Source organism: Oncorhynchus mykiss, chromosome 25 (assembly GCF_013265735.2).
Source record: "Oncorhynchus mykiss isolate Arlee chromosome 25, USDA_OmykA_1.1, whole genome shotgun sequence".
NCBI lineage: Eukaryota > Metazoa > Chordata > Actinopteri > Salmoniformes > Salmonidae > Oncorhynchus > Oncorhynchus mykiss.
The window spans coordinates 8,122,568-8,242,680 of record NC_048589.1 but is presented as its reverse complement, the minus strand read 5'-3'; the positions used below and the strand labels follow the sequence as shown (position 1 = coordinate 8,242,680).

The window sequence follows — 120,113 nt, the reverse complement described above, 5'->3', positions numbered from 1 at the left end:
AAACATGCATCCTGTTTGCAAAAAGGCGCTAAAGTTTACTGCAAAGAATGTGGCAAAGCAATTCACTTTTTTGTCCTGAATACAAAGTCTCATGTTTGGGACAAATCCAATACAAAACATCACTGGTTACCACTCTCCAGATTGTCAAGCATAGTGGTGGCTGAATCATGTTATGGTTATGCTTGGCAAGGACTAGGGAGTTTTAGGATAAAAAGAAACGGAATGGAGCTAAGCACAGGCAAAATCCTAGAGGAAAACCAGACACTGGGAGATGAATGCACCTTTCAGCAGGACAGTAACCTAAAACACGAGGCCAAATCTACATTGGAGTTGTTTACCAAGAAGACAGTGAATGTTCCTGAGTGGCCGAGTTACAGTTTAGACTTAAATCTACTTGAAAATCTATGGCAAGACCTAAAAATGGTTGTCTATCTACCAATGATCAACAACCAATTTCACAGACCTTGAATAATTTATGAATACTTGTATGAATACTTTCTGAAGGTACTGCAATTATCTTCATAGTCCTCCGAATATGAATGCGTAAGGTCTTTTTAAGGCATTTTTTTTTGTCCTCAAGTTTGCCTTTGACGCCCATTCTGTGTATATCATAGCTATCATATTTGTGTCTGGCTCGTATTCTTTGTACGGCAATTGGAAACAGGCAGCGCAAACAAAGATGATTGATGATTATTGTCATGAAAACGGCTGTCTTCAGCTAGTAGGCTAATGGTTCCAGTTGCAGGCTGTTTGTGGGAGGCTAGGGGACAAAAGGAAGAAATGAGGCCTATCTCTGCATATACTGTGTGTTGTGGTAATAAGGTCGCCAGGGGACTTTGGGCTTCTATACGCAATATAAAAAGCCCACAGCAGAAAATGTATAATTCATTTTGTGGTCTCACATTACAATAAATCTCTGTGCACACCAAACCGACATGATCTCCATGGGCTAAGAGGTGATAGAGACGGGTGCAGTTAGTGAATGGTGATTCGTGGTCCTATGCAGGGTCCACATTGTGAGTTATGTTTCACCTGAGGGTTTTCATCTTCCCAGTCATTTTGGCCAAATGTAAGCAAATGGGTAAACGTCACAAGTTTTTGAAATTAAGGGGTTATACTTAAAAACATACCAACAGTGTGTCTTGAATGGCATCATTCTGCGTCATTCTGCCCTGTAAAAGGTCTTGAAAACACTTTGGTTATGTGACAATATCACAATGAAATACATGTTTTCAAGACTTACTTTTATTTCAAGACCTACTTTCTATTTTTAAAAGACCTACTTCCAAGACATTTTCTTCTTTCCTGGAAAGTGCCCTATGCCCTGCCAAGTCATCTCCAGCGACCGCAGTCTGCATGACCAGAGATGACCCTCATACATCACTCATCAGTGGTTGACCTCACATAAGGTGAAAGGCTGTTCCATATGTATACATCCTGGGAAACAGAGGTATCAGCTCTCCTTGACCACAGACTGAACTGAATGACTCTGAAGTAAAGCATGATATGCTTGGAGTCATATCACTCCTGGGATGAATCCATGCCTCCCAGAGGGAACAAACCCCCCCTGTGACATGGCACTAGATCTTTACCCTTATCCCTTTTTCCCATACCAGCAGAATAGTAATGTTGCTGTTTAAGATAAGTAGCTAAAGGATAATTGCTTTTCCTACATAGACTATTGCTCTACTCCCATAGTAATGGAAGATCCACGTGGAGACAGACTGGGATAGGGGAGTACAGTCTTACCTCAGAGAGGTAGAGATGGCATACAGGTGGCTACATACAAGCAGTGAGAAAGTGATTCCGTTGTTAGTATCTTACTGTACAGCATTACTGCTCTCTCACATGCCCCGCAGAACATCAGATATGTACGCATTCTTGTGTAAATCCCCTCGTGTTTTCATGAGGTGTCCCCAAGTCACATCATTTTGATGTCGGGTTCTTACTGTACATCTGGGTATAGTATGTGTAACAAGTATGCAACACGTGTGCAGATGTGTGGCAGAAACACAATCTTTCCATCTTCATACAAAAATAATTAAATGAATGCAACTTGACAATGTCATAATGGGTTGTTCTTGAATCGCGGGGGCATTTGCCTCCCTTGCCTTTGCAACTATCAATAACACAATGACAAATTGTTACATCATACATGTTTTTGTTTATATTGAACTGTTGATAATTGATAAAACATAATGCCAGTCCTTTAAACAGCAAAACGTTATGTTTATGCATTGCTTAAAGTACTTAGGATAAAATTGGCTTGTCCCAGTAGTGATGTGACATGCTTTGGGGATTTTGAGATATCTATTATTTTGAATGCCAGAAAGTGAACAAAAGTATTTCATGTATTTTATAAACCAATAAAAGCAAAGGTCATTTAAACAGTGACTATGGCAAGTCTACTTTGAACTTGAACTTGAACTTTTTTCACATTTTGTTGTGTCAGTGCCTCGGAGTTTCATACATTTAAATAAGGATTTCCCCCCCCCAAACACACCATACTCCACACTTTCAGGATGCTTTTTTTTTTATTATTGTGAAAAAAACAATATATTCAAAGCACAAAGCTTAAATATCATACTTGTATAAGTTGCAATCACCCTGAGTAAAAACTTGGTGGAAGCACCAATGGCAGCAATTATAGCTGTGAGTCTGTTGGGATAGGTCTCTACCAACTTTGCACACCTAGATTTGACAATATTTGACCATTCTTCTTTACAAAATTGTCAAAGCTCTGTCAAATTCTTTGTGGAGCATTGATGGACAGCAATCTTCAAGTCATGCCACAAATCTTCGATTGGATTTAGGTCGGGGCTCTGACTGGGCTGACAAGGATGTTTATATTTTTATTCGTTAGCCACTCCACTGTAGCTTTGGCTGTGTGCTTCAGGTGGTAGTCATGCTGAAAGGTGAACTTCCGTCACAGTTTCAGCTTTCTTGCAGAGAGCTGCAGGTTTTCCTCAAGGACTTTTCTGTACATTGCTCCATTCATTTTGGGTGATGTGCCATGTTGAGTTTGCGCCAAACATAACCTTGGTCAGGGAGCTGACTTATTTACTTAAGGTATTTCTGTTTTCGCTTTGTCATTATGGGGTATTGTGTGTAGATTGATGAGGGAAATACTTTACCCATTTTAGAATAAGGCTGTAACATAAAATGTGGAAAAAGTCAAAGGGTCTGAATAATTTTTGAATGCACTGTATGTGTATTAAAGCAGTAAAAAGTTAAGTATTTGGTCCCCGTATTTATAGCACGTAATGACAACATCAAGCTTGTGATTATTTTGTGACGAATAGAAATTAATGGTCTTTTTTATTTATTTTTTATTGTGAATATAATATGTTTATAAACACTTTTATATTAATGTGGATGCTACCATGATGTCCCAATACTTTTGGAGCTCACTGTATGACCTTCGGTGGGCCACAAATTAATGTGAGGCACCCCGCACTGCCTGTGTCAGATAGTGACAGACAGTGTGAAAGCCGGCTGTGGGGTGATATTGCTGGCCTGCTTAACGGAGCTGCATGATAACACATATATGCCAAAAATATTCAAAATCCATTTTAGCAGTGTCCATTCCTTGAATCAACCTTATTGATGTGTTTTTTTTCTAAAGAGAGGTCTCCACATCGCTCTATCTGGGATATTCTCCTGTCCTACACTGTGTCAACATCAATGATTTTCCCCATGACTACTCTCGCTCAGTTCAGCTCAGCGACACACTATCTTTAAGTCCCTAAAACACTGGAAGTGTATCACAGGCAACGGGCAAACAGCAGATGACTAAGGAGATATAGGAATGTAAACAGTAGGAGATGTCTGTGTAGCTTCGAGGAGAGAGTGCTCCTCACAGGACCTGAGTTCAGAGAAGAGAGGAACACAGCTACACATTCATGGGTTTTTCTTTATTTTGACTATTTTCTACATTGTAGAATAATAGTGAAGACATCACAACTGAGCATAACAAGTGCTCAGCATATGTGGGAACTCCTTCAAGACTGTTGGAAAAGCATTCCAGGTGAAGCTTGTTGAGAGAATGCCAATGTGTTTAACACTTTTTTGATTACTACACGATTCCATATGTGTTATTTCGTAGTTTTGATAGCATGCAGTTTATTAGGCTCCAGATTAAATACGTTTTGATGAATTTCACAGGGTGGTGAAAGTGCATGATAATTGATGCTCCTTTGAATATCGAGGGTCTTATTCTGGTGACATCACGATCGATGCTTGGCTGCCTTTTGACAAAAAAACAACATCTCGCTCTTTTGTCCATAATCATCTCATCATGTTGGCAAGCCTTCCTGCACTGTCTGCCATGGCGATTTTAGCATGTAAATCTTGGTGGGGAAAACTCACTTAAAAAATATGTTGCATGGCAAAGCCACTCTACAACACTAACCAATACATGAATTGCACTATAACGGTGACAAACGGAGCCTACAACCTGTTAGGGCCTTCATAAAGCTGTCCCAAACAGCAGAGTTTTCTTTTCAGCCCCATGGAGTGTCCTTACCACCGCTACACCTGGCTATCTGCGGAGCCTTGTCTGGCAGTGAAACAGTTCATTTAGCCTGATTTACTGCCTTTTTAAGAAACATAGATGATATGGCTGACTTGCTTAACAAATGCGGTTTCTACTGACAATTGAGATGTACAGACTATGGCATGAGGGAACAATGAGTGGATAAGAGGCAATCCATAATTTTGATTAAGAAATGAATGACCGAGCTAAGACGGACATAGTAAATATAACTATTTGTTCAGCACTTTTGAAATGTTCTGAATCCTGTCGCTGTCCATGGTATTCAGTATTCTCAGTAATCTTCCTGTACACCAAGTTAGAACCATAGGATACATAAAGGGGGCTTATAAGCAGACAATGAAAGCTCTTACAAAATTAAATCATGACATTTCTCTCATACAGGCTATAGGCTACATGTGCACCACCAAGTCCGAACAGTAGGCTAAGTTATGAGGGGGAAAGGGACAAAATGATCAGCTTAATACACAACATACACTTAGTATTACTTTCTTATCTGCGGTATACAAATCTCCCTGGCATATTACATCATTTATGCAGCATCATGCAAGACATATTTGGACTCACCGTGTTGTGCTGTGCTCTCTTGAACAGGAAGGTGGTGCAGCGGTTCTTATGTGGGAAAATGTTGTTATCAAAGTTTTTGGCATTCTTTGGATTTATGGTGCTTTCAAGACAACTGAGAACTCGGGGGGGAAAAAACAGGTCGAAACATGGCATCAGTGATCTTCAGGTCGGCGCTTTAGAAAGAGGCCCGAACTCCCGACTTGGAATTCAGAGTTGGATGACCGTTCAAAACGTATTTTCCCAGTCGGAACTAGTTTTTCTCAGAGTTCCCAGTTGTCTTGAACTCACTGAAGTCGGAGATTTCCCAGTTCAGAGTTACCAGTTGTTTTTAACGCGGCAGAAGTCATGCTGGATTGACAGCATGGCCAATGTATTCAACTTTTTCTGGCCCATGGTGTTGCATGTGAATGTTTATCCTTTTAAAAAGGAAAAGAATTGTACCACACACCCACTCTACTGAATAGCAGGCTAGTGATTGCTTTGCAACGCTTGCAGTTAGTCATTGATTCCAATGGCCGATGTTTATGTCCAATGGCCGATGAGCACCGATACCTTTTTATCTATAATTTCTCTTCATATGACAAGGATTGATAATTAAAAACAGGTTCAGCCCCTGGTTCGACCGTGATCTTGCAGAGTTACTCCACCTCAACAATTGCATTTGGCGAATGGCTCGGCACACGCATACTCAGGCTGACTGGCTATTGTTCAGGCAAATGAGAAATAAGTGCACTCAGGCTATCCGGAAGGCCAAACTTAGTTACTTTAAGGAGCAGTTCTCTCTCTGTGGCTTTAACCCCAAGAACGGGTAAAGACCTGGAGAATAAACCCTCCTCACACTTGCCCATGTCCCTTAATGTTGATGATGTGGTTGTTACTGACAAGAAGCACATGGCTGAGCTCCTTAATCACCACTTCATTAAGTGTGGATTCCTATTTGACTCAGCCATGCCTCCTTGCTCGTCTAACATTTCCTCATATCCCACCCCTTCTAATGCGACTATCCCCAATGCTTCTCCCTCTTTATCCCCTGCCCAGCTACAAAGTTCCTCCCTGCAGGCAGTCACTGAGTCCGAGGTGCTAAAGGAGCTCCTTAAACTTGACCCCAAAAAACATCTGGGTCAGCTGGTTTAGACCCTTTCTTCTTTAAGGTTGCTGCCCCTATCATCGCAAAGCCTAACTCCAACCTTTCTAACCCGTCTCTTCTTTCTGGGCAGGTTTCCATTGCTTGGAAGGCAGTCACAGTTCATCCTTTATTTAAAGGGGAGATCAAGCTGATCCTAACTGTTATAGGCCTATTTCTATTTTGTCCTGTTTATCAAAAGTGTTGGAAAAACTTGTCAATAATCAACTGACTGGCTTTCTTGATGTCTATAGTATTCTCTCTGTTTTGCAATCTGGTTTCATCTCAGGTTATGGATGTGTTACTGCAACCTTAAAGGTCCTCAATGATGTCACCATTGCCCTTGATTCTAAGCAATATTGTGCTGATATTTTTATTGACTTGGCCAAAGCTTTTGATAAGGCAGAGCACTCCATTCTTGTGGACCGGCTAAGGAATATTGGTGTCTCTGAGGGGTCTTTGGTCTGGTTTGCTAACTACCTCTCTCAATAAGTGCAGTGTATGAAGTCAGAAGATCTGCTGTCTCAGCCACTGTCTGTCATCAAGGGAGTACCCCAAGGCTCAAACCTAGGCCCCACGCTCTTCTCAATTTACATCAACAACATAGCTCAGGCAGTAGGAAGCTCTCTCATCCATTTATATGCAGATGATACAGTCTTATACTCAGCTGGCCTCTCCCCGGATTTTGTGTCAAATGCTCTACAACAAAGCTTCCTTAGTGTCCAACAAGCTTTCTCTACCTTTAACCTTGTTCTGAACACCTCCAAAACGAAGGTCATGTGGTTTGGTAAGAAGAATGCCCCTCTTCCCACAGGTGTTATTTCTACCTCTGAGGGTTTTAGAGCTTGAGGTAGTCACCTCATACAAGTACTTGGGAGTATGGCTAGACGGAGCACTGTCCTTCTCTCAGCACATATCAAAGCTGCAGGCTAAAGTTAAATCTAGACTTGGTTTCCTCCATCCTCTTTCACCCCAGCTGCCAAACTAATCCTAATTCAGATGATCATCCTACGCATGCGAGATTACGGAGACATAATTTATAGATTGGCAGGTAAGGGTGCTCTCGAGCAGCTAGATGTTCTTTACCATTTGGCCATCAGATTTGCCACCAATGCTCCTTATAGGACACATCACTACACTCTATACTCTTCTGTAAACTGGTCATCTCTGTATACCCGTCGCAAGACCCACTGGTTGATGCTTATTTATAAAGGCCTCACTCCCCCCTATCTGAGATATCTACTGAAGCCCTCATTCTCCACATACAAGTTCTGCCTGTCACATTCTGTTAAAGGTCCCCAAAGCACACATATTCCTGGGTCGCTCCTCTTTTCAGTTCGCTGCAGCTAGCGACTGGAACGAGCTGCACAAAACACTCTAACTGGGCAGTTTTAACTCAATTTCTTCATTCAAAGACTCAATCATGGACACTCTTACTGACAGTTGTGGCTGCTTTGTATGTTGTATTGTTCTCACTACCTTCTTGACTTTGTGCTGTTGACTTTGCCCAGTAATGTTTGTACCATGTTTTTGTGTTGCTACCATGTTGTGTTGCTACCATGTTGTTGTCATGTTTTGCTGTTATGTTGTTGTCTTCAGTCTCTCTTTATGTAGTGTTTTGTCTCTCTTGTTGTGATGTGTGTTTTGTCCAATATTTATATTGTATTTATTTTATTATTTTTTTAATCCCAGGCCCCTGTCCCCGCAGGAAGCCTTTTGCCTTTTGGTAGGCCGCCTGACTTGCCTAGTTAAACAAAGATTAATAAAATAAAATAAAAATTGAAAAGGATTTGCCAGTAGATTGTCAACTTGATTCATGATGATTACTGCTTGTTAGCTTGCTAGCTAATATATTGAAAGTATGATGTTGACATGATCAGTCCAATCAGAGCTATACAAAGTGATTTGACGTAATTTTATCTTTGGCCAATGACCTTGAGCCTTCTTGGATGTGCACTTCTAATGTAAATCTAAGCCCTAAGGGGCTTGAATTTTCAAGCTGTCCCCATGAGTGACAGAACACTGAGCCAATCACAGCACAACTAGAGAACATTACCAACCCCTACACTCTGTATTTTCCGCTGGCTGCCCCACCACCACAGGAAGCACTGAGCTAGGCTGAAACACCTGCATTGTGGAGCTGCCTTAGTCAAGAAAGCAAAAAAGAGACCATGTTTTATGTGGCTTTATTAATTCAAGGATTTACATTTACATTGATTGCTAAACAGTTGGGGCACCAATTGGATGGATTACTAACTAGTTTAATGATTTGTAAACCTGTGGAAAGTACTAGCTATGTACAAAGACCATTCGATTTTTGGAGAGAACAGAAGTTTTGAATTAGTAATTAGCAGCTTGGTTTTGAAATCTGTTTTCCAATATCACATTTTTTCAGTGTTTTGAGCAGTAATCTAAACAGCAGCACAAATACTATATCACAAGCGGCTGAGAGGGAAATTAGATTAGTTGTGAGACAGTTCTAAACTTTTGCCTGATGTCTGAGGATTGAATGTACACTGGCTGTACCATTTGACCGTTTCTAGGCATAAGCAACATAAGTGGCCGTTGTATTGGATTCACCCTAAATAACACAATGTATTCAGGACAAAAAGTAGCAATGTTGATCCATCCTCAGCTTTCTCCTATCACAACCATTAAACTATGTCATTGTTTTAAAGTTGCTATTTGCCTCATGGTGAAATTCCTCTCCGGCAACTCATTTAGAAAGGACGCCTGTATCTTTGTAGTGACTGGGTATATTGATACACCATCCAAAGTGTAATTAATAACTTCACCATACTCAAAGGGATATAATGCTTCTTTTTTTTTTACCCATCTACCAATCGGTACCCTTCTTTACAAGGCATTGGAAAACCTCCCTGGTATTTGTGGTTGAATCTGTGTTTGAAATTCACTGCTTGACTAAGGGACCTTACAGATAAATGTATGTGTGGAGTACAGAGATAAGGTAGTCATAAAAAAAGAATGTTAAACACTATTATTGAGGGCCTCTCGAGTGGCAGGGATGTCCTTGTCCCATCGCGCACTCGCGACTCCTGTGGCGGGCCGGGCGCAGTGCACGCTGACATAGTCGCCAGGTGCACTGTTTCCTCCCGACACATTGGTGCGGCTGGCTTCTGGGTTAAGTGGGCTTTGTGTCAAGAAGCAGTGCGGCCTGGTTGGGTTGTGTTTCGAAGGACGCACAGCTCGATACTTTCACCTCTCCCGAGTCCGTACGGGAGTTGCAGCGACAAGACAAGACTGTAACTACCAATTGGATACCACAAAATTGGGGTGAAAAAGGGGTAAAAAAATATCTCTATTTTTATAACAATTTTAAAACACTATTATTGCACCTAGATTGAGTCACTACAACATATGTGACTTGTTAAGCACATTTCTACTCCTGAACTGTTTCATGCTTGCCATAACAAAGGGGTTGAATACTTGATGGCTCATGACATTTCAGCTTTTCACTTTTAATTAATTTGTCAAAATGTCTAAAAACAATAATTCCAATTTCACATTATGGGGAATGTGTAGGCCAGTGACACAACATCTCAATTTAATCCATCTTTAGTTCAGGCTTTAACACAACCGAATGTAGAAACAGTCACCCCCCCCCCCCCCCCCCCCCCCCCTCCGCCCCAGTCCAGTACCTCTGATCAGCTCACTGCATGTAACATATTTGTTTTCATGAGAGTGATGGGGGTGAATGTGTTGACCTTTCTTGCTGTATTGAGCCTGGTCAAAAGAAGACGACAAAAGGTCAAAAGGAGTTCAAATCTTCAAATAGTCTTAACCTTTCTGTGATGATTACCATCATCATATTATCCAATGTGTCTGTATAGCTGTCCCAGTGCTGTAGTAATTCACACATTCCTAATGTTTCTATCCCTCTGGCAATTGGCTCTGACTACTATCCATGTCCCCAATCAAATAACATCTAGACAAATGCAATTATCAATCCCCATTTGAAATTACATTTAGGGAGATTATGAGGAGGACTAATACAATTTTACCTCCATTGGAGGGCAAATCACCATAGCAACTTCACCAAGACTCTTTGACCATATTGTACCAGACACTCTGATACTCATTATGTCACATGTGTAAATCTTCCCAAGAGGCATACAGTATACAGTACAGAGCTATAGCAGTCATTGGCTGAGGTAGTATTTTCATACAGTACCATGGTAGATGTCAAGATGAGGGCAGAGCTTCTCCAGTGAAGGCCAATGCCACATGTCTTGTCAGGAGACGAAACTGATCTCCCATTGTCTTCTATCCAGCCCATACGTCTAAATGGTTTACCTTTTAACTACATTGAATCTCTCTCACTCCAACTTGTGTCCATGCCCAAGGTCAAGGGAGTTCATTGTTAGGTTTTGATTGATTAATGGCACTGTCAAACAAGGACACCTGTTCACACAGGAAGATCAGCATATTATACTTTTCATCAAGCCCGAATGTGAAATTGATGTCTCAATATATTGTTTAAACGTGACCTCTGGAGCACATGGTCATTATCAGCCTCCCTTCATTCTGTTTGAGGAAGCAGTGGTTTCAGAATGGGAACATTGATTATGTCATTGATGAATGAGCTTTAAATATATCCCTGATAGACAAGACTTGGTTCCGACTGGCTGGGACAAAGTCAGTGTAATGTCACAGGAGGTAGACATCGGGGATCTCTATCTATAATCATAGGATATTACAGTGTTTTGTCTTCTGCTTTTCATCTGATCTGTGTCATTATTTTCCATCCACTGTCCCTTTCTATTCTTTCAAAGAAGATAAATCCCTCTTCATCAACGGAGACTGTTTCATTTTCATTGTTTGATGCTTTAAGGACATTGCTTAATAGAAACGCAATCTTCCCATGTTTAGAATACTGATACAGGATGTTCTAAAGCTAACAAACATCTCTTGAGTATGGGTGCAGACTCTGCAGAGTGATATACCGTTTGGATTCAGTATTGACATTTAATTTGGGATGATGCCATTCCATCAACGATGTCATGCTCCGAAATAGTGTATTAGGAACCAATATTATCTGGTCATGTTGAACAGAACCATTATAGAAGGGGAAATAGTAGGTTCTTCTGATTAATTTGTGTCTGTACTATCATGGATGGCATTTTCTTTGGCAAACATCTCATCTACTAACATGTTTCTGATTGGAAATAGTACTGTTGATTATAGAAGGGGTGAAGTCTGCATTTTGCATTCCTTTAGTCAGAGCATGGAGTGAAGCCATCATTAAGCTTTTTCTTTTTTTTTAGAAATGACTGATTGCAGAAAGTGAAGATACTCTTTATCATTTCCTGTGAAATTATTTTCAGATTTTGTGATAGTATACATTTTATAATAGTAATCAAATCTGAGCTGATTGGATCTCCATACGGAAAAAAAATGAGTCTTTGTAAAGCAACCATGGCAGATATTTAGATTTTCCCAATTTCTCCTCCACCAATAATTCATGAACAATCCTGTGAGAACACTTGTATTACTGTAGAAACTGTCATGACAGGCCTAATGGAAAAAAAAACATTTGTCTGCTAACTTTGTCGACTAAATAAAATACGCTAGACAATATATTTTTGTGTCGATGAGATTAATTATGTGACAAATGTTGCTGGAAATGCATTTATGCACAATATTGATATAATAACCATCGCATCGAAATAAACTTGGGAGTCATGCGATGACATGTTGTGTGGCCCTCCCACTAAAATGTCTCGAAAGCAGGGTTGCCAGGTCAAACAAATTGATAGTCTAATGACCACTCAAAACCCGCCCAATAGTCCTGAAAACTAGCCCAAACCCCGGGGGTGCCTTATTGCTATTATAAACTGGTTACCAACGTAATTATAACAGTAAAAAGTAATGTCTTGTCATACCCGTGGTATATGGTCTGATATACCACAGCTTTCAGCCAATCAGCATTCAGGGCTCGAACCAGGTTGATAATTGTAAATAAATCCCCTTTGCGCATGTGAGTAACTATAGATAAACCCGACAGGAAAGTTTGAGGGATGAAAATTGGACAGAAAAACTTGAATCAACATAAAAACTAATGTTAGGCTATTTTCTGGCAATTGTGCTGTTATGTGCCAAATATTAAGATTACAAATGACCCATTTCAATAGTCATAGGCTGCAGACTCAAATCTAGGTTTTTGATTGTAATTCAAATTTGCCATGGTTTGCTTGGATAAAGGCAAGTATTCTATTGCCCCTGATAGGCCTACATCTAATTTCTGATGGTATACAGTAGCCTAGACAAGATGTAGGCAAGATGTAAACTGAACGATTTAGCAACTTGCTTATTTCAAATTATCAGATTAATTTATTCAACATGAATAGCGAGGCTATTAAGAGGTAAGAAGTGTTTCCCAATAGCCTGCTGGAATAGGCTACTGAGGATGGGGTCATAATTTGAATCACTGAATTAAATATAAAACATATGTATATGAACCGAATATGCTTGTCAGATTTTTTAGAATTTGTTTTACCTGTAGCCTAATCTCCTCTCGCTCACATGACTCAGCGAAGAGCTGTGCTGCTCTCTCACCCCCCCCCCCCCCCGGCTCTCCCCACCACTCACTCAGCAACAGCCTGCCTCACAGTCAGCAGCAGGTCACAGTTAAATATATTTTTAAAGGTGGCAGTGTGCACCATCACTCGCATGTTGATTGTCACCATCAGGACACTCAGGGTGAAATATCAAAACGAACTCTGAACCAATTATATTTATTTAGGGACAGGTCGATAAGCAAATATTTATGGATATTTAGCTAGCTAGCTTGCTGTTGCTAGCTAATTTGTCCTGGGATATAAATACAGGGTTGTTATTTTACCTGAAATGCACAAGGTCCTCTACTCCAACAATTAATCCACAGATATTACTAGAAACAAACTCAGTTTACCGTGTTCTCTCCTCCTTCAGACTTCTTAGGACTTTATATGGTGGTTGGCAACCAACTTTAAGGTGCATTACCCCTCCGACTGGACTGGAGTGTGGATCTCAGTTCATCTTTCAATCCCCCATGTGGGTATATGCTCCTAAAAACCATTGAGATGGGAGCAGCGGGACTTGCAGCGCGTCACACGTCATAAATAGAACCAAGTTCTATTTTAGCACCTGGTTACGTGCGCAAGCAGTGTGGGTGCAAAGATTGAAAAACGTGTTTACATTTATTTTGCAACAAATACATTTTCACCCGCGACATCATTTTCAAAGTAGCCCAATTTCACAGGAAAGCCGTGAACATGGCAACACTGCAGGAAAGCATGCAATTTATTAGTCTCCAGATTAAATCAATTATGATGAACTTCACAGGGTGGTGAAAGTGCAAGGTGATGAAATGATGCTACTTTCCAATAAATATTGAGTGTCTTATTCTGGTGACATGATCATCAATGCCTGTCTGCAGTTTGACAGTTAAGCAATAAGGCAGAGGGGTTGTGGTATATGGCCAATATACCATTGCTAAGGGCTGTTTTTATGCACCCATCACGGCTTGCCTGTACTCAGCCATTAGCCGTCGTATATTGGCCATATTCCACAACCCGAGATGCTTTATTTAAACTGGTTACCAATGTAATTAGAGCAGTAAAAATAACTGTTTTGTCATAGCCGTAGTATATCAGACCTTATACCATGGGTATCAGTGTCACGGTCGTCATAAGGAGGAGACCAAGGCGCAGCGTGAGATGCGTACATACTTCTTTAATTAAAGACAGAACACTGAACAAACTAACAAAAACATCAAAACGAACCGTGAACCTAATATGGCTAGTGCAGACAGGCAACTAAACATAGAATAACAACCCACAAAATACCCAAGGAATATGGCTACCTAAATATGGTCCCCAATCAGAGACAACGATAAACAGCTGCCTCTGATTGGTTCTCAATCTAGGCAACCATAGACATAAACACCTAGACTAGCAAAACCCCTAGACATACAAAAACTAAACAAACCACCCTTGTCACACCCTGACCTAACCAAAATAATAAAGAAAACAAATATAACGAGGTCAGGGCGTGACAGTACCTCCCCCCCAAAGGTGCGGACTCTTGGCCGCAAACCTAAACCTATATGGGAGGGTCTGGGTGGGCATCTAACCTCGGTGGCGGTTCTGGATGCCGCCCCCCTTCTTTACCCTGAGCTCTTGTAGCACTGACCCGTGGATCATCGCCGGAGGCTCCGGGCTGGGGACCCTCGCTGCGTGGCCCGTCGCTGGAGACCCCGGACTGTGGCCCATCGCTGGAGACCCCGGACTGTGGCCCGTCGCTGGAGACCCCGGACTGTGGCCCGTCGCTCTGGACTGGGTGCTGTCGCCGGACGCTCTGGACTGGGTGCTGTCGCCGGACGCTCTGGACTGGGTGCTGTCGCCGGACGCTCTGGACTGGGTGCTGTCGCCGGACGCTCTGGACTGGGTGCTGTCGCCGGACGCTCTGGACTGCCAAGGCGCACTGTTGGCCTGGTGCGTGGTGCCAGCATTGGTGGTCCGGGCTGGTGACACGCACCTCAGGGCGAATGCGGGGAGGAGGAACAGGACGTACCTGACTGTGGAGGCGCACTGGATGTCTGGAGTGTAGAGCTGTCACAACCCGTCCTGGCTGGATGTTTATTCTCGCCCTGCAAATGCTTGCACTGGCACAGGACACACTGGGCTGTGCAGACTCACCGGAGACACAGTACGCAGAGCCAGCGCAGGATATCCTAGTCCAAGGAGGTAGACTGGAGACCAGGAGCGCTGAGCCGGCACCCTCCTTCCTGGCTGGATGCCCATTCTAGCCCGGCCAATGCGAGGAGCTGGAATAGAGCGCACCGGGATAGAATAGCGTACTGGAGACACCGTGCGTTTCACTGCATAACACGATGCCTGACCAGTAACACGCTCCCCACAGTAAGCACATGGAGTTGGCACAGGTCTCCGACCTGACTCATGCAATCTCCTCGTGTGCCCCCCCCCAAACAAATCTTGGAGCTACCTCTCGGGCTTCCGTGCTAGCCATGTACCCTCATATCGTCGCCGTTCCTCCTGTGCTATCTCCTCCTGCTTCCATGGCAGGGTCTTGTCCCCTGCCATTACCTCCTCCCGGGTCCAAGATATCCACTCCTCTTTAGCACACTGCTTGGTCCTTTTATGGTAGGTTGTTCTGTCACGGTCATCGTAAGGAGGAGACCAAGGCGCAGCGTGATATGCGTACATACTTCTTTAATTAAATAATTAACACTGAACAAACTAACAAAAACAACAAACCGAACCATGCCGCTAATACGGCTAGTGCAGACAGGCAACTAAACATAGAACAGCAACCCACAAAGTACCCAAGGAATATGGCTACTTAAATATGGTCCCCAATCAGAGACAACGATAAACAGCTGCCTCTGATTGGTTCTCAATCTAGGCAACCATAGACATATAAACACCTAGACTAGCCATAGACATATAAACCCCTAGACGAGAAAAACCCCTAGACATACAAAACTCCTAGACAATCCAAAAACTAAACAAACCACCCATGTCACACCCTGACCTAACCAAAATAATAAAGAAAACAAAGATAACTAAGGTCAGGGCGTGACAATCAGCCAATCAGCATTCAGGGCTGGAACCACCCAGTTTCTAAATTACAATAATCTGGTCGCCACTAGTTACCACAACCACAACCACAACCACAAAGTCATAAACCTCTATCTATTTCTGCAACTTCTCTTCTTAAAATGTGATTTTAAACCTAACCCTAACCTTAACCCTGGCCTTTACTTAATTTCTAACCTTATGCATAACCCTAACCTTAAAATAAGACCAAAAAACAATGTATATTTTTTCAATAAATTTTTACTGTTGGCCAATTTGGACTTTGTGGCTGTGGTAACTAGTGGAAACCAATACATTTGTCCATAAAAATCTCATAATGTAGGCTGGCCTGCCTGCACTCTTATCTGCAAACTGTTGTCTAGAGCATATGTGTCAATACCAGAGTGGGCACACTTGCTATATCACGCTACATGTTTTTGTTGTTGTGAGAAAACCATCAGAGTTGAAAATGCAATGGATTCCCATTTAATTTGTATGTGCATTATGTCAACCTTTTACAGTATCTGCAACAAATCAATTTGATGGAAACACATCCCTGATGTGAAAATGCGCATATTGTTTTTATGTGGATTTGGACATGTTTGCATGAAAATCTGTTGCCAATTGGATGAAAACACAGCTACTAATACAAATAAGAGTTGAATATGAAATGTACTCACACCCTACTTATTATGTAAATATTATACTGTTGAAGGGCCAAATGTGACCTAATGGGTATGATGCATTGTGCATGAAACCATCCAAAATGTATGTGCATTTTGTGATGTGAATACTGATGTTTGGCTGATCAATACAGTCAAATCCATCAAGTAATTTAATCATGACTCTGGTTCAGTTGCTATTAATAATGAGTAGCTCCTTTTAATTTCCTATTCATGATATTATGGTATCATTCTTGTATGACTGTGTCCATGAGCAGAAGACAAACCATGTAGAGACAACATTATTCTTCAGTCAGAAAAAGAATTGCGTCATCACTAGAGGTTACAATTTAAGTGATCAAGCACATGACATTCATTAAATTTAATTCGTTCTGCAGGGGACATTTCAGTAGTATACATAGTAATTGAATCAAAGTAAATTATTTTTTAGGATACTCATACTTTTTCATACTATAGAAACATTACCTAACAACATTTATCACACTAACAGCCAGGGAATGCACAAAGTAAATGCATTAGTAAACACTTGCAATAAATCAAATCACACACTAACAAGTAACCATGTGGACATGGTCTCTAGTGTGTAACAACAATACACCCACTTCTATTTTCTAGGGACAACAGGTCATGATAAAACCCTTTCTTTAAAGAGCGAATATTAAGTATGTGCGTTATTCAAGGAGTGTGAATCCAAGGCAGCCGTGGCCAATCACATTAGCTCATGAACACCAAGGACAAAGAAAGATGCCCCAGAGTTCCCATAGGAGAGTTACCAATTACTCTAGCTCTCTGGCTGATGCGTTGGAGTGAGTGAGTGCGTGCCTGAAAGCGTAAGTGTGGGCATGTATGCACGTTTGTAACTGTGAAGTTAGAGATCCAACCAAAAATGAAAGAAAGAAGTTTGAAATCCCCAGATGGTCATATTTGATTTGTTTCTTTAAACCTTCTTAGATAACATTTTCGACATATAACTTGGACAAAAACAAAACCTAATGTTACCTCTGAGAGACCCTGTTTATGACTCACATCTACTTGTATCCTCCAAGTGGCTGTGACCAGTCCACACTGAGGTAGTGGATATGACCATTTGTGACTGCAGGTGTCCCAGAGAGAGAGAGTTCACCTGAGGACAATGACACTCCTATCTGATCCTCACCCTCCCCCCACACCTCACGCCTACTACGCTAAATCACAGCAGATCCATTTCATGGCAACAGCTTGACTTTTGAGCTACAGTTTCACCTTTTTTAATTGAACCACTGTGAGGAGGAATACACCAGCGTTCTTAGTATTCAGTGAGGCAACGCAGCATTTGTGATATCAATATGTTTTCATACTCGACAGGTGCACTCCAGTCCACAGGGGGCTGGTGAGGGGAGGACGGCTCTTCATAATGGCTGGAATGGAGTGAGTGGAACTGTAATAGCGTGTGTGTAGGTGGCAGGGAAGTCAGTCGCAGGAGAATCGAACTTGGTATAAATGGAGTCGTTTAATAGACTTAACAAAACTCCAGAACCAAAATTACAAGATAAATAAAAGTGGGTACAAGAACCCGTCGCGCACCAATACATAATACACAAACATACAAACAAACAATCTCCGACAAGGAGATGGGAAACAGAGGGTTAAATACACAACATCTAATTGATGGGATTGGAACCAGGTGTGAAGGAAGACGAGACAAAACCAATGGAAAAATAAAAATGGATCAGTGATGGCTAGAAGATCGGTGACGTCGACCGCCGAACACCGCCCGAACAAGGAGAGGGACCGACTTTGGCGGAAGTCGTGACAGGAACGGTATCGAACACATGGAAACCATGTTTTTGATGTGTTTGATACTATAATCCATTAGCTCCGTCCCAGCCATTACTATGAACCCATCCTCCTCAATTAAGGTGACACCAGCCACCTGTGCTCAAGTCTCTCATCACCAGACCATGTTTTATTTATACCGCTTTTCAAAGACCTATAACCCATCATCTCAACAATGAATGCACCAGAGGAACCATGTCATGATGAATCTATCTGTGAGGTCAAATGGACTATCTTCCTTAGTGATAAGTCAACTGCTGTAATTCAAAGGTCATGGCAAAGAACATGTTAAACTGGTGAACTAAATCAATAATAAAGATATGTGGCATCATTATGATGAAAATAGCAGTGGAAGGATGCACAGATACGAGAGAAATTAATCACGGACCCAAAATAAAAAGCTAATCTTCAAAATATTAATAGATCCAAATATCTTTGTCCTTACCAAGTGGGAAATATCCAACAAAGATCTTTCCATTGGGGAATGCACTGCGGTTGTAGCTTCTGTAGCTTTCATGTCTCTGTAATTACACATGCAGGGTTCAGTGTTTGAACTTTCAAGCCAGTTGAAGACATTCTAGTTGTAATAAGCTCTTACTGAGAGGAGGTATTGTAGGTCCTCTACCAAAATGTAAAATGTTTGTAAAGCCACGGTTGAACTCTGTGAACGCTCCACCAACACGGACTTATTTTAAAAAATGGTTTACCTGCTGGATTATTGTCGTCTGTATGTATTAGTTTACACTTTGTCGCTTAGTATTGGGGACTATAGGTTTGATACAGACAGACACACAGACCAGTTCCAACCTTAGTAGCATTGGATGCATCTGTTTGAGAAATGTCTGATGTCCTAATGTCTAATGATTATTTTTCTCCTCATGACCAGGATGTAGTTGTCTCTGCACTGCACTCAGACGGTATACTACAGTGCCGTTTTAGCCTCTCAACAGACTTAAGCACAGCATGCGGTCAACCTTCTGTGGACAGAAAAACCATGAGACTGTGCTAACCTTTGATTCTCTAGACCTCTCCACCCACCCTGCTGATAGGCTATTCTGCGGTAGGAGGAACAGCTCACTCGCAACAAAGGCTGACATTATTCAGACTGGCAGCAGCCTTTTCTGTGGTGTCACAAAGGAACTATAAGCTCCTCCAGTGGAATATTGGGGAGTAGCTGGGCAGTGGTGTGGGCTCTCTGTGTGAATCTTGAGAATCACAATCCACTGACTGACAGAACTGAAGTAGGCAGAAGAATAGGACCCCCGTGCATAATTTATCTAAGGAGAGAAATGCATTACAACATTGTTTTGTATTACAATGCTGGGGAAGAGTTTTGGAGGGAATATTTGTGTTTTAGCAAGCATTTATATACTGTATTATGTTTTACCTAATAGACAAAAAAGTACCTGGACAATATTTTGTGACAGTTTTTGTCATTCGGTCTTCACAAAACCAGGACCATCACTGAGAGAATCCCACCCAACCTCCTCCTAGACCTACAGGAAGAAAAACCAATTGTATCGAAGGTGTCTACCACAGCAGGAGTGCTGTGATTGTGTGTGCAGTGTGACATAAATGGCAAGAAGGGCTGTCAAGCAGCATGCGAACAGACACCCTCAAGAGGCCCTGCGGCCTCTCCTCCAATTAACAGAGCTCTTGGCCTGAGGAGCAGTGCATGCTGGGGTGTGCTTTTTTTTTCGATAGTGGTATTGAGATCCCATCTTTCCAGAAATAATGACAGAATGACAGTTCACCTCAGTCGACTGAAACCTCATGTTTTAAAACCGTCTGATCAGTACTGTCTGAGTGTGTCTCTGAGGACATCACTGTTTGTGATGAGAGTCAATGACACAAACACACACACACACACACACACACACACACACACACACACACACACACACACACACACACAACAGAGGTAGCACACAACACACGCGACGCAGTAAACACAGGTCTTTGTTATCCAATCACTGATTTCATTGAAATGAGGAGCACATTTATTCTGCCTAGCAACACACTATTCCCTAAGGAATTCCTGTTGTTGTGATGCCTGTATGTGCACATTACATCACTCTACTTTGGATTGATGCCAATTCGCTGACGGATTGCACTGATCAAGTCATCACGTCAAGGGTTTACTTGAAATATTGAACATAGGAAATGTCTCTATGTTGCCGCAAGAGAGAACTTTATGGATTTGGCAAGGATTTTATTTGGCCCATCATTCAGATTGGCATTCCTGGCACATTTATTTCATATGAAGACACGAGTTGAAATGTGTTCTACACTATTGAGCTGATATCGTACCGTCTGTTTTAGTAGTGCAATAACATAGATATTATGTTTTTATCCACCACTGAGAAACCGAGGGAAAGCTGACGGAAATGGTTTGGCATGGAACAGTCTTGATCCTCTCAGGGTAGATATTAAAGGGTAGGAAGCACTACTAGGTAATCAGGTGGAATTAAACAGCGGTCCACAAACTAAATCAGTGATTAAGAAAATAGGAAAGCAAAATGGTTATTTCCCTCATGTCAGTTAATTGACAGACAATAGAGAGTGACACCGATGGTGTGTAAAGTAAACTGAGTGACAGGCCCTGTCAGAGAGGGGTACTGGTGACAGCGTGCGCTGCACTGTCCAACAACATCTCCTCCTGTGGCTGACAAAGACCCCAATTAACCCCCCAACTCCTACACGGCAGCCCCTCTATACACACGCGCGCATGAAGAGTGCGCACACACATACACACAGCGCATGCACACAATTGCTCTCTCTAACACACACACACACACACACAGACGCACACACACTTGAGTCCTCTATCGTAGCGTGACAGCCATATGGCCTTGTCTTTATTCATTTGGCAGTAATTGAGCTCGCTCCGCTGGGTCAGACCTTGCTCGCAGTTGTGTAGCCCCATCCCAAGGTACTTCCTTGTTTCCTGCATGAGTGTTTTATTATTCAAGTGACCATGAAAAAAGTATCTTGACATTCGAAAAAGGAGGGGTGAATCATTTATTCCTTCTACGCTTTTATTTCACACTAATACTGTCCGTTTGGATTTCATTATTAATTCAAGGTGAGAGACAAATGTTGTATTCAATACAGTGTAGTGTCTTTTTCACAAAATGGATTCTGAAATAATTGCTGCTAAACCCTCATTCTGTCAAATAATAGGATTTTAAGTGCTGTAGGCAGTGATATATAATACAGTAATAACAACCATGAAGCGTGTTGCTTGCATCGGCACAAACATATTACTTTGGGTCCCTCTAGTGTAGTAAGAGTGAAAAACAACCTCTTCATATTAATTGAAATGCAGGAGGTTGATGGACTTCACTCGATTCGCTTCTCGTTTAGCCTACATATGTGAGATTGCAAAAAGGACACCATTCAAAACAGTCTCAGCCTTGCTTATGACCATCTATAGATTAAAACAAATGCTTTTCAGGCCTATTTAAATTTCAGGCCTAGTTAATTTCAGAATGGTTTAAATTATAGCCCCATAATAACTACAGCCTTCCTCAGATACCTCACATTGAATAAGTGCACATTCTTACTCCAGACAGTAGATGGCAACCTCTGCCTATCTGAAAATCATCTGCCACAGAGAAATAAAAAACATAAACAACTTTTACTGCGCAAGACTATTACGAGTTTGCTGGACTGCAAAAAAAAAAAAAGATTATGGCACTAGGCTCTCAATCGCATGAAAATCGAATGCAGTTGAAACACAATATTGGAACCTGCATAGACACAATTCAAGACAAACTGTTCATTCTAAGCCAAGACATATGGAGGTGTCCAGAGCTTGCATATGGGGAGAAACAGTCGCACGACAGGCTCGTTCGTTTTCTCTCTGATGATAACTTATGGGAGGTTGAAAGTCACTACAAACTGCCTACCGCAGTTAGGGCGACATGGGGCCCATTTGGTGGCAAAGATGGCGACAGAGTTTTGAATGTGGGATTCCTATGCGAGTACGACGCGTTGCCAGGTATTGGCCATGCATGTGGACACAACCTCATAGCAGAAGTCGGTGTGGCTGCTGCACTAGGGCTGACGGGTGCATTAGGATTAGTAAGAGAACCAACAGACTGTCTGACTCCTCTCCGTGTAAAGGTACATTTTTCCAGCAGCGAGTGCATATATTGTGGCATTAAAGGTGTGTCCATTTGTCCACTTACTAATTTATTGTGCATGGATAAAATGTCACCATCTGCCATTTGAATAAATTATCGATTGACCTACTGATTGATTACATTGCCTCAGTAAACACAGCCATGTGTCATTGCCATAGGTGACAGTTCTTGGGACCCCAGCAGAAGAGGATGGAGGAGGGAAGGTTGACCTCATCCTGGCTGGGGCATTTGAAGACATGGATGTTGTCTTCATGGCTCACCCCGCTCAGCAGGATGTTGCCTTCCTACCCTGTGTATCCATCACAGAGTGAGATTCTGTTTCTGCCGTCTGTATCCGGTTCCAGTTTTACAACATTTTAACTGACTGTTATATATGCTTCCATTTTGGGTTCCATCTCTGTTAATCTATTCTCAGTGTGACAGTGAAGTACCATGGGAAGGCGTCTCATGCTGCAGCGTACCCCTGGGAGGGGGTCAATGCCCTGGATGCAGCAGTGCTGGCGTACAACAGCCTGTCAGTTCTGAGGCAGCAGCTGAAGCCAGACTGGAGACTCCATGGTAAGTGACGAATGAGAGAGGCTCCTACTGTCATGTGCCTGCATGCAGAGGCGCCAACTTTCACTGGGGACGGGAGGTGTACAGTTGAAGTCAGAAGTTTACATACACTCAGGTTGACCACTCTGCAAATTTCTTGTTAACAAACTATAGTTTTGGCAAGTCGGTTAGGACATCTACTTTGTGCAGTGATTTTTCCAACAATTGTTTTCAGACAGATTATTTCACCTATAATTCACTGTATCACAATTCCAGTGGGTCATAAGTTTACATACACTAAGTTGACTGTGCCTTTAACAGCTTGGAAAATTCCAGAAAATGATGTCATGGCTTTAGAGGCTTCTGATAGGCGAATTAACATAATTTGATCCTGTGGATGTATTTCATGGCCTACCTTCAAACTCAGTGCCTCTTTGCTTGACATCATGGGAAAATCAAAAGAAATCAACCAAGACCTAAATGTCTACAATGTTTTATTTTTTTACCTCCACAAGTCTGGTCAATCCTTGGGAGCAGTTTAAAAACACCTGAAGGTACCACGTTCATCTGTACAAACAATAGTACACAAGTATAAACACCATGGGACCACGCAGCCGTCATACCGCTCAGGAAGGAGACGCGTTCTGTCTCCTGGAGATGAACGTACTTAGGGGCAAATCAATCACAGAACAACTGCAAAGGACCTTGTGGAGATGCTGGAGGAAACAGATACAAAAGTATCTATATCCACAGTAAAACGAGTCCTATATCGACATAACCAGAAAGGCCGCTCAGCAAGGAAGAAGCCACTGCTCCAAAACCGCCATAAAAAAGCCAGACTACGGTTTGCAACTGCACATGGGGACAAAGATTGTACTTTGTGGAGAAATGTCCTCTGGTCTGATGAAACAAAAATAGAACGGTTTGGCCATAATGACCATTGTTATGTTTGGAGGAAAAAGGGTGAGGCTTGCAAGCCAAAGAGCACCATCCTAACCGTGAAGCACGGGGGTGGCAGCATCATGTTGTGGGGATGCTTTGCTGCAGGAGGGACTGGTGCACTTCACAAAATAGATGGCATCATGAGGAAAGGAAAATTCTGTGGATATATTGAAGCAACATCTCAAGACATCAGTCAGGAAGTTAAAGCTTGGTCGCAAATGGGTCTTCCAAATGGACAATGACCCCAAGCATACTTCCATAGTTGTGGCAAAATGGCTTAAGGACAACAAAGTCAAGGTATTGGAGTGGCCATCACAAAGCCCTGACCTCAATCCTATAGAACACTTGTGGGCAGAACTGAAAAAAGCGTGTGCGATCAACGAGGGCCTACAAAATCTTACTCAGTTACACCAGCTCTGTCAGGAGGAATGGGCCAAAATTCACCCAACTTATTGTGGGAAGCTTGTTTTGGCTACCCAACACGTTTGACCCAAGTTAAACAATTTAAAGGCAATGCTACCAAATACTAATTGAGTGTATGTAAACTTCTGACCCAGTGGGAATGTGATGAAATAAATAAAAGCTGAAATTAATCATTCTCTCTACTATTATTCTGACATTTCACATTCTTAAAATAAAGTGGTGATCCTAACTGACCTAAGACAGGGAATTTTTACTAAGATTAAATGTCAGGAATTGTGAAAACTGAGTTTAAATGTATTTGGCTAAGGTGTATGTAAACTTCCAACTTCAACTGTGATATATATATACAGTGCCTTGTGAAAGTATTCGGCCCCCTAGAACTTTGCGACCTTTTGCCACATTTCAGGCTTCAAACATAAAGATATAAAACTGTATTTTTTTGTGAAGAATCAACAACAAGTGGGACACAATCATGAAGTGGAACGACATTTATTGGATATTTCAAACTTTTTTAACAAATCAAAAACTGAAAAATTGGGTGTGCAAAATTATTCAGCCCCTTTACTTTCAGTGCAGCAAACTCTCTCCAGAAGTTCAGTGAGGATCTCTGAATGATCCAATGTTGACCTAAATGACTAATGATGATAAATACAATCCACCTGTGTGTAATCAAGTCTCCGTATAAATGCACCTGCACTGTGATAGTCTCAGAGGTCCGTTAAAGCGCAGAGAGCATCATGAAGAACAAGGAACACACCAGGCAGGTCCGAGATACTGTTGTGAAGAAGTTTAAAGCCGGATTTGGATACAAAAATATTTCCCAAGCTTTAAACATCCCAAGGAGCACTGTGCAAGCGATAATATTGAAATGGAAGGAGTATCAGACCACTGCAAATCTACCAAGACCTGGCCGTCCCTCTAAACTTTCAGCTCATACAAGGAGAAGACTGATCAGAGATGCAGCCAAGAGGCCCATGATCACTCTGGATGAACTGCAGAGATCTACAGCTGAGGTGGGAGACTCTGTCCATAGGACAACAATCATCAATTGTATATTGCACAAATCTGGCCTTTATGGAAGAGTGGCAAGAAGAAAGCCATTTCTTAAAGATATCCATAAAAAGTGTCGTTTAAAGTTTGCCACAAGCCACCTGGGAGACACACCAAACATGTGGGAGAAGGTGCTCTGGTCAGATGAAACCAAAATTGAACTTTTTGGCAACAATGCAAAACGTTATGTTTGGCGTAAAAGCAACACAGCTGAACACACCATCCCCACTGTCAAACATGGTGGTGGCAGCATCATGGTTTGGGCCTGCTTTTCTTCAGCAGGGACAGGGAAGATGGTTAAAATTGATGGAAAGATGGATGGAGCCAAATACAGGACCATTCTGCAAAAGACCTGAGACTGGGACAGAGATTTGTCGTCCAACAAGACAATGATCCAAAACATAAAGCAAAATCTACAATGGAATGGTTCAAAAATAAACATATCCAGGTGTTAAAATGGAAATATCCAATAAATGTCGTTCCACTTCATGATTGTGTCCCACTTGTTGTTGATTCTTCACAAAAAAATACAGTTTTATATCTTTATGTTTGAAGCCTGAAATGTGGTAAAAGGTCGCAAAGTTCAAGGGGGCCGAATACTTTCGCAAGGCACTGTATATAATGTCCCCAACCCCCACCCCACACTTCTAAAACCAAAGTTGTGCCCCTGCCTGCATGTGTGGGCATAACCATTGAAAGTAAAGTGATATTTTGGTATTCACCTGTTGCGCCTGTGCAGTAATGTATCAAGTCTTTGTGTACACCATTGATGGCTTCATACTGTAACAGCTGTTGAGCAAACCACCATACCTGGCTGATCCACAGTCTCTGTGTACACCTCTTCCTTATCGGACATAAAGGTTCAATTGGTTTCTTCTTTGTCTTCTTCAACAGGCATCATCAAACATGGTGGAGTGAAGCCTAACATCATCCCAGCCTACACCGAGCTGGAGTATTACTTGCGCACTCCACTGGTCACGGACCTGTCTGACCTCAAAGCCAAGGCAGAGGCCTGCTTCAGGTCAGCTGCCATGGCAACTGGTTGTCAAGTAAGCATGCTCAAAATAGCATTTTCTTCCGTTGTCCCTTGTTTACCATCAAGGTTGAGGGAAAATATGTTGGTGGTTAAGTCGTGTAAGTTTATTTCCCATAGGTGGAGATAACTTATCCAAACCACACATATTCCAACATCCTTCCCAACACCACCCTTGCACAGCTCTACGAAGAGAATGGTAGAGCCTTGGGGATTGAGTTTGTGGAAGTGCAGAACAATTTCTCAGGTAGCAAAAATGAAATAATAATAATTGTAGAGGGAGTAATATTACTGGAGATGAGCACTTGTCTTCATAGTCTTGTCTATGTCTTGGCAGGTTCCACTGACTTTGGCAACGTGTCATTTGTCGTCCCTGGGATACACCCTTTCTTTTACATTGGCACCGATGCACTGAACCACACTGAGGAGTACACCGCAGCTGCAGGTAGGATCCAGTAATAAAAAGAGATGGGTACTGCTCAACTTGATTTCAGCCTATTTTAAGCTCTATAAAATGGATACAAAATGGACCCTGGTACAGACTGATTTTCTGACCATTATGACATTATTCACATCAGTGGAGGCTGTTGAGGGGAGGATGGCTTATAAGCCATCCTCCCCTCAGCAGCCTCCACTGATTCACATATGCCTATTCCATTGAACGGTCCAGGTGCAGAAAAGGCCCAGTTTTACACACTCCGGACGGCCAAGGCCCTGGCCATGACAGCTGTGGATGTGCTGTGCTGCCCTGAGCTGTTTCACAAGATGAGGGTGGAATTCTCTGAGGCCAAACTGAAGCAGGAGCAAGGACCGAAAGACAAGGACACTACTGGCTCCACACATTCATGAAAAAAAAAACATTGATGACCTCGTGATTAACAGGAAGTATTGATTCAAACTACCTCTAGTCTGCAATCAGTGCCAAGTTGCTCATGATTTTCGAAGAATGGTAATCATTGTTATCAATGAAGCAATTCTAATACACCATAAAGCAAAGTTTCTAATGAGACGCTGCAGCATTGCAATTACTGTAATATGTCAATTTCCATGTCTTTAGGCTAGTTCAAAACATGTTCTTCCATTTCAGATGCAATGACTTCCTCTTTCTCAGAAAACAGCACATTTATTAAATATGTTTAACAATGATCACAACATAGCTGTTACATAGGTGTGTTGAGTGATTTATGCTCATATTGATTATAAAAAATAAGGGGGTATTTGGAGACACAATCTCTCCTAGTAAGACAATAATATATCCATCCTGTAGCTATATATGAGGTTATCTACGAGGTTATTTATTCAAACGGATTCAAAGGGGAATGAACTCTAAAACCCGAAACAACTAATACAGTGAATCTCACATAATAATATACACGAAGAGACATTAACTTCAAAAGTCTCAAAATAGTGGAAAAGAAAACAGCCTAAAGTGATTTGTACATTTTGGCTTCAAATAACCTAACCGGTTTGTTTCTTATCTATTCGTGTCACATGTAGTTGTGCTATTGCTGTGAAAATTAGCACAAAGGTCAAATGGTTGCTTATTACCAACAAACTAGTGTTTAAGATCAGAAGCAACGATACATAACATCCAAACAGTGTGTTCATATTTTAGAACTGCAAATACGAAAAATGTAAAGATATCACCTGAAATTCAGGCTTTAGAGTTTAAAGGGATAGCACTCTCCGGGGCACTGTCTAGTCATAGTCATGCTAAGTCACTAATATATACACTTCATGTCAAGGCCCTTCACCCGGTGGGCAAGCATTCAGATCTAAAACCTATCAATGTTGTTTTTCAGTTGCTTAGTTGTCCATTGGTCACAATCAATCAATATGACACAATCCCAAAAAGTTTGAATTAATGGTGACCACAATAAAAAAAAAAACATCTCAATGTCAAATATATAATCAACAAGGGGCTATACGTTCTATGGAAAATAATTCACATGTGCAAACAACATTGTATTTCAAAATTTGACACTCCCAAAACATTGCAATCAAAAATAGTTTTTCAACCCCGATGCACCAGTTATCAATATTAATTAGTCTGATGTTTGAGAAACCATATTGTAACTGAACATTTTCAGTGGATGTTTAAATAAAAATACTGCACCCAATTTTGTAATGCTTGACCCGGTGGCTCAGTGGAAATGACAATAAACCCTTATAACTGTTTTCTTGAATACACATGGAAAGAGTACATATTTAAATAAGTCCATTTAAGAGGCTCGGTCAAGAAGGCAATGTTCCTTGCATTTTATGAGCCATATCTCAATCTCTTTCGCTGTCTTGAAAAACAGACAAAAACATGTTCTCTCTGTGGCCACTATCCCTGTTAATAGAGTCACAGTGGAGTCCTGGGTCATATTCATTAGGGCACACTCTACAAATCGACAAGTTCATGTAGTCCCACTCCCTCCCTGTTTGAGTCAGTTCTCTGCCCATTTAGTGCTTAATAAATATGACCATGTTGTGCTCTAACTGCAGCATGTGAGTGTGATTGGGTAGAAGGGTCCTTCCCCATTTGTGGCACAGGCCAGGCGTTAGGAGTAGATAGACCAGTAGATGATGTTGAACAGGGCATAGGAACCAGGGAATAGGACCCGTGAGTACTTGTCTATGGCGTGGGTGTCTATCCAAATGTTCACATAGCCTGGCCTCTTTACCTGGCCCGTGAGCTGGGGATCCCCCAGAACCACCTGGGCCAACATCCTCTCCTGCCTGCCGCCGTTCTCTGGCATCCCATAGTTCCCTGCTGTGCCATAGTTCGCTGTGCGGTTGACGTCCATGGTGGTGTAGCCGGAGATCTGGGGGTCGCACGTCATGTCGTCCGGGTTGCCAATACCACAGGTACAGGGCAACTGCAAGTAGGCGGAGGTAAAAGGTGAATTAACGGACAAGACTTAAACTACAAAACCAAAGTATTTGAAGTGGCTTTATAGACACTAATATGTAACTTATTTTGCACAGGGCTTCTAAAGAAGGTTGTTTGAGGCAAGAAAAGTTTTCGGGGACTTCCTCCTGAGGCTACTTATGTAGTTTAAGCTCCGTATGCCACAACATTTGGCATATGGAGCGATATGAGCAATGCACCAGATGTTGCCCCTAAAACTAAATGAATACAGAGAAGCAGAAAAACATTTCATGTTAATGAAATTAAACAAAATGTACCCTTTCTCTTAGCTTCCTCTCTTTCCGTTCCTGCACGGTCGAGAGGTAGTTGACCGCTGCATACTCTATGACCGAGAGGAAGACAAACACAAAACTGACCCACAGGTAGATGTCTACTGCTTTGATGTAGGACACTCTGGGCATGGAGGCGTTGACTCCAGTGATGATGGTGGACATGGTGAGCACCGTGGTGATACCTGGACAGAGTCAAAACAAGAGGGTTCAGCAACCTAGGTGATTTGACACCGATCTCCATTGAAATAGCTTTTTAGTTTACAGTTCATTTTAAAACCTCATTGGGGCCACCATTGAGACCAAACATCACATTCAAACACATGAGCATCAAGACTGTACTACATCTCAAATAGAAAACTGAAATATCCATTAAACCTAGAGCTAGAAACTTTCTTGTCCTTCTGGCAAGGGCCTTTCCTACCCAAGGGGACCCTAGCGGGGACAGCCCTGCGGTCAATCCAGAAGGAGACCCAGGACAGCATGACCATGAGGGTGGCAGGGAAGTAGGTCTGGAGCAGGAAGAAGAAGACGTGGCGTCGTAGAGTGAAGTGGATGTACAGACGGTTGTACCAGCCTGGGAAGGAAAAAGAACACAGTTGATATTCTACGCAGATCCTGTCCCTTTCATTTGTTTCCATTCCCACAGTGCAGAGGTCTGAAACTCACGACCCGCTGGCTAAATGCGGCCCACATGGCAGTTTAATGTGGCCCATATGGTTGTCTTAGTAAATATGTGACTTCAGGGTTACCTGTACTGCTATAAAAGGCCAGCTTTGTAGTGGTGTGGAACTTCTGGATGAGGAACTGAGATAAAGATATCCTCTCGTCCGTGTTCAGTGACTCGTTGCCTTTCTTCCAGTACAGCATGAGGTCATCGTCCGTGTACGCGTCTGATGAGAGAACGTTAAAAACCCCCCAATGAATACCTCACATGATTGTGATAAAACTGGATCAAATGTCATCAGAGATGTGTAGGTAAATGGTGAAGTTGAGAGATGCACTCACAGCTTTCTATCTCCAGCGAGCAGGTCTGTGTGTCCAGAGGGAAGCGACTCAGGTCCATGTTGCACATGGCCGTGACTGTGATTCTGTTAGAACAAAAGTGACACCATAGCCTGACTTAACGTCTAGTTTTGATTTACATTTGGTTGAGTTTTCAACTAACGTGAATTCAATCCAAAAAATGTCACTATGTCATTGGGTGAAAAAAAGATGACAAAATGCCCCTACGTTGATTACTATTGGCAAAGCCAATCAGTTTTCCACATTGATTCAACGTCATGACATGATTTTTTGGGATGAAATTATGTGGAAACAGTGTTGAATCAACCAGTTTTTGCCCAGTGGGATGTCACTGAAGGACTTATGTATAACATGGGTTACATGAGGTCTCTATTTGGCTGGGGAAGGGAAAGTGTGTAGCATCCCTTTCAGTGTTGTCCATCTGTCTCATAAAATTGAAAAATTATGTCACGCACTGTATATCTTTCAATGTACATCATTTATTCAATGGACAAAATACGTGTTAAGATAACTCATTCAAGTGTCCCAGGTTGTCCAATTCAACAACCCAGGAAGGTTGCTCGCACCTGATCAAACCTTTCCCATATGGTAACATTACATGCTTACTAAGTAGCATTTTCAATAACTTTGTTTAGCAGTCCAACAAATTGGCCTTCTTCATGTACCTTGATAAATCAGTTTGAACATGAGCTCAGCGCTAAATCCAATACCCTTGAGGGTAAGTCATGTAACGAGGGTCGTGTTCAGCTAGCATGAAAACGTTCGGAAACGGGGGTACTATCGGAACCTGTCCAATAAGAAACGCTTGTTTTAGTGTTCCGTTCCGTTGTGTCCGTGCCCTAATGGACATGGACACGGTCCAGTTCTCATCATTCTAATACAGGAGAGCTGAGCAGCTACCTTAGACTGTAGAGCACGTTTCCGTCAGGGTGCACCCTCAGCATGACGTTGTCCGTGGTTGTGTCGTGGATGAAGGACCTCTTGGAGTGGACGAAGAACATGTCAGGAACCCAGATCTTCTTGGCCAGCCTGCTGTCGAAGGTCATGCTCTGGTTATTGGTGCTGGGGAAGGACAGGCGCTCGTCTTTCCAGTAGTGCCGCAGGTACAGGGTCATGGTGAAGTCCTGAAACAACACAACAGGGGCATGTTATGGCGGTGGTGGTGCCCTCTGTTGGGGGACAATGACACCTATCGATGAAGCTGCTTTTTTGTATTGAATGTAGGTACAGCATGTGTTGGAGGATTCCACATATGAGATATCTGATTTGAGTGAGCTTCATTTTTTGTGCTTACGTAATATTCATGAAAGGCTTCTCTGGTTGAAACATTTTCTAGATAGTGGAATACTTTTGCAATAGTATAGGCCAAAGATTTAGCTTGGTCAAGCAGACTCATTGCTGTGCTCACGTTTCCTTTCGCTTCGAGTGAAACAGAATGTGAGCTATCGCGCTATGAGGCTTGTTACACCAGGTTAGGAACGATTACTCTTCACGGTGTAATAAAGAGACTCAAATCCCACTCACCATATCCACTTCAGAGATTGTGTCCAGACTTTCAACCTGAACATCTACCCCAACTGGAATAGGGGGTCCTGTAATTAAAGACAATTATATTAATAGAAAGTTCCGTGAGAGAGTAGATTTTCAGATTGAATTTACTATATTTGACCTCTTTTCAAAATCAAAGAAATGTAATCAGAAGAGCACTACAGTTTTTCCTTCATTCATTCATTCATTCATGCATTGCTGTAATGGATACTCATTGATTCTACCACAGAGAACATCATGTGTCAGGTACACCACCCCGTTCACCAAAATGGTTCACTCCTACAGACAGTGAGTCACATGGCCGTGGCTTGCTATATAAAGCAGGCAGACAGGCATCGAGGCATTCAGTTACTGTTCGATTGAACGTTAGAATGGGCAAAACGAGTGACCTAAGCGACTTTGAGCGCAGGTTCCAGTATCTCAGAAACGGACGGCCTCCTGAGCTTTTCAAGCATGACAGTGCCTAGAGTTTACCGGGAATGGTGCGACAAACAAAACACATCCAGTCAGTGGCAGTCTTGTGGGCGAAAACAGCTCGTTGATGAGAGGTTCGAAGGAGAATGGCAAGAATCGTGCAAGCTAACAGGCGGTCCACAAGCAGGCAAATAATGGCGCAGTACAACAGTGGTATGCAGAACAGCATCTTGGAATGCACAATTCGTTGACCCTTGTCACGGATGGGCTATTGCAGCAGATGACCACACCGGGTTCCACTCCTATCAGCTAAAAACAAGAAGAAGCCGCTCCAGTGGGCACACAATCACCAACACTGGACAATTGAGGAGTGGAAAAACATTGCCTGGTCCGACGTCATGCTGATGGAAGAGTCAGGATTTGGAGTAAGCAGCATGTGTTAATGCCCCCTTCCTGCATGGTGTCAACAATACAGGCTGGTGGTGTAATGGTGTGGGGAAGGTTTTCCTGGCACACGTTAGGTCCCTTGATACCAATTGAGCAATGTTTCCATGCCCTGAAGAATTCAGGCTGTTCTGGAGGGAAGGGGGGGGGGGTGTCTGCCTCAAAACTAGATGGGTATACCTAATACACTGGCCACTGTGTGTATTGTGACTAGGCTTGTGTGTAGTATACAGTAGTTTTATTCAAATACAGTGTAGGCCTATTAATAGGCTGGATTTGCTTGTGCCATGACTGGCTATTTTTTTTAACCTATTTTAGCCTTTACTCGCCATCATCCGCCATCATACAGGAATACAATTAGGTCACAATGGATCAATTTGTTGCAGCGTCAAACATCTGGAAGCTATTGAGATTTTTTCTCTCTCTTCCAGACAGATTTGGAGCTGGTGTGGCAAAAGGAGACATTTTTTGCCCACTTAACCCGGAAGCCTGCCTGCCACACCAATTTGTCGGAGGAAACACCGTGCACCTGGCAACCGTGTCAGAGTGCACTGCACGCCACACTAGTGTGCGATGGGACAAGGACATCCCTGCCGGCCAAACCCTCCCCTAACTCGGACGACGCTGGGCCAATTGTGCGCCGCCCCATGGGTCTCCCGGTCGCAGCCGGCTCCGACAGAGCCTGAATGTCATGTAGCACAGCTAGCACTGCCATGCAGTGCCTTAGACCACTGTGCCACTCGGGAGGCCTAATAGTAGACATTTTAAAGGAGGATCATTCATAGTGTGATATTTTTATCACTCAGATTACTCTTACAGTCTGTTATTGTTTATTTTTATATATTCATAAAACACATAAAACAATATATATTTGGCCATTGTTCTGGTCAAAAATATGACATTAATTATCAGCAACCCACGTTGCTTGATCCATGGGCTTGTGTGAAACACATTTTGTCATTTGGCCTAGATCATTGATGTATCTCTGACCTGAGATGGCCGCCCTCGAGGTATTATGGATTCCAAACATGTAAATAACTAAAAAAAGAACATGTTACTTTAACATGAGAACCCATTAAGCCGCTCACTAATACAATAGATCCCACATGCAGGGCCTTTAATCCCACAACAGCAAATTCCTGTACATTGACCATGAAACCACAAACACTCTGTCAACATCCCTGTTAAAAGAAAGAGTACTAGCTAGCCAATGTACAGCTTGTCATGTTGCTGATGTCATAAGGGCTTTTGGAGGCCTGAGCTGATAAGACCATTGGATAGATTGGACGACCCCGTTCGAGGGAAAAAATTATGCTCTAAGCAACAATATATATATATTTTTAAAAGCAACTACAAACAACTAAAAGGAGTGAATAAACTATTTGTACATTGCCCTCAAAGTAATTTGTGCATCACTGTTGATGCACAGTACGCACATTGATGAAGTGCACCTTCAAATCTTATGTGGAGCATGTTTTTCACATACAGTTGAAGTCTGAAGTTTACATACACTCAGGTTGGAGTCATTAAACTCGTTTTTCAAACCACTCCACAAATTTCTTGTTAACAAACTATAGTTTTGGCAAGTCGGTTAGGACATCTACTTTGTCCATGAAACAAGTCATTTTTCCAACAATTGTTTACAGACAGATTATTTCACTTATAATTCACTGTATCACGATTCCAGTGGGTCAGAAGTTTACATACACTAAATTGACTGTGCCTTTAACAGCTTGGAAAATTCCAGAAAATTATGTCATGGCTTTAGAAGCTTCTGATAGGCCAATTGACATCATTTGAGTAAATTGGAGGTGTACCTGTGGATGTTTTTCAAGGCCTACCTTCAAACTCAGTGCCTCTTTTCTTGATGTCATGGGAACATCAAAGAAAACAGCCAAGACCTCAGAAAAACAATTGTAGACCTCCACAAGTCTGGTTCATCATTGGGAGCAATTTCAAATGCCTGAAGGTACCACGTTTATCTGTACAAACAATAGTACGCAAGTATAAACACCACGGGACCACGCAGCTGTCATACCGCTCAGGAAGGAGACGCATTCTGTCTCCTAGAGAGGAATGTACTTAGGTGCGAAAAGTGCAAATCACTCCCAGAACAACAGCAAATGATTTTGTGAAGATGCTGTAGGAAATGGGTACAAAAGTGTCTGTATCTACAGTAAAACGAGTCCTATATCGACATAACCTGAAAGGCCGCTCAGCAAGGAAGAAGCCACTGCTCCAAAACCGCCATGAAAAAAAGCCAGACTACGGTTTGCAACTGCACATGGGGACAAATATCGTACTTTTTGGAGAAATGTCCTCTGGTCTGATGAATCAAAATAGAACTGTCTGGCCATAATGACCATCGTTATGTTTGGAGGAAAAAGGGGGAGGCTTGCAAGCCGAAGAACACCATCCCAACCGTGAAGCACGGGGTGGCAGCATCATGTTGTGGGGGTGCTTTGCTGCAAGAGGGACTGGTGCACTTCACAAAATAGATGGCATCATGAGGAACGGAAAATTATGTGGACATATTGAAGCAACATCCGTCAGGAAGTTAAAGCTTGGTCGCAAATGGGTCTTACAAATGGACAATGACCCCAAGCATACTTCCAAAGTTGTGGCAAAATGGCTTAAGGACAACAAAGTCAAGGTATTGGAGTGCCCATCACAAAGCCCTGACCTCAATCCTATAGAACATTTATGCGAGCAAGGAGGCCTACAAACCTGACTCAGTTACATCCGGTCTGTCAGGAGGAATGGGCCAAAATGTACCCAACTTATTGTGGGAAGCTTGTGGAAGACTACCTGAAATGTTTGACCCAAGTTAATCAATTTAAAGGCAATGCTACCAAATACTATTTGAGTGTATGTAAACTTCTGACCCACTGGGAATGTGATGAAAGAAATAAAATCTGAAATAAATCATTCTCTCTACTATTATTCTGACATTTCACATTCTTAAAATAAAGTGGTGATCCTAACTGGCCTAAAACAGGGAATTTTTACTAGGATTAAATATCAGGAATTGTGAAGAACTGAGTTTAAATGTGTTTGGCTAAAGTGTAAACGTCCGACTTCAACTGTACTAACCCTGATGATTTCACTAGGTAGAAATATACAAATTATATGACTCCTGTAAAGTCTTACCTCCAAATGCTGGTCTCATGGTAAAATCATGGTCATCTATTCTTAGGAGCTGCTCAGATTTTGTCATGGGAGATTTTGTCATGTCTGAACTTCGCTTTAGAATTGGTCTGTAGATAGGAAAATGTGTTATTTTATAGGGTTAGGCTATGAGATGATCTCTTTTTTCAATGGGCAAAGACATGTTTTACACTGTCAAGTAGGGTATCAAATTACAATATCAGCTTTACTGTATTTACAATATCAATAGTATTGATAACACCTTTCATGTTATGCTATGAGTTTGCAACCTACTTTTTCAGATCAGCGTTTTGTACAATGACAATGAACTCTAACCTTTCAGAGTTGCTATGAGTTTCTCCATCCATTCTTGACGTTTGTCTCCTGGATCTGTTGATGGAAAAATCACAAGATGTTTGTTGTTTTTAGGAAATAAATAGTGGCATTCACCTGGGCATAATGAAAAGATCACAAAATGATTGCAAACAACTTCTGGTCAAAATGTCAAGACGAATTCCAGTATAGGTGGTAGAAACAGGAGAAGTGACAAAGGAGCATAGAAGTGTAGTAACCCTGTAATGACCTATCATCTTGCTGAAGACTATTGTATGACAGTATTGTGAGGCTGAATTACAGAGGAAGTTTGGTGCAGCAACAACAACAAACAAATCATTCAAAGCAAAAAAATACAAAAGCTTAGCCTACAGTGAGCTACGAATGTATTGAGAGTGACACATTTTGTGTTGTTTTGCCTCTGTACTCCAGCACTTTGAATTTAAAATCATACACTGACTATGAGGTTAAAGTGCAGACTGTCAGTTTTAATTTGAGGGCATTGTCATCCATACCAGGTGAACCGTTTAGAAGTTGTCCATACAGTAGTAACCCCCATTTTAGGAGATCAAAAGTATTGGGACAAAATTTTAGTATTTGGTTCCATATTTCTAGCACGCAATGATTACGTCAACCTTGTGACTCTACAAATTATGGTAGCATCCATATTAATGTAGAAGTGTTTATAAAAATATTGTATTCTTATTTACAATAAAAGTGACTCCAAAATAACACAATAGATTATTTGCCATTCATTTCTATTGGACAAAAAATATTCTGAAACACAACCAAAACAAACAGAAAATGCATCCAGCATTTTTTTTGTAGAGCCACAAAATTGATGCAGTCATTGCGTGCTAGGAATATGGAACCAAATACTAAACATCTGACTACTTTAATACCTATAAGTGAATTTGTCCCAATACTTTTGGTCCCCTAAAATGGGGGGACTGCAGGAAGGACAAAAAGGGCTGTAATTTCTAAACGGTTTACCTGATATTGATGAAAATACCCTCAAATTAAAGCTGACCGTATTTAACCTCATAGTCATTGTATCCTTCCAAATCCAATGTGCTGGAGTACAGAGCCAAAACAAACAGAAATGTCACTGTCCCAATACTTTTCTAGCTCACTTTATATCATGTTTTCTTTTACAGCTAAGCAAAAATGTCTCTTTTACTTTCAACTTGGCTCAGGGAGATAGATCAGGCTGATTCATTGCCATTTTTATCCCAAAAGATATGAAGGGCATGAAGGCATTCAGAGAAACACTCTATTTCAAGAGAACACACTCATCTCTTGACAACGTTCAAAGAGATCCTACATCTGAATGAATTGTCTCTTTGATTGCATTATCCCAGTCAGGGCATAAACATTTGAAACAGAATACAAAAATAGATTTCCCCCTAAAACCCTAAACTGGATTAATGGGTAGCCTAGAGGCATGAGTGCATGTGTTGACATGCCCCACAGGCGTGCATGGAGAGAGAACAGCCGACAGCGTTATTATCTACCGTGACAATCAGAGAGAGAGAGCTACTGGGTGCTAACTGCTGTGGGCTGATGGGTAATGGATGCTATTCCTCTCTGTACGCCCCAGCAGCTAATCCGCTTGACAGAATCCCCTCCACGAACCAGAGACTAGAACAGTCTGTCAGTGTGTGTGTATGCATGTGTGTGTGTGTGTGTGTACGACTGAATGTGTGTGTCTGTGAGTCTGTGAGTCTGTCTGTCTGTCTGTCTGTCTGTCTGTCTGCAGAACACTGCCTTTGGGCTTCCTATAGTTCTGCTGCTGCTATACAGCTGCCTGCCTTTTCTGGACAGACGGAGTCAACAACATGATCACTAACCGACTCCTGTTAAGTGCACATAAGAAGTACAAACTCAGTTAAAAGTGCATCGCAGTTCACAGATCCCAATTGAAAATTGCTCGGTCCAGAAATAGGTTTGCTCAAGTTTTGTGATTGGAACCACAGTAAGCCAACACGCCATTGCATTTCTCAGAATCGGATTGTACTATTGATTATTGTTGTTATTTGGTGCCATTCAAGAGGACAGGGTATGTTTTTCATGACTTTTGGAGAAACACCTTCGGGGTGAGAAGTCAGGGTTAGTTAGTATACCATCAGTGTCTGTTAAACTTAGCTAAGCTGGTCTGATAGTGTTTTTGTTGTACTCTGTTCGCTTGTTTTTTATAGAGAGAAAATAACACATGTTCAAGTCTAAGCCATATACAGTATGTCCAGTTTATAGGTCTGGTTCAAGTTATGTGTCACTAACATTTGGTATCACCCACACCAATCCGCTATGTTTCAATTGCAAAAATGTGTGGCATCTATGACCATACAATTAATCATTTCCAGTCTACATGAGAGAGAAATTGGTGATCTACAACAATATTTGAAGAGTAATTTCCAAACGCTATTTATCAACTGGGTGGTTCAAGCCATGAATGCTGATTGGCTGACAGCCGTGGTCTATAATGCGAAGAATTGGTGGATATAGCATTTTGGAAATAAACTCTTCATTTGAATAACTTTGAAATAAAGAACTTTACATTTTCCCTGAAACATATAATTGTGATTCAATATCTTAACACAATGTTTTTTTCCTTTAAATTTAAAACATGGTTGTCCTGTAAAAGTATGCGTTGCCTAATGCCTATTGATAGACTATATCTCTTGTGAGAGGTCCGACTCCACAACAGGGATCATCAACTAATTCAGCCGCGGGGTGATTTTTCTTCTTGAGCGGATGGTGCTGGAACACAATTACATATCATTTGTAGGCAGCAAATTGACCGCAAGAAGCCCAAAAAGATATAACAAAAATTATAATATAATAATTATATAATTATATAATTAACAACAATTATAATTTAAAACTTTGCTTACATCTATTTGTACACAATCACATATTAAAATCTCTAATATGCGTGGGGTTACATTGGAACAGATTTCCATAATTAAAATCACTTGGAGCTGATTAACTGGTGTTTTTTACAGTCTTTTATGTACAACAATTAAAACATGTAAATACAAAAACTTGGGGTGCCAAATGAAATCACCCAAGGGCCGCCAGTTGGGGAACCCTGCTCTATAATAAACCATTGATATATAGTTATATATACAGTGCCTTGAGAAAGTATTCGGCCCCCTTGAACTTTGCGACCTTTTGCCACATTTCAGGCTTCAAACATAAAGATATAAAACTGTAACTGAAACCAAAATTGAACTTTTTGGCAACAATGCAAAACGTTATGTTTGGCGTAAAAGCAACACAGCTCATCACCCTGAACACACCATCCCCACTGTCAAACATGGTGGTGGCAGCATCATGGTTTGGGCCTGCTTTTCTTCAGCAGGGACAGGGAAGATGGTTAAAAATGATGGGAAGATGGATGGAGCCAAATACAGGACCATTCTGGAAGAAAACCTGATGCGTCTGCAAAAGACCTGAGACTGGGACGGAGATTTGTCTTCCAACAAGACAATGATCCAAAACATAAAGCAAAATCTACAATGGAATGGTTCAAAAATAAACATATCCAGGTGTTAGAATGGCCAAGTCAAAGTCCAGACCTGAATCCAATCGAGAATCTGTGGAAAGAACTGAAAACTGCTGTTCACAAATGCTCTCCATCCAACCTCACTGAGCTCGAGCTGTTTTGCAAGGAGGAATGGGAAAAAATTTCAGTCTCTCGATGTGCAAAACTGATAGAGACATACCCCAAGCGATTTACAGCTGTAATCGCAGCAAAAGGTGGCGCTACAAAGTATTAACTTAAGGGGGCTGAATAATTTTGCACGCCCAATTTTTCAGTTTTTGATTTGTTAAAAAAGTTTGAAATATCCAATAAATGTCGTTCCACTTCATGATTGTCTCCCACTTGTTGTTGATTCTTCACAAAAGTTTTATATCTTTATGTTTGAAGCCTGAAATGTGTCAAAAGGTCGCAAAGTTCAAGGGGGCCGAATACTTTCGCAAGGCACTGTAGGTATAAACCATCTGTAAGATTGGTCTAATGGTGAACAGATTTCTAGTTGCTGTTTTCAGATCAGACCTAAAAATAGCTCAAAGGGCCATGATCACATGAGAGTGATACTGTCTAAAGGAGACATGGTTTGTGGGATTATGATATGAAAGGGCCTTTGGAATACATTAAGTGGGTATAAATCACTCAAAGCTGATAAAGGCACCCTGCACTTTGGATAGGAAAAATCCTTATCATCTTTACCAGAGATTAACGGGTGCACTTGTCATTGTACTGTAGAATTCAGCTACCACGTTTAATGAATATTTCATAGTTTGCATGCTGTGGTATTTGTTATGGTATTTGCAGCTAGCAATTAATCCATCAGTCCTGCATAATTACTTATGTTTGTTGTTAAGTGTATGCATTTCATACAAAGTATTCATTGAGCCTAGCCTGGTCCCAGATCTGTTTGTGCTGTCTTGCCACCAGCTATGGTCGTTGACATGCCAAAAATAGGTGACTAAACACCACAATACAGCACAAACAGATCTATGACTAGGCTAGGTTGAGCTAGGGCTCCATAAACATGTATCATAAGCTGATCAGAATTACATACATTATATCTGCCAATAGTGCCACATCCAGCACACCATGGAGCAACAGCCACAACATCCACCAATAGAACATAAATAGATACTGGAATATAGGTGCCCTCTCTTAATCCCCTTTCTGAATCAATCTGAATTCACCTGGTGGGGTGAGGAAACAGGTGAGGAAAACAGAACAGGTGACACATTATTGTCACCAAGTGGACCTCACCCAGGCACTCAGCACCAATCAAATATGGGTCAGTTGGTTGAGCATGGCGATCGCAATGCAAGGATTGTGGCTTCGATTCCTGGGACCATCCATAAGCAAAAATGTGTGCACGCACACGCATACATCGCTTTGGATGAAAGAGTCTGCTAAATGGCTTATTATTAATACTATTACATTAAATGAAATCACTTTTAAAACAATACAGAGTCATCTATACATAAAATAAATGTTAAAATGGCATGAAATGTATAACTTGATTCACATTTTAGATCTGGGCATGGGTTAAAATGTGAATCAAATTATACATTTCATGCCATTTTAAAATGCATTTTATGAATAGATGCCAGGATGTAAGGTCCATTTACCTGCTTTGTTTGTAGGTCTCTAGCTTTTGGCCTCTTTGATGAGCTGATCTCCCAGCAACCCCCATGAGGCAGACGCAGAACAGCACAAACACAGTATCCACTTGCATGGTGCACATACCACCGTGGACCCCTCAAATTCCAGTCAAATTCCACACCCCACTAGGGCTAAAACCTCTCTGCGTGGGTCCTGGGACATTGTCTTCAGCAGAACAGCTTCGGGCTGGGTAAGAAGCAGCAGCTCTGGCCTGACCAACAAAACATCCCACGGTACTTAATCTCCACAGTGGAGAAAAGCAATTTTGACTAAACCTATAAATCCTTGAGCGTCAGATTGCACAGATTAGATCCCTCCAGTGGCGGATGTGGCTCACTCGCTCTGCTCTGCTGCTCTACTCTACTCTGCTCTGTACCGCCCAGACCAATTCTCATAATGATGCGGCATGCTCGTTGGGGAGGTCAATGGTGGGAGATATTGCAGCTACAGGATCTGGATCGCACAGTCAGACACAGAGTCTTTGATGTGGAAGGCTGTTAAATCCCTTAGCTGTGTATTTATAAGTGCTATTCAAAGTGTCTCCCGAGGCTATTTTGCTAAGACGTCTTCGAAGGCTGCAAGAGTATGCTGCTAAAATTTGGCTTCAGCCTGAGTTTTGCTAACATAGTTATGTGGGATTGGCCTACATACACGCTCTAAAGAGATTGGTGTCTATTGGATGAGCCTAACCTATTTAAACAAATAGTTCATTAATATATAAATTAATCATATTCATCAATGAAGAGTATATCAGTATAGGCTGTCATTCATTATTTTTAGGAAGTCAGCTCTGTTTCTGAGTAGTTATTTTGATAATCCACATAAACTCAGCAAAAAAAGAAGTGTCCTCTCACTGTCAACTGTGTTTATTTTCAGCAAACTTAACATGTGTAAATATTTGTGTGAACATAACAAGATTCTGAGACATAACCTGAACAAGTTCCACAGACATGTGACTAACAGAAATGGAATAATGTGTCCCTGAACAAAGGGGGGGTCAAAATCAAAAGTAACAGTCCGTATCTGATGTGGCCACCAGCTGCATTAAGTACTGCAGTGCATCTCCTCATGGACTGCACCAGATTTGCCAGTTCTTGCTGTGAGATGTTACCCCACTATTCCACCAAGAAACCTGCAAGTTCCCGGACATTTCTGGGGGGGAATGGCCCTAGCCCTCACCCTCCGATCCAACAGGTCCCAGACGTGCTCAATGGGATTGAGATCCGGGCTCTTCACTGGCCATGGCAGAACACTGACATTCCTGTCTTGCAGGAAATCACGCACAGAACGAGCAGTATGTCAGGATGAGCCTGCAAGAAGGGTACCACATGAGAGAGGAGGATGTCTTCCCTGTAACGCACAGCATTGAGATTGCCTGCAATGACAACAAGCTCAGTCCGATGATGCTGTGACACACCGCCCAATACTATGACGGACCCTCCACCTCCAAATCGATCCCGCTACAGAGTACAGGCCTCGGTGTAACGCTCATTCCTTTGACAATAAACGCGAATCGGACCATCACCCCTGGTGAGACAAAACCGCGACTCGTCAGTGAAGAGCACTTTTTGCAAGTCCTGTCTGGTCCAGCGATGGTGGGTTTGTGCCCGTAGGCAACGTTGTTGCCGGTGATGTCTGGTGAGGACCTGCCTTACAACAGGCCTAAAAGCCATCAGTCCAGCCTCTCTCAGCCTATTGCGGACAGTCTGAGCACTAATGAAGGGATTGTGAGTTCCTGGTGTACCTTGGGCAGTTGTTGTTGCCATCCTGTACCTATCCCGCAGGTGTGATGTTCGGATGTACCAATCCTATGCAGGTGTTGTTACATGTGGTCTGCCACTGTGAGGACGATCAGCTGTCCGTCCTGTCTCCCTGTAGCGCTGTCTTAGGCGTCTTACAGTACGGACATTACAATTTATTGCCCTGGCCACATCTGCAGTCCTCATGCCTCCTTGCAGCATGCCTAAGGCAAGTTCACACAGATGAGCAGGGACCCTGGGCATCTTTCTTTTGGTGTTTCTCAGAGTCATACAAGAGAGAGTGAACAAGGGTTTCTCCATAGGGAAGTATGTTTAGTCCAGTGTCGTTCACCCTGATGATAAATTATATATTTAAGGAGGTGGGAAAGGGAGTGGTTGTGGCCTTGTATGCTGATGATGGGGCTGTATGGAAAAGAGGTGGGAATGTGAAATATGTGATGAGGAAGATGAGGAAGATGCAAGCTGTGATGAGGAAGATGCAAGCTGTGGGAGTTGTGGAAGATTGGTCTCTTACATGGGGGTTTATGGTGTATTCTAGGAGGAAATATATGCAAATATATATTCAGGATATAAGTAGGGTGTCTGAGTTGAAGTATTTAGGTATGTCGTTTAATGAGGGGCTTACATGGAAGAGACATGTTGAGCATATTGCAATTAAGTGTAGGAAGGTGCTGAACCTGATGAGGGCAGTGGCAGGATATGATTGAGAGTCAGATAGACATACACTGGTGTATGTGTACCAGGCATTGATCAGGTCATATTTGAATTATGGATGCTTTGTATATGGATCGGGAGACAAAGTTCCTGAATAGGATACAGTCAAGGGCCCTGAGATTGTGTGTGGGTCCCTTCGGGAAAACACCTGTTGGGGCATTGCAGGTGGACAGTGGGGAACTGCCACTGAGGATAAGGTGGGACAAACTTGCATTAGTGTACTGGGCGAGATCGAAAGGGAGTTCAGAAGGACATCCTGCGGTCACGGCAACTGGGGAATGCTGGGAGCGAGGAGTGGGTAAGCAGAGGGCGTACTGTACGGGTGGACTATCGGGCAAAAGGTGGTAGAATATGGACTGGGGAAGAGAGAGATAGGGCAGGCAATTGCATTGGGGAACATTCCTCCGTGGCTGTTTCCGAAACCAAGTGTAGATGTGGACATGATTGAGGGTAGGAGTGAATGGGGTGAGGATATATGTGTGGAGAGATACAGTTGAAGTTGGAAGTATACATACACCTTAGCCAAATACATTTAAACTCAGTTTTTCACAATTCCTGACATTTAATCCTAGTAAAAATGCCCTGTCTTAAGTTCAGTTAGGATCACCACTTTTTTTAAGAATGTGAAATGTCAGAATAATAGTAGAGAGAATTATTTATTTCAGCTTTTATTTCTTTCATCATATTCTCAGTGGGTCCGAAGTTTACATACACTCAATTAGTATTTGGTAGCATTGCCTTAAAGTTGTTAAACTTGGGTCAAACGTTTCGGGTAGCCTTCCACAAGCTTCCCACAATAAGTCACGTGAATTTTGGCCCATTCCTCCTGACAGAGCTGGTGTAACTGAGTCAGGTTCATAGGCCTCCTTGCTCGCACACGCTTTTTCAGTTCTGCCCACACATTTTCTATAGGATTGAGGCCAGGGCTTTGTGATGGCCACTCCAATACCTTGACTTTGTTGTCCTTAAGCCATTTTGCCACAACTTTGGAAGTATGCTTGGGGTCATTGTCCATTTGGAAGACCCATTTGCGAACAAGTGTTAACTGATGTCTTGAGATGTTGCTTCAATATATCCACAGAATTTCCCCTGCCTCATGATGCCATCTATTTTGTGAAGTGCACCAGTCCCTCCTGCAGCAAAGCACCCCCACAACATGATGTTGCCACCCCCATGCTTCACGGTTAGGATGGTGTTCTTCGGATTGCAAGCCTCCCCTTTTTCCTTCAAACATAATGATGGTCATTATGGCCAAACAGTTCTATCTTTGATTCATCAGACCAGAAGACATGTCTCCAAAAAGTTCAATCTTTGTCCCCATGTGCAGTTTGTCGTGGTAATTTCCTGTATTACTAAACATTGAGAGAGCAAACCACACACAAGTCAGAGTTATATTATAGAGTCCATCTTTAATTATATGAGTTTCACCATAGCCCTTTTTGACTCTCAGATCAATTCAGTGTCTATAAATGAATTCTCTGAGAGTGTCAACATAATGGCACCTGAGATCCTTTATAGCAAAGATCCACCCCCTAGTCGACATGACAAACCACAGGTCTTAGGAAAACTGCACAAATGAAGAATTTTACTTGAGAGAGGAGTATCCCATCCAGATAGCATTAGCTATAAATTATCGTTCAGTTTGGTCTCTTTAGACGAGATTCTAATCTCGTTCTTGGTACCACTTAGGACCAAAACATTACCTCATCCAATGGCATATATCAATTGTCAAATCTAGATACTCCCATCTCAAATACACCCCCTCCTGGACAAGCTCAGAAAAGACAGTGAACCTCTTAGGTCATATACTAGGTCAAGATAAGGGCAACCTCAGAGAGGACATACAATGGTTCCAAACACTGCCATACTCCTCCCCCCAATGGGAAAATTAGGGAGTGACTGGTGTACAGATATTGTGGAGCCCTTCACATGGTTTAACAGATACCCTCACATATGAAGACAATCCTGATCTCTCCCCTCTCTGGGCCCCAAGTGACTAAGTCCAAGCTAAGAAGGGATAACTGCAACTGCCAACAGTATTATCCAAAATAAAACATCCTAATGACAAATATCTCACATAAGCATTATTATGTAAATAAAACATCTTATTTATCAATGTTACCTAACTAATTATGATTCTGCAACGTCAAGTTGCAAACCGTAGTCTGGCTTTTTTATGGCGGTTTTGGAGCAGTGGCTTCTTCCTTGCTGCGGGGCCTTTCAGGTTATGTTGATATAGGACTCATTTTACTGTGGATATAGATACTTTGTACCTGTTTCCTCCAGCATCTTCACAAGGTCCTTTGCTGTTGTTCTGGGATTGATTTGCACTTTTTGCACCAAAGTACGTTCATCTCTAGGAGACAGAATGCGTCTCCTTCTTGAGCGGTATGACGGCTGTGTGGTCCCATGGTGTTTATACTTGCGTATTACAGATGAACGTGGTACCTTCAAGCATTTGGAAATTGCTCCCAAGGATGAACCAGACTTTTTTTTCTGATTTCTTGACTGATTTCTTTTGATTTTCCCATGATGTCAAGCAAAGAGGCACTGAGTTTGAAGGCCTTGAAATACATCCACAGGTACACCTCCTATTGACTCAAATTGTGTCAATTAGTGGTAGGCTTGATTACCAACAACGACGAGACGGCCTACAGGGAGGAGGTGAGGGCCCTCGGAGTGTGGTGTCAGGAAAACAACCTCACACTCAATGTCAACAAAACAAAGGAGATGATTGTGGACTTCAGGAATCAACAGAGGGAGCACCCCCCTATCCACATCGATGGGACAGTAGTGGAGAAGGTGGAAAGTTTTAAGTTCCTCTGCGTACACATCCAGGACAAACCTAAATGGTCCACCCACACAGACAGCGTGGTGAAGAAGGCACAACAGCGCCTCTTCAACCTCAGGAGGCTGAAGAAATTTGGCTTGTCACCAAAAATGTCACAGATGCACAATCGAGAGCATCCTGTTGTGCTGTATCACTGCCTGGTACGGCAACTGGTCCTCCCACAACCGCAAGGCTCTCCAGAGGGTAGTGAGGTCTGCACAAAGCATCACCGGGGGCAAACTACCTGCCCTCCAAGACACCTACACCACCTGATGTCACAGGAAGGCCAAAAATATAATCAAGGACAACAACCACCCGAGCCACTGCCTGTTCACTCCGATATCATTCAGAAGGCAAGGTCAGTACAGGTGCATCAAAGCTGGGACCGAGAGACTGAAAAACAGCTTCTATCTCAAGGCCATCAGACTGTTAAACAGCCATCACTAACATTGAGCGGCAGCTGCCAAAATACTGACTCAAATCTCTAGCCACTTTAATAATAAAAAATTTGATGTAATAAATGTATCACTAGTCACTTTAAACATTGCCACTTTATATAATGTTTACATACCCTACATTACTCACCTCATATGTATATACTGTACTCTATACCATCTACTGCATCTTGCCTATGCCGTTCGGCCATCGCTCATCCATATATTTATATGTACATATTCTTATTCATTCCTTACATTTGTGTGTATAAGGTAGTTGTTGTGAAATTGTTAGATTACTTGTTAGATATTACTGCATGGTCGGAACTAGAAGCACAAGCATTTCGCTACACTCGCGTTAACATCTGCTAACTACGTGTATGTGACCAATAACATTTGATTTGAATTAGCCTATCAGAAGCTTCTAAAGCCATGACATAATTTTCTGGAATTTTCCAAGCTGTTTAAAGGCACAGTCAACTTAGTGTATGTAAACTTCTGACCCACTGGAATTGTGATGCAGTGAATTATAAGTGAAATAATCTGTCTGTAAACAATTGTTGTTTGTAAACAATTGTGGTTGAAAAAACGAGTTTTAATGACTCCAACCTAAGTGTATGTAAACGTCCGACTTCAACTGTATACAGATGGTTCAGAGGATCCAGTCAGTGGTACAGTAGAGTGGGGGTAGGGGTGAATATCCCAGAGTTCAATGTTAGAGTATGTAAGCAGTTAACTGATTATGTGTCAGAGTATGCGGACAAGTTGATGGCCATGATTCTAGGTATGAGATGGGTGGAGGAGGTGAAACCACTCAGAGTGGTGATCTGTTCTGATTCTGATGCAGTGTTGAGTAGTGTGAAGACGGGCAGGTCGGATAGGATATGATGGTGCTGTTAATGGGATTTGAGAGAATGGGAGTGGTGGTAAGCTTTTGCTGGGACAATGTGGGTGTGGAGGATAATGAGAAAGACAATGCTGTGGCTAAGAGTGCTGTGAGTAGAGAGGGAGTAGATATTAAGGTCCCGCTGGGCTGCAGGGAAGTCAAGTTCTTGATCCGGGCAAATGGGCAATTTTATCCTCTGCACCGGTCAGTAAAGGAAGAGGTGGGGAGTATGGCATGTAGGAGAGAGGAAGTTGTGTGGAGTAGACTACGGTTTGTGCTCACAGGTTTGAATGCCACGTTATGGATGATAGGGAGACATGACACAAGTCTACGATTATTAGTGTTTAGTGGAGGAAACGGTGCAAGTGTGTTGATATTTTGTGAACTGTATGACGTAGATAGGGTGCGATTGGGTGAAAGAGTTAGAGAGGCTGGACGGGTTTGGGTGGTGTAGTGCAGGGAGGGAAGTGGTGTCTAGGGCTCTGTTTCCCTTTCTTAGAGGAACAGGAATAATGAAGAGAATTTAATGTCGGTAGGCCGTGGCTAGCCTCACACTCCATTACAGTAGGTGGCGGTGTATGCACCTGAAACGTTGGATGTGATCTGCCAACCCAATCCCGAAGAAGAATAAACATTGGCGGGACTTTATGGAAAGGTATTGAGACGATAACAAATGATTTTAGCTACAAAAACGGATAAACGTTAATAATCGGATTATATAGGAACTATGGATCGTGATCAAGAAAAATGTGAGTGTAGAAAGTCGTATAATGAGGTAGTCAGTAAAGTCTAACAGCAGACAGAACAATAAAAACGGTAGCTGATGTTAGTGTCTTCACAATCACTCCTAGTTAGCCAGCTAATTTAGCTAGCAAGCCAGCCGTGTAACGTTAGTACCTTACTCTGTCAATGAAAGCTAGCTAGCTTGCAGATCTTCGTTTTATTTTGTCAGTTCTGCCTAACGTACGCTTTCAAACGGGACAAGATGAACACTGCCCGGGAGGTAAAACGTAAGTTGCTCACCTTTACTCCGATCATGTAATGATGAGTACTAGCTAGCTAGTTGCCAAAAGCTGCATTGGCTGTTAGTTAAACATGCCAGAACGTTTTATATATATATATATATATATCATGATTGCCTGGTTGTTGTTGACGTGATGTTGAAGGTATGGCAACGCGAGACTATTGTTGACCAAACATACCCTCATACCAAGGCATTCAGGCAATTGTCATGTGTGTGTATATTACACACAATGCATTTTCATATTTTTACCCACAGAACTACAGAAAGCGAAGAGTAAAGCTCAGAGCAATAATAATCTGAGCGAAGAGGCCAGTCTGTGCAATCAACTGGGAGAGGTGCTGTCACGAAATGGTAATGTGGTCATCTTTGTACTGTATTGCACAGAGAACGTGTCAATTTAGTCATATCTGTTCTTTATGAAACTCGGACATAAAAAGACCATGAGTTTTGGTGTTTTCACAAATCCATAGAATAGTCATTTTGTAGGAAGGATTGTTGACATATGTGTGTATTAAAATTATTTCTCAGTTATGCTTTTAGGAAAGTTGGCATATTTATGACATTTTGTCCTTTTCCCAGGCCTACTTTAAGACTCCATGGGGTTTAATCTTTAGGTGGTACGAAGCAAATATTGGTTTCATATGAAAATGTACGGCTTGCTCTGTAATATGATAGTATTTTGACTTCAATAACCTTCTTATATTAATATTGACAAGTATAAACATGAATATTGAAAATAGAACATTTTAGATTTTAATGTTTGTATATATTACTGAATAGAATATACTCTAAGGGAATATCAATGTTCCAGATTGGAGTCTCTGCTACTTTTAGAGTTATGATCCAATTTGTCAGCATTACCAACAGAGTGAATGTGAAAATGGCCACCCTCTGTTGGTGATCCCACTCTGCAACTTTGATATGCAATAGAGTATTATGTTCAACAATATATTGAAACATTTGCCAAATCTAAGATTTGGGATTTCAATATTCATGTTTATATTTTTCAATGTTGAAAAATGAATGTTTATTTGATTCAAATCAAAATACTACTCCTATTACAGAGCAAGCCTTAAGCTTCATATGACCCCAATTTTTGTTTTGTAACATCTACAGATGAAACATTGAGTCTTAAAGAAGGCCCGGGTAAGGCCAAAATATCATACATTTAGCAATTTTGAGTAATTATTTCTCAATCATATTTGACATTTGTATCTAAAAGCATATGTCAACAATCCTTCCTCCAAAGGACTATTCTATGCATTACATTTCGTGAAAATCCCCCAAGTCATGTTCTTTTTTTTTTTTGTGTGTCAGGGTTTCATGAGGAATCATTTAATCATCATCATTTTTTTCTTGATTCATCTCTACGATTCTGCACATTTCTGTTTCCTATCAGGCGATTACGGAGCTGCCATTGAGGAACATCGGCAGGAATTGCAAATTTCCACGGCAATGCATGACGTCATTGGACGTGCAGTGGCCAATCGTAAGATTGGGGAGTGTTATGCGGAGATGGGGAACATTGAGGCGGCTTTGAAGGTCAGTGAACAGCTCAAGCTTTACTCTCTGATCCTCTACCTGCTTTTGTTTCAGATGGGCACATTACTTGGGATGCCAACTGTCTGCAGGACTGGAACTTCAGATTGGGCTACACATTTTGGATACTTTTTTGTGACTAACTATGCAGCCTGAAAGGCACAACAAGAACAGGATAAATGTTTAATACAATCAGATTCTGTACTAACCAACAGTTTATTACAAGAGTATCCCCACCATTTCACTTGTTGCCAATCATACACAAGCAGAGTATATTAATTAAGAGTGTGTGTTTGGATTCAGCACCAGCGGTGTCATCTTGATCTGGCTCGCTCCGTCAATGATCATGCAGAGGAACAAAGGGCACTGGCCACCATTGGAAGAACCTTCCTCTTCCGCTACGAGTCTGACCAATCGAGGGACAGCTTGAAGCAGGCGGAAGATGCCTTTAGGAAGAGCATGGCTATTGTGGACAAAGAACTGGAAGGTGTGTACACGTTTTGCTATACTTGTGAGTACCACAAGAACAGCAAACCAACAAAAATTCTGAGAATTGAGGACATTTTGCCGGTCCTCACTTGTAAAAAGTGTTTTCCCATATTATTTGTAGAAGAATATTGAAGACATCAAAATTATAAAATAACACATGGAATCATGTAGTCACCAAGTGTTAAACAAATCAAAATATATTTGAGATTCTTTGAAGTAGCCGCTCTTTGCCTTGATGACAGCTTTGCACGCTCTTTGCATTCTCTCAACCAGCTTCATGAGTAATACTTTTCCAACAGTCTTGAAGGAGTTCCCACATATGCTGAGCACTTGTTGGCTGCTTTTCCTTCACTCTGCGGTCAAAATCATTTCAAATGGGTTGAGGTCGGGTGATTGTGGAGGCCAGGTCATCTGATGCAGCACTCCCATCACTTTTCTTCTTGGTCAAATAGCCATCACACAGCCTGGAGGTGTGTTTTGGGTCATTGTCCTTTTGAAAAACAAATAATAGTCCCACTAGGCGCAAACCAGATGGGATGGAGTATTGCTGCAGACTGCTGTGGTAGCCATGCTGGTTAAGTGTGCCTTGAATTCTAAATAAATCACACACTGTCACCAGCAAAGCACCATTACACCACCACCTCCATGCTTCACAGTGGGAACCACACATGTGGAGATCATCCGTTCACCTACTCTGCGTCTCACAAAGACACGGTGGTTGGAACCATAAATCTCAAATTTGGACACATCAGACCAAAGGACAGGTTTCCACCGGTCTAATGTCCATTGCTTGTGTTTCTTGGCCCAAGAAGGTCTCTTCTTATTATTGGTGTCCTTTTAGTAGTGGTTTCTTTGCAGCAATTCGACCATGAAGGCTTGATTCACGCAGTCTCCTCTGAACAGTTGATGTTGAGATGTGTCTGTTATTTGAACTCGGTGAAGCATTTATTTGGGCTGGAATCAGAGGCTGGTAACTCTAATGAACTTATCCTCTGCAGCAGAGGTAACTCTGGGTCTTCCTTTCCTTTGGCGGTCCTCATCAGAGTCAGTTTCATCATAATGCTTGATGGTCGTAAAGTAATGATGGACTATCGTTTCTCTTTGCTTATTTGAGCTGTTCTTGCCATAATATGGACTTGGTCTTTTACCAAATAGGGCTATCTTCTGTATACCACCCATATCTTGTCACAACACAACTGATTGGCTCAAACACATTAAGAAGGAAATAAATTCAATAAATTAACTTTTAACAAGGCACACCTGTTAATTGAAATGCATTCCAGGTTATTACCTCATTATTATGGTTGAGAGAATGCCAAGAGTGTGCAAAGCTGTCATCAAGGCAAATGGTGGCTACTTTGAAGAATCTCAAATCTAAAATATATTTGGATTTGTTTAACACTTTATTGGTTGCTACATGATTCCATATGTGTTATTTCATAGTTTTGATGTCTTCACTATTATTCTACAATGTAGAAAATAGTAAAAATAAATAAATAAAGAAAAACCCTTGAATGAGTAGGCTTGTCCAAACTTGACTGGTACTGTGTGTTTGTGGGATGGCTTTTATATATGAATCCAAGTGAGGCAAATACATGTGTGAACAGAAAAGTCACATTTTTGGGCATATTTGGGGCACAGAGTTTTTCCTGAACACTTGATCTGATCAGGATAAACCCCTGGGCCTATTCATGAGGTAAGCCAAAGGGTTTTCCGTCTTTCTCTTCCTCCTGTACAACGCTTCATCTCCTCTCCCCCTCAGGATCCGTGGCTGCTCTGGAGCTGAGTGAGATGAGGGCTCGCCTGTACCTCAACCTTGGGCTGGTGTGTGACCACCTGGGGGAGCCCAAGCAATGCAGTGAATACATCCGCCTCAGCGTCTACATTGCAGAGTAAGAGCTCACCTCAACCTGGGCCCGTATCCACGGCCTTTCACATCATAATTGATAAGATTATATGAACAGGTGGGATTCTGATCCTAGATCAGCTCTCCTACCGCTTTGTGGATGCTAACACAGTTAGCACACCATGACACCAACGTGTGCTGTTCAATGGCATCGGCTAGACTACAGATACACCTGCAATGCCACACATTTAATAGCAGACCGAACATGAAGTACAGTGCAATACAATGCCACACTCTGTAAATATACACCTAGGTCTAACACACTTTGAACTAGGACCTAGAGTAAGGTTCAAGCCATGGCATCCTTGTACAGTAGATAATACCTTTCCTAATATCTCACCATTAAGTGAGTTGGTGTCCCTCTGCCTTGTCTGTATAGGAAGAACCAGCTCCTGGAGGATTTGTACCGTGCCAACTTAAACCTGGGCAACATCTACTTCCGCAACGGGCACCACTCCAATGCCCTGCGCAGTCTCGAGCAGGCCAAGGAGTGTGCCCGCAAGATCAAAGACAAGTTCAGCGAGAGCGAGTGCTTCCACTCCATCGGCAAGGTAAGGAGTGGAAATTCTCATGGCGTTCTATTTTTCATTTTAAATTAACACACTAATTCAGTCAGTTATAAAGCAGTACAGTTTTATGTTATAACTGACTTCCCATTAACAGTATAAGCTAGTGTGTGTGTGTGTGTGTGTGCGCATTTGGCTGTGCATTCGAGCATGCGACAGGGTTCGAACCTGGGTCTCCACCTGCCCATTAATTGCCTGGGTATTGACTCGCAATGCAACTCTTCAGATCTTGAGCAGGGTTTCTCAAGTGATCACGAGAGGGTGGTCACTCAATCACCTCTGTTACATGTGTCTCTATGTACGTTGTGTGTGTGTGTAGGTGCAGCTGTCCCTGGGTGACTTTGTGGCGGCCAGGCGTTCCCTGAAGAAGGCCTTCTCTCTGGGCTCCCAGCAGGATGTGGACAGGGAGGCTGTGAAGAAGGCCTTCAAACAAGGTGAGAGAGAGAGAGGCTTGTTTGTTTCTCTTAAAACCACAGAGATGGAGAGAGTGGAGCTGGGCCACACGTGTCAACCTGGACTGGGCTTTCTGTGTCTGGGGGAAAATGTCATTTTCATAGATTCAATGTTTTTTCTTACTGCCGTAGCGATTCGGGGCAGTCAGCTGGAGGAAGCAGCGGGGGAGCTGGGTGACGAGTGGCGTTCCCAGGAGGCTGTGGGACTGGCGGAGCAGCTGGGGGACCTCTATTGTAAAGTGGGATGCTACCGCAAAGCCCTGGACGCCTACCGTACGCAGGTGAAAACATCACACTCACTTAGCCCCACACAGTCACCACTTCCGGTGTCCATTTTCACTTCCTGTTTGTTAAAGTTTAACCTTTCTGATCTCCCCATCCCGGATCCGGGATCGTGAATACAGACTCAAGCTCATTACCATAACGCAACGTTAACTATTCATGAAAATCGCAAATGAAATGAAATAAATATGCTAGCTCTCAAGCTTAGCCTTTTGTTAACAACACTGTCATCTCAGATTTTCAAAATATGCTTCTCAACCATTGCAAAACAAGCATTTGTGTAACAGTATTGATGGCTAACGTAGCATTTAGCATTAGCATTCAGCTGGCAACATTTACACAAAAAAACAGAAAAGCATTCAAATAAAATCATTTACCTTTGAAGAACTTCAGATGTTTTCAATGAGGAGACTCTCAGATAGCAAATGTTCAGTTTTTCCTGAAAGATTATTTGTTTAGGACAAATCGCTCCGTTTTCTGCGTCACGTTTAGCTATGAAAAAACCCCTGTATCCAGGATTGTGTAAATCTATCAGCAAGCTCATTAGCATAACACAACGTTAACTATTTATGAAAATCGCAAATGAAATGAAATAAATATGCCATCTCTCAAGCTTAGCCTTTTGTAAACAACACTGTCATCTCAGATTTTCAAAATATGCTTCTCAACCATAGGAAAACAATCATTTGTGTAAAAGTAGCTAGCTAGCGTTAGCATTTAGCGTTAGCATTTAGCGTTAGCATTAGCGTTAGCATCCAGCACGCAACATTAACAAAAACATAAAAGCCTTCAAATAAAATCATTTACCTTTGAAGAACTTCTGATGTTTTCAATGAGGATACTCTCAGTTAGATAGCAGATGCTCAGTTTTTCCAAAAAGATTCCTTGTGTATTAGAAATAGCTCCGTTTTATACATCACATTTGGCTACCAAAAAAAATCCGAAAATTCAGTCCTCAAAACGCGAACTTTTTTCCAAATTAACTCCATAATATCGACTGAAAACATGGCAAACGTTGTTTAGAATCAATCATCAAGGTGTTTTTCACATATCTCTTCATTGATACATCGTTCTTGGACACATGCTTTCTCCCCTGAATCAAATGGTAAAGTAGAAGCAGCTGGCAATTGCGCACCGAATTCGACGCAGGACACCAGGCGGACACTTGGAAAATGTAGTCTCTTATGGTCAATCTTCCAATGATATGCCTACAAATACGTCACAATGCTGCTAAGACCTTGGGCGAACGACAGAAAGTGTAGGCTCATTCCTTGCGCAATCACAGCCATATAAGGAGACAATGGAAAACAGAGCTTCAGAAATTCTGCTAATTCCTGGTTGATGCATCATCTTGGTTTCGCCTGTAGAATGAGTTCTGGGGCACTTACAGACAAAATCTTTGCAGATTCTGAAACTTCAGAGTGTTTTCTTTCCAAAACTGTCAAGAATATGCATAGTCGAGCATCTTTTCGTGACAAAATATCGCGCTTAAAACGGGAACGTTTTTTATCCAAAAATGAAATAGCGCCCCTAGAGCTCTAACAGGTTTTAACTATTGAAATCACTTGCCTGGATGAGTACACGTCCATCCAAACGTATCCCCACTTCCCGCCCCATCTATACCTGTCAGTCTTGTGTGTCGTGAGCTGCATGAACAATCCATGTATTTATTGTGTAACCTTGACCTATCCAATGACATGACACTTGTCTGTCGCCGCTGTTTGGTAGCTATCCAGTGCAGAGGCGTTGGGGAAGCCTGCTCGGGAGCTGGCTGTCATTCACGTGTCCCTGGCGGCCACCTACACAGACATCAGGCAGCATGACAAGGCTGTGGAACATTACAGACAGGAGCTGGCCCTCAGACAGGGCAACCCCAAAGAGGTACGACCTGCCTGGGTGTGCCTGGGACTCAGGCCTGGGGCTGGACAGAATGGGGGTTGGATTTCTTAGTCGGCTTGTCATATAGTATGCACCAAAGGAAACTTTTCTATCTTAGCATTGGCTGTGCTTCTTTTAATCCATGCTCGTGTCATTTTGTGTGTGTGTGTGCCAGGAGTGTAACACGTGGCTGAACATCGCAGCAGCCCAGGAGGAGAATGGGAGGACCGTGGAGGATGTGGACTGTAGCTACGACACTGCCCTGCGCTGTGCACAGAGGGCTGGCCAACCCAAACTACAGGTACTGTAGGTTGCAGTGGCCCACTCTGACTGGGCTCACCGTAGAAATATGCTCATCGCTTTTCTTTTCTTTTTTTCTCTCGGTTAAATGAACAGCACTCGGCCTGTATGGATCAAATATTTTATTCTGCGGACAGCAGATTTTATTTCTATCTTTCTTGGTCTCTTTCTCCTTCTGTCGCTCTCTTCACCAGAGGCGAGTGCTGAAGACGTGGCTGGCTGCCCAGAGCCGCGGGGGCTCGTCGCAGACTGATGACACGCAGGCCAGGCTAGAGGAGCTGTGTGCCACCGAGGGCTGGAGTCCTGAGGGGGGGAGTGAGGGAGAGGAGGACGAAGAGGAGATGGAGAACAGTGAACCCATGGAGGACAGCGATATCCAGTTCTCAGACTCTGGTGAGTGAGACTACGGTCTCCACCGCGATGTTTGTCCTCTGCGGGCATCTGTCATATGACGGAATAAACACTTTTTTTTTTACCTCAGTTTGAGCCATCCAGTCATTTAGTTTAGCATACAGGATGTTGCTGAATAAAGCAATGGAAATTGACACTGCTTTGGCAGATTATTTTAGTCTGGCTAATTGTCTTTCTCTTGTCTCACCGTAGAGGACGATGACAAGATGGTCTGTAGCGGCAGGAGAAAGCCGTCTCGGGTAAGTGCCAGATTTGTCAATGATGGCTTTGTTTTTGATTTGTTTGGGATATAAAAAATAAAAAATAAAAAAAAAAATTTAAAAAAGCAGTCTGCATTCAAATTACTGAAAGAAGCAGAGACTCATGTCTGTCTGCCTGGATTTCAGTGGAACAAGAGGAATGAGAAAGGGGAGACGTCTCTCCACAGAGCCTGTATAGATGGGAACCTGAAGCAGGTCCAGTACCTGGTGGAGCAGGTGAGTGGAACTGGGTTTATACTCCTACTACTTTGTGGCCATGGTACTGTCTGTGGTAGTATTCAGCCAGTATGTCTTCCGGCGCCGACAGAGATGGCCGCCTCGCTTCGCGTTCCTAGGAAACTATGCAGTTTTTTGTTTTTTTACGTGTTATTTCTTACATTAGTACCCCAGGTCATCTTAGGTTTCATTACATACAGTCGAGAAGAACTACTGAATATAAGATCAGCATCAACTCACCATCAGTACGACCAAGAATATGTTTTTCGTGACGCGGATCCTGTGTTCTGCCTTACAAACAGGACAACGGAGTGGATCCTATGCAGCGACCCAAAAAAACGACTCCGAAAGAGAGGGAAACGAGGCGGTCTTCTGGTCAGACTCCGGAGACGGGCACGGCGCGCACCACTCCCTAGCATTCTTCTTGCCAATGTCCAGTCTCTTGACAACAAGGTTGATGAAATCCGAGCAAGGGTAGCATTCCAGAGGGACATCAGAGACTGTAACGTTCTTTGCTTCACGGAAACGTGGCTTACTGGAGAGACGCTATCCGAAGCGGTGCAGCCAACAGGTTTCTCCACGCATCGCGCAGACAGGAAAAAACATCTTTCTGGTAAAAAGAGGGGCGGGGGCGTATGCCTTATGACTAACGTGACATGGTGCGATGAAAGAAACATACAGGAACTCAAATCCTTCTGTTCACCTGATTTAGAATTCCTCACAATCAAATGTAGACCGCATTATCTACCAAGAGAATTCTCTTCGATTATAATCACAGCCGTATATATCCCCCCCCAAGCAGACACATCGATGGCTCTGAACGAACTTTATTTAACTCTCTGCAAACTGGAAACAATTTATCCGGAGGCTGCATTCATTGTAGCTGGGGATTTTAACAAGGCTAATCTGAAAACAAGACTCCCCAAATTTTATCAGCATATCGATTGCGCAACCAGGGGAGGAAAGACCTTGGACCATTGTTACTCTAACTTCCGCGACGCATATAAGGCCCTGCCCCGCCCCCCTTTCGGAAAAGCTGACCACGACTCCATTTTGTTGATCCCTGCCTACAGACAGAAACTAAAACAAGAGGCTCCCACGCTGAGGTCTGTCCAACGCTGGTCCGACCAAGCTGACTCCACACTCCAAGACTGCTTCCATCACGTGGACTGGGAGATGTTTCGTATTGCGTCAGATAACAACATTGACGAATACGCTGATTCGGTGTGCGAGTTCATTAGAACGTGCGTTGAAGATGTCGTTCCCATAGCAACGATTAAAACATTCCCTAACCAGAAACCGTGGATTGATGGCAGCATTCGTGTGAAACTGAAAGCGCGAACCACTGCTTTTAATCAGGGCAAGGTGTCTGGTAACATGACCGAATACAAACAGTGCAGCTATTCCCTCCGCAAGGCTATCAAACAAGCTAAGCGCCAGTACAGAGACAAAGTAGAATCTCAATTCAACGGCTCAGACACAAGAGGCATGTGGCAGGGTCTACAGTCAATCACGGACTACAGGAAGAAACCCAGCCCAGTCACGGACCAGGATGTCTTGCTCCCAGGCAGACTAAATAACTTTTTTGCCCGCTTTGAGGACAATACAGTGCCACTGACACGGCCTGCAACGAAAACATGCGGTCTCTCCTTCACTGCAGCCGAGGTGAGTAAGACATTTAAACGTGTTAACCCTCGCAAGGCTGCAGGCCCAGATGGCATCCCCAGCCGCGCCCTCAGAGCATGCGCAGACCAGCTGGCCGGTGTGTTTACGGACATATTCAATCAATCCCTATACCAGTCTGCTGTTCCCACATGCTTCAAGAGGGCCACCATTGTTCCTGTTCCCAAGAAAGCTAAGGTAACTGAGCTAAATGACTACCGCCCCGTAGCACTCACATCCGTCATCATGAAGTGCTTTGAGAGACTAGTCAAGGACCATATCACCTCCACCCTACCTGACACCCTAGACCCACTCCAATTTGCTTACCGCCCAAATAGGTCCACAGACGATGCAATCTCAACCACACTGCACACTGCCCTAACCCATCTGGACAAGAGGAATACCTATGTGAGAATGCTGTTCATCGACTACAGCTCGGCATTCAACACCATAGTACCCTCCAAGCTCGTCATCAAGCTCGAGACCCTGGGTCTCGACCCCGCCCTGTGCAACTGGGTACTGGACTTCCTGACGGGCCGCCCCCAGGTGGTGAGGGTAGGCAACAACATCTCCTCCCCGCTGATCCTCAACACTGGGGCCCCACAAGGTTGCGTTCTGAGCCCTCTCCTGTACTCCCTGTTCACCCACGACTGCGTGGCCACGCACGCCTCCAACTCAATCATCAAGTTTGCGGACGACACAACAGTGGTAGGCTTGATTACCAACAACGATGAGACGGCCTACAGGGAGGAGGTGAGGGCCCTCGGAGTGTGGTGTCAGGAAAACAACCTCACACTCAACGTCAACAAAACTAAGGAGATGATTGTGGACTTCAGGAAACAGCAGAGGGAACACCCCCCTATCCACATCGATGGAACAGTAGTGGAGAGGGTAGCAAGTTTTAAGTTCCTCGGCATACACATCACAGACAAACTGAATTGGTCCACTCACACAGACAGCATCGTGAAGAAGGCGCAGCAGCGCCTCTTCAACCTCAGGAGGCTGAAGAAATTCGGCTTGTCACCAAAAGCACTCACAAACTTCTACAGATGCACAATCGAGAGCATCCTGGCGGGCTGTATCACCGCCTGGTATGGCAACTGCACCGCCCTCAACCGTAAGGCTCTCCAGAGGGTAGTGAGGTCTGCACAACGCATCACCGGGGGCAAACTACCTGCCCTCCAGGACACCTACACCACCCGATGTCACAGGAAGGCCATAAAGATCATCAAGGACATCAACCACCCGAGCCACTGCCTGTTCACCCCGCTATCATCCAGAAGGCGAGGTCAGTACAGGTGCATCAAAGCTGGGACCGAGAGACTGAAAAACAGCTTCTATCTCAAGGCCATCAGACTGTTAAACAGCCACCACTAACACTGAGTGGCTGCTGCCAACACACTGACACTGACTCAACTCCAGCCACTTTAATAATGGGAATTGATGGGAAATGATGTAAATATATCACTAGCCACTTTAAACAATGCTACCTTATATAAATGTTACTTACCCTACATTATTCATCTCATATGCATACGTATATACTGTACTCTATATCATCGACGGTATCCTTATGTAATACATGTATCACTAGCCACTTTATACTATACTATGCCACTTTGTTTACATACTCATCTCATTTGTACATACTGTACCCGATACCATCTACTGTACCTTGCCTATGCTGCTCTGTACCATCACTCATTCATATATCCTTATGTACATATTCTTTATCCCCTTACACTGTGTACAAGACAGTAGTTTTGGAATTGTTAGTTAGATTACTTGTTATTACTGCATTGTCGGAACTAGAAGCACAAGCATTTCGCTACACTCGCATTAACATCTGCTAACCATGTGTATGTGACAAATAAAATTTGATTTGATTTGATTTGATTTGTCTCAGGGTCATCCTGTCAACCCCAGGGACTACTGTGGCTGGACTCCTCTCCACGAGGCCAGCAACCACGGACACACAGGTAACAGTTAAAAGTATGCAGAAATAAATAGGGCCTGATTTAAAAAAATAATAATAATTTTAGCACGTTTTTTGAAATGTTATTTTTACATTTTAATAAATAAAAAAAAATACACTGAGTAAATCGAACATCCCGATTCTCGAGCTGCAACACACAGACATGTAAGGGGTTTGTGTCAACGGACATGGAGATCAATACATCGTTATTCGACGTAGCTGCCCCCTGTTTGTTGTGATGCTGAGTTTGCCGACTGTCAGCTGTACGTAAACACATGGCCAAAATCCCTTTTCGACTCCGTGTGTTGTGGGAAGGTGAACACGGATTGTTTCAAGCTAACGTTAGCGAACATAAGATGGACATTCAGTGGGCTCTAAAGTGCCAGCAGTTCACTCGCATTTGCTAGTGAAAGAAATGAAATGCAAATACAAAAAAAGAACTGGTCACGTTTGTGCGAGTGTGATATACGTTTAATTCTGCATCCCAGTAGTTGTATTTTCCACGTAACATTACAAGGATCACACAACCTGATAGACTGTAACTGTAATTATGATCCACGTCACAAAAAGCATTACAAAAGTAGAATCAAAATAAATATAAACATCTTGGCATTAAATGGAGTCGGGAGTATAGAAGACGGCGCGATGAAGAATGAATGAGTATTAGCTATAGATGGAGGCAATGCTTCTAATGTGCCTTTGCACTAGATTTGAGATTTCAATCAATTTCAAAGATCTGTAATGATCTATGCGTTGCAAAGAAATCCAATAGGCATCTTTACATAGGCTGAAACAGCAGACACTCTCTGAAACAGCGGTCAGATTCCCTTTGCGGTAGACTACTGAACAGCGGTCAGATTCCCTTTGTGGTAGACTACTGAACAGTGGCCAGATTCCCTTTGCGGTAGCCTACTGAACAGGGGCCAGATTCCCTTTGCGGTAGCCTACTGAACAGCTGCCAGATTCCCTTTGCGGTAGCCTACTGAACAGCTGCCAGATTCCCTTTGCGGTAGCCTACTGAACAGCTGCCAGATTCCCTTTGCGGTAGCCTACTGAACAGCTGCCAGATTCCCTTTGTGGTAGACTACTGAACAGTGGTCAGATTCCCTTTGTGGTAGCCTACTGAACAGCGGTCAGATTCCCTTTGTGGTAGACTACTGAACAGTGGTCAGATTCCCTTTGTGGTAGCCTACTGAACAGTGGTCAGATTCCCTTTGTGGTAGCCTACTGAACAGCGGTCAGATTCCCTTTGTGGTAGACTACTGAACAGTGGTCAGATTCCCTTTGCGGTAGCCTACTGAACAGCTGCCAGATTCCCTTTGCGGTAGCCTACTGAACAGGGGCCAGATTCCCTTTGCGGTAGCCTACTGAACAGGGGCCAGATTCCCTTTGCGGTATCCTACATAACAGCTGCCAGATTCCCTTTGCGGTAGCCTACTGAACAGCTGCCAGATTCCCTTTGTGGTAGACTACTGAACAGCGGTCAGATTCCCTTTGTGGTAGACTACTGAACAGCGGTCAGATTCCCTTTGCGGTAGCCTACTGAACAGCTGCCAGATTCCTTATGCGGTAGCCTACTGAACAGCGACCAGATAGCCTTTGTGGTAGCCTACTGAACAGCGGACAGATTTTCCTTTTACGGTAGCCTACAGAACAGCGGCCAGATTCCCTTTGCGGTAGCCTACTTAAGCTTTGTGTAGCCAGTTTGCGGTCTGTGTCGATGTGATAATTTGTTTTTATGTTTTCAAAATGATTTTGGTTTTAGTGTTGATTAGGAACCGTGTCTAAAAAGCCAAGGACTTGTGAGCTGGCCCTAGTGATTGGTCCTGTTTTGAGAGGTGACAAGCGTTCCTCTACTATAGAGACTAAACTTGGGGGGCCAAGGCAAGCTGGATCTGAAGACCTATGCAGATGCCAGAAATATATTTTCTTCTGCAGTAGACTACATGAAATGTCCATTTGGAGATGTGCTCCTCCAGCATGCAGTGGTTGTTGACATTGCCAACAAGCAGACAACCAAGTTCTCATCCCTCAACTTTTTCATGGCAGGCTTTCCCTGCGTTATTCCCGAGGGGAGCCTCTGTTGATCTGGTGGAAGATGAGTTTCGACTCTATCAGGCAACAACCTTTGAGCGGAGTCTGGGCAACATGCGCACGGATCAGGCCTGGAGAGAAATCGGCACAATGAGAGGGGAGGGCAGCCTGATCTACTCCCACCTTTCGGCTGTGATGCTGGGCATATTGGTCATATTCCACAGCGATTCAGACTGCGAACGAATACTCAGTCTCGTTTCCAAGAACAAAACCCGGTACAGAGCCTCCCTCAGTACAGACATGCTGTACGTGCCCTCGTTACCAAGTAGGTTTCAACGATTGCCAGAGGAACTGTTTGCCACAGAGAAGTCTACCCTGATGCTCTGCTGCGTAAGGCTAAATCTGCTAGCTTCCAGGCAAATCTATCTCCAGATGATTTGTTCTCACCCACTGTTTCCTATCATAGCTTTTTCGTTTTGATTATGGGTAACATGCTTATTTGATACTGATGCTCTGCTTCAAACATTTGTTCTTATCATATCAGAGTTTTTTTTTTTTTCTTAACATCGTGGATAAGACGTTTGTACATTTTGTACCTAAACAAATAATTTTGTTATTATTTGTTTAATACATTTTTTTTTAAACTCCTAAGAATAAAGGCCCTTTGTGTGTTCTCTCTCATTACATCTTGTTAGGGACTATTATCATATGTGTAAGTGGAATGCTGTCAAGAAGAAAGTACTCCAACCTTTTAAAGACTAGATTTGGTACAATTCTAGAATTGCGATCAGACTCACAAACAGAGCGCGCACGAGCGTTGCGGGGGGGAGAGAACCCAAATTCGGTGCATGAGTTGAAACCCCAATTTGCCGCGCGCGTCTGGTACTCTAAAAAGCTGGACAGGGTGGGCAGGTCTGGACTTAATCAGCATTTTAACCCTCATCTGCTTCTCTCTCTCTCTGTTCTCTCTCTCAGACGTGGTGGCTCTGTTGCTAGAAAGGGGGGCTGACATTAACGACCCAGGGGGGTCACTGTGTGAGGGCGTCACCCCCCTGCACGACGCTCTCAACTGTGGACACTTCCAAGCGGCCAGATTACTGGTGGAGAGGGGGGCCTCAGTCACTGTCCGCAATGCCAAGGTCAGGACAAGATGTGTGTGTGTGTGTTTTGGAGGACTGTGCACATGTTTGTTTGGGGTGGGGGGTGCATGCACCTGTGAGTGTTTGTGCAAGTGGCTCATGTATGTCTGTGTCCCCCTCAGGGTGAGACACCCCTGGACAGCCTGCGTCTGTGGCAGAGGATGTACAGAAGAGAGCTGGACCAGGAGGCCAGACATGAGCTGTCCAGCACAGAGGAACTGCTGAGGAGGGCCCTAGCAGGGTTAGGTGAGGCCTACATACTTCCTCTAGTGGGCGTAGGCCTATGCAATACAAGAAGGCTAGAACAGTGTAGAGTGGTTTATATAATGAAACTGTGTGGTTATGAGGCCTTTGTTTGGGTTGGGGTCAATTCCATTGAAATTCCAGTCAATTCAGAGAGTAAACCAAATTCAAAATGTTCCTCAGTGAAAAGCGTTAAAAAGAATTGGAATTTCAGTGCACTTCCTGAATTGACTAGAATTCAAATGAAATTGACCCCAACCCTGTTGTATATTCAATGTGTCACGGTTAGTTGTGTTGTGTGTAAATATACTCCGTACATATGAATTTCCAAAAACAAAACCCGGTACAGAGCCTCCCTCAGTACAGGCATGCTGAGTGCCCTCGTTACCAAGTAGGTTTCAACGATTGCCAGAGGAACTGTTTGCCACAGAGAAGTCTACCCTGATGCTCTGCTGCGTAAGGCTAAATCTGCTAGCTTCCAGGCAAATCTATCTCCAGATGATTTGTTCTCACCCACTGTTTCCTATCATAGCTTTTTCGTTTTTATTATGGGTAACATGCTTATTTGATACTGATGCTCTGCTTCAAACATTTGTTCTTATCATATCAGAGTTTTTTTTATATTGTGGATAAGGCGTTTGTTTGTACATTTTGTATATTCAATGTGTCACAGTTAGTTTGTGTTGTGTGTAAAAATACTCTGTACATTTGAATTCATCATCTTACACACACACACACACACACACACACACACACTGTTTGTGAGGCCTAAAATCTGCTTAATTAATGTCCAGAAAATATGGCGTCTCCCACAACATACATTCCTGTTGCTGTAAGGACGTCAACTATTCCACTGTGCACTTAACTTTTCTACACTCTCTGTACCACAGTCCCCACCGCTCCTGCGCCCCCCAAGCCATTTGTTGCTCTGCAGGACAGTCAGCTGTTTGATGCTGAGAACTCAGAGCCTCTGATCCCCACCAGAGGGCACCATTCGTCCACCAACAACCAACCCAGAACTAGGAGCCCCAAGGAGAGCGCAGTACCACCTATCCCCAAACCGAGGCACTCCAACGGCACAGCGGGGCCCCAACAACGACACAGAGGGACAGAGGCCTCCATCCTCTTTGGGGTACTAGTTGATTTAGAACATAGGAAATTAGATGTCTGTCATAGGTTTGAAACCAATTCTCAATGACCCAGTACTTTACGACTGTCATAGAATGTCAGTCAAGAGCAGCGTTCATAAAGTTAGCTGTTGTGAAGCAGATTTGCAAGTGAGACACTGTTCAATTGACAAACAATCTCCGTCTTTCTCAGGATGACAGCAGCTCCTCCGACCACAGTGACTTGGATGGCGCGGTTAGCCCTCTGCGCCCTGTCCGACCACGCCGACGTTTCCGAGCAGCCCCAGCTCCACAGGAAGTTCCCCCCAGCCAGGAAACAAGCTCTTCTGTTCCTGAAGCGAGAGAGTCTGCGGTACCCTCTGTCTTTGGCAGGGAGGAGTACCACAGTACCATTCGCAGCCTAGGCAGTGCCAAGACCCGCCTTCTCTCCCAGAGCCTGCCACAGTTCAGCAGCACACCGGCGGTGTCGTCCAATAGCAGGCCAGCACTTGTTCCTGAGGAGGAATATCTGATAGATGATTGGCTGGAGAATGACATGGGCAATGTTCACCCAAAGAAGAAGAGGAGAGTGGGGGAGGAGCAGAATGGAAGGCGGGACTTGAATATGATGTCATCAGGGGCCAGGAGTCAGAACTGTCGTTCAACCACGACTGAAATGGCTAGCAGAGGTGTGTAGCAGCTGCACTGATTACACGCACGCGCAAGCAGCCCCATATCTGTACTTCAATGTAGAAACCATATGGAAGCTAACAGAGGAGCACAAGCATATCCATGTTACTATCTATGAACTATAAGGGGCAGTATTAGCCAGTGGAATCACAACCTGTTTTTTTTTTCTTTCTCTCTCTCTCTCGTCCTGCAGTGTCAACGTCCTCCAGTAGGGGTCCCCCTCTGCGCGGCATGCCGCGGCAGGTGAAGATGACTCAGCTCTCCGGCATGGTAATGCTGGGCCGCCGAGAGGTCAGCAGGGCACAGAGTCCCACCGTAACTGATGACGACGACCCTCAAGCTTCCACGCCGCCTCAGACCCGCTACAGCACTCAGCAGGTCAGAGAGATCAAGTGAAATCCGACCTGGGTTCAAATACTCTTTCAAATCTTTCAAATAGCTTGAGCGTTTGATTTAGTCTGCCAGGTGGGCGGGTTTGCCCTTTTGGACCTTTTCTATTGGTTCAATTTTAACAAGCAAGCTCCATCAAGCACAGCGCGAGAGACAGAGTCAAGTCACATCATTACTGTAGCAGGACATATTAGGCTGTTACCGGAACATCGTTCATCAAGATTCTGTTTTGGACTGTCGGGGATGGCAGTAGGGAGATGAAGGTCCTAAAGAGGTGAACGGACTTGCAAAGATATGTCGCAGACTCAGTTCATGGGTAGTTCATGGTTTGTAACGTAGAAATATATTTTACTAGACTGGTTCACCCATCACGGATCATTGACTTGAATGGGGATTTTGTTCTAGTAGTTCTATTTTTATCGTTTCTAAAATTGTATTTCTCTGCCTCTCAACCTCAGGTCCCAAACCAGACAGTCGCTGCGCCAATGCTTGCACCAATCAGAATGCGGGTCAGGGTTCAAGCTAACGTGTTTCTGATACCAGTACCACATAGGTTGGTGTATTTGTCTTCCTGCATGTATGTGTGAAAGAGAGTGAATGTCTAAAGTGGTACATTTAAATTGAAATGTTTGTCATTTAGCAGACGCTCTTATCCAGAGTGACTTACAGGAGCAATTGGGGTTAAGTGCCTTGCTCAAGGGCACTGGCAGATTTTTCACTTAGTCGGCTCAGTGGTTCGAATCTGTGACCTTTCGTCAATCTTAACCGCTAGGCTACCTGCCGCACTTGGGGGACCCTTTTGGCCTTGCTTGAGATTCAGCTTCTATACTAAAATCAAATCAAACTTTATTTGTCACATTTGCCGAAGTGTAGACTTTACCGTGAAATGCTTACTAACACGCCCTTAACCAACAGTGCAGTTCAAGAAGAAGAAAATATTTTGTAACTGGGGTGTGTGTGTTTGTGTGTGTCACTGTGTATTCCAGCGAGGCAGACTCATGCACGGTGTCGTGGCTATGTGAACAGGCGGCCCAGCGCTACTACCAGGCCTGTGGCCTCCTGCCACGCCTTTCGCTGCAGAAAGAGGGCGCTCTGCTCTCTCCCCAAGACCTGCTACTGGCTGTTCTCCACACCAATGAAGAGGTGAGGCCAAACACTTACGATAGTGTGGAAATACACATAAAACACTGGAGGTTGGAATAATTGTGTGAGAATGATAATGCACTTTTAGTGTATAAGAGCTGTTTGAAAAGACCGCCTGAAATGTCAGCCTGTTTTGGTAGGATGGAGTAAATTAATTAATAGACCAATAGGAAAGAGTTCCAAACTTCTCAAATCAAATTACGTTAGTCACCTGCACTGAATACAACAGGTGTAGTAGACCTTACAGTGAAATGCTTACTTACAAGCCCTTAACCGACAATGCAGTTTTAAGAAAATGCAAAGCAATGCAAATAGTCTGGATAGCCATTTGATTAGCTGTTCCGGAGTCTTATGGCTTGGGTGTAGAAGCTGTTTAGAAGCCTCTTGGACCAAGACTTAGGCGCTCCGGTACTGCTTGCCGTGCGGTAGCAGAGAGAACAGTCTGACTAAGGTGGTTGGAGTCATTGACAATTTTTAGGGCCTTCCTCTGACACAGCCTGGTATAGAGGTCCTGGATGGCAGGAAGCTTGGCCCCGGCACCCTCTGTGGTGCTTTGCGGTCAGAGGCAGAGAAGTCGCCATACCAGGCAGTGATTCAACCCGTCAGGATGCTCTCGGTGGTGCAGCTGTAGAACCTTTTGAGGATCTGAGGACCCATGCCAAATATTTTCAGTCTCCTGAGGAGGAATAGATTTTGTCGTGCCATCTTCACGACTGTCTTGGTGTGCTTGGACATGTTAGTTTGTTGGTTATGTGGATGCCAAGGAACTTGAAGCTCTCAACCTGCTTCACTACAGCCCATGGGGGCGTGCTCGGTCCTTCTTATCCTGTAGTCCTCAATCATCTCCTTTATCTTGATCACGTTGAGGGAGAGGTTGTTGTCCTGACACCACACTGCCAGGTCTCTGATCTCGTCCCTATAGGCTGTCTCATCATTGTCGGTGATCAGGCCTACCACTGTTGTCATCGGCAAACTTAATGATGGTGTTGGAGTTGTGCCTGGCCACGCAGTCATGAGTGAACAAGGAGTACAGGAGGGGACTGCGCCCTCACCCCTGAGGGGACCCCGTGTTGAGGATCAGTGTGGCAGATGTGTTGTTACCTACCCTTAACACCTGGGGGCGGCCAGTTGCAGAGGGAGGTGTTTAGTCCCAGGGTCCTTAGCTTAGTGATGAGCTTTGAGGGCACTGTGGTGTTGAACGCTGAGCTGTATTCAATGAACAGCATTCTCATATAGGTGTTCCTTTTGTCCAAGTGGGAAAGGGCTGTATGGAGTGCTATAGAGATTGTATCATCTGTGTATCTGTTGGTGCGGTATGCACATTGGAGTGGGTCTAGGGTTTCTGGGAAAATGGTGTTGATGTGAGCCATGACCAGCCTTTCAAAGCATTTCATGGCTACAGAAGTGAGTACAACAGGTCGGTAGTCATTTAGGCAGGTTACCTTAGTGTTCTTGGGCACAGGGACTCTGGTGGTCTGCTTGAAACATGTTGGTATTACGGACTCAGTCAGGGAGAGGTTGAAAATGTCAGTGAAGACACTTGCCAGTTGGTCAGTGCATGCTCGGAGTACACGTCCTGGTAATCCCTCTGGGTCTGCAGCCTTGTGAATTGTTCACCTGTTTAAAGCTCTTAACTCATATGAGTGTGATCACACAGTCGTCCGGAACAGGTGATGCTCTCATGCATATTTCAGTGTTATTTGAATCGAAGCGAGCATCGAAGTAATTTAGCTCATCTGGTAGGTTCGTATCACTGGGCAGCTCTCGGCTGTGCTTCCCTTTTGTAGTCTGTAATCGTTTGCAAGCCCTGCCACATCCGACTAGCGTCGGAGCCGGTGTAGTAGGACTCAATCTTAGTCCTGTATTGACACTTTGCCTATTTGATGGTTTGTCGGAGGGCATAGCGGGATTTCTTATAGGCTTCCGGGTTAGAGTCCCGCTCCTTGAAAGCAGCAGCTCTACCCTTTAGCTCAGTGCGAATGTTGCCTGTAATCCATGGCTTCTGGTTGCGGTATGTACGTACGGTCACTGTGGGGACGATGTCCTCGATGCACTTATTGATGAAGCCAGTGACTGATGTGGTGTACTCCTCAATGCCATCGGAAGAATCCCGGAACATATTCCAGTCTGTACTAGCAAAACCGTCCTGTAGTTTAGCATCTGCTTCATCTGACCACTTTTTTTTTATAGACAGAGTCACTGGTGCTTCTCTGCCAATAACAGCTAATTTTCCCCTGCCCACTCCGACATTCCTAGCAACATTTTTGTTGCTAAGAATCTATTTTTGTACCTTTTTGACCATTTTTATCGTAAACAATCACACGGAGGTACCTAATTGTTACCCAGAAATGATTTGATATTGAGATGATAACTGCTGCATTGGACCTTTTTAACCACTGACACAGGATCAGATTGTATTTAATCCCTCAGTCTAATGGTTAACATTTAAGAGTGAGGATAGGGTAATCTGATCCTAGATCTGTCGGTAGAAGAAACTCCTACCTTGAAAAAGGCATAAGTAGGACTGTGATGGCAAATTCTGTTACTTGTGTTGATCATCTGGAACAGTGCCACCTCCGTTTTAAATGGTGATGTGAAAGATTGCAATATTAGAAACACAAATGTGTAATCTGATGATTATGTCCACTGCAGGTCGTGGCTGAGGTGTGTTCGTGGGACCTCCCCCCTCTTCCTGAGCGCTACAAGAAGGCCTGTCGCAGCATGGCAGTGGGTGAGTATGTGAACAACTGATACCTCTCTGGTTAATTTCCTGCCGCGGAAATGTGCGAATATGGGAAGGAAAGGGGGAACCTAGTCCGTTGCGCAATTTAATGCATTCAACCTAAATGTGTCTTCCGCATTTAACCCAACTCCTCTGAATAAGAGAGGTGCGTGGGGCTCCCTTAATCAACACCCAGTTCATCGGTGAATAACAGAATTCACAGTTTTGAGCGTGTATCCCTAAATTACTGGTATTTGAATACCTGAAGTGCATTGTTAATCCATGCCATGTGTTTCTGTGTGCGTGTGTGTGTGTTGTCTCTAGAGGAGAACAAGCGTGTGGCTCGTCTGTGTGAGGTGCAGGACGGCAGTCCCTCTGTGTCAGTGTGTGGCCTCAGCCTGCCCTCCTCCTCCCTCTCCCCTCTCCTCCGTGCCCTCAAACTGCAGGCCAGCCTCACCCAGCTACAGCTGTCTGGCAACCGTCTACACGATGACCTCTTCCCTGAGTTGGTCGCCACTGCCGTCACCATGCCCCGGCTCCGCCATCTGGATGTGTCCTCCAATCACATCACGGGGGAGGGGCTTAAGAAGGCGGCAAACGCCTTGGAAGGGCAGACTCAACCTGCTTTCCCGGTAACTTTTTTTATTTTATTTTATTTCACCTTTATTTAACCAGGTAGGCTAGTTGAGAACAAGTTCTCATTTGCAACTGCGACCTGGCCAAGATAAAGCATAGCAGTATGAGCAGACAACACAGAGTTACACATGGAGTAAACAATTAACAAGTCAATAACACAGTAGAAAACAAAGGGGGAGTCTATATACAATGTGTGCAAAAGGCATGAGGTAGGCGAATAATTAATATTTTGCAGATTAACACTGGAGTGATAAATGATCAGATGGTCATGTACAGGTAGAGATATTGGTGTGCAAAAGAGCAGAAAAATAAATAAATAAAAACAGTATGGGGATGAGGTAGGTGAAAATGGGTGGGCTATTTACCAATAGACTATGTACAGCTGCAGCGATCGGTTAGCTGCCCAGATAGCAGATGTTTGAAGTTGGTGAGGGAGATAAAAGTCTCCAACTTCAGCGATTTTTGCAATTCGTTCCAGTCACAGGCAGCAGAGTACTGGAACGAGAGGCGGCCAAATGAGGTGTTGGCTTTAGGGATGATCAGTGAGATACACCTGCTGGAGCGCGTGCTACGGATGGGTGTTGCCATCGTGACCAGTGAGCTGAGATAAGGCGGAGCTTTACCTAGCATGGACTTGTAGATGACCTGGAGCCAGTGGGTCTGGCGACGAATATGTAGCGAGGGCCAGCCGACTAGAGCATACAAGTCGCAGTGGTGGGTGGTATAAGGTGCTTTAGTGACAAAACGGATGGCACTGTGATAGACTGCATCCAGTTTGCTGAGTAGAGTGTTGGAAGCCATTTTGTAGATGACATCGCCGAAGTCGAGGATCGGTAGGATAGTCAGTTTTACTAGGGTAAGCTTGGCGGCGTGAGTGAAGGAGGCTTTGTTGCGGAATAGAAAGCCGACTCTTGATTTGATTTTCGATTGGAGATGTTTGATATGAGTCTGGAAGGAGAGTTTGCAGTCTAGCCAGACACCTAGGTACTTATAGATGTCCACATATTCTAGGTCGGAACCATCCAGGGTGGTGATGCTAGGCGGGGATGCGGGTGCAGGCAGCGATCGGTTGAAAAGCATGCATTTGGTTTTACTAGCGTTTAAGAGCAGTCGGAGGCCACGGAAGGAGTGTTGTATGGCATTGAAGCTTGTTTGGAGGTTAGATAGCACAGTGTCCAATGACGGGCCGAAAGTATATAGAATGGTGTCGTCTGCGTAGAGGTGGATCAGGGAATCGCCCGCAGCAAGAGCAACATCATTGATGTATACAGAGAAAAGAGTCGGCCCGAGAATTGAACCCTGTGGCACCCCCATAGAGACTGCCAGAGGACCGGACAGCATGCCCTCCGATTTGACACACTGAACTCTGTCTGCAAAGTAATTGGTGAACCAGGCAAGGCAGTCATCCGAAAAACCGAGGCTACTGAGTCTGCCGATAAGAATATGGTGATTGACAGAGTCGAAAGCCTTGGCAAGGTCGATGAAGACGGCTGCACAGTACTGTCTTTTATCGATGGCGGTTATGATATCGTTTAGTACCTTGAGTGTGGCTGAGGTGCACCCGTGACCGGCTCGGAAACCAGATTGCACAGCGGAGAAGGTACAGTGGGATTCGAGATGGTCAGTGACCTGTTTGTTGACTTGGCTTTCGAAGACCTTAGATAGGCAGGGCAGGATGGATATAGGTCTGTAACAGTTTGGGTCCAGGGTGTCTCCCCCTTTGAAGAGGGGGATGACTGCGGCAGCTTTCCAATCCTTGGGGATCTCAGACGATATGAAAGAGAGGTTGAACAGGCTGGTAATAGGGGTTGCGACAATGGTGGCGGATAGTTTCAGAAATAGAGGGTCCAGATTGTCAAGCCCAGCTGATTTGTACGGGTCCAGGTTTTGCAGCTCTTTCAGAACATCTGCTATCTGGATTTGGGTAAAGGAGAACCTGGAGAGGCTTGGGCGAGGAGCAGCGGGGGGGGCGGGGCTGTTGGCCGAGGTTGAAGTAGCCAGGCGGAAGGCATGGCCAGCCGTTGAGAAATGCTTGTTGAAGTTTTCGATAATCATGGATTTATCGGTGGTGACCGTGTTACCTAGCCTCAGTGCAGTGGGCAGCTGGGAGGAGGTGCTCTTGTTCTCCATTGACTTCACAGTGTCCCAGAACTTTTTGGAGTTGGAGCTACAGGATGCAAACTTCTGCCTGAAGAAGCTGGCCTTAGCTTTCCTGACTGACTGCGTGTATTGGTTCCGGACTTCCCTGAACAGTTGCATATCACGGGGACTATTCGATGCTATTGCAGTCCGCCACAGGATGTTTTTGTGCTGGTCGAGGGCAGTCAGGTCTGGGGTGAACCAAGGGCTGTATCTGTTCTTAGTTCTGCATTTTTTGAACGGAGCATGCTTATCTAAAATGGTGAGGAAGTTACTTTTAAAGAATGACCAGGCATCCTCAACTGACGGGATGAGGTCAATGTCCTTCCAGGATACCCGGGCCAGGTCGATTAGGAAGGCCTGCTCACAGAAGTGTTTTAGGGAGCGTTTGACAGTGATGAGGGGTGGTCGTTTGACTGCGGCTCCGTAGCGGATACAGGCAATGAGGCAGTGATCGCTGAGATCCTGGTTGAAGACAGCGGAGGTGTATTGGCCAGTTGGTCAGGATGACGTCTATGAGGGTGCCCTTGTTTACAGAGTTAATGAACAAAAATATAAACGCAACATGCAACAATTTTAAAAAAGATTTTAAAGTGAGTTACAGTTCATATAAGGAAATCAGTCAATTTAAATAAATTCATTAGGCCCTAATCTATGGATTTCACATGACTGGGAATACAAATATGCATCTGTTGCTCACAGACACCTTAAAAAAAATGTAGGGGTGTGGATCAGAAAACCAGTCCGTATCTGGTGTGACCATTTGCCTCATGCAGCGTGACACGTATAGAGGCTGTTGATTGTGACCTGAGGAACGTTGTCCAACTCCTCTTCAATGGCTGTGCGAAGTTGCTGGATATCGGCGGGAACTGGAAAACGCTGTCGTACACGTCGATCTAGAGCATCCCAAACATGCTCAATGGGTGACATGTCTGGTGCGTAAGAACTGGGACTTTTTCAGCTTCCAGGAATTGTGTACAGATCCTTGCGACGTGGGGCCGTGCATTATCATGCTGAAACGAGGTGATGGTGGCGGATGAATGGCACGACAATGGCCCTCAGGATGTCGTCACGGTATCTCTGTGCATTCAAATTGCCATCGATAAAATGCAATTGTGTTCGTTTTCCGTAGCTTATGCCCATACCATAACCCCACCGCCACCATGGGGCACACAACGTTGACATCAGCAAACCACTCGCCCACACAACGTCATACACGCTGTCTGCCATCTGCCCGATACAGTTGAAATCGGGATTCATCCGTGAAGAGCACACTTCTTCAGCTTGCCAGTGACCATTGAGGGTGAGCATTTGCCCACTGAAGTCGGTCACGTCACCGAACTGCAGTCATGTCCTGGTGGGGACAATGACCCCGCAGATGAGCTTCCCTGAGACGGTTTCTGACAGTTTGTGCAGACATTCTTCGGTTGTGCAAACCCACAATTTCATCAGCTGTCTGGGTGGCTGATCTCAGACGATCCTGGTTTGGTAAGAAGCCGGATGTGGAGGTCCTGGCCTAGCGTGTCCACACGTGCTCTGCGTTTGTGAGGCCGGATGAATGGACTGCCAAATTCTCTAAAACAAAGTTTGAGGCAGCTTATGGTAGAGAAATTAACATTAAATTATCTGGCAATAGCTCTGGTGGACATTCCTGCAGTCAACATGCAAATTGCACGCTCCTTCAACATTGTGTTGACAAAACAGCACATTTTAGTGGCCTTTTATTTTCCCCAGCACAAGGTGCACCTGTGTAATGATCATGCTGTTTAATCTGCTTCTTTATATGCCACCTGTCTAGTGGATGGATTATCTTGGAAATTGACAAATGCTCACTAACAGGGATGTGAACACATTTGTGCACTAAATAGAGAAAAGCTTTTTGTGAATATGGAACATTTCTGGGATCTTTTATTTCAGCTCATGAAACATGGGACCAACACTTCACATGTTGCGTTTATATTTTTGTTCAGTATAAATAGTGATTGATTTTGTATTTACTTAGTTCGTTTGTATTTACTTAGTGTAATTTGTAAGAATAGTTTCTTATTTTCTAGTGAAATACTCTCAGCTGGAAAGCAAGTGAAGCTATGAATGTTAGAAGTCCTTTTTTGTTATCCTTGAATGTTTTAGCATCCCAGAATGTTGTTTCAGAAACATATGCGCCCCTATGGGACTGAAGTATAATACTCACCTGTAAGACTCTCGCTGTGCTGTGCCCTTTATATGGACGTGTAGGGGCCCAGGATTCTGTACCTTATCTTCAGTGATGGTTTACAGTACACCGGTCTGTGTCATTTTATATGGTTCTATTCTGCACAGAGGTCATGTTATTTAAGAATAGTATATGACTGACCAAAAGTTTGAATCAATCATGTGGTATGTATGTGTTCACTATTGTTGCTCACCCATAGGTTCATCAATGTGTAGATTATTCATATCTAAACTATAAGAACAGGACGACTATGTAAAGGAAGGCGTAGTGCGGCTACATCACGTGCTACATATGGATGGATGTGTTGATGGCGAGCTAAACAAAATGGTCGTCTCTTCCCTCCCATCTCTCTCTAGTGTCTGGAGGAATTGGACCTGAGTGTGAACCCGCTGGGTGATGGTCTGTCCCAGGCCCTGTCCTGCCTGCTGTCAGCGTGCCCCCTACTGGCCAGCATCTCCCTGCAGGCCTGCAACCTCACAGCCCGCTGCCTACAGCAACACCGTCTCCTACTGGCCAGAGCCCTGGCAGGTAAACAGGCTCATTAATATACCCTTTTCACACTGATATTCTACAGAGTCCCGGGACCACCCATAGATAAAATGTATGCATGCATGACTGTAAGTCGCTTTGGATAAATTGTATTTTATTATTATTATTATTATTATTATTATTAAATATAATGTATATAAATGGTGGAGACCACTCCAAATGGACACATTTCTATCTGTTTGAGGTAGTTTGAAATGTTCCAGAAGAATCAGTATCATCTCATCATCCTACAGGTACAGGGCACCTGAAGTCTGTGAATCTATCCCATAATGCTCTGGGCTCTACAGGCTTTGAGCTGGTCCTGAAGACTCTGCCTCTCCACTGTCTCACACACCTCCATCTGTCTGCCATCCGCTGTGGACCCGCTGACCACCCTGCTTTAGAACACCTGACGTCAGTCCTGTCCCAGGTACACAGCACATGCAAACACACAAATGCACACACACACACACACACGCGCGTGCACACGCACAAATTAAAAAACTGCATCATTAGAATACTTGACATTAATTAAGCATTGTTTGGCGAAAGAACTGCACAAACTATCATATTCTCTAAGTAGCCTTAAGTGGGTGTAAATTTGTTCGTGAATGTACACGAAAAGAAACTGCTGTGCAATTAAAATAAATAAATTGGTAAATGATAAAAATGCTATTATTGGATATTGGCCAAACAATTGGTTAGGTTTCTGGTAACTCTTGTTTCTCTCTAACCAGTAAACCCATACAGGTTACTGCCAAAATAAAGGAAACACTTGAGTAAATAATGGATATAAAGTATATATAATGCAGGTGCTTCCACACAGGTGTGGTACCTGAGTTAATTAGTATAAAAATGCCCAGCACTACCGAGTCCCATCTTGGCCTGGATGAGGGCAAGGTTCTTGGCAGTCTGGCGAAGGACACTTCCAAGCAAAGGCTTTGGGATGGAGATGCAATATGGCAGTCGTGCCAACATATCTCATCAGACACCTGGTGGAAGGGACTTTGTGGATCTGAGGCTCTTTCCCCTGTTGCCTCGATCATCCTACAAATCCCACCACCAGCAGCCACCTCAAAGTGCAAATGGTCCTTGTTTGGACCAATACAAGGGTTGAAAAATTGGTGACCATTCGGGCAAATTTGAGGCTTTTTGAGCCTGGCAACGAGCCATCCGCAACAAGGTTGGAACGTGACAGTGAAGATAAGGCCTCAGAGTCTGTTCAAGAGGTGGACATTGAGGAGGTCCAGGGAGAAGACATGGAAGCCTGAGAGGAAGACAATCAAAGCTTTAGTTTCTAGACTTTTACAGATGTATGTTGAAAATGTTTTTGGGAGATGCAATGGATCATTCAATAGTCCCTTTCTTTTGTTGTTTAGTGAAATCATCCCATGTGCAGAGTGAACTCATTTAATTAAAGTTAAATTCGTAACTAAATAGTTTTTTTCTATTTCTATTGGAAGGATTTAATCATTTTAATTATGTCTACTTATGATAAGATAAAAGGTTTCTGTCTCCATATGATATGGTAAATATATCCAATGCAAAAAAAACATCTACATTTAAATGGTATTAATATTAATTTGCATATATTCCCATTAATTCCCATGTATTCCTGTTAATTCCCACAAACTTTCCACCTCTGAATGTTCCCCATAATGTGCAACCCTATACAGGATTATGAGATCTTATACATTTTCTTCTATGAGATCTCATCAGCTAACATCACTTTTTGTGGATTTTGTAAAAAGCTAACATCTGTGCTAACATGTCAAAAAATAAAACCCCTCTGGACGCATGCCTTTGACGTCTAGCTAACAGACTTAGATTACTTATTAGACGGACCCAAAGTCTCCTCGGGACAACATTGTTCGAGAAATGATAAAATGCGCACCTTCCCGCTGAAGAGATATGGTTTGCAGCCTGGAGCAAAACAATATACCATCCTTGTATTTTTGTTTGAGCTGGTAAGCAGAAAGCTAACTTAACCATCTACCCTTTTGGCGTAATGTAGCGTAGACTAGTTTGCGTGGTCGCTGTAGTGATTCGGAAATGTTGTGACTAATGTTGTAGTTCCATTTCTCAGACGGTTAGTGACTCGTTAGCAACTTACTTATTCTGAGCACATAAAGGCTCTCCTAGAACAAAGCGTATAAGATATCCTTAGCCTGTGTTAACTTCAGACCTTATTTTTGGCATATCTCCCTTATACCCTGTTTATTTTCCCCATTCATTTCCCCTTTAGGAATGCCCAACGGAACAAGAGGTAGAAAATGCTAACTAATTTCCGCTTTTTTTAGGACGACAAGCTGGCGAGTTCTATAGAACACTTATGGAAGATTCTGGAGTGGAGCCTGACATTTTTTTTCATCTCAAACATGAAACACCTAATGATGGTATTTCTCATGGAAGAAGGGTGTCACATCCCTCTAATATACTTCCAGCCACTTGTAGAATCTATGCCACGGTGCATTGAGGCTGTTCTGGCCGGCTCGTAGTGGCCCAACTCCTTTTGTTGGTGTTTCCTTTATTTTGGCAGTTACCTGTACCACAGGTCTGAGGCAGGCGCAGCTGAAAGCGTGTGGAAATAACATTTCACAGGTTGAAAAGGAAGCATGTCATTCACACTTATCTGCTGCACAACGTTGCCGTTTGCTATTCAGGCCAAGAGACGTGCTGATATGTTAAGGAAGACACAATGGTTGTATCTTAAAGTGTATATAGCATTTGACTTAAAGGGGAGCTCTGGCAAGATTGTCTTCAATAGAGGAACAAATGTGGTGATGGTCCCCCTGTTAAGTAGGATTCATGTCGACTAATGTTTAAAGCTGGAGGCCAAGCTGAGAACTAAACATTGATATATTGGGTGACATAGTACTCACTGCCTGGTACTAAGCAGACCTGGGTTGAAATACTATTTTACATTTCTCAATTACTTTCACGTACTGTACATTTTGAAGTAAGTATTCAGATATTGTTTATTTGAAAATACAAATAGTTGAATATTTAAGCAATAAGGCCCAAGGAGGTGTGGTATATGGCCAATATACCACGGCTAAGGGCTGTTAGTGCCTGGACACAGACCGTAGCCGTGGTATATTGGCCATATATTGCATTTGGAAAGTATTCAGACCCCTTGACTTTTCCCACATTTTGTTACAGCCTTATTCTAAAATAGATTAAAAGGAAATTCCTCAACAATCTACATGAAATAACCCATAATGACAAAGCAATAACATGTTTTTAGACATTTGCACATTTATTAAAAAAAACACATTTATCGAGACTTGAAATTGAGGTCAGGTGCATCCTGTTTAAATTGATCATCCTTGAGATGTTTCTACAACTTGATTGGAGTCCACCTGTGGTAAATTCAATTGATTGGACACGATTTGGAAAGGCACCTACCTGTCTATACAAAGTCCCACAGTTGACTGTATGTCAGAGCAAAAACCAAGCCATGAGGTTGAAGGAATTGTCCGTAGAGCTCAGAGACTGGATTTATGTCGAGGCACAGATCTGTGGATGGGTGCCAAAACATTTTTGCAGCATTCAAGGTCCCCAAGAACACAGTGGCCTCCATCATTCTTAAATGGAAGAAGCCACTCCTCAGTAAAAGGCGCACGACAGCAAACTTTGAGTTAGCCAAAAGGCACCTAAAGGACTCTCAGACCATGAGAAACAAGATGCTCTGGCCAGATGAAACCAGATTGAACTCTTTGGCCTGAATGCCAAGCGTCACGTCTGGAGAAAACCTGGCACCATCCCTACAGTGAAGCATGGTGGTGGTGGATGTTTTTCAGCGGCAGGGACTGGGAGACTAGTTAGGATAGAAGGAAAGATGAACGGAGCAAATTATAGAGATCCTTGATGAAAACCTGCTCCAGAGCGCGCAGGACCTCAGACTGTGGTGAAGGTTCACCTTCCAACAGGACAACAACCCTAAGCATACAGCCAAGACCACGCTGGAGTGGCTTCGGGACAAGTCTCTGAATGTCCTTGAGTGGCCCAGCCAGTGCCCGGACTTGAACACGATCAAACATTTCTGGAGAGACCTGAAAATAGCTGTGCAGAGACGCTCCCCTTCCAACCTGACAGAGCTTGAGAGGATCTGCAGAGAAGAATGGGATAACTTCCCAAATAAAGGTGTGGCAAGCTTGTAGTGTCAGACCCAAGAAGACTCGAGGCTGTAATCCCTGCCAAAGGTGCTTCAACAAAGTCCTGAGTAAAGGGTCTGAATAGTTTAGTTTTTTGATTTTTTTAATAAATGTGCAAAATTTATAAAAACCTGTTTTTGCTTTGTCATAGGGTATTGGGTGTAGATTGATGAGGGGAATAAACCATTTAATCAATTTTAGAATATGACTGGTACGTAACAAAATGTGGGAAAAGGCAAGGGGTCTGAATACTTTCCGAATGTACTGTATATCACTCCCCCCTGAGATGTGTTATTGCTATTATAAAAGTAAATGACAGTTCTGTCATACCTGTGGTATACCACGGCTGTCAGCCAATCAGCATTCAGGGCTCGAACCACCCAGTTTATAATAAGCCCTGCATGTCTGATAGCTGTGGAATATACTATGGGTATGACAAAACACTTATTTTCCATTGGTAAACTGTTTATAATTCCATTGGTAAACAGTTTATAATGGCAATAAGGCACCTCTGATATATGGCCAATATACCACTGCTAAGGATTGTGTCCAAGCGTTGGGCCTTCCTCTGACAGCGTTGCCGTGGTATATTGTCCATATACCACACCCCCTCAGGCCTTTTTATTGCTGAATTAATTCCATACAATTGCGCGGTATAATTCAAATGGCTATGAAGTTCATTCTTACATGTTCTATTTTTGAGCTGCTTTTGAAGGCAAAAGTTGAATTGAAGACATTGGCATTTGTTTAATTCGATTTTCATAATAGCAAGCCCAGGATGATGGTTTGGTTACCAAGGCAACTACTGCAACTATCTAGCCAGTAGACTTGCTAGCTACTTCAGTGGATGTTGTCACATTTTCAACTGGCAAATGAATAAATGCATTATTTTCCAGAAAACACGTTTTTGGAAATCCACTTGAAGTATTGGCATGTATTTGAAAAACTAATTCACTGACTCAAATCCATTTAACCACTAGAAGTAGTTGATTCGGGACACATTTATTTGAAAATTCTCACACATAAAATACATATTTAAATAAATGATCAAATACACACCCAGGTCTGGTACTAAGACGTACTACTAATACATCGTTATAATTGCCTGGTCAAGGGCACACCATGAGATCAGGGATTTGATTGGTCCCTTGCTGAGTCACGGAGGACATGGTTCTGATTGGTTCTTTGTGTGTTCCACAGGATGACTGCTCCCTGACCCATCTAAGCCTGGGGGGAAATGGACTGACGGACAACAGCGTGGCCACCCTCGCCAGGTGTGTGTGCATTTTTGTGTTTTCTCTCTATTCATGTCACCCTTGTCCTTTAGTTGAGCTGCCTGTGCCTTTTCCAAGTGTCCGCTCTGTACAGTACCTCTGATTTATGTGACTGTCCAATATTGAGATCCGTATGTTCTGTGTGTCCAGATGTCTGCCTGTCTGTCCCTCCGTGGTGTCTGTGGACCTGTCAGGGAACCCGGCGGTGACCTCAGCAGGACTCTACAGCCTCCTCTCCGCCCTCCGTGACGCCCAGAGACCTTTGACCCATCTCAACCTCCAAGGTACATTAGGCCTATAGTAGTCTATTGGTTCTCAGTCTGTATTTGTCTCTCTCTAAGTCCCTCTAATTTGTTCCATCTCTCTTTCTCAGGTTGTCAGGTAGCCGGCCCCTGGGACAGCTGTAGTTTGGACGGCCTGTCAGAACAGGTCCAGGACCTGCGGCTGTGCTCCCAGAGGCTCAACAAACTGGACCGCGAGGTCCTGCAGCAGACCTGGGGCCAGAGGACTCCCGTGGGCCACTTCCTCTCCAGAGATGCCAAATGCCTGCTCACTGTTGCCCCCTCACTGTGAGGACGCCTCCTTGAGTTCTCACACCGTTAAAGACTAGTGTCACTTGGATTCCAATACATACACTTGAGATGATTTACACCCTTTGGTCGTCGTATTTGTGGCATATTTTGGTGACACAGGCTGCAGAAGGATCTCCGAATGAATGATCTTGTATGCATAATGTAGATATAATTTTCTGTGTTTGTGGGTGTGTTTATATATGTCTATGTATTTGTATGTATTCAATGGAAAACATAAAAAAATAAAGTGAACATGATTGTCATTATTTTTGGGCTGTTTATTTCCATGGTGCTTTTTTCCATGCAACCTCACAAAATTAGCTGATTTTACGGTCAAACTGTGAAATGATTAAATCCCTCGCTTCTGTCTCCTAGTCTCTTTCCTCAGCCGCTGTCTCCGACACAACTCTCAGGGTGGAGCATCATGAGTCTTGCAAACGGGGCTGTTCCCCGCCTACTTGGTGTGAGCTTCTGAAGACACAGTTGCACACTGTGGTTTCCAACCTTGTTAGTTAACCCACTGACTGGTCTTCTCACTGTTGAATAGTTCCACAGAGGATGGTGTTGGGTGGGCTTCAAGCAGAGGTAGGAGGAGCTATAGGAGGTCCGGCTCATTGTAATATCTAGAATGGAATTAATGGAATGGTATCAAACATGGAAACCACATGTCCTCCTATAGCTCCTCTCACCAGCCTCCACTGGCTTCAAGATCATGTGGGAAAAGTGCCTACTCACACCACACACCTCAGTGTTCCACAATATGACTCAGCGATTGGGCCAAGGTGATTATGGTTAGAACTAATTTCTTTACTAGTTATTGTCATTTCCAATTTATAAAAAAATCTGTAAATGGTTTCTGATGGTGCTACTGCCACCTTGTTAACTGTTTAAGTAGACCCAAACAGAAGCCATGGATTACAGGCAACATCCGCACGGAGCTAAAGGGTAGAGTTGGCGCTTTCAAGGAGCGGGACTATAACTCGGAAGCCTATAAGAAATCCCCCCTCTGACAAACCATCAAACAGGCAAGCGTCAATACAGGACTAAGATTAAATCGTACTACATCGGCTCCGACGCTCGTCGGATGTGGCAGGGCTTGCAAACAATTACAGACTACAAAGGGAAGCACAGCCACGAGCTGCCCAGTGACACAAACCTACCAGATGAGCTAAATTACTTCTATGCAAGTAACACTGAAACATGCATGAGAGCACCAGCCGTTCCGGACGACTGATCACGCTCTCCGTAGCCGATATGAGAAGGACCTTTAAACAGGTCAACAGTCACAAGGCCAGAGGGATTACCAGGACGTGTACTCCGAGCATGCGCTGACCAACTGGCAAGTGTCTTCACTGACATTTTCAACCTCTCCCTGACTGAGTCTGTAATACCAACATGTTTTAAGCAGACCACCATAGTCCCTGTGTCCAAGAGATGATTGTGGACTAAAGGAAAAAGAGGACAAAGCACGCCCCCATTCTCATCGTCGGGGCTGTTAGTGGAACAGGTTGAGAGCTTCAAATTCCTTGGTGTCCACATCACCAATAAACTATCATGGTCCAAACACACTAAGACAATTGTGAAGATGGCACGACAAAGCCTATTCCCCCTCAGGAGACTGAAAAGATTTGGCATGGGTCCTCAGATCCTCAAAAGGTTCTACAGCTGCACCATCGAGAGCATCCTGACTGGTTGCATCACTGCCTGGTATGGCAACTGCTCTGCCTCCGACCGCAAGGCACTATAGAGGGTAGTGTGTACATCCCAGTACATCACAGGGCTAAGCTTCCTGCCATCCAGGACCTCTATACCAGGAGGTCAGAGGAAGGCCCTAAAAATGGTCAAAGACTTCAGCCACCCTATTCATAGACTGTTCTCTCTGCTACCGTATGGCAAGCAGTACTGGAGCGCCAAGTCGAGGTCCAAGAGGCTTCTTAACAGCTTCTACCCCCAAGCTACAAGACTCCTGAACAGCTAAACAAATGGCTACCCAGACCCCTCTTTTACGCTGCTGCTACTCTGTTTATAATCTATGCATAGTCACTTTAACTCTACCTACATGTACATATTACCTCAATTACCTTAACTAACCAGTGCACATTGACTCTCTACTGGTACCCGCTGGATATATTGTTATTTTACTGCAGCTTTTAAATGATTAAATGCTTTTAAATGATTTGTTACTTTTATTTTCTATTTAAAATGTTTTCTTAACACTTCTTTTTATTTATTTTTCTTAACTTTTTAAAGCATTGTTGTTAAGGGCCTGTAAGTAAGCATTTCACTGTAAGGTCTACCTACATCTGTTGTATTCAGAGCATGTGACAAATACAATTTGATTTGATGTGTAAACTGTTGCAAACTACAGTATTATGGTATAGGACAGTGTTGCAAACGTGCAGCAAGTGCATATCTGTGGTCATGTTCTCTTCCCACAGCTGCTGTGCTAACCTTTACGTGTAAGGCAAGCCAGAGTTAGACATGTCAGATATGAGAACACTGGTTATGGTGCAAATTCACGAAGTATGACTGACAACCAGGTATGTTTCACAATTAACAATACTTTATTTGGGAAAGGTAGGAAGTGTCTCTTAAAAACAAGGGTGTACTGGGACAAATTCCGCTCTCTCATTTTACAGTTCCGGTGACTGGTGAAACATCATCCTTTTTTTTAACCAGCTCATGTTTAATAAAATACAACAGGTAAAAGCACCACTGGAGATACAACTCACCAGTTTAACTGTGCCTCTGTTGCCTCCCTGGTGTGCAGTCTGTCTCTGTCTGCCTGTCACTGTCTTTCTGTCTGTGATTCTCCTTGTCGCTGTCACTCCTAAGTGTTAATTGCTATTACATGTAGAGCCAACATATTAACTGACATTACATCTGTGTCTCTCTTCTCCTATATCTACTGTACTTACTTCTGAGCTGTCTCTGCTAAAACTAGTATCCTTTCCCACTGCACTGGTACCAGAAGAACAGGGGACCACACTGCATGTGCTGGGCCCAGCAACTTCCTACTTATGAATGAATGAACACATTTATTAGATATAGAATTACTATTACTGAATAAATGCCTAATAGATGACCGTTGGCTTATATAATACCTTATAACAGCCAAACTACATATTTCAGATTAGTGCATTTCAAGTGTTCCCCCCTGCCCACTTTAGATAAGTGTTTAAGTATTAGGCTACATATGATTCAATACAATAAAACAGAGCGAGAGAAGGAGAGGGAAAGACTGTAGCCAATTGCTACATTAAGGAATTGGCAGTCTCTCTCCCCCTCTGTTTTCTTCTATTGAATTAAATTTACAACCTTCTGTGTTTGTCAAAGAACAATGCCGGGACTAGTTCATGTGGATGCAGATAGATTTCCAGCGTTGTGCTTCATTTGACAGTGTCATAGGCGGGACTTTCCAGCCTCCAGAGTCACTTCTTTACGACAGCTTCTTTACGACAGCTGTGCCTCACTTGCTGGGTTGAAGAGACTGAGACTCAGAAGCGAATACACATTGATAAAACAATTAAAATATGAACAATTCTTATTTACAATGACGGCCTACCCCAGCCAAACCTTAACCCGGACGACGCTAGACCAATTGTGCACCACCCTATGGGACTCTCAATCACGTCCTGTTGTGATACAGCCCAGGATCTGTAGTGATGCCTCTAGCACTGATGCAGTGCCTTAGACCGCTGCGCCACTCGGGAGCCCTGAGTGGGAGCCCTAAAGCTGTCATCAAGGCAAACGGTGGCTACTTTGAAGAATCTCAAATATAAATACATTTAGATTTGTTTAACACTTTTTTACTACATCATTCCATAAGTTTTATTTCATAGTTTTGATGTATTCACTATTATTCTACAATGTAGAAAATAGTAAAAAATAAAGAAAAACCCTTGTTCAAACTTTTGACTGGTACTGTATATATTTAATTCAATTTCATTTGGATTTTTACTTCATCTTTACGATCATTTTTATGATCTTTTGATTGAAACTCTTCAGTTTTTGTTGGAAAGAGAATGGTTAATACTGAAGAGAAAAAAATATCCAATCAGGATTTTCTTTGGTGGTCTCTGGGTAGAAAAATCGAGCTAACTCAGTCAAAAGTGGGACAGAAGGCCCAGATAGCCTAGTTAGGTCATGCTCAGTTCGTACTTTCTCAGGGACTTTGATGAGAAGACCTATTCAGTTGATATACTGTTGAGAGATTTATCTGAACACATTTGTTCATCGGGGAGGAGGATGTTGTAACTTTAATGGGTTACAGAGTTAGTGCTTACAGTTAATTCATTGAGCTGTAGCTTAAGATATTTTATTTTACAGTTATTTACATTTGTAAGAGTGATTGTATTAGAATTCATGTGATGGAGATTGAGGGAACTATGTACATATTTATGTTGTATTGGTTACTATTGGTTTACGCTATTGACTGCAAGTACCAGAATGCCTTGCGAAAAGAAGGAATAAAAAACGAGAACACGCCAGTTATGTACAAGTGACAAGATTATCCTGGCTTTCGCTAGCTACTTTCTTTTATTGTTTTGTAGAATCTAAAGTGGTAAAATGTAATGTGAACAAGTATTATTACTAAAAATAAGCTTTCATCTCACAACCGAAGTCCCGAGTCATTACTTTGAAGGTAGTTATTCTATAGTTATCAACTTCAAGGTGGATGTTGTTGCTAATAACGAGGTAAAGACAGTTTCAAGTTGGATATTCGACGGATATTCGCGCTTTCAAACCACTTGAGCCACAGACACCAAATAATGGTCATGCTGTTGGAAAAATTGCGCACCAATTTACACGGGTCTTATTTTCACGATTTGGACATTCATTCACTTTCCAACGCTAATAAACGTGGAAATGTGAGCAGCATTTTGTATTCTTCGTTGAATTAGTTAGGGAGCGTAAACAAAGTACAAACCTTTTTTTACATTAGAATTTCAATAGCTCCTTGGTCATGTGACCTACTTGATTCAAATAAGGTTCAGAATGTCCACTGACTACCCTTCTATATTGCACACCCTTTAGGTTGTCAATTTTCATCTCACAAGATGTTACATTAATTTTCCCAAATTTAAAATTTCACTAGCTCCTTGGTCATGTGACTTAATGACTTCAAGCAAGGTTCAGAATGTCCACTGACTACCCTCCTATATTGCACACCCTATAGTTTGTCCATTTTCATCTCACATGGTTTTACATTTAAAAAAATCAATGTATAATTTCAATAGGTTCAGAATGTTCTATCTGTGGGCCTACACATTGCACATCCTTTAGTTTGTCCATTTTCATCTCACAAGATTTTACATTAATATTTCAAAATGTAGAATTTCAATAGCTCCTTGGTCATGTGACCTACTGACCTCAAACAAGGTTCAGAATGTCCACTGACTATACCTTTTATATCGCACATTCTGATGTTTGTCTACTTTCATCTCATGCTATTAGACTGAAATCTGCAAGCTTTGCAGGCCTTCATTTTACATGGGTGTAAAAAAACATTTTTTTAAGTTAACAAATGTTCCATACTCGCAATAACTATCTTTCACATGGACACTGTAAAGATCCGCAAATGGCTATATGTGGTATGGATCAAGGACAAGAGAGGTGTTTGAACAGAGGTGCTTAAAGGAAGGCGCACAGGTAGGCCTCATGAAAAACAATGTTTCATATGCGCTTTTTAATCACAGTAATAGGTAGTGGTTTGTCAGTCAGTGAGCTTGATAACGTGAAATAATCTTTTTCATAGCATCACTTTCATATACTGTACATTAAGACAAATCCTTCTACGTTGAGTATTAGAACGCCGTTTACATAACCTGATAATGATTTGATATTTCAGTGCATTCAAAACCAGCCACCTGCAGACAACTTACAAAATGCAATAGTGTATTTGAGGGTTAATTTGTCTGATGAAAATAGTTATTTGATGCATGGCCTACTATTTCTAACTGGAAAAATAAATTCCTATGTCTTTTCTGAGTAAAATCCTTTTTCCAAAATTGATTTAGGCACATTTTCGTGAAGAGGTATGAGGGTTGTGATATGGGTCCTTTAATAGTCAAATCCTTTAAGGGATCAATACATTCCTATATTGCTTCCCCAGTATCTTCATGAACCATCAGGCCACGTGTTTTTGGTTGACCCTGCTGGACAGAAAGAGAAGGAGGAATCGGAACACGCTGCATTCAAATTCAGGTCTTAGTTATTCCATTGTACTGGATCTAATACATATTAGCATTTTACATACATTCATAAGTGTAATACGTTTTTATGACATACTGTGAAAAACTCTCATGGCTGCTGGCTCTGTCACTTTAAGACTGAAAGGGGAAGGGTAGCTCTTAACTTGAACCACAGGTGTTCTCTGTATAGAGAGAGTAATCCAAAAGGCACCGACACACCCCTTGACTTTCAATTGGCACCGTTGACCTGTATGTATTCTCTCCTGATTGGCTCTGTGGTGCACAGTCTGGCAGTCTGACAAAAGTGCCTGAGGTATGAGGAGAGACATCCTCCTTTGTATTTCTGTGAAAAAATATTTCCTAACACTTTGGATCCTCTTCTTGGACAGTTAGAAGACCCAATGAATCAATGCAAAAAAAAAATATTATTACTAATTACTGTCCATGAGTAACCTCAACCTTGTGGGTCTGTGGGTGTTTGGGCCAATAAAGTGCAAACTCAATTCTACCAGTGACGAGTCTCTCATGCCCCTATGAATGGGGACACAGGACAATAGTTTTTAATCTAAACCAGCCCTTTTTTACTGGAGTACTCTAACCCCTAATTGGGGCTCTTTTCTTGACACACAGTAGCAGTTTACCAAATAAGAAGTCAAAAAGATCAGAAAGTAGATTGTTATAAGGGTGTATTACGTCCTGTGCTGGTCACATTGTCATATCCATTCTGGATTCTGAGTGGTAAAATCATAGCTGAAAAATGCCTCTGTGTGTGTATACATTTTCCCCCAAGACAGAACTGCCAAAGGGGGTGCAGTTGCAATCTACTGCAGAGTTCTGTCATGCTATCCAGGTCTGTGCCCAAACAGTTCGAGCTTCTACTTTTAAAAATCCACCTTTCCAGAAATAATAAGTCGCTTGTTACAGACCCCCCTCAGCCCCCAGCTGCGCCCTGGACACCATATGTGAATTAATTGCCCCCCATTTATCTTCAGAGTTTGTACTGTTAGGTGACCTAAACTGGGATATGCTTAACACCCCGGCCATCCTACAATCTAAGCTAGATGCCCTCAATCTCACCCAAATTATCATGGAACCTAAGATCTGTGATCTTTGTGAAGACTTTCTTTAGGCACGTACTGATGAAACTGTCACTTAATATTTTTTTCTTAAAGTCCACAAACGCTCTACATTTATTCACTCTGTGATAGGGTTGGATCCTATATGCTCCTTTTATTATTGTCCTGTAAATGGTTCAGCGCCTATAATTTAGGCTGTGTGTGTGTAGAATGGGGCATAAAGGAAATTACCTCTGCTACTAAATTACTACTAGATTATAGTGATAAGGAAAACAGCATACACATTTGGCTTGTGTATTCATTTGTCTATAAAAAAGAGAGAACTTCAAAATGAGATCCTGCCATGGAAAAGACGATGGACATGAAGTGGAAAGGAGGGGAAATAACTCCCACCATGCAGCAGGACACCTTCAGCTGTGTGGTTTTTGTAATGCAGGTTTGATAGTTATATTTTCAATAATGATTGGTTAGCTGTTATGTGACAAGTAGATCAAAAAAATATTTAATTTTTTTGTGTAGATGGCCAAGGAAGTTGCACAGAACTTCCCCAACATCCCCTTCCAAATTGATATGGAACCTTCAAAAACACATGGAGCAAGTGCGAAAATAAATGGCTGAGGATATACTAAAAATGTCTGGTTTGTAATGACATTTAATTAAAAGTAAATGTAAATTCTTTATTTTTATGTAGTTGTGTCGGACAGCCATATGTTCAGTTCATGCCTATGATTTCAGAGTTCAACAAAGCCAACAACTGCTTCATGTGTGCCACTGATAAAGAACCTGGATGTGGCCCAAAGACTGCCTGGGTTAGTAACATGTTTATCATCTTTTGACAACAGTGACGGCATGTAAGACAATTTACGATATAACACAATGGGTGGCTAATTCGTCATACTACATTGATATTTGATATTATTTATAACGTGTTACATTTTGTTTTAGATTGAATGTTTTGTATTCCAACGGTGGTTCCATGTGCTGTAACTAGGAATGAAGACAAAATAGTTCAACAGAGCAAACAACACAAACTGGAAGTGCAGTCTTTGTTGTTGAAAATGTATGCTATACCCCATCCACACTGAAGAGGCTCTGACATGTACATCAACCAGGGATAAAGAGAAAGTTAACACTGAAATGTTTCATACTTATTTTAAGTTGTATGTTGACACGTTGGAAAAGATTAAAGGTCTACAATTTCTGTTTGAATTGATTTACTGGCCACCATTACTGTGGTTACATGTTCAGTATATGTATTGACCAGCAAACCCACTGCAGCCTACCTCACCAGCTCACTCTCCATCCCTGCTTTGGACAATTAATAGCATGACTCTCGTACGTTGCCCTTTTCCTTTATGGTTGATATTAACGAAGTAAGGAGATATTATCTGTCTCTCTCCTATGGGAAAACTGGGAAAATAAGTACTTAGAACTACCAGTTATTATAGATAAATATTAAAGAAAAGGGTAAACACAACACTGGACTGAACCCCCTAATTGTCAAACTAATATTAATGTACAACAACATAGAAGAGATATAACTAGAGGTTATGCCGTATGGGTGTATATCCACTGCACGCTTCTTAGGTGTGTAATTGACATGACCAAGGAGCAATTGAAATTTAAATTGTAAAATGTACGTTAAACTGCGTGATTTTACAGTACACAAACAAGAGTGTAATATAGAAGGGTACATTCTGCACCATGTTTGAAGTCAGTAGGTCACATGACCAAGGAGCTATTGAAATGTTACATTTTGAAAAATGAATGTCAAATCTTGTGAGATGAAACTAAAGGGTGTGCAATATAGAAGGGTAATCAGTGGACATTCTGAACCTTGTTTGAAGTCACTAGGTCACATGACCAATGAGTAATTGAAATTCAAAAATGTAAATAATTAATTTAAAATAGTGCAAGATGTAAATCGACAAAAAAAAGTGTGTGCAATGTGTGTATGCCATTTTGAAAGTTTTCTGAGTAATGGTTAAAAAAAAGATTTGTCACTATGTTGACAGTCCCTAACTGCTGTTGGTGGACGTAAGGAAAACTACAGGCGAATATCCATCGAATATCCAACCTGAAACTGTCTTTACCTCGGTGTTGCTAATTTGTTTGCGTCACCGTTATGGTCGCTGGTCTTTCAGCAACCACCAACCTGTCACCTTTGATGTGGCATGGTTGTTGTTGCTATTGGTGATAGTGTGACAGTGTTGTTAGGGTACCATAGGTTGTGTAAACAGGGTTTTTGTTTTGCAGGTCACATTATTTTATGTGTCACATGTTGTGTCCATGCCGGTTCTGTCTTTGTGAATGAGGCAGCCCGGAGCGCAGCTAGGCCTGTTTGATTCATTCATAATGTCATCAAAAAGCATTGCTCTTCCTTCACTAAAACTAGAAGGGTCCGACTATAGAAAATATGTCTGGCGTATTAAGGGATTTTTGAGTTTGATACAGAAGGCATGGGGTCCCAACGATCCGCCAACTTTCCATGTGATCTCCTGCGGAAACAATTAAAAAGTCCTCCAGGAGGACCCATCATGATGCTGCACCCAGTGATCCACCTGTCTTGGGACATTTGACTCCTAAGGACACATTGAATGGGCAACCGTGCATGTCTACCAACCATTAGAAAGTGTGGAGTGTACCCAGTCCTGCTGTGGACTGTATTGTTGTAGGCTTGAAGGATGGCTGGTAGCTGTTCTTCCCAATGTGCCTGCACTTTTTCGCTCAGTGTGTTTAACAGAGTCAACAGTGTCTGGTTTATCCTCACAAGTATCCCAATACAATTCACACAGCTGTTTGACCACTGTGGACTCAAGTTGTCCCTCGGTTGCTGTGAACACGCTTGGGGTAACCAAAGGTTTTGAAGAGGTGTTTCCATAGCTCTCAAGCTGTGTTGTGGTCCGTCTGGTCCTTTGTGGGCCCAGCCCATGTGTACCTCATCAACCATCATCAGTAAGTGGGTCGGCTGGGCGACCCAGGGAGAGGTAAATCAAATGTTATTTGTCACATGCGCCGAATACAACAGGTGTTGTATGACCATGAAATGCTTACTTACAAGCCCTTAAACCCAAGAAATAGAATTAAGGACCTCCCGGGTGGCGCAGTGGGCACTGCATCGCAGTGCTAGCTGTGCCACCAGAGACTCTGGGTTCACGCCCAGGTCTGTCGCAGCCGACCGGGAGGTCCATGGGGCGACGCACAATTGGCCTAGCGTCGTCCGGGTTAGGGAGGGTTTGGCCGGTAGGGCTGGGTTTCCCTTTGTAGTCCGTAATATTTTTCAAGCCCTGCCACATCCGACGAGCGTCAGAGCCAGTGTAGTAGGATTCGATCTTAGTCCTGTATTGATGGTTCGTCTGAGGGCATGGCGGGATTTCTTATAAGCGTCCGGATTAGTGTCCCGCTCCTTGAAAGCGGAAACTCTAGCCTTTAGCTCGGTGCAGATGTGTCCTGTAACCCATGGCTTCTGGTTGGAATATGTACGTGCGGCCACTGTGGGGACGACGTCGTTGATGCCACTTATTAGCCAGTGACTGAGTTGGTATACTCCTCAATGCCATTGGATGAATCCTGGTACATATTCCAGTCTGTGCTAGAAAAACAGTCCTGTAGCGTAGCATCCGCGTCATCTGACCACTTCCGTATTGAGTAAGTCACTGGTACTTCCTGGTTTAGTTTTTTTCCCTCTGGATGTGACATGCTGGTAGAAGTTAGGTAAAACTGATTTAAGTTTGCCTACATTAAAGTCCCCGGCAACTAGGAGAGCCGCTTCTGGATGAGCATTTTCTTGTTTGCTTATGGCCTTATACAGCTTGTTGAGTGCGGTCTTAGTGCCAGCATCGGTTTGTGGTGGTAAATAGACACAGCTACTAATAATGTAGATAAGAACGCTCTTGGGAGATAGTGTGGTCTACAGCTTATCATGAAGTATTATACCTCCTTCCTCTGGAAGCCTAGAGAAGACATCAGCATTTATACTGTGGGCTTCTGCATGGTACTTGATGTCAAACTGGTAGTTTGCCAACTGTGCGGCTCAGAGCTGCTCGACTGCCCCGAGGTTAGCTTTATGCAGATGGCCAAGCGGATTATTGTCAGTGTAAACAGTGAAAATGGAGCTAAGTTTAAATTTCTCTGTTACCACTCATTTCAGTCCCAGCAGTTACAGCTTGAAGGAGCTGTGGTTTTGATAGTTTCGATCAGACTCCGGCTGCCGTAAGCGATGACCCTTTCCAGCCCATTCTGCACTTGAGACAACAGCCCCCAGCCCTCGGAAGCTTGCATCTACTTAGAGCAGGAAGGGGGAGACAAAAGTCAGCATATACTAAAAGGTTACTTTTCAAGGTATCAAAAGCAGTTTGACACTCTAGAGACCACTGTGCTGGGACACTTTTTTTTCGTGAGCTGAACCTCTGGCTGCCCAATAGCTTATTGAGAGGTACGGCAATCATGGAGAACTTGGGGATCAATCATATATAATACCCCACATAGCCCAGGAATGATTTTACCTGACTCACTGTGGTAGGGGTAACCCGTTCCTTTACTGCTTCGACCTTACCAGGGTCCGGTGTGTCCCCCTGGGTGCCCACCACATGCCCAAGGTAAGTGACCTGCCTCTGGAACAGGTGACACTTCAGGGGTTACATCGTCAAGGTTGATAACCAATGATTCTCCTACCTGGTTCCGCAGACACCTTTGCATCAGGGGCTGGCAGGTAACACAACCCGAACGGCATCTTTTTAAACTCGAACAGCCCAGTGGAGTGGTGAAGGCATTCTACTCCCGGTCTCGGGGGTCCACCTCCACTTGCCAGTAGCCACTGGCGAGGTCAAGAGTGGAGTACCAGGCATCCTTTTTTCAGGTTAAGGAATACTCGATCCTGGGATGTGGGTTACTGAGTTGCGCTTTCTGTAATCAACACAGGAACGCCACGTACCATTCTTCTTCTTGACCAGGACAATAGGTGCAGCCCAAGGGCTAGCACTCTCATGTACCACTCCTCTGTCCAGCATCTGTTTCAAAAGGCTGTGAATTTCCTGGTAGAGTGATGGGGGATTGAACGGAACCGTTCTCGGCTGGGTGGGGTGGTGCCTGTGGGGATGTGGTGGAGCACTGAATCTGTATGGCCAAAGTCTTCTTCGTAGAGTACAAATTAGTGATGCGTGGGTTGAAATATTGTGTGGATGAAGGACGGGTGTGTGGTGGGTTGAAAGAAGAGAAAACAATGCATTTAAAATCCATAAATGTATCATTCTTGTGCAATTCATTCTATAGGCTTCCACTGAGGATTTTCATTCAGAATTTTTCTCTGTCGTTAGAACTGTACGCCCTCCAAATACACTGAGTGTACAAAACATTAAGAACACCTACTCTTTCCATGACATAGACTGACCAAGTGAATCCAGGTGAAAGTTATGATCCCTTATTGATGTCACCTGTTAAATCCACTTCAATCAGTGTAGATGAAGGGGAGGAGACAGGTTAAAGAATGATTTTTAAGCCTCGACACAATTGAGACATGGATTGTGTATGTGTGCCATTCAGAGGGTGAAAGGGCAAGACAAAATATTTCAGTGCCTTTGAACGGGGTATGGTAGTAGGTGCTAGGTGCACCGGTTTGTGTCAAGAACTGCAAAGCTGTTGGGGTTTTCACGCTCAACAGTTTGCCATGTGTATCAGGAATGGTCCACCACCCAAAGGACATCCAGCGCAACTCAATATTAGGAAGGTGTTCCTAATGTTTGGTATCCTCAGTGTACATGCCAATTACCAGAAGCCTAATATTTGTTCAATATTTGGTGAAGTGCTAAAAGAGGATGATAGCAATTGTGTGACGATTGTGACAGTCACAAGACGTGACTTCAAAATGGCACGTCAAGGGAACTATAGGCTACTTTTTCAGATTTTTTGTTGGATTTTATTAGCATCCTCATTAGCTGTTGCAATAGAATCAGCTACTCTTCTTGGGGTCCACAATGGAATAGTAGCCTGAAATGTGGATACTGACTGTAGGTACAGTCGTGGCCAAAAGTTTTGAGAATGACACAAAATTAATTAAGTCTGCTGCCTCAGTGTCTTTAGATATTTTTGTCAGATGTTACTATGGAATACTGAAGTATAATTACAAGCATTTCATAAGTGTCAAAGGCTTTTATTGAAAATTACATGAAGTTGATGCAAATAGTCAATATTTGCTGTGTTGACACTTGTTTTTCAAGACCTCTGCAATCTGCCCTGGTATGCTGTCAATTAACTTCTGGGCCACATCCTGACTGATGGCAGACCATTCTTGCATAATCAATGCTTGGAGTTTGTCTGAATTTTGGGGTTTTATTTGTTGATAAGAGAATTTTGTTCTCCAGGTACATAACCCAATTTAGTTATATTACTCAGTCTGCAAACCAGAATTTGTAAGATCCTGGTCGAATGAAATAGACGGAGGCCCAGCTACAATAGATAGTCTAAAAGGTTTATTCACAGGAACGTCCTAAAGTCAGGAATACAAAACAACAAATGTATTTATATAGCCCTTCGTACATCAGCTGATATCTCAAAGTGCTGTACAGAAACCCAGCCTAAAACCCCAAACAGCAAGCAATACAGGTGTAGAAGCACGGTGGCTAGGAAAAACTCCCTAGAAAGGCCAAAACCTAGGAAGAAACCTAGAGAGGAACCAGGCTATGTGGGGTGGCCAGTCCTCTTCTGGCTGTGTTGGGTGGAGATTATAACAGAACATGGCCAAGATGTTCAAATGTTCATAAATGACCAGCATGGTCAAATAATAATAATCACAGGCAGAACAGTTGAAACTGGAGCAGCAGCACGGCCAGGTGGACTGGGGACAGCAAGGAGTCATCATGTCAGGTAGTCCTGAGGCATGGTCCTAGGGCTCAGGTCCTCCGAGAGAGAGAAAGAAAGAGAGAATTAGAGAGAGCATACTTAAATTCACACAGGACACCGGATAGGACAGGAGAAGTACTCCAGATATAACAAACTGACCCTAGCCCCCCGACACAAACTACTGCAGCATAAATACTGGAGGCTGAGACAGGAGGGGTCAGGAGACACTGTGGCCCCATCCGATGACACCCCCGGACAGGGCCAAACAGGAAGGATATAACCCCACCCACTTTGCCAAAGCACAGCCCCCACACCACTAGAGGGTAATCTTCAACCACCAACTTACCATCCTGAGACAAGGCCGAGTATGACCCACAAAGATCTCCTCCACGGCACAACCCAAGGGGGGGCGCCAACCCAGACAGGAAGATCACATCAGTGACTCAACCCACTCAAGTGACGCACCCCTCCTAGGGACGGTATGAAAGAGCCCTAGTAAGCCAGTGACTCAGCCCCTGTAATAGGGTTAGAGGCAGAGAATCCCAGTGGAAAGAGGGGAACCGGCCAGGCAGAGACAGCAAGGGCGGTTCGTTGCTCCAGAGCCTTTCCGTTCACCTTCACACTCCTGGGCCAGACTACACTCAATCATATGACCCACTGAAGAGATGAGTCTTCAGTAAAGACTGAAAGGTTGAGACCGAGTTTGCGTCTCTCACATGGGTAGGCAGACCATTCCAGAAAAATGGAGCTCTATAGGAGAAAGCCCTGCCTCCAGCTGTTTGCTTAGAAATTCTAGGGACAATTAGGAGGCCTGTGTCTTGTGACCGTAGCGTACGTGTAGGTATGTACGGCAGTACCAAATCAGAGAGATAGGTAGGAGCAAGCCCATGTAATGCTTTGTAGGTTAGCAGTAAAACCTTCATACTGACTTCTCACGCCCACACATTCCCACAACCATACGCACACACACACACACACACACACACACACACGTGCATACAAACAGACACACACACACAGACACACACACACACACACACGCATACAAACAGATGCACACACATGTCCTGCTACTCAGCCGCCAGAGATTAGTGACCTTGTCCTTGAGACATACTCCCTGTTCTTCTCCCAAATCTCTAGTCAGGTCGGCACCAAGCTCAGACAGTCTGTGTTTATAATACCATAAAGACATATTGTCTTTACCCTACTTCTGACTAGACTACACATTTATTGATTATGATGTTATGCATTCAAATCACTTCCATAGAATTATATGTTTCAGGGCGGAATATTCTAATCATTCAATTAACCTGATAATTTTCACCTGACAATCCACCCTAAATGACTAAATAATACACACTGATACATCAATTGTACACAAGAATAATCCAGACCAATACATTGCTAATCATATCCTGCTATATGTTACCCCATCTATTGCAAGCCCAACGGTTTCTCCCCTCTCTGGGTGGGGAGACCTCCTTCCCTGCTATCAGATTCACGGTGGTCATAAGTTATCTGCCACAGTTCCTTGTCTGCTTTGATTCAAACACATTTCCATATGTTTTACAGTGACAGGGTGGAATCCTTTTAATTATTGCCTAAACATTTACTACAAAAAATGACACATCTATTTTTATTAATATTGTCAATGTCACTCAAAATCAATCTCACAAAACCAATACGTGTATTTTCATCAATGACAGTTATAGGCCTACATTAGGTATCCTAACACTTCCTGTTTTTATTGCAATCTTCATAAAAAAACAGTCTTAACCCTCAAAAATAGTCTCATCCAACATTGGCTCCTTGTAGTTAAAAGAAACGGAGCCATCTCCTAGGCCTGTAGGCCCGTATTCGTCATCACACAGGCCGGAGCTCGAAATCGGTTCGTACCTCACCATCTGTTGCATCATTGACCTCTCCAGAGTCCTGATAAGCAAAACTTTCACACAGGGGACCAAACAACACCCACACAGAACCAAAACATTCATACAGGTGAAGGTTGCCCATAACACAGTGATTATTACATTTTTCAGTTTCCCAAACATACTATCAAACCAATTTGTTAGAGCATTATCTACCCCAGAGTTCTCTGCCAATTCGTGAGCTAATGTTGTTAAACCAGCCAGGGCCTTGGTCACTGATCCGTCTGGAGCTGTGTTATCGGGGATTAAAGTACAACATTCTACTTCCGAATATCACACACCCTACCACCCTTTTCAGCCAGTAACATATCCAATACTATCCTATGTAAATTCTATTGTCAAAAGATCCTGACGGAGCACTCCTTACTCTTCTACCTGGCCCTAGGTCTTTGTGTCGAATAAAGGTGAAGGGCATGCCTAACTGCACCAGTGTACATATACCGGTCCAATTTGTTGGCAGGTTATGCCACAGCTTCATACCTCCACATAACCACCAGACATCCTCTCTGGGCCTTTTTATCTTACTAAAATCCTCGGAACTCCTTGTCTTGTCGGTTGTAACATTCTCTGTCCTTTGGCATGTTCTATGTTCTTACTTCCCATACATCTTACGGATCCTGGATCCGCCCGTGCACGGTTCTCAGCAGTTCCTTGGGACGACAGAGGCAGGTATTGAGATCCGGCTCGAAGGACCAATTGATAAGAGAATTTTGTTCTCCAGGTACGTAGCTCAATTTAATTATATTACTCAGTCTGCATACCAGAATTTGTAAGATCCTGGTCGAATGAAACAGACGGTGGCCCAGCGACAATAGATAGTCAAAAAGGTTTATTCACGGGAACGTCCTAAAGTCAGGAATACAAAACAATTCATTTTATACTGACTTCTCACGCCCATACATTCCCACAGCCATACACACACACACATGCATACAAACAGACGTACACACACACACACACACACACACACACACACACATGCATACAAACAGACGCACACACATATCCTGCTACCCAGCCGCCAGAGATTAGTGACCTTGTCCTTGAGACATACTCCCTGTTCTTCTCCCAAATCTCTTTCGTGAGAAGACCGATTTTCGGGAAAGACGCACCTAGAATACTAAATCGACTCTACTGGGTTGTTTAGTATTCTAGGGCAACAAGTAATTACAGAAAAGCAGCATGTCTCTTTAGACAAGTTGACTAACAGTCTACAAACATATAGGAAATTATAAGCAAAAACGTAGGTCTACACTCTTAGAAAATGGTGCTATCTAGAACCTAAAAGTGTTCTTTGGCTGTCCCCAAAGGATAACCCTTTTGGATTCCATGTAGAACCCTTTCCAGAGAGGGTTCTACTTGGAACATAAAAGGGTGACTACCTGGAACCAAAAAGGATTCTACCTGGAACCAAAAAGGGTTCTCCTATGCAGACAGCCGAAGAGCCCTTTTGGAACCCTTTTGAGTGCATCTAAAAAAAATATGCTCTGACCTCTCTGATTGTACACCGCATTTTCTATATTTTGCGGGTTGATTAATGTTAAGATTGGAATTTCCGGTGGAGACAGTGAGGGAAGGTTTTGTACCCAATTCTGCCTGTCCTCAATATGTGCACCTAATGTGTTCAACCCCTCCTTTTTTATGGTCTAAAGCTAAAGTTGTAGGATTTCTCAGACTATGTTCTCATCCTGGGAGATGATTTGAACTTACTAGTTGACCACTCTATTGATTCTATTACAAACCCAACTACCAAGGACTACACCTTCTATTTCTATCGCCACCATTCATTTTCTCAAATGTATTATATATATATTTTTTAATGGATTACCCATGCAACTATTCTCAGATCATGCGCCTGCCCTGATTTATTTTGAACACCCCTGGACCTTCTGGGTTTAAGAGGTGGCATTTCAATGTTTCTCTCTCACAGAATAACAACTTCTTTAGCCAAATTAAGAAAGGCGGTCAAGAGGTTTTGAGGTTTATTCTCAATCAGATGTCAATTCACACTCCTTATGGAAAGTAACAAATTGTTTCATAAATGGAGCTTGTACATAATTTTCCTCACATCGGAATAGAGAACCTAACTGTAAGTCATCTTCCCTTGAGAATAAAATATCTCGCCTTGAATCTTTACAGAGATCCAACTATACAGATGACAGACAGAGGGAACTGTCAAATCTGAATGCAAGTATCTGTCCTCCAAGGCAGAATTTCTCCATTTCTCCAACCTGTCAAAACAACTATGAAAATGCAGGCTGAGCAGACTTTTGGCAATTCTTTGGAGCTCCCTACACCCTACACTCAGAGAATCATGCAATGAAATGACATGCTTCCATCACCTTGGGTGAATTGAAAGATTATTTAGACTCAATTTCAAAATCAAAATGGCCAGGGCTGGATGGCATACCACCCAAATTATTCACTGTATTATGGGATACTGTTGGTTCTGTTGTTCTGGACTCAATTCATTATTCACTTGAGGTTGGAACTTTTCACAGATAACAGAAAACTGCACTTATTTCCCTTCTTTTAAAAAGTGTAAAAGATTCTGTGGAATGTTCCAGCTACAGGGCCTTGTCAAACTTGAATTGTGATTTCAAGCTGTATGCAAAGGTTCTATCAATAAGATTGGACACTTGTATTTCGTCCCTGGTAAATTTAGATGAGGCAGGATTCATAAAGGGCCGTATGGCTTCGGATAATATCCGTTGTTTACTACGTACAGTTTTATTGATGCTGCCCATGCTCAGCAGCAGTCTTGTTCAGTCTTTTCTTTGGATGCAGAGAAGGCCTTTGACGGCGTGGAGTGGGACTATCTATGTCCAGCTTTGTTTGCGTTTTGGCTTCGCACCCTCATTTATCCATATGGTTCGTACCCTCTATCGTGGTCCCACTGCATGCATCCAAATAGGAAACCTGGTCCGCCTGAGTTGTATTGCATAGGAGTACAAAACAGGGATGCCTATTTGAACTCTCACTAGACCCTCTAGCGCAGGCTGTAAGGGAACATCAGTATACACTGAGTATACAAAACATTATGAACACCTTCCTAATATTGACTTGCACCCTCCCCCTTTTACACTCGGAACAGCCTCAATTCCTCAGGGCATAAACTCTACAAGGTGTCGAAAAGCATTCCATAGGGATGCTGGCCAATGTTGACTCCAATGCTACCCACAGTTGTTTAAAGTTGGCTGGATGTTCTTTGGGTGGTGGACAATTCTTGATACACACCGGAAACTGCTCAGCATGAAAAACCCAGCAGCATTGCAGTTCTTGACACAAACCGATGCTCCTGGCACCTAGTACCACTTAAATCTTCACTCTCTGAATGGCACACATATAAAATTCATGTCTCAAAGCTTAAAAATCAAAGGGTGGCTACTTTGAAGAATCTCAAATATAAAATATATTTTGATTTGTTTAACACTTTTTTTGATTACTACATGATTCCAAATGTGTTGTTTCATAGTTTTGATGTCTTCACTATTATTCTACAATATAGAAAATAGTAAAAATAAAGAAAACCCCTTGAATGAGTAGGTGTGTCCAAACTTTTGACTGGTCCTGTATATCGGGGAGACAGCTCTGACACCTCTGAATTTTCCCCCAACATGGCAAATACAGTGCCTTGCGAAAGTATTCGGCCCCCTTGAACTTTGCGACCTTTTGCCACATTTCAGGCTTCAAACGATATAAAACTGAAGATATAAAACTGTATTTTTTTGTGAAGAATCAACAACAAGTGAAGTGGAACGACATTTATTGGATATTTCAAACTTTTTTAACAAATCAAAAACTGAAAAATTGGGCGTGCAAAATTATTCAGCCCCCTTAAGTTAATACTTTGTAGCGCCACCTTTTGCTGCGATTACAGCTGTAAGTCGCTTGGGGTATGTCTCTATCAGTTTTGCACATCGAGAGACTGAAATTTTTTCCCATTCCTCCTTGCAAAACAGCTCGAGCTCAGTGAAGTTGGAGGGAGAGCATTTGTGAACAGCAATTTTCAGTTCTTTCCACAGATTCTCGATTGGATTCAGGTCTGGACTTTGACTTGGCCATTCTAACACCTGGATATGTTTATTTTTGAACCATTCCATTGTAGATTTTGCTTTATGTTTTGGATCATTGTCTTGTTGGAAGACAAATCTCCGTCCCAGTCTCAGGTCTTTTGCAGACTCCATCAGGTTTTCTTCCAGAATGGTCCTGTATTTGGCTCCATCCATGTTCCCATCAATTTGAACCATCTTCCCTGTCCCTGCTGAAGAAAAGCAGGCCCAAACCATGATGCTGCCACCACCATGTTTGACAGTGGGGATGGTGTGTTCAGCTGTGTTGCTTTTACGCCAAACATAACGTTTTGCATTGTTGCCAAAAAGTTACATTTTGGTTTCATCTGACCAGAGCACCTTCTTCCACATGTTTGGTGTGTCTCCCAGGTGGCTTGTGGCAAACTTTAAACGACACTTTTTATGGATATCTTTAAGAAATGGCTTTCTTCTTGCCACTCTTCCATAAAGGCCAGATTTGTGCAATATACGACTGATTGTTGTCCTATGGACAGAGTCTCCCACCTCAGCTGTAGATCTCTGCAGTTCATCTAGAGTGATCATGGGCCTCTTGGCTGCATCTCTGATCAGTCTTCTCCTTGTATGAGCTGAAAGTTTAGAGGGACGGCCAGGTCTTGGTAGATTTGCAGTGGTCTGATACTCCTTCCATTTCAATATTATCGCTTGCACAGTGCTCCTTGGGATGTTTAAAGCTTGGGAAATCTTTTTGTATCCAAATCCGGCTTTAAACTTCTTCACAACAGTATCTCGGACCTGCCTGGTGTGTTCCTTGTTCTTCATGATGCTCTCTGCGCTTTTAACGGACCTCTGAGACTATCACAGTGCAGGTGCATTGATAAGGAGACTTGATTACACACAGGTGGATTGTATTTATCATCATTAGTCATTTAGGTCAACATTGGATCATTCAGAGATCCTCACTGAACTTATGGAGAGAGTTTGCTGCACTGAAAGTAAAGGGGCTGAATAATTTTGCACGCCCAATTTTTCAGTTTTTGATTTGTTAAAAAAGTTTGAAATATCCAATAAATGTCGTTCCACTTCATGATTGTGTCCCACTTGTTGTTGATTCTTCACAAAAAAATACAGTTTTATATATTTATGTTTGAAGCCTGAAATGTGGCAAAAGGTCGCAAAGTTCAAGGGGGCCGAATACTTTCGCAAGGCACTGTAAATGTAATTGGAAAACACTGGAAAAGTGTAACCACTGTCAGGTTCATAGGCAGAGCTATGGATGTAAGGGACTGACCATCCATACAGTGTGTGTGTGTGTGTGCTTATACAGTGGGTTGCGAATGTATTCACCCCTCTAGGCATTTTTCCTATTTTGCTGCCTTACAACCTGGAATTATTATTATTATTTTTTTTTGGGGGGGGGTGTATCATTTGATTTCCACAACATGCCTACCACTTTGAAGATGCAAAATATTTTTTATTGTGAAACAAACAAGAAATAAGACAAAAACTGAACATTTGAGAGTTCATAACTATTCACCCCCCCCCCCCCCCCCCAAAGTCAATACTTTGTAGAGCCACCTTTTTGCAGCAACTACAGCTGCAAGTCTCTTGGGGTATGTCTCTATAAGCTTGGCATCTCTAGCCACTGGGATTTTTGTCCATTCTTCAAGGCAATACTGCTCCAGCTCCTTCAAGTTGGAAGGGTTCCGCTGGTGTACATCAATCTTTAAGTCATACCACAGATTCTCAGTTGGATTGAGGTCTGGGCTTTGACTAGGCATTCCAAGACATTTAAATGTTTCCCCTTAAACCACTCAAGTGTTGCTTTAGCAGTATGATTAGCGTCATTTTCCTGCTGGAAGGTGAACCTCCGTCCCAGTCTCAAATCTCTGGAAGACTGAAACAGGTTTCCCTCAAGAATTTCTCTGTATTTAGCACCATCCATCGTTCCTTCAATTCTGACCAGTTTCCCAGTCCCTGCCGATGAAAAACATCCCCACAGCATGATGCTGCCACCACCATGCTTCACTATGATGGTATTCTCGGGGTGATGGGAGGTGTTGGTTTTTCACCAGGCATAGCGTTTTCCTTGATGGTCAAAAAGCTGAATTTTAGTCTCATCTGACCAGAGTACCTTCTTCCATATGTTTGGGTAGTCTCCCACATGCCTTTTGGCGAACACCAAACGAGTTTGCTTATTTTTCCTTTAAGTAATTGTTCTGGCCGCTCTGCGTATAGCCCAGCTCTGTGGAGTATGCGGCTTAAAGGGGTCCTATGGACAGATACTCCAATCTCCGCTGTAGAGCTTTGCAGCTCATTCAGGGTTATCTTTGGTCTCTTTGTTGCCTCTGATTAATGCCCTCCTTGCCTGGTCCGTGAGTTTTGGTGGGCGGCCCTCTCTTGGCAGGTTTGTTGTGGTGCCATATTCTTTCCATTTTTTAATAATGGATTTAATGGTGGGATGCTAAAAGTTTCTGATATTTGTTTTATAACCCAACCCTGATCTGCACTTCTCCATAACTTTGTCCCTGACCTGTTTGGAGAGCTCCTTGGTCTTCATAGTGTTGCTTGCTTGGTGGTGCCTCTTGCTTAGTGGTGTTGCAGACTCTGGGGCCTTTCAGAACAGGTGTATATATACTGAGATCATGTGACAGATCATGTGACACTTAGATTGCACACAGGTGGACTTTATTTAACTAATTATGTGACTTCTGAAGGTAATTGGTTGCGCCAGATCTTTTTTAGGGGCTTCATAGCAAAGTGGGTGAATACACATGCATAAAAATCCATTTAAATTACAGGTTGTAATGTAACAAAATAGGAAACACGCCAAGGGGGGTGAATACTTTTGCAAGGCACTGTACATGTGAATTGTGTCTGTTTGTATTGTGTCTATGTATTTGTATGTATTCAATGAAAAATAAAATGATTTTTGGACTACGGTATGTTTATTGCCATGGTGCTTTTTTCCATGCAACCTCCCAAAATTTGCTGACTGACTGAAGTAAAGGTCAAACCCAAACATTTGCCTTTCATTCTGCTATGTCTCCCCTAGTCTCTTCCCACAGCCGATATATCTCCGACAACTCTATGGGTGGAATATCATTAAAACTATTTCCCCCCCTACTAGGTGTGAGCTTCTAAAGACACACAGTTGCACACTGTGGTTTCCTTCGTTCTCAGGGTGTTTTCACACATGTAGTGGAAGACTGAGAGAAGGTGATACTCGCGACTTGCAACTGGCTGGTGTGGCAGCAGAGTGTGATGACTTAATCACGATTTATGACATTGTTTGAGTGAAAGACCAATCTGTGGGTTATCACGGGTCAAACACACCTGATCTGTGGCAATCTCGATGAAGAGACATTCTCACGGAAGCCCTCGGGTCACTGACTAAATGAATGATATTCTGTGAGTTCAATTGTCATGTTTGGATTGTTTGAAGAGTTCATCAAGAGCAATAAATGTTGATATGTTTCACTGTACTGTAAGTGCTATGGACGTATTGTTACAGAGAAACGGTGTTATTCTGTACGGCAGATAGTTCAAAGAGGAGCGACACTTATTATACAGTGTTGAGGTGTGTGAATGCGTGTGAAGTTTCATGCCTTTGTTTCAATGTTTAGGTCCATGCAAAGTGATGTTAATTAGATGATAGGAGATATTGGGAGTTGGTGATCTTGGAAGAATCAAAGCTGGATTTAAACTTAGATCATGAAGTCATTGGTAAACCGATCTCCTGATGTACGTTTGTATATCATAGTAGGGAATTTTCTATGCTGTTAAGACTGTTAAGAAGGATATTTTGTATTCGAGAGTTTCAAGTTCCTTGGTGTTCACCAACAAACTATCATGGTCCAAACACACCAAGATAGTTGTGAAGAGGGCACGACAAGATCCTCAAAAAGTTCTACAGCTGCACCATCGAGAGCATCCTGACTAGTTGCATCACCGCCTGGTATGGCAACTACTCGGCATCTGACCGTAAGGCGCTACAGAGGGTAGTGTGTACAGCCCAGGACATGACTGTGGCCAAGCTTCCTGCCATCCAGGAACTATATACCAGGCGGTGTCAGAGGAAGAACCCAAAAATTGTCAATGACTCCAGTCACCAAATGCAGTTAATTATTATTCAGCCTAATCTTTACACATCGACATAATGGAGACCCCTCATCCTCAGTTGATGGGGATTTCCACCAACCTACATAATGGTTGGATAATTTCCACCAAACTATAAATGGTGACTCATCCAGTTGATGGGGATTTTCTATATTACACTGCATATATAGTTCTGAGCTATAGTTCATATTAGATTTAGATTATTTGTTACATTGTATTTTTTTCATTTGGTGCAGGGAGATTTTTCCTACTTTGACATATGAAAACGTTTCATTTTTTTCCGATCTCGAGTATCATCCTATCCGACTATCAACTGTCAATTTATAGATATGTTTACGAATACAAGTATGGCCATAACGGCACACACCTAGTGTTCACACCAGTCCAACCGAACTAGGGCTTTTTTCACACATAGTTTTGAATCATGAAGCCAATCTTATCTTAATATTACTTTCATTTTGGTCTTCCAACAACATGCAGGAATAGCCGCTCTAACTACAACGTGAATAGGCTATATTCAGTAGCCTATATCCCCGGTATAGCCCTGTCTCCCGTAATCTGCATCAGATAGCCCCGTCTACCCTAATTTGCATCGGATGTGCTCATAAATGCGCTGCTACTCACAGAATGTTTCAGACATCTCAAGTTATGATGCTGCGTGCATTTCTTCAAATGCTCACAGTCAAACAACCAATAATACTGTGCGACTCTGGTTATTTTCCTGCGTTTAGTCTGGACTGTGTTGTCATCTGAAGCGAACTGCCACGGTACGAATCGGACTGAGACCACCCTTTTTGTGCGAACCACAGTGTGTTACTTACTGCGTTCCCCGAGTGCGAATAGAGTGTTTACACCAGTCCAAAAGAACTGAACTAACAGGGTAAATGAGTAAAAAGAGTAAAGAGTAAAAAAAAAAACAGTAAAAAAAAAAAAAGCTCCAAACCAATTTGGTGTGAAAGCCCCCTTAGGGAACCGAATTTGAACCTGGATTCTTCCGGCTGGAGTGGTTGCCTGAGGCCTGTCTGCATTCTCATTGTAATGCATGGCCGACAGGAGAAGTCTGTAAGAGAACATGACAGGCATGTAGGTGAACATCACAAGTATGTTTAACATTCAATTGATCAAATCAAATTTTATTGGTCACATACATACGGTTAGCAGATGTTATTGTGAGTGTAACGAAATGCTTGTGCTTCTAGTTCTGACCGTGCAGCAATATCCAACATGTAGTCTAACAGTTCCACAACGACTACCTAATCCACACAAATCTAAGCAAAGGAATGGAATAAGAATATATTCACTACCGTTCAAAGGTTTGGGGTCACTTAGGAAAAGACAAAAAAAAGGAAATGTATTTGTCCATTTAAAATAACATCAAATTGATCAGAAATACAGTGTAGACATTGTTAATGTTGTAAATGACTATTGTAGCTGGAAATGGCTGATTTTTTTATGGAATACCTACATACTGTAGGTGTACAGAGGCCCGTTATCAGCAACCATCACTCCTGTGTTCCAATGGCACGTTATGTTAGCTAATCCAAATGTATCATTATAAAAGGCTAATTGATCATTAGAAAACCCTTTTGCAATTATGTTATCACAGCTGAAAACTGTTGTCCTGATTAAAGAAGCAATACAACTGGCCTTCTTTAGACTAGTTGAGTATCTGGAGCATCAGCATTTGTGGGATCGATTACAGGCTCAAAATGGCCAGAAACAAAAGGCTTTCTTCTGAAACTCATCAGTCTATCCTTGATCTGAGAAATGAAAGCTAGTCCATGCGAGAAATTGCCAAGAAACTGAAGATTTCGTACAACGCTGTGTGCTACTCCCTTCACAGAACAGCGCAAACTGGCACTAACCAGAATGAAAGAGGAGTGGGAGGCCCTGGTGCACAACTGAGCAAGAGGACATGTACATTAGTGTCTAGTTTGAGAAACAGACACCTCACAAGTCAACTGGCAGCTTCATTAAATAGTACCCGCAAAACACCAGTCTCAATGTCAACAGTGAAGAGGCGACTCTGGGATGCTGGCCTTCTAGGCAGTAGATAGTGTGTGTGTGTGTATATATATATATATACACACACACACACACTATCTACTGCCTAGAATATATATATATATATATATATATATATATATATATATATATATATATATATATATATATATATATATATATATATATATATATATATATATAGTATACTAATACAGTATATACATATGAGATGAGTAATGCAGATATGTAAACATCATTAAAGTGGCATTGCTAAAGTGACTAGTGATCCATTTATTGAAGTGGCCAATGATTTCAAGTCTGTATGTAGGCAGCAAACTCTCTGTGTTAGTGATGGCTGTTTAACAGTCTGATGGCCTTGAGATATAAGCTGTTTTTCAGTCTCTCGGTCCCAGCTTTGATGCACCTGTACTGACCTCGCCTTCTGGATGGTAGCGGGGTGAACAGGCAGTGGCTCGGGTGGTTGTTGTCCTTGATGATCTTTTTGGCCTTCCAAAAAAATGTATTGCTGTGCCAAAGTACTATATCTAAGGGTCTAGATATAGTACTTTGGCACAGCAATACATTTCAACTATAAAATGTATCAGTAAAACACATTTAGTCATAAATGACCATTACGCTGTAGTGACCTTGTATCTTACAGTTCACCACCGCAGATAGTGTCATCATCTGGGTGATAACTGAAGTCATCGCTGGAATAGTCCACTCTTGGCTTTTTCCCTGGAATGCGAGTATGCACTGAGGCTTCAGGTATGCATACCAATGTTGCTGTATCGCAAGACACACGCACATTTCCGCATATACTGGGTTGGTTGTAAATGCAGAAAGACAACGCAGATTGTGTCGTGTCTCAGTGGTACTACGATCACAGCCTGCGATCCACATGCAACTCTTTGGGATGATAAACACGCAAATGACAGGTTTGATAATCTGGTGAACTGTAGGCTACAGAAGTTGGGCTGTTTATTATCTTATTCTCATTGGCAAGCACATTCAAACTGTTTGCCCCCAAAGAGATTCCCTACCCCGATTGCAGCCCTTTCCCTAGGCTTTCACAATACCCTGACCCAGCTACAGCTCCACTGAACCCTACCTCAGAAAGAAAGCACATAATGTGTGTTTATATTGTTCCTCTGTCTTTCAATTGAGCTGCATATTTTCACAGTATAGGCCTGTATTCTGTTCGAGATCATCAGAATGTCAAGCATGTCAGTGACAACAGTAACATGAGGTTAACATTACATCGGGATAGGTGGGGCAAGGCAAAAGGAATAGCCAAGTCAACTAGTTAGTTAGCTAATTATTCTGGTTGTCGATCTGCTGTTATAAGCACCGTTGTAGTTTCTAGCTATTTAGGTAGCATAAACTCACCATTGCTCCTCCATTGCATTACACTGGGGATGCTTGTGCTGAGAAATCGCAAACCTGCAGTGGGCCAATCTCTCATGTTATAGAAACCTGTAAATAGATGTAACTATGACCTCTCACTTTATTCCGAAGTTCTGATACCAAAACATTACACATTTAGTACAGCTAACGTTAGCTAGATAGCTAGTTGCATAAGCATTTCAAGAAACTCATTCCCTACTATGGAAACAGGTACAAAAGTATCTATATCCACAGAAAAACGAGTCCTATATCGCATAACCTAAAAGGCCGCTCAGCAAGGAAGATGCCACTGCTCCAAAACCGCCATAAAAAGGCCAGTCTACAGTTTGCAACTGCACATGGGGACAAAGATCGTACTTTTTGGTGTCCTCTGGTCTGATGAAACAAAAATAGAACTGTTTGGCCATAATGACCATTGTTATGTTTGGATTTTATTGTGCTACAAAGTGTCAACAATCTACACAAAATGCTCTAATGTCAAAGTGGAAGGAAGATGATTATTATTATTTTCTGATTAAGCTAGAGATATCCGTTTTTTTTGTTGCATGGGCTGCGTCTCATTCTACCTCATCCGCCAATGGCGACCTAACTCATTGACCATCTGTTGTTCCATGTATGAACCTGTTATTCAATGCGTTTCTATGGGCTAATAGCAGTAAGGCCAAATTGAATGTTTCATCAAAAAAAAGTTTTTATACTTAATAGGTAACTAAAATTCAAAATGAAATAACTAAATGATTCTTGGTATGACCATCTTAAAACAATTTCACATGTTAGCTTAGTGGAATAGAATAGATTTTAAAGCAGATATAAGTCAAAACTGTAACTTGGCCATTCAGGAACATTCAATGTCTTCATAGTAAGCAACACACGTTTAGATTTGGCCCTGTGTTGTAGGTTATTGTCTTGCTGAAAGGGGAATTTCTCTCCCAGTGTCTGGTGGAAAGCAGACTGAACCAGGTTTTCCTCTAGGATTTTGCCTGTGCTTAGCTTCATCGCATTTATTTATCCTCAAAACCTCCACCAGTATTTGCCAATGTCAAGCCTACCCATACCATGATGCAGCCACCACCATGCTTGAAAATAAGGAGCCAGTTTCTCAGTGATGTGTTGTGTTGGATTTGCCCCAAACATAAGGCTTTGCATTTATTCTTCAGTACTACTTTAGTGCCTTGTTGCATACAATATGCATGTTTTGGAATATTTATATTCTGTATATTTGTATTCTTTTTTTCACTCTATCATTTAAGTAATTATTGTGGAGTCACTACTATGTTGTTGACCCATCCTAAGTTTCCTCCCATCACAGCCATTTTAAAGTCACCCCTGAGCAGTTTCATTCCTGTCCTGCAGCTTAGTTCAGAAGGATGACCGTATCTTTGATGTGTCCGGGTGGTTTAATACATCATCCACAGCATAACTATTAACAGTGAATGTCTGATTTGTAATTGTTACCCATCTACCAATCGCTACCCTTCTTTGTGAGGCTTTTGAAAAGCTCCCTGGTCTTTGTAGTTGTATCTGTGCTTGAAATTCAATACTTGTCTGAGGGACCTTACAGATGTTGAACGTAAGTGGGACAGAGGAAGGGTTAATCATTCAAAAATCATGTCAACCTCTACTTTTTCACACAGACTTAACTTATGTGATTTGTTAAGCCATTTTTTTTTAAAATCCTGAACTAATTTAGGCTTGCCTGAACAAAGGGGCTAAACACTTTTGTAACGACTATATTTTAGCTATCACATTTTGAGTAGATTGTTGAAAGAAATAATAACAATGTAATCCCATTTTGTAGCACAATAAAATATGAAGAAATCCAAGGGGTATCTGTAAATGACAAATGAAAAGGAAGATAAGACAGATGAAAAAGAGATTAAAGGTCGTCGTGGGTGGGGGTTGTACAGGGGGATGTGGGTAGACAGGCCTCGGTGTATAAAGGGGCTTGTCTGAATCATAAGTCACTTTACCAAACCCCACCACAACTTTACTCTTCACATCTCTTACCACCACAAATCATGAAGACATCTCTGGTCCTCCTTACCCTCGGCCTACTGGCTTGTTCAGGTGAGCTTTCATTTGTTAACTCAAGTTGTAACTGCTGTAAATGGAGCAGATGCATTCGATTGGGTCACGGTGTACGATAATCTGTAAAGGGGGGACCTAAAATCCACTCCAAGTTCACCTTTCGTTTCAGTACAATATAATGGAATGTTGTACCATTTTCACTTCACAGTTTGGGACGTCTGTGGACAATGCCAAGAGGTTAACCTTGATGACCAGGAAGTAGTGGAAGCACAGCCAGAAAAGCACATGGTAACAGTATATATACTATATGGTCAAAATGTAATGAACTAGCAGTAGACATTTCTGCAACGTTCTATTGGAATACTCAACTAACCTGCTACTGTGTAACAGCACTTAACCAAAGACATGAATGCAACCAAGACATTGATTAAACTCTTGTCCAACCTGACTTTCATTCATTATTCAAATGTACTTAAACCATAATACTGAATACATCACACCATGTACATCATTGTCTGTTTATGCTTTCCAAAGGTGCAACAGTTAAAGGGAACATGCTGGGCGTGTATGTGGGCACTGAACAAAGTGAAGAAACACATCTCCTCTTCCTCTAGCGAGGTAACTACCCAATAGCATTACAATTCATGAGTGTCCCTTCCAAGAAATGTCACTATTTACTATTTACTGAAATATTTCTCAGAAAATTTCAATTTCGACTGGTGTTGATGATTTCTCTTCAATAGGTGCAGATAAAGCAGAAGCTATTGTCTGTTTGCGATAAATTGGGCCTCCTTAAATCTCTGTGTAAAGGCATGGTGAAAAGGCACTTGTGGGTGTTGGTTGAGGAGCTTAGCACCAGCGATGACGTGAGGACCATCTGCATTAACATTAAGGCCTGCAAGTGAGTCGAAGAAACTGCTCTGGATACTCTTTAGTGACTGTTCAGATGACCTAATAGTATAGAGATTATCACCTGAGCTTGTTAATTGAAACACTATTGAATAGAATGTATTCATTAATACATAATATGGGGTTATGTCTTTTGATCTTCCGCTCATGTCATCTTTTTGTGTATCTTTTAGACCAAAATACATTTTGGATCTGAGCTACTGACCAAACAGCCAGTATCCAGATTCCAAAGTGAGAAGATGGATGTTCAGGTGTCAAGACAATGCTATGCTGCCAGCCTCTTGCTATCTCAAATTCATTATTGGAATGATATGTTCTGAAATAATGTTTTTGGAACATTATTATAAGTGTATAGTCATTCTTAAATTGCAGTACATTTTTTAACATGTAATTTTTGTTGACTTTTTGCTATTTTAGTACAAAATAGTCTATTATTCTCTGAATTTTTTATGTTTGTGTGAATTATTTGGTCAGCAAAAAATAAACTTCATTTAATATAGAGTACCCTTCATTAGCTACCCTTCATTGACACCAACTTCCTTATCCAAAAGAAAACCTTTGGCATCTGAACCCATTTTTACTCATCCGAAGTAAAAAAATTCAATGATAACACAATGATAAAACATTTCATGACAATGTCTAAACTCATGTTGACATTTTTATTTAGAATCTCATATTTCTGTAAAGAATCTTGATCGCTTAGTAGGAAATTACATCCAGCAAGGGCTGTCGTCTGAAAAATGTATAGAAATATGAATTATTAAGATTGTGATTAAAAGCTATTTTCAACTTTTTCACAAAGATTTGAGGAAGCAAATTTCACCACAGACTGCCACCAGCTTCTGTTTGATCTCTTCATGTAGAGTATAAACACATGACATACAGTGCATTCGGAAAGTATTCAGACCCCTTCACTTTTTCCACATTTTGTTACGTTACATCCTTATTCTAAAATGGATTCAATTGTTTTTTCCCCTCATCAATCTACACACAATACCCGATATTGACAAAGCAAAAACAGTTTATAATATTTTTTTTTGCAAATGCATTGAAAATAAAAAAAACGGTAAACATTACATTTCCATAGTATTCAGACCCTTTACTCAGTACTTTGTTGAAGCACCTTTGGCAGCGATTACAGCCTAGAGTCTTCTTGGATATGATGCTACAAGCTTGGCACACCTATATTTTGGGGAGTTTATCCCTTCTCTGCAGATCCTCTCAAGCTCTGTCAGATTGGATGGGGAGCGTCGCTTCACAGCAATTTTCGGTCCCTCCAGAGACTTATCCCAAAGCTGCGTTGTCTTGGCTGTGTGGTTAGAGTCGTTGTCCTGTTGGAAGGTTAACCTTTGCCCCAGACTGAGCAGGTTTTCATCAAATATCTTTCTGTACTTTGCTCAGTTCATCTTTCCCTCAATCCTGACTAGTCTTCCAGTCCCTGCTGCTGAAAAACAGGGGGACAGATCCTGGGGGGAATCCAAGGTAATGGTGGTGAGTAATATCCAGAGCAAGGTGGTTGGTGGTGAGATGGGAAACAGGAGACAGAGCGGTACTGCAAGGAGAGGACAAAAATGATGTAAGTGAAAGAGACAAGCACAGCAGTGCAAACAGGATCTAGAGCAAAGACAACAGGCTAGAAACATAACTGACTGTTAGAGATTACAATCTGGCACTGTGAAGATGGCAAGCTTGACTATATGTAGAGGTCTTGATTATGGGACGATATGCAGCTGGTAGGGATTGCTCTGACTCCAGCACACCTGTCTCCAACCACACAATCACACCATGAGAGAGAGTATACCGGGAGAGAACTGAAGGTTAGGACAACACCAGATGGACACCAGAGGGTGTAGTGGGAGCAGATGTGACACAAACGAGAGTCATCTTGGGTTATAGATAGAAATTATAGATAAAATGTATCGGAGCTCATCAGCTGTTGGACATAAACATTACACAACAAGTTGGAAATCGCAAATTCAACAATTAGTTATTTGGAAGGAATAAGTGGCTAACTGCAAGCATTACAATGCAATCCCTAGCCTGTAGTTCGGGGGAGTGGATGTGTGGTCCAATTCTGGGTTTAAGGGTCTCTTTTCCAAGCTTAAAAGGATAAACATTCAACATTGGCCATGCTGTCAATGCAATGCTCTGACTGGGAAAACATGTTTTGAACGGTCATCCAACACAGAATTCGAGGATGGAACTTGGGCCTCTTTCTAGAGCTCCGACCTGAATATCACTCATGTCACGATTCAACCTTGCTTTTTTTCGGAGTTCCCAGTTGTTTTGAAATACAATATTCCAGAGAATGGCAGACTTTGATGACAAAGTTAGAAAATTTGCCCACAAAGGACCGCTGTGCCACCTTCCTGTTCAAGTGAATAGCCTATAGCCTGTTTTAGTGAAATGTCATAATCGAATACGGTAAGAGCTTTCATAGTCTGCTTATAAGCCCCCTTTATTTATCCTACGGTTCTGACTCGGTGTACAGGGAGAATAATGTAAGAATGGCCTATGTTCTGAATTCTGTCGCTGTACATTTCAAAAGTGCAGAACAAATAGTTATATTGACTACGTCCTGTCCTAGCTCGCACATTAATGTCTTAATAAAAATTAAAGATTGCCTCTTCTCCGCTCGTCGTCCTCTTATGCCATAGTTTGTCAGTAGAAACCACATTTGTTCAGCAAGTTAGCCATATCAGCTATTTTTTTTAAAAGGCAGTAAATGAGGCTCAATGAACTGTTTCACTGCCAGACAAGGCTCCACCATGTGTAGCGGCAGTAAGGTGTTGGGACTGCTGTAGGGACTCTGCTTTTGGGACAGCTTTATGTAGTCCAATTCATGTATTGTTTGGTGTTGTGTTGTGGCTTTGCTTGAGTGCATCAACATATTTTTTTGTTTGTTTGCCCCACCAACATTTACATGCTAAAATCACCCACTGGTTAAGACTATATATAGCAAATTGTTTCCTCAAGCTAATGTTAGCTCATCTAATGTTGTAACACCAGCTAGCTGGCTGTCTGACTTCGTTAGCCAGGAAATTTTCACACCATAAACTCAATTTGATCAGCTAAGTTTCCCTGGCAAGCTAATGGAGAAGCTAGCAAGATACTTAACAATGCTAACAATTCTTGTTCCACCACACTAGTTCCCTCACCTCAAACTTTCCAAATGGCAGATATTTTTCAGTTACAGCTCATGAAGTACGCTTCATCACCTTCTCACACCCGGGGGAGAGAGAAAGCCTGCCTGCTGGGCTGTCGGGGGGAGCTTTAGCTGCGTGGACTAAGACTGTGTTGGATACCAAGTTGTGAGGCTGGGAGAGAAGCCAGATCTGGAGCTGGTTTGGGGACCTCGGTCAAAGTCTTTTAGGCCTGATCTGAGGCTTGGCTGAATGAATATGCAGCAGTGGAGGCCCTCGAGGGCCCTCGAGTGCATGGTGCCATCATGCGGTAGGCAACATGGGTGGAGGTGGATATTGTTGTGGTCCCGGCAGAAGGGTTAGCCATAATCATCCGACCAAAGAGAGGGAGAAGTAGTTAGTGGAAGAAAAGGCACGAGGGAACGAGCAAAATAACAAAAAAAATAACAATCATGGCTGGATGGACGCCATGCAAAGACATGAAAATGGCATGTTTCTCTAGAGTGAGAAGGAAGATAGTATGAGAAGGATGATAGTATGTGGCCAATATGGTGAATTTGCAACAAATTGATGCAATCTGATACTATGTGTGGCCTGCCATCACATGGACTGTGGCACACTTGACCCTGGACAAGCTTTAATCGGGTCCACCGAAGAGCGGGGCATGCGGCTTTCATCTGGCGGGAGATGCGCTGGTGCGTTTGGTGAAGCAAGGCCGTGGATAGTTGGGAAATTCGCTTGGGAGAGCACACTGTGAATTGGCTGTGGAGCTGGCCATCTTGGCAGAGAGGAAATGTTGTGAAAGCTGGTTTGGTCTGTGATATGAGAAGAATGAGGGATATAAAGAGCCTGAAGATGGAAATAAAAAAACGAAAGAAAACTCTATAGCATGAGGTTGAGAGATGAACGAAGTAGAGGTTAGTAGTGATGAGATGATTGCTACCGGAGCTTCGACGCAGTTTTTAAAGCACTATTGATCCGACAATGTACCAATGCTTGTTTCAAAGTAACATTATCATGTGATCAATGACATCCAAAGCTTTGTATGATCATGGGCTACACAATTGATAGTACCTATTGATGGAAGCTGAGTCTGGTGCTTGCCAGTTTTTTCAGACTAAAATTGTCCGCTCCGGTTCCAATGAGGACAAATGGTCCCCACTTGACATCCCGCAGCAATTCTCTACGCCTCTCTCAGCTATGTTGCCTCCCGAGTGGTGCAGCGGTCTAAGGCACTGCATCGCACAGCTGAGGTGCCACTTCAGTCTGGGGTTTGATCCTAGGCTGTGTCACAGCCTGCCGTGACCTGGAGCCCCTTAGGGCGGTGCACAATTGGACCAGTGCAGTCTGTGTTATGGAACGGTTTGGCCGGGGGTCATTCCTTGGCTCATTGCGCTCTAGTGACTCCTTGTGGCGGGCTGGGTGCCTACAAGCTGACTCAGTTGTTAGTCGAACTGTGTTTCCTCTGACACATTTGTGCGGCTGGCATCTGGGTAAAGTGAGCAATGTGTTAAGAAGCAGCGCAGCTTGGCGGCCTTGCCTGATCCCTTTGGGGAAAAATGGGGTTAAAAAATGTTGAATAATATTCATTTTCTTAAGGGTTGGAACTGAAATGATTTTACAATTGTTTCGTTCTGAACAGAACCATTATTTTAAGACATTCTGTTCCACTGTTCCGACCAGCAAAATGAAGTTATGAACAGGTCAAAACACAAAAAATATAATTTTATATAGCTCCTTTCTCTTCCTTTTTAAACCTTTAAAATATTTGGGGTAGCAGGGTAGCCTAGTGGTTAGAGCGTTGGGCTAGTAACTGAATGGTTGCAAGTTCAAATCCCTGAGCTGACAAGGTACCACATCTGTCACTCTGCCCCTGAACAAGTTAACCCACTGTTCCTAAGCTGTCTTTGAAAATAAGAATTTGTTCTTAACTGACTTGCCTAGTTAAATAATGGTAAACAATAATATTATATTTGTTCATTTAGGGCAACATTACATTACATCAACAGGAGTAGTAGAAAAAGTATTTGTGTTTAGTGAGTCCGCCAGATCAGTGACAGGGATGTTCTCTTGATAAGTGTGTGAATTGAACAATTTTCTGTCCTGCTAAGCATTCAAAATGTAACGAGTACCTTTGGGTGTCAGGGAAAATGTATGGAGTAAAATAAAAAGTACATAATTTTCTTTAGGAATGTATTGAAGTAAAAGTTGTCAAAAATATAAATAGTAAAGTAAAGTACCCAAAAACACTACTTAAGTAGTACTTTAAAGTACTACTTAAAGCGGCTTCTATAGACGAACTTTGAATGTCTTTGAACTTCGGAGTTGGTTTTAACAATGGACCAGAGAAAACGTTAGCTAGTTAGAACAAAATAATAGCCCTCGCCAGTTAGTAGGTGGAAAAGCCAGGCAAAATCAGTGAAGTTAGCACCAGCAACAACAGATAACATTAGCTAGCTATATAAGTTAGAAAGCTAGCTTTCTAGCTACACTGACAGTTGTCAGTGTTGTTGTTTCTCCATGTAGAATTCACCACATTTCGTGTATATGTATTAGTAGCCTACTTCATTCTTTGGAGGTGGAACCTAAACAAGCATTTCCTCTCTAGGACAGGATTATGTCGAAATAGGGGCGGCATTTAAAACCTGTTCAGCTAGCCCTGCAAACAAAAATGAGTCGTTAGGGTGTCCCCGGAACTTCACAAAATTGTTGCCTAAAGTTGTATAGACATTGTGTAATGGTCCTTTGGATATTTTGTCTAGTTCCTGGTTAGTTCCTGGGACGTCCCCCAAGGATGATTTTAGGATGTTCTTGGGATGTATCTTGACCCTGTGGAAGTTTTGTCTAGTAGGGGAGAGTGGCTAAGCCAAGCCAAACAGTTAGTTGTGCCACCCCTTGTTTCTAGGAAACCATACACATAATTAATAATGTGACCAGATTTTTAGGAAGAGGTCATCATTTCATGGAGTCTGTGAAGGAAGAAACCAGATGGAAAAAGTGGTAAGCAAGTTGCGTCCCAAAAATAATATGTATTGTGTTATAGGTTTCATGATGCTTGCATCTAAACCAAAGTAGATCATTTTAAGATTGTTTTATACATCAGTTGGGGTCTTTATAAGCTACAATATGAGGTCCTAAACCTAGCATGAATGTCACGCGGAGCGGAACAGGTGAACCCAAGAGCAGACTCAGACGAGAAGATTGGGATGAGGTAACCAAGGTATTTATTGAAACACAGGGGGAAGATGGGGTGCAGGCCAGGGGAAGCTCGGACGGGTTGCAGGAAGCCAGGTGCGGAGGCTGAGGCTGGAGCAAGGGGAGTTGGACTGGGTAAGCAGGTCCGGAGAGGAATCCAAGAAAGCCGGGGGTCCAGGACAGAGTAGCAGGACTGACGAGATGTGGGACTGGAGACAGGGGCCAAAGTCAGAGCGGGCATAACTGTAGCGGAGAGGAAAACCGCGTCAGGCAAGGGTAAACAGGCATAACATGAAAACAGGATCTAAGCAGGAACAAACGGCTAAAAAACACAGACTGATTGAGCAGAGGTTACGATCTGGCAGCGTGGAAGTGGCAGGGCTGAGTATTTGTAGAGGTCTTGATTATAGAACAGATTGCAGCTGGTGAGGATCTGCTCTGCCTCCAGTACACCTGTCTCCGCCCACACAATCACACACACACACACATAAAGAGGAAGAGGGAGAGAGCACTGGGGGAGTGGCAGCAGGTTAGGGAGACACAGGATGAGAAGTAGAGGGTGTGACAGGAGCAGATGTAACAATGAAAGTCCATCCTTGTAGCTATCTTTGCTAATAACCTCATCAAAAAAAGAAGCGTCCTCTCACTGTCAACTGCGTTTATTTTCAACAAACTTAAAATGTGTAAATATTTGTATGAATATAACAAGATTCATCAACTGAGACATAAACTGAACAATTTCCACTGACATGTGACTAACAGAAATGGAATAATGTGTCCCTGAACAAAGGCGGGGGGGGGGGTCAAAATCAAAAGTAACAGTCAGTATCTGGCGTGGCCACCAGCTGCATTAAGTACTGCGGTGCATCTCCTCCTCATGGACTGCACCAGATTTGCCACTTCATGCTG

The 120,113-nt window shown here is 42.8% G+C and overlaps 4 protein-coding genes across 7 annotated transcripts; 3 read left to right on the top strand and 1 right to left on the bottom strand.

Moving 5' to 3' along the window:
* The first annotated feature begins 21,809 nt into the window (after positions 1 to 21,809).
* LOC110505301 (peptidase M20 domain-containing protein 2) lies at positions 21,810 to 28,645 on the top strand. Of its 2 annotated transcripts, none has more exons than XM_021584448.2 (7): positions 21,810 to 22,467; positions 22,646 to 22,794; positions 22,903 to 23,045; positions 26,331 to 26,485; positions 26,590 to 26,716; positions 26,807 to 26,914; positions 27,140 to 28,645. In XM_021584448.2, the coding sequence occupies exons 1-7, from the start codon at positions 22,033 to 22,035 to the stop codon at positions 27,316 to 27,318; spliced, it is 1,296 nt and encodes a 431-aa protein (XP_021440123.1). In that variant the 5' UTR covers positions 21,810 to 22,032; the 3' UTR covers positions 27,319 to 28,645. The 2 variants fall into 2 exon arrangements, with proteins under 2 accessions (XP_021440123.1, XP_021440124.1); XM_021584449.2 differs by having other exon boundaries at positions 21,810 to 22,510.
* Positions 28,646 to 28,773: 128 nt separating this feature from the next.
* On the bottom strand, positions 28,774 to 42,317 carry LOC110505300 (gamma-aminobutyric acid receptor subunit rho-1-like). 2 transcript variants are annotated; one of them, XM_021584447.2, is made up of 10 exons: positions 41,728 to 42,317; positions 36,571 to 36,624; positions 36,238 to 36,344; positions 32,206 to 32,273; positions 31,582 to 31,805; positions 30,664 to 30,746; positions 30,408 to 30,548; positions 30,080 to 30,232; positions 29,743 to 29,840; positions 28,774 to 29,333 (listed from the first exon to the last, which is right to left on the bottom strand). In XM_021584447.2, exons 1-10 carry the CDS (start codon positions 41,841 to 41,843, stop codon positions 29,016 to 29,018), a joined length of 1,362 nt encoding a protein of 453 aa, XP_021440122.1. In that variant the 5' UTR covers positions 41,844 to 42,317; the 3' UTR covers positions 28,774 to 29,015. The 2 variants fall into 2 exon arrangements, with proteins under 2 accessions (XP_021440122.1, XP_021440121.1); XM_021584446.2 differs by having other exon boundaries at positions 29,644 to 29,840; positions 41,728 to 42,316.
* A 6,634-nt stretch (positions 42,318 to 48,951) lies between these two features.
* Positions 48,952 to 82,596, top strand: tonsl (tonsoku-like, DNA repair protein). Of its 2 annotated transcripts, none has more exons than XM_021584443.2 (28): positions 48,952 to 49,395; positions 49,665 to 49,760; positions 50,809 to 50,951; positions 51,252 to 51,435; positions 53,200 to 53,329; positions 53,723 to 53,894; positions 54,229 to 54,343; positions 54,494 to 54,642; positions 56,372 to 56,524; positions 56,697 to 56,822; positions 57,016 to 57,214; positions 57,425 to 57,471; positions 57,619 to 57,708; positions 61,277 to 61,349; positions 64,355 to 64,518; positions 64,641 to 64,764; positions 65,652 to 65,893; positions 66,082 to 66,556; positions 66,751 to 66,935; positions 67,406 to 67,500; positions 67,934 to 68,090; positions 70,743 to 70,821; positions 71,137 to 71,444; positions 76,156 to 76,327; positions 76,636 to 76,757; positions 81,685 to 81,758; positions 81,909 to 82,042; positions 82,132 to 82,596. In XM_021584443.2, exons 1-28 carry the CDS (start codon positions 49,371 to 49,373, stop codon positions 82,329 to 82,331), a joined length of 4,233 nt encoding a protein of 1,410 aa, XP_021440118.2. In that variant the 5' UTR covers positions 48,952 to 49,370; the 3' UTR covers positions 82,332 to 82,596. The 2 variants fall into 2 exon arrangements, with proteins under 2 accessions (XP_021440118.2, XP_021440117.2); XM_021584442.2 differs by having other exon boundaries at positions 48,954 to 49,395; positions 76,582 to 76,757.
* Positions 82,597 to 111,109: 28,513 nt separating this feature from the next.
* LOC110505297 (antimicrobial peptide NK-lysin) lies at positions 111,110 to 113,368 on the top strand. Its single transcript, XM_021584441.2, has 5 exons — positions 111,110 to 111,996; positions 112,166 to 112,245; positions 112,492 to 112,575; positions 112,701 to 112,858; positions 113,040 to 113,368. The coding sequence occupies exons 1-5, from the start codon at positions 111,948 to 111,950 to the stop codon at positions 113,068 to 113,070; spliced, it is 402 nt and encodes a 133-aa protein (XP_021440116.2). The 5' UTR covers positions 111,110 to 111,947; the 3' UTR covers positions 113,071 to 113,368.
* The last annotated feature ends 6,745 nt before the right edge of the window (positions 113,369 to 120,113 follow it).

Bases quoted from the DNA above. Each gene is read 5' to 3' on its own strand.
- LOC110505297 (XM_021584441.2), top strand. From the start codon at position 111,948: ATGAAGACATCTCTGGTCCTCCTTACCCTCGGCCTACTGGCTTGTTCA. The intron at 111,997-112,165 runs GTGAGCTTTCAT...TTCACTTCACAG, and splicing joins CGGCCTACTGGCTTGTTCAG to TTTGGGACGTCTGTGGACAA. The intron at 112,576-112,700 runs GTAACTACCCAA...TCTCTTCAATAG, and splicing joins TCTCCTCTTCCTCTAGCGAG to GTGCAGATAAAGCAGAAGCT.
- LOC110505301 (XM_021584448.2), top strand. From the start codon at position 22,033: ATGGCACTAGGCTCTCAATCGCATGAAAATCGAATGCAGTTGAAACAC. The intron at 23,046-26,330 runs GTAAGTGACGAA...CTTCTTCAACAG, and splicing joins GCCAGACTGGAGACTCCATG to GCATCATCAAACATGGTGGA. The intron at 26,915-27,139 runs GTAGGATCCAGT...TGAACGGTCCAG, and splicing joins GGAGTACACCGCAGCTGCAG to GTGCAGAAAAGGCCCAGTTT.
- LOC110505300 (XM_021584446.2), bottom strand. From the start codon at position 41,843: ATGTGCACCATGCAAGTGGATACTGTGTTTGTGCTGTTCTGCGTCTGC. The intron at 36,625-41,727 runs GTAAATGGACCT...TTCCATCAACAG, and splicing joins GAGACCTACAAACAAAGCAG to ATCCAGGAGACAAACGTCAA. The intron at 29,334-29,643 runs GTACATTTTGTT...GCCTACTTGCAG, and splicing joins AGAGGAAGCTAAGAGAAAGG to TTGCCCTGTACCTGTGGTAT.
- tonsl (XM_021584442.2), top strand. From the start codon at position 49,371: ATGAACACTGCCCGGGAGGTAAAAC. The intron at 49,396-49,664 runs GTAAGTTGCTCA...TTTTACCCACAG, and splicing joins CACTGCCCGGGAGGTAAAAC to AACTACAGAAAGCGAAGAGT. The intron at 66,557-66,750 runs GTGTGTAGCAGC...CTCGTCCTGCAG, and splicing joins GACTGAAATGGCTAGCAGAG to TGTCAACGTCCTCCAGTAGG.